At 41.6% G+C, this 144,179-nt stretch overlaps 2 protein-coding genes across 8 annotated transcripts in view; one reads left to right on the plus strand and one right to left on the minus strand.

Moving 5' to 3' along the window:
- The window catches only part of LOC139761939 (breast cancer anti-estrogen resistance protein 3 homolog), a 680,749-nt gene extending 679,073 nt beyond the window's left edge, over positions 1 to 1,676 (plus strand). For all 7 annotated transcript variants that reach the window (XM_071686635.1, XM_071686632.1, XM_071686633.1 and 4 more), the window contains one exon: positions 1 to 1,676. This exon is cut by the window's left edge and continues 4,214 nt beyond it. The gene's annotated coding sequence lies outside the window, so the exon portion shown is untranslated.
- Positions 1,677 to 52,660: 50,984 nt separating this feature from the next.
- LOC139762046 (glutamate receptor ionotropic, delta-2-like) lies at positions 52,661 to 108,328 on the minus strand (the record flags this gene model as incomplete). The annotated part of the gene is made up of 12 exons (XM_071686815.1): positions 52,661 to 53,481; positions 56,365 to 56,503; positions 62,248 to 62,414; positions 75,259 to 75,348; positions 79,299 to 79,444; positions 79,718 to 79,940; positions 85,245 to 85,366; positions 86,296 to 86,423; positions 105,805 to 106,035; positions 107,335 to 107,411; positions 107,799 to 107,900; positions 108,122 to 108,328. Coding segments are annotated over 12 exons (1,710 nt in total), but the record flags the coding sequence as incomplete, so codon positions are not given.
- Between the last annotated feature and the right edge of the window lie 35,851 nt (positions 108,329 to 144,179).

A 144,179-nucleotide genomic window follows, 5' to 3' on the forward strand; every position in this document is an offset into this window, starting at 1 on the left:
GCCCCAGGAGTCCCCTCTATCCTTATGAGGCTCCTACAGCCTCAGGAAACTGGTCATCTTCACTGGTTGTGACCACAAGTCATAATGTGTTGTGATGTGTGAGCACCTGTGTGCAGGGCATTTGAGTAGTAAATACTCGGTGCCTTCTCTATGGTAATTGCATTGTAGGCATGAAGGGTCTTGGTTATGTTGAAATGGTGTTTGTAGTGTTGTAGTTATGGTTTATGTCCAGAGTGTAAATGGGAGAATGTCAACTTTGGCTAGGTGTATCATTGCCAGTACAACACTGTCATCATTTTGTCGTTGCTCTCAGTAGTGCAGCCTTGAGCTACAAGAGTGATTGGAAAAGGTCTTAGGGCAATTATAGATAAATGAATTATCATTATAGTTATATTATTATTATACAACCCCTGAACCCCTTTCGCAAAGGGATCCTGGGCCTCAGGACTCCCCATCCAGAGGCTCCTGCAGCTCCAGTGCTGTGCTACACTCTGCGACAGGGACAGAAAGGACTCTTTTGAAGTGAGTACTTTGACCTGACTGTACTCTCTTTCATCAAAAGACAGTGGTACAGTCTTGCCTAATGCGACTCTTCACTCTCGGTTAAACCTAAAGCAGGTGGAGTCCAGCAATATATTTCATTGAAAAATATTACCACAGGACATTGAGATTAAAGGTAAATACAGATTGAGGACAATCTTATCTTTGAGTTCCTTAATTTCATGTGTTGGAGTTCATTTACTGCAAACAATATCTTGGGAGTATTAAAGAAAAAAAAAGGCTGGCATTAACAGTGAATTTTTGTATATTAGTTATGTCTGAAAATTTTTTTCCATATAAAGGAGCTTACAAAATTTCATTCTTGGATGTCAGGGATAAATACTTTGTTAAAGATCAGTGAATACTCACATTATACATATATATATGACTTGGTTCCTTTTTCTTTGAGTAGGCACTGTGATTACTTATAATTATTGTTCAGAAATTTGGGTGTGTATGTGACTGATAACTTTTTTTTTTCATACAAGTAAACATCAGACAGTTCTAGAGTATCATGTTAAAAGGTTATTTTATTCAATGAGATTTTAAAGAATGCAATGGTTTTATCATTTTCTTTTGAATTAATGCATAACAGAAAGGTGCTTATTTACCTGGTCAGTGACATAATCATATTTTATAGTGTTTTATCCTTGCAAAGGATTAATATTTAGGGCAAGCTACAGTTAACCACACAGGAATAAAAGACCATATGCTAAACATTGACTCCTGTACCTTTCCCTTGCTTGCTAGTTAAAGATATAGAAATACATGTGCTATGCAAGAGGTCAGCAGTCACATAAGGCTTTATTAATAATTAAATCCCTCCATCCTAATCCATTTAAAGGAAATTTGAGAAAGATACAATCTCCTTTTCTTGAATAGGTGTTGATTTTAAGAGATTGTGAACTTTGAATCTGATTACTGATGTCTTGGAGATTTTCCTGTACTTGTGCAGCTTTTGTCCAACTCTGTAAGTTCAGCTGTTCTTTAAGCTTAGCAGTGTTCTTCACTGTACTTCAGAATCATACGCTGATTAGTTCTAGTCACGTGACAAGCCGGTATGGTTTACTAATTGTCATACTGAATGTACATAGAGTTTTGACTTTGTACTTATTGTAAATAAATAATGAAAATACTGTTTATTATTATTTATCATAAATTACAATGTAATGGTAGAAAAATACTATTTAAACCAAAGTAAACCAATAATTTGTTAATTTGTAGAATTAGCATGGAAAGACATTCTGTCTTTTCCCACCTTTCATGGGATGGATCAAATAGAAGTAGCCCTTCAGATCACTATGCACATCCCCAACCCATATTGTTATTTTTCTAAGTTGCTGTTTTACACAAAATGTGCAGTTCTAAAAAAGAATGAGAATGAGCAGTTCTACAATAAAATATGCACATTTAAAAGATATTTTTCAAGATTATCAAGAAAGAGTTAATACCAATAATTTTTCAGCACGTTGATTCAACTGCTGTCAACACGCCATTTGCACCTCTTTCAGTAGGTTCATCTGCACAAAGGAAACATAATTCTTCAGCAGTGTTTCTTATTACCATAGCCATTACACATATTTTATCATTATTTGGTCAAGACTAGGGGCCTGAGAGGGGGTGCAAAGGGTTCATCATACACAGGCCTGGGTATTCAAAAGGGGGCCAGGGAATTTCCTGAAATCTCAGAAAATGCAGAAAATCAACAGATCATTCCATTCCACCCCTCTCTCATCTTCCATACCCTATTTGGCCTTACAGATCATGGCATAAAACTGTAGTGGATAAAAACAGAATGACTAATGGAGAAAGGAAGAGGACCTGAAAGGAACTTTGTACCCCTTGATAAAATTCCTTTCAGGAGCCCTGGTCAAGACTGCTATCGCAATGTGGAATTAATGCCAATGCCCCTTCAGTAAGCTTTTCTACAATACAGGTTCCGTCACTTTCCATATTTTCCCAATGTCTATTTGGAGATATATACAGATTACCAGTGTTAGATGATTTCACAGAACTCATAAATTTTTATGCCACGCCCAAAATTCTACCTGAAAGTGAGTTACCAACAGCATTAGTTTCTTTGCATTACGGTAATCTTCAATCATTAACTCACCTATTTTACTGGCCAATGCTTCATTTGCTTTAAGTTACTGCATTTCCCAGTAAACTGGAAAGCAAGACCTCTGCTGGTGTCAGTGACAATAACAATAGTTCCTTCACAGCTTCCTTGTGAGTGATCTGCTCCTTATGCTTTGATACAGTTTTCTATTACTATTATTATACTTAACCACTGTTTCCCGCATCAGCAAGGTAGTGCAAGGTAATAGACGAAGAATGGCCCAACCACTCTTATATATATATATATATATTTTTTATTTTATTATACTTTGTCGCTGTCTCCCGCGTTTGCGAGGTAGCGCAAGGAAACAGACGAAAGAAATGGCCCAACCCCCCCCCCCCATACACATGTATATACATACGTCCACACACGCAAATATACATACCTACACAGTTTTCCATGGTTTACCCCAGACGCTTCACATGCCCTGCTTCAATCCACTGACAGCACGTCAACCCCGGTATACCACATCGCTCCAATTCACTCTATTCCTTGCCCTCCTTTCACCCTCCTGCATGTTCAGGCCCCGATCACACAAAATCTTTTTCACTCCATCTTTCCACCTCCAATTTGGTCTCCCTCTTCTCCTTGTTCCCTCCACCTCCGACACATATATCCTCTTGGTCAATCTTTCCTCACTCATCCTCTCCATGTGCCCAAACCACTTCAAAACACCCTCTTCTGCTCTCTCAACCACGCTCTTTCTATTTCCACACATCTCTCTTACCCTTACGTTACTCACTCGATCAAACCACCTCACACCACACATTGTCCTCAAACATCTCATTTCCAGCACATCCATCCTCCTGCGCACAACTCTATCCATAGCCCACGCCTCGCAACCATACAACATTGTTGGAACCACTATTCCTTCAAACATACCCATTTTTGCTTTCCGAGATAATGTTCTCGACTTCCACACATTCTTCAAGGCCCCCAGGATTTTCGCCCCCTCCCCCACCCTATGATCCACTTCCGCTTCCATGGTTCCATCCGCTGCCAGATCCACTCCAAGATATCTAAAACACTTCACTTCCTCCAGTTTTTCTCCATTCAAACTCACCTCCCAATTGACTTGACCCTCAACCCTACTGTACCTAATAACCTTGCTCTTATTCACATTTACTCTTAACTTTCTTCTTCCACACACTTTTCCAAACTCAGTCACCAGCTTCTGCAGTTTCTCGCATGAATCAGCCACCAGCACTGTATCATCAGCAAACAACAACTGACTCACTTCCCAAGCTCTCTCATCCCCAACAGACTTCATACTTGCCCCTCTTTCCAAAACTCTTGCATTTACCTCCCTAACAACCCCATCCATAAACAAATTAAACAACCATGGAGACATCACACACCCCTGCCGCAAACCTACATTCACTGAGAACCAATCACTTTCCTCTCTTCCTACACGTACACATGCCTTACATCCTCGATAAAAACTTTTCACTGCTTCTAACAACTTTCCTCCCACACCATATATTCTTAATACCTTCCACAGAGCATCTCTATCAACTCTATCATATGCCTTCTCCAGATCCATAAATGCTACATACAAATCCATTTGCTTTTCTAAGTATTTCTCACATACATTCTTCAAAGCAAACACCTGATCCACACATCCTCTACCACTTCTGAAACCACACTGCTCTTCCCCAATCTGATGCTCTGTACATGCCTTCACCCTCTCAATCAATACCCTCCCATATAATTTACCAGGAATACTCAACAAACTTATACCTCTGTAATTTGAGCACTCACTCTTATCCCCTTTGCCTTTGTACAATGGCACTATGCACGCATTCCGCCAATCCTCAGGCACCTCACCATGAGTCATACATACATTGAATAACCTTACCAACCAGTCAACAATACAATCACCCCCTTTTTTAATAAATTCCACTGCAATACCATCCAAACCTGCTGCCTTGCCGGCTTTCATCTTCCGCAAAGCTTTCACTACTTCTTCTCTGTTTACCAAATCATTTTCCCTAACCCTCTCACTTTGCACACCACCTCGACCAAAACAGTAAAGTCAGGGGTTAGTGAGAGGACAAGAGCAAGGGAAGGAGTAGCAATACTCCTGAAACAGGAGTTGTGGGAGTATGTGATAGAGTGTAAGAAAGTAAATTCTCGATTAATATGGGTAAAACTGAAAGTTGATGGAGAGAGGTGGGTGATTATTGGTGCATATGCACCTGGGCATGAGAAGAAAGATCAAGAGAGGCAAGTGTTTTGGGAGCAGCTGAATGAGTGTGTTAGTGGTTTTGATGCACGAGACCGGGTCATAGTGATGGGTGATTTGAATGCAAAGGTGAGTAATGTGGCAGTTGAGGGAATAATTGGTATACATGGGGTGTTCGGTGTTGCAAATGGAAATGGTGAAGAGCTTGTAGATTTATGTGCTGAAAAAGGACTGATGATTGGGAATACCTGGTTTAAAAAGCGAGATATACATAAGTATACTTATGTAAGTAGGAGAGATGGCCAGAGAGCGTTATTGGATTACGTGTTAATTGACAGGCGTGCGAAAGAGAGACTTTTGGATGTTAATGTGCTGAGGGGTGCAACTGGAGGGATGTCTGATCATTATCTTGTGGAGGCTAAGGTGAAGATTTGTATGGGTTTTCAGAAAAGAAGAGTGAATGTTGGGGTGAAGAGGGTGGTGAGAGTAAGTGAGCTTGAGAAGGAGACCTGTGTGAGGAAGTACCAGGAGAGACTGAGTACAGAATGGAAAAAGGTGAGAACAATGGAAGTAAGGGGAGTGCGGGAGGAATGGGATGTATTTAGGGAATCAGTGATGGATTGCGCAAAAGATGCTTGTGGCATGAGAAGAGTGGGAGGTGGGTTGATTAGAAAGGGTAGTGAGTGGTGGGATGAAGAAGTAAGAGTATTAGTGAAAGAGAAGAGAGAGGCATTTGGACGATTTTTGCAGGGAAAAAATGCAATTGAGTGGGAGATGTATAAAAGAAAGAGACAGGAGGTCAAGAGAAAGGTGCAAGAGGTGAAAAAAAGGGCAAATGAGAGTTGGGGTGAGAGAGTATCATTAAATTTTAGGGAGAATAAAAAGATGTTCTGGAAGGAGGTAAATAAAGTGCGTAAGACAAGGGAGCAAATGGGAACTTCAGTGAAGGGCGCAAATGGGGAGGTGATAACAAGTAGTGGTGATGTGAGAAGGAGATGGAGTGAGTATTTTGAAGGTTTGTTGAATGTGTTTGATGATATATATATATATATATATATATATATATATATATATATATATATATATATATATATATATATATATATATATACATAAGTGCACATATACAGACCAACGTATACATACATATACATACACAGACACATACATTTATACTCATGCATTATTCATATTTATTGCCTTCATCCATTCCCATCGCTACCCCACCACAAAGGATATAGCCCCCCAATTCCCCCACCCCCACACATATATACACAGACACACACACAGCGAGGTAGCGCCAGGTGAAGAAACAAAAGGCCACATTCGCTCACACTTAATCTTTAGCTGTCGTGCAATGCACCAAAACCACAGCTTCCTTTCCACATCCAGGGTTCATAGTGCATTCTATGGTTTACCCCAGACACTTCACATGCCCTGGTTCAGTCCACTGACAGCACGTCGACCCCAGTATACCACATCGTTCCAATTCACTCTATTCCTTGAACGCCTTCACCCTACTGCATGTTCAGGCTCCAGTCACTCAAAATCTTTTTCACCATCCTTCCACCTCCAATTTGGTCTCCCACCTCTCCTTGTTCCCTCCACCTTGACATATATATCCTCTTTGTCAATCTTTCCTCACTCATTCTCTCCATGTGTCCAAACCATTTCAACACACCCTCTTCTGCTTTCTCAACTACACATCTCTCTTACCCTTTCATTACTTACTTAATCAAACCACCTCACACCACATATTGTCCTCAAACACGTCATTTCCAACACATCCACCCTCCTCCGTACAACCCTATCCACAGCCCACGCCTCACAACCATATAACATTGTTGGAACCACTATTCCTTCAAACATACCCATTTTTGCTCTCCAAGATAACATTCTCGCCTTCCACACATTCTTCAATGCTCCCAGAACCTTCACCCCTCCCCCACCCAATGACTCACTTCTGCTTCCATAGTTCCACCTGCTGCTAAGTCCACTCCCAGATTTCTAAAACACTTCACTTCCTCCAGTTTTTCTCCATCAAACTTACCTCCCAATTAACTTCTCCCTCAACCCTTCTGAACCTAATAACCTTGCTCTTATTCACATTTACTCTCAACTTTCTCCTTTCACACACTTTACCAAACTCAATCACCAACCTCTGCAGTCTCTCTCTTGAATCAGCCACCAGCGCTGTATCATCAGTGAACAACAACTGACTCTTTCCAGGCCATCTCATTCACAACAGACTGCATACTTGCCCCTCTCTCCAAAACTGTTGCATTCACCTCCCTAACCACCCCATCCCATCACGCACTCCTGCCGCAAATCGACCATCACTGGGAACCAATCGCTCTCCTCTCTTCCTACTCGCACACATGCCTTACATCTTTGGTAAAACTTTTCACTGCTTCTAGCAACTCCCCTCCCACACCATATACTCTTAAAACCTTCCAAAAAGCATTTCTATCAACCCTATCATATGCTTTTTCCAGATCCATAAATTCTACATACAAATTCATCTTTTTCAAGTATTTCTCACATACATTTTTCAAAGCAAACACCTGATCCACACATCCTCTACCACTTCTGAAACCACACTGCTCTTCCCCAGTCTGATGCTCTGTGCATGCCTTTACCCTCTCAATCAATATCCTTCTATATGATTTCCCAGGAATACTCAACAAACATACGCCTCTGTAATTTGAACACTCACCTTTATCCCCTTTGCCTTTTTACAGTGGCACTATGCATGCATTCCACCAATCCTCAGGCACTTCACCATGATCCATACATATAGTGAATATCCTTACCAACCAATCAACACAGTCATCCCCTTTTTTAATAATTCCACTGCAATACCATCCAAACCCGCTGCCTTGCCGGCTTTCATCTTCTGCAAAGCTTTCACCATTCTCTCTGACCCTCTCACTTCGAACACCACCCCGACCAAAAACCCTATATCTGCCACTCTAACATCAAACATATTCAACAAACCTTCAAAATACTCTCCTCCTCATTTCATCACTACTTGTTATTACCTCCCCTTCATCAATGTTCCCATTTGTTCTCTTGTCTTATGCATATCATTTAACTCCATCCAAAACATCTTTTTATTCTTGCTGAGATTTAATGATACTCTCTCACCCCAAACTCTCATTTGCCCTCTTTTTCACCTCTTGCACCTTTCTCTTGACCTCCTGCCACTTTCTTTTATACATCTCCAAGTCATTTGCACTACTTCCCTGCAAGAATCGTCCAAATGCCTCTCTCTTCTCTTTCACTCACAACCTTACTTCTTCATCCCATCACTCACTACCCTTTCTAATCTGCCCACCTCCCACCTTTCTCATGCTACATGCATCTTTTGCGCAAGCCATCACTTCTTCCCTAAATACATCCCTTTCTTCCCCCACTCCCCGCACATCATTTGCTCTCATCTTTTTCCATTCTACACCCAATCTCTCCTGGTACTTCCTCACGTAAGTCTCCTTTCCAAGCTCACTTACTCTCACCACTCTCTTCTCCCCAACATTCTCTTTTCTTTTCTGGAAACCTCTACCAATCTTCACCTTTGCCTCCACAAGACAGTTATCACACTTCCCTCCAGCAGCCCCTCTCAGCACATTAACATCCACAAGCCTCTTTTTTACACACCTTTCAATTAACATGTAATCCAATAATGCCCTTTGACCATCTGTCCTACTCATATACATATACTTATGTATATCTATCTCTCTTTTTGAACAAGGTATTCCCAATCACCAGGCTTTTTCAGCACACAGATCCACAAGCTCCTCACCATCTCCATTTACAACACTGAACTCCCCATGTACACCAATTATACCCTCAACTGCCGCATTACTCACCTTCACATTCAAATCACCCATCACTGTAACCCAGTCTTGTGCATCAAAGCTGCTAACACACTCACTCAGCTGCTCCCAAAACACTTGCCTCTAATGATCTTACTTTTTTATGACCGGGTGCATAGGCACCAATAATCACCCATCTCTCTAAATCCACTTTCAGTTTTATCCACATCAATCTAGAATTTACTTTCTTACACTCTAGCACATACTCCCACAACTCCTGCTTCAGGATTAGTGCTACTCCTTCCTTTGCCCTTGTCCTTTCACCAACCCCTGACTTTACTCCCAAGACATTCCCAAACCACTCTTCCCCTTTACCCTCGAGCTTCGTTTCACTCAGAGCCAAAACATCCAGGTTCCTTTCATCAAACATACTACTTATCTCTCCCTTTTTCTCATCATGGTTACATCCACACACATTCAAACATCCCAATCTGAGCCTTAGAGGAGGATGAGCACTCCCTGCTTGACTCCTTCTTCTGTTTCCCCTTTTAGAAATTCAAATACAAGGAGGGTGGGGGGCGGCTTCCAGCTCATCACTCCTGCCCCCTTTAGTCGCCTTCTAGGACACGCCGGGAATACATGGGAAGTGTTCTTTCTCCCCTATCCCCAGGGATACTGTTACCATGCAGAAAATTATACCACACTCTTGCACAATTGTTGAAGTCTTTCTCTTTATTGCAACATGTCTCACAATGTCAGGGTAAAGCATCTGAAATAATGTAATGATGTCCCTCATGAAAATAAAAAAGCAATGTTTCCTAAAAAATCTATCTTGCAATTCCTTGTTCTTAGTTGGTAAGGGTGTCCCTGATTCTGACTGCTGTTGCTATTATTTTTGCACATCTCAACATCTCATAACATTTCAGGCCACCCTACTGATTGATGTAATTCTGGTGGATCGGTGTCTGCATTAGTTTTCGATGAACATTGTTTGTTTTCTGGAACTTGTATTTTGCAATTTCTTTCTGAGTGGAATTAGCTGCCTTTGCCTGCCTGCTGTTGTTACTGACTTTACTTATTCCTTATGTTTTAGCCAGTCCTACTGGTGCATGTAATTCTAGTGGATCAGTGTTTGCATTGCTGAGGCACTATGAATTGATGCTTGACTTTTCATTTTTTATATGTTCACCATTCCCACAGTTGCAAGACAGCACCATAAACAGTTGAAGAAATGGCCTCTTTCATTCACATCCTTTCTCTCATGAATAATGCACCAAAACCAGAGTCTTCTATCCACAGCCAGGTCCCACAGACCTTCCCATGGTTTACTCTGACTGCTACATATGTCATGGTTTAGCGCACTGACAGCACATTGCTTTAATTCACTGTCTCTTGTGCATACCTCATACCCTCCTAAATGTTCAACCCTGAACCCTCAAAGCATCTTTCACACTGTCCTTCCATTTCTTTTATGGTTTCCCTCTTTTCCCTGTTCCTTCCACCTCAGACATGATACCTTCTTAGGTACCCTCTCCTCCTCATCCTCTCCATATAGCCAAACCATTTCAGAACATCATCTTCCAGTCTCTCATACATACTCCTCTTACTACCACAACTTTCTTACCCTATCATTTCTTATTCAATCAACCCTCCTTACACCACATATTTTCCTCAAACATTTCATTTCCAACATATCCACCCTCTTCTTTACATTTTTGTTCAAGGCCTATGCCTTGCATCCATACAGATCAGACAAGATTACTATACCATCAAACATACTCATCTTTGCCCTTAAAGACAGAGACCTCTCTTTTGACACATTCCTTAATGCACCCAGGACCTTTGTCCCCTCACCCATCCTATGGCTCATTGCAGCTCCCATGGTTACATTTGTTGCTATATCCATTTCCAGGTATCTAAAACAATCCACTTCTTCAAAGTTTTCTCCAATCAAACACACTCCAAATAACTTATTTCTCTTCACTGCTAAGTCAAATAACCTTGTTTTTATTCACATTCAATCTTAACAACATTTTCCTTTCACACACTCTCCTAAACTCAGAACTAGCTTATGTAGTTTCTCACCTGAGTCATCCACCAGAAATGTCATCAGCAAACAATGACAGACTCATTTAAGGCTCCCCACCCAAGAGACCACACATCTGCTCCTCTCTTCAAGGCCCTTGCATTCTCCCCCCTCACCATCCCATCACTAAATAAATTAAATAGCCAAGGTGACATCACACACCCTTGTCATAGGCCTTTCTTCATCTGGAACCACTCCGCCTATCTTCCTACTTCCACATATGCCTTACACTCGTGAAATATCTTCACTGCTTCTAGTAGCTTTTCTGTCACACCATATATTCACAACACTTTCCAATGATCATCTCTTATCAACCCTGCCTTACACTTTCTGCAGATCCATAAATGGCACGTATAAGTCCTATTCACACCTCTAATCTGATCATTCACAACTGACCCCCCTTACCTTTTACCAATGGCACTATATACAGGCACTATGCCAATCCTCAAGCACCTCACCATGACCCATACACACATAGAAAACCCAAACTACTCAATAAATTTTTTTTATTGGAATCCCATCAACTCCAGTTGCTTTGTTGCACTTCATCTTATGCAAACCATTCACCACCTCTACTTTTTTCATCAAATCACTTTCCATGTCTCTTTCACTTCCCATATCTCCACATTCAAAACATCCCACACCTGCCATCCTATCACAGGATAGATTTAAAAACCTTGCAAAATACTCACTTGATCTCTTCATCATGTCATTTCTGCCTGTAAGAACTTCCCATTCACCCCTTCACCAATGTTCCCACTTGTTCTCTTGTTTTTATCACCCTATCAACCATCGTCCAATACATTTTCTTATTCTTCCTTAAGTTTGCTGATACTCACTCACCCCAACTCCCATTTGCCATCTTTTTCAGCCCTTACCCATTCCTCTTGTACGTCTCCCAGTCACTTGCACTCCTCCCACCCAAGTAATGCCCAAATACTTGTCTCTCTTTCACTAGCAATTTAACTTCATCATTCCACTCACTACCCTTTCTCACCTGTCTACCTTTAACCGTCTGCATGCCACACATTTCCCTCACACATGTAAGCAGTACTACCCATTCTTCATCCATGACTCTAGCTTCATTTACTTTCACCTTTTATCATTCTCCACTCAATCTCTCCTGGAATCTCTTCTGTCAAACCTTTTTTTTTAAGCTGTGTCACCATCCTCTTCCCATCATATTATTTCCTATCTTCTCAAAGTTTCTACAAATGTTCACCCTCATTTACATCAAGTAATAATCAGACATCACACCAGCTGCCCCTCTCAATCCATTCACATCCTTTACATGTCTGTCAGTTAGTGCATAAACCAAGAATCCTCCCTTACTCACCCTTGTAGACATATGTTAGTCCCTCTTTTACACTAGGTATTCCCAATTACCAGTCCTTTTTTCAGCCCACAACCCCACAAACTATTCACATCCTGTAAATGTCTGTCAGATAGTACATAATCCAAGAATCCTCCCTTACTCACGCTTATATACATATGTCTGTCCCTCTTTTTAAACTTTCCTCTTTTTAAGCTAAGTATTCCCAATTACCAGTCCTTTTTCAGCCCACAACCCCACAAGCTATTCACCATTCTTATTCACATCACTGGATACCCAATGCTCCCTAAGTAGACTTTCAACTGCCACATCATCCATTTTGCATTCAAATCATCCAACACTGATTAACACTGCTGGCATACCACTCACCTGTCCCTAAAGCACTTGCCTCTCTTCCCTATTCCTTTATTTTCTAGGTGCAGAAGTACTAACGTCAGTGTAGGGTTCACTTCCTTGCATTCCATAGCTCCTCCTGCAGTAGCATTACTACCCCTTCCTTAGCCCTTGCCTTCCTACTAACCCCTAACTTTATCCCGAAAACATTCCTGAGCTCCCTTTCCTCTTTAGCTTTCTTTTGCTCAGAACTAGAACATTCAGGTTCCCTTCTTCTCATCTTGGTTATATCTACACACATTCAGACACCTAATCCTGAATCTTTCAGGAGGATGAACACCTATGCCCGACTCCTTCTTATGTTCCAACTTTTAGATATCAAGAATAAAAGAGGGGAGGGTTTCCAACATCCCACTCCTGCCCCCTTTAATCGCCTTCTATGACACAAAGAGAATTTGTGGGAAGTATTCTTTTCCCACTATCCCAAGGGACCCCAGTCCCACTCTCTTTAGTTGTCTTCTGTGACATACCTTTTAATGATACTTTTACATTACTTCCTATATTGCTTAAATCCTTTGATTTAAATGTACCCTTCAGCAATAACAATACTATAAAGAATATCTTGACCAGAAACTCACCAGAAAATTCTGCTGGCTGTGTTTCTAGGCAGACTAGTAAGGATCTTAAACAACATAGATATAGTATAAGAACAGGACGAAAATTAAATGCTTTGTTTAATCATGTTAAGAATTATGATCACTGTCCTGACTGGAGTAATGCCAACTCATTTATTAACTCTTAACTCCTTTACCATGAAAAATATCAATGAATTTTCCATTATTTAATACACAAAGATTTGTAACATTAATATTAGTGAAGGTCTATACAAATTAGATAACTTATTGCAGACAACATTCGTAAACAGTTCCCTTTCTTGTCCACATAATCGAATTTTATGACACACGTTGCCAAATTCAAATGCACCAATCCAAAACTAATATCAGATAACACTTATTTACAAATGGCATCCTAGCTACATCACTTCCTTGTATATCAACTGACTGTTCTTTAACTCATTCTTGTATTTCTTCTGATGATGTGAACATTACCCAAAAGTGCATTTGGGAACTTAAGTTTCCTTCCCCTTGGATAAACTGCATATACTAGATCATGCGCACAACTGTGACCTTTTGCAATATATTTCTTTTTTATCATACGTAATTGCTGTCTCCCACATTATCGGGAAGCACAAGGAAACACGAAAGAATGGCCCAACTCACCCACATAACACATGTACATACATAAATGCCCACACACACACATATATACATACCTATACATTTCAATGTATACATACATATACATACACAGACATATACATATATACACATGCATATATTCATACTTGCTGCCTTCATCCATTCCTGTCGCCACCATGCCACACATGAAATGGCACCTCCCTCCCCCCCGCACACGTGCGAGGTAGTGCTAGGAAAAGACAACAAAGGCCACATTCATTCACACTCAGTCCCTAGCTGTCATGTTTAATACAGTGAAACCACAGCTCCCTTTCCACATCCAGGACCCACAAAACTTACCATGGTTTACCCCAACTGCTTCATATGCCCTGGTTCAATCAAATGACAGCACGTCGATCCCAGTATACCACATCATTCCAATTCACTTTATTCCTTGCACACCTTTCACTCTCCTGCATGTTCAGGCCCCGATCGCTCAAAATCTTTTTCACTCCACCCTTCCACCTTCAATTTCGTCTCCCACTTCTCCTTGTTCCCTCCACCTCTGACACATATATCCTCTCTGTCAATCTTTCCTCACTCATTCTCTCCATGTGACCCAACCATTTCAAAACACCCTCTTCTACTCTCTCAACCACACTCTTTTTATTACCACACATCTCTCTTACCCTTCATTACTTACTCGATCAAACCACCTCACACCACATATTGTCCTCAAACATCTCATTTCCAACACGTCCACCCTCCTCCGCACAACTCTATCTATAGCCCATGCCTCACAACCATATAACATTGATGGAACCACTATTCCTTCAAAAATACCCATTTTTGCTTTCCAAGCTAATGATCTCGCCTTCCACACATTTTTCAATGCTCCCAGACCTTTCACCCCCTCCACCACCCTGTGACTCACTTCCACCTCCATGGTTCCAACCGCTGCCAAATCCACTCCCAGATATCTAAAACACTTCACTTCCTCCAGTTTTTCTCCATTTAAACTTTCCTCCCAATTGACTTGTTCCTCAACCCTATCACACCTAATAACCTTGCTCTTATTCACATTTACTCTAAGCTTTCTTCTTTCACACACTTTACCAAACTTAGTCACTAGCTTCTGCAGTTTACTCACCCGAATCAGCCACTAGCGCTGAGTCATCAGCGAACAACAACTGACTCACTTCCCAAGCCCTCTCATCCACAACAGACTGCATACTTGCCCCTCTCTCCAAAACTCTTGCATTCACCTCCCTAACAACCCCATCCATAAACAAATTAAACAACCATGGAGACATCATTCACCCCTGCCGCAACCAACATTCACTGAGAACCAATCACTTTCCTCTCTTCCTCCTCATACACATGCCTGATGTCCTCGATAAAACTTTTCACTGCTTCTAGCAACTTGACTCCCACACCATATATTCTTAGTACCTTCCACAGAGCATCTCTATCAACTCTAACGTATGCCTTCTCCACATCCATAAATGCTACATACAAATCCATTTGTTTTTCTAAATATTTCTCATATACATTCTTCAAAGCAAACACCTGATCCACATATCCTCTACCACTTCTGAAACCACACTGTTCTTCCCCAGTCTGATGCTCTGTACATGCCTTCACCTTCTCAATCAATACCCTCCCATATAATTTCCTGAGAATGCTCAACAAACTTATACCTATGTAATTTGAACACTCAACTTTATCCCCTTTGTACAATGGTACTATGCATGCATTCCGCCAATCCTCAAGTACCTCACCATGAGCCATACATACATTAAAAATCCTTACCAACGTGTCAACAACACAGTCATCCCCCTTTTTTAATAAATTCCACAGCAATACCATCCTAATCCGCTGCCTTCCCAGCTTTCATCCTCCACAAAGCTTTCACTACCTCTTCTCTGTTTACCAAATCATTCTCCCTAACCCTCTCACTTCGCGTACCACCTCGACGAAAACAACCTATATCTGCCACTCTTATCATCTAACACATTCAACAAACCTTCAAAATACTCACTCCATCTCCTTTCTCACATCACCACTACTTGTTATTACCTCCCCATTAGCCTCCTTCACCGATGCTCCCATTTGTTCTCTTATCTAACCCACTTTATTTACCTCCTTCCAAAACATCTTTTTATTCTCCCAAAAATTTAATGATACTCTCTCACCACAGCTCTCATTTGCCCTCTTTTACACCTCTTGCATCTTTCTCTTGACCTCCTGCCTCTTCCTTTTATACATCTCCCAGTCATTTGCACAATTTCCCCGCAGAAATCGTCTAAATGCCTCTCTCTTCTCTTTCACTAATAATCTTACTTCTTCATCCCACCACTCACTACCCTTTCTAATCTGCCCACCTCCCATTCTTCTAATGCCACAAGCATCTTTTGCACAAGCCATCACTGCTTCCCTAAATACATCCCATTCCTCCCTCACTCCCCTTACGCCCTTTGCTCTCACCTTTTTCCATTCTGCACTCAGTCTCTCTTGGTACTTCCTTACACAAGTCTCCTTCCAAAGCTCACTTACTCTTACCACTCTCTTCACCCCAACATTCTCTCTTCTTTTCCGAAAACCTCTACAAATCTTCACCTTCGCATCCACAAGATAATGGTCAGACATCCCTCCAGTTGCACCTCTCAGCACATTAACATCCAAAAGTCTCTCTTTCATGAGCCTATCAAATTAACATGTAATCCAATAACGCTCTCTAGCCATCTCTCCTACTTACATACGTATACTTATGTATATATCTCTTTTTAAACCAGATATTCCCAATCACCAGTCCTTTTTCAGCACACAAATCTACAAGCTCTTTGCCATTTCCATTTACAACACTGAACACCCCATGTACACCAATTATTCCCTCAACTGCCACATTACTCACCTGTGCATTCACATCACCCATCACTATGACCCGGTCTCGTGCATTAAAACTACCAACACACTCACTCAGCTGCTCCCAAAACACTTGCCTCTCGTGATCTTTCTTCTCATGCCCAGGTGCATATGCACCAATAATCACCCATCTCTCTCCATCCATTTCAGTTTTACCCTTATCAATCTAGAAATTACTTTCTTACACTCTATCATCACATACTCTCACCACTCCTGTTTCAGGAGTAGTGCTACTCCTTCCCTTGCTCTTGTCCTCTCACCAACCCCTGACTTTACTCCCAAAACATTCCCAAACCACTCTTCCTCTTTACCCTTGAGCTTCGTTTCACTCAGAGCCAAAATATCCAGGTTCCTTTCCTCAAACATTCTACCTCTCTCCTTTTTTCTCATCTTGGTTACATCCACACACATTTAGACACCCTAATCTGAGCCTTTGAGGAGGATGAGCACTCCCTGCATGACTCCTTCTTCTGTTTCCTCTTTTAGCAAGTTAAAATACAAGGAGGGGAGGGTTTCTAGACCCCCTCGCCCTTCCCCTCCAGTCGCCTTCTACGACACACAGGGAATGTGTGGGAAGTATTCTTTCTCCCCTATATATATATATATATATATATATATATATATATATATATATATATATATATATATATATATATATATATATATATATATATGGGAGAAAGAATACTTCCCATGCATTCCCCGTGTGTCGCAGAAAGCGAGTAAAGGAGACAGGAGTGCGGGACTAGAAACCCTTCCCTCCTCGTATTTTAACTTTCTAAAAGAGGAAACAGAAGTCAAGTCTAGTGCTCATCCTCCTCGAAGGCTCATACTGGGGTGTCTAAATGTGTGTGGAAGTAACTAAGATGAGAAAAAAGGAGAGAATGTAGTATGTTTGAGGAAAGGAACCTGGATGTTTTGGCTCTTGAGTGAAACAAAGCTCAAGGGTAAAGAAAAGAGTGGTTTGAGAATGTCTTGGGAGTAGAATCAGGGGTTGGTGAGAGGACAAGAGCAAAGGAAGGAGGAACACTACTCCTGAAGGAGTTGTGGGAGAGATAAACATAAGTATATGTAAGTAAGTAGGAGAGATGGCCAGAGAGTGTTACTGGATTACGTGTAAATTGACAGGCGCGTGAAAGAGAGACTTTTGGATGTTAATGTGCTGAGAGGGGCAACTGGAGGAATGTCTGATCATTATCTTGTGGAGGCGAAGGTAAAGATTTGTAGAGGTTTTCAGAAAAGAAGAGAGAATGTTGGGGTGAAGAGAGTGGTGAGAGTAAGTGAGTTTGGAAAGGAGACTTGTGTGAGGAAGTACCAGGAGAGACTGAGTGCAGAATGGAAAAAGGTGAGAGCAAATGACGTAAGGGAAGTTGGGGAGAAATGGGATGTATTTAGGGAAGCAGTGATGGCTTGTGCAAAAGGTGCCTGTGGCATGAGAAAGGTGGGAGGTGTGCAGATTAGAAAGGGTAGTGAGTGGTGGGATGAAGAAGTAAGGTTGTTAGTGAAAGAGAAGCGAGAGGCATTTGAAAGTTTTTTGCAGGGATATATTGCAAATGACTGGGAAATGTATAAAAGAAAAGAGGCAAGAGGTCAAGAGAAAGGTGCAAGAGGTGAAAAAGAAGGCAAATGAGAATCGGGGGTGAGAGAGTATCATTAAATCTTAGGGAGGATAAAGAGATGTTTTGGAAGGAAGAAAATTAAGTGCGTAAGACAAGAAAATAAATAGGAACATCAGTGAAGGAGGATAATGGTAAGTAGTGGTGAAGTGAGAAGATGGAGTGAGTATTTTGAAGGTCTGTTGAGTGTTTTTGATGATATAGTGGCAGATATAGGGTGTTTAAATCGAGTTGGGGTACGAAGTGAGAGGGGTCAGGGAGAACGGTTGGTACACAGAGAAGAGGAAGTGAAAGCTTTGCGGAAGATGAAAGCTGGCAAAGCGGCGGGTTTGGACGGTACTGCAGTGGAATTTATTGAAAAAGGGGTTGACTGTTGTTGACTGATTGGTGAGCATATATGTATGGTTCATGGTGAAGATCCTGACGACTGGGGAAATGCATGCATAGTGCCATTGTACAAAGGCAAAGGGGATAAAGGTGAGTGTTCAAATTACAGATGTATAAGTTTGTTGAATATTCCTGGGAAATTATATGGGAGGGTACTGATTGAGAGGGTCAAAGCATGTACAGAGAATCAGATTGGGGAAGAGCAATGTGGTTTTAGAAGTGGGAGAGAATGTTGGATCAGGTGTGCTTTGAAGAATGTATGAGAAATACTTAGAAAAACAGATGGATTTGCATGTAGCATTTATGGATGTGGAGAAGGCGTATGATAGGGTGGATAGAGATGCTTTGTGGAAGGTTATAAGAGTATATGGTGTGGGAGGTAAGTTGGTAGAAACAGTGAAAAGTTTTTATCAAGGAAGTAAGGCATGTGTACGAGTAGGAAGAGAGGTAAGTGATTGGTTCCCAGTGAATGCCAGTTTGCGGCAGGGGTGTGTGATGTCTGCATAGTTGTTTAATTTGTTTATAGATGGGGTGGTTAGGGAGGTTAACGCAAGAGCTTTGGAAAGAGGGGCGAGTATGCAGTCTATCCTGGATGAGAGGGCTTGGGAAGTGAGTCAGTTGTTTTTCGCTGATGATACAGCGCTGGTGGCTGATTCGGGTGAGAAAATACAGAAGTTGGTGACTGAGTCTGGTAAAGTGTCTGAAAGAAGAAAGCTGAGAGTAAATGTGAATAAGAGCAAGGTTATTATGTTCAGTAGGGTTGAGGAACAAGTTAATTGGGAGGTATGTATGAATGGAGAAAAACTGGAGCAAGTGAGATGTTTTAGGTATCTGGGAGTGGACTTTGCAGCGGATGGAACCATGAAAGCTGAAGTAAGTCACAGGGTGGGGGAAGAGGCGATGGTTCTGGAAGCATGAAGAATGTGTTGAAGGCGAGAACATTATCTCGGAGAGCAAAAATGGGTATGTTTGAAGGAATGGTGGTTCCAACAATGTTGTATGGTTGTGATGCATGGGCTATAGATAAGGTTATGCGGAGGAGGGTGGATGTGTTGGATATGAAATGTCTGAAGACAATATGTGGTGTGAGGTGGTTTGATTAAGTAATGAAAGGATAAGAGATATGCTGAGTATTCCTGGTAAATTATATGGGAGGGTATTGATTGAGAGGGTGAAGGCATGTACAGAGCATCAGATTGGGGAAGAGCAGTGTGGTTTCAGAAGTGGTAGAGGATGTGTGGATCAGGTGTTTGCTTTGAAGAATGTATGTGAGAAATACTTAGAAAAGCAAATGGATTTGTATGTGGCATTTATGGATCTGGTGAATGCATATGATAGAGTTGATAGAGATGCTCTGTGGAAGGTACTAAGAATATATGGTAGGGGAGGCAAGTTGCTAGAAGCAGTGAAAAGGTTTTATCGAGGATGTAAGGCATGTGTAAGTGTAGGAAGAGAGGAAAGTGATTGGTTCTCAGTGAATGTAGGTTTGCGGCAGGGGTGTGTGATGTCTCCATGGTTGTTTAATTTGTTTATGGATGGGGTTGTTGGGGAGGTGAATGCAAGAGTTTTGGAAAGAGGGGCAAGTATGCAGTCTGTTGTGGATGAGAGAGCTTGAGAAGTGAGTCAGTTGTTGTTTGCTGATGATACAGCGCTGGTGGCTGATTCATGTGAGAAACTGCAGAAGCTGGTGATTGAGTTTGGTAAAGTGTGTGAAAGAAGAAAGTTAAGAGTAAATGTGAATAAGAGCAAGGTTATTAGGTACAGTAGGGTTGAGGGTCAAGTTAATTGGGAGGTAAGTTTGAATGGAGAGAAACTGGAGGAAGTAAAGTGTTTTAGATATCTGGGAGTGGATCTGGCAGCAGATAGAACCATGGAGGCGGAAGTGAATCATAGGGTGGGGGAGGGGGGCGAAAATCCTGGAAGAATTGAAGAATGTTTGGAAGTCGAGAGCATTATCTCGGAAAGCAAAAATGGGTATGTTTGAAGGAACAGTGGTTCCAACAATGTTATATGGTTGCGAGGCGTGGGCTATGGATAGAGTTGTGCGCAGGAGGGTGGGTGTGCTGGAAATGAGATGTTTGAGGGACAATATGTGGTGTGAGGTGGTTTGATCGAGTAAGTAATGTAAGGGTAAGAGAGATGTGTGGAAATTAAAAGAGTGTGGTTGAGAGAGCAGAAGAGGGTGTTTTGAAATGGTTTGGGCACATGGAGAGAATGAGTGAGGAAAGATTGACCAAGAGGATATATGTGTCGGAGGTGAAGGGAACGAGGAGAAGTGGGAGACCAAATTGGAGGTGGAAAGATGGAGTGAAAAAGATTTTGAGTGATCGGGTCCTGAACATGCAGGAGGGTGAAAGGCGGGCAAGGAATAGAGTGAATTGGATCAATGTGGTATACCGGGGTCGACGTGCTGTCAATGGATTGAATCAGGGCATGTGAAGCGTCTAGGGGTAAACCATGGAAAGTTGTGTGGGGCCTGGATGTGGGAAGGGAGCTGTGGTTTTGGGCATTATTTCATGGCAGCTAGAGAGTGAGTGCGAACGAATGGGGCCTTTGTTGTCTTTTCCTAGCACTACCTCGCACACATGAGGGAGGAGGGGGATGTTATTCCATGTGTGGTGGGGTGGCGATGGGAATAAATAAAGGCAGACAGTATGAATTAAGTACATGTGTATATATGTATATGTCTGTGTGTGTATATATATGTGTACATTGAGATATATAGGTATGTATATTTGCGTGAGTGGACGTGTATGGTACGTGTATGTATATACATGTGTATGGGGGTGGGTTGGGCCATTTCTTTCGTCTGTTTCCTTGCGCTACCTCGCAAACGCGGGAGACAGCGACAAAGCAAATAAATAAAAATAATGTGGTTGAGAGAGCAGAAGAGGGTGTGTTGAAATGGTTTGGACACCTGGAGAGATTGAGTGAGGAAAGATTGACAAAAAGGATATATGTGTCAGAGGTGGAGGGAAGAAGGAGAAGAGGAAGACCAAATTGGAGGTGGAAGGATGGAGTGAAAAAGATTTTGAGCTACTGGGGCTTGAACATACAGGAGGGTGGAAGGCACGCAAGGAATAGAGTGAATTGGAACGATGTGGTATACCGGGGTCGACATGCTGTCAATGGACTGAACCAGGGCATGTGAAGCGTCTGGGGCAAACCATGGAAAGGTCTGTGGGGCCTGGATGTGGAAAGGGAGCTGTGGTTTCGGTGCATTACACATGACAGCTAGAAACTGAGCGTGAACAAATGAGGCCTTTTTTTTATCCGTTCCTGGCGCTGCCTCACTGACAGGGGAGAGGGGATGCTATTTCATGTGTGCAGGGTGGCGACAGGAATGGATGAAGGCAGCAAATATGGATATGTACATGTGTATGTATGTATACGTCTGTGTATATGTATGTATGTGTATGTATGTATGCATACATTGAAATGTATATGTATATGAATGTGTATATGGGTGGGTTGGGCCATTGATCGTCTGTTTCCTTGCGCTACCTCGTCAACGTGGGAGACGGCAGTTAAGTATAATGATAAAAAGATAATATGGTTTGGGAATGTCTGGGGAGTAAAGTCAGGGGTTAGTGAGAGGACAAGAGCAAGGGAAGGAGTAGCAATACTCCTGAAACAGGAGTTGTGGGAGTATGTGATAGAGTGTAAGAAAGTAAATTCTCGATTAATATGGGTAAAACTGAAAGTTGATGGAGAGAGGTGGGTGATTATTGGTGCATATGCACCTGGGCATGAGAAGAAAGATCATGATAGGCAAGTGTTTTGGGAGCAGCTGAATGAGTGTGTTAGTGGTTTTGATGCACGAGACCGGGTCATAGTGATGGGTGATTTGAATGCAAAGGTGAGTAATGTGGCAGTTGAGGGAATAATTGGTATACATGGGGTGTTCAGTGTTGTAAATGGAAATGGTGAAGAGCTTGTAGATTTATGTGCTGAAAAAGGACTGATGATTGGGAATACCTGGTTTAAAAAGCGAGATATACATAAGTATACTTATGTAAGTAGGAGAGATGGCCAGAGAGCGTTATTGGATTACGTGTTAATTGACAGGCGTGCGAAAGAGAGACTTTTGGATGTTAATGTGCTGAGAGGTGCAACTGGAGGGATGTCTGATCATTATCTTGTGGAGGCTAAGGTGAAGATTTGTATGGGTTTTCAGAAAAGAAGAGTGAATGTTGGGGTGAAGAGGGTGGTGAGAGCAAGTGAGCTTGAGAAGGAGACCTGTGTGAGGAAGTACCAGGAGAGACTGAGTACAGAATGGAAAAAGGTGAGAACAATGGAAGTAAGGGGAGTGGGGTAGGAATGGGATGTATTTAGGGAATCAGTGATGGATTGCGCAAAAGATGCTAGTGGCATGAGAAGATTGGGAGGTGGGTTGATTAGAAAGGGTAGTGAGTGATGGGATGAAGAAGTAAGAGTATTAGTGAAAGAGAAGAGAGAGGCATTTGGACGATTTTTGCAGGGAAAAAATGCAATTGAGTGGGAGATGTATAAAAGAAAGAGACAGGAGGTCAAGAGAAAGGTGCAAGAGGTGAAAAAAAGGGCAAATGAGAGTTGGGGTGAGAGAGTATCATTAAATTTTAGGGAGAATAAAAAGATGTTCTGGAAGGAGGTAAATAAAGTGCGTAAGACAAGGGAGCAAATGGGAACTTCAGTGAAGGGCGCAAATGGGGAGGTGATAACAAGTAGTGGTGATGTGAGAAGGAGATGGAGTGAGTATTTTGAAGGTTTGTTGAATGTGTTTGATGATAGAGTGGCAGATATAGGGTGTTTTGGTCGAAGTGGTGTGCAAAGTGAGAGGGTTAGGGAAAATGATTTGGTAAACAGAGAAGAGGTAGTGAAAGCTTTGCGGAAGATGAAAGCCGGCAAGGCAGCAGGTTTGGATGGTATTGCAGTGGAATTTATTAAAAAAGGGGGTGACTGTATTGTTGACTTGTTGCTAAGGTTATTTAATGTATGTATGACTCATGGTGAGGTGCCTGAGGATTGGCGGAATGCGTGCATAGTGCCATTGTACAAAGGCAAAGGGGATAAGAGTGAGTGCTCAAATTACAGAGGTATAAGTTTGTTGAGTATTCCTGGTAAATTATATGGGAGGGTATTGATTGAGAGGGTGAAGGCATGTACAGAGCATCAGATTGGGGAAGAGCAGTGTGGTTTCAGAAGTGGTAGAGGATGTGTGGATCAGGTGTTTGCTTTGAAGAATGTATGTGAGCAATACTTAGAAAAGCAAATGGATTTGTATGTAGCATTTATGGATCTGGAGAAGGCATATGATAGAGTTGATAGAGATGCTCTGTGGAAGGTATTAAGAATATATGGTGTGGGAGGAAAGTTGTTAGAAGCAGTGAAAAGCTTTTTATCGAGGATGTAAGGCATGTGTACGTGTAGGAAGAGAGGAAAGTGATTGGTTCTCAGTGAATGTAGGTTTGCGGCAGGGGTGTGTGATGTCTCCATGGTTGTTTAATTTGTTTATGGATGGGGTTGTTAGGGAGGTAAATGCAAGAGTTTTGGAAAGAGGGGCAAGTATGAAGTCTGTTGGGGATGAGAGAGCTTGGGAAGTGAGTCAGTTGTTGTTCGCTGATGATACAGCGCTGGTGGCTGATTCATGTGAGAAACTGCAGAAGCTGGTGACTGAGTTTGGAAAAGTGTGTGGAAGAAGAAAGTTAAGAGTAAATGTGAATAAGAGCAAGGTTATTAGGTACAGTAGGGTTGAGGGTCAAGTCAATTGGGAGGTGAGTTTGAATGGAGAAAAACTGGAGGAAGTGAAGTGTTTTAGATATCTGGGAGTGGATCTGGCAGCGGATGGAACCATGGAAGCGGAAGTGGATCATAGGGTGGGGGAGGGGGCGAAAATCCTGGGGGCCTTGAAGAATGTGTGGAAGTCGAGAACATTATCTCGGAAAGCAAAAATGGGTATGTTTGAAGGAATAGTGGTTCCAACAATGTTGTATGGTTGCGAGGCGTGGGCTATGGATAGAGTTGTGCGCAGGAGGATGGATGTGCTGGAAATGAGATGTTTGAGGACAATGTGTGGTGTGAGGTGGTTTGATCGAGTAAGTAATGAAGGGTAAGAGAGATGTGTGGAAATAAAAAGAGCGTGGTTGAGAGAGCAGAAGAGGGTGTTTTGAAGTGGTTTGGGCACATGGAGAGGATGAGTGAGGAAAGATTGACCAAGAGGATATATGTGTCGGAGGTGGAGGGAACAAGGAGAAGAGGGAGACCAAATTGGAGGTGGAAAGATGGAGTGAAAAAGATTTTGTGTGATCGGGGCCTGAACATGCAGGAGGGTGAAAGGAGGGCAAGGAATAGAGTGAATTGGAGCGATGTGGTATACCGGGGTTGACGTGCTGTCAGTGGATTGAAGCAGGGCATGTGAAGCGTCTGGGGTAAACCATGGAAAGCTGTGTAGGTATGTATATTTGCGTGTGTGGACGTATGTATATACATGTGTATGGGGGGGGGGGGTTGGGCCATTTCTTTCGTCTGTTTCCTTGCGCTACCTCGCAAACGCGGGAGACAGCGACAAAGTATAATAAAAAGAATAAAAAAAAAAAATATATATATATATATATATATATATATATATATATATATATATATATATATATATATATATATTTATATATACATTTTTTTTTTTTTTGCTTTGTCGCTGTCTCCCGCGTTTGCGAGGTAGCGCAAGGAAACAGACGAAAGAAATGGCCCAACCCACCCCCATACACATGTATATACATACGTCCACACACGCAAATATACATACCTACACAGCTTTCCATGGTTTACCCCAGACGCTTCACATGCCCTGATTCAATCCACTGACAGCACGTCAACCCCGGTATACCACATCGCTCCAATTCACTCTATTCCTTGCCCTCCTTTCACCCTCCTGCATGTTCAGGCCCCGATCACACAAAATCTTTTTCACTCCATCTTTCCACCTCCAATTTGGTCTCCCACTTCTCCTCGTTCCCTCCACCTCCGACACATATATCCTCTTGGTCAATCTTTCCTCACTCATTCTCTCCATGTGCCCAAACCATTTCAAAACACCCTCTTCTGCTCTCTCAACCACGCTCTTTTTATTTCCACACATCTCTCTTACCCTTACGTTACTTACTCGATCAAACCACCTCACACCACACATTGTCCTCAAACATCTCATTTCCAGCACATCCATCCTCCTGCGCACAACTCTATCCATAGCCCACGCCTCGCAACTATACAACATTGTTGGAACCACTATTCCTTCAAACATACCCATTTTTGCTTTCCGAGATAATGTTCTCGACTTCCACACATTCTTCAAGGCTCCCAGGATTTTTGCCCCCTCCCCCACCCTATGATCCACTTCCGCTTCCATGGTTCCATCCACTGCCAGATCCACTCCTAGATATCTAAAACACTTTACTTCCTCCAGTTTTTCTCCAATCAAACTTACCTCCCAATTGACTTGACCCTCAACCCTACTGTACCTAATTACCTTGCTCTTATTCACATTTACTCTTAACTTTCTTCTTTCACACACTTTACCAAACTCAGTCACCAGCTTCTGCAGTTTCTCACATGAATCAGCCACCAGCGCTGTATCATCAGCGAACAACAACTGACTCACTTCCCAAGCTCTCTCATCCCCAACAGACTTCATACTTGCCCCTCTTTCCAAAACTCTTGCATTCACCTCCCTAACAACCCCATCCATAAACAAATTGAACAACCATGGAGACATCACACACCCCTGCCGCAAACCTACATTCACTGAGAACCAATCACTTTCCTCTCTTCCTACACGTACACATGCCTTACATCCTCGATAAAAACTTTTCACTGCTTCTAACAACTTGCCTCCCACACCATATATATATATATATATATATATATATATATATATATATATATATATATATATATATATATATATATTCTTTTTTTTTCTTTTAAACTATCCGCCATTTCCCGCATTAGCGAGGTAGCGTTAAGAACAGAGGACTGGGCCTTTGTGGAATATCCTCACCTGGCCCCCCTCTGTTCTTTCTTTTGGAAAATTAAAAAAAAAAAAAAAAAAAAAAAAAAAAAACGAGAGGGGAGGATTTCCAGCCTCCTGCTCCCTCCCCTTTTAGTCGCCTTCTACGACACGCAGGGAATACGTGGGAAGTATTCTTCATCCCCTATCCCCAGGGATATATATATATATATATATATATATATATATATATATATATATATATATATATATATATATATATATATATATATATATATATATATATTTTATATATATATATTATCCCTGGGGATAGGGGAGAAAGAATACTTCCCACGTATTCCCTGCGTGTCGTAGAAGGCGACTAAAAGGGGAGGGAGCGGTGGGCTGGAAATCCTCCCCTTTCAATTTTTTTTTAATTTTCCAAAAGAAGGAACAGAGAAGGGGGCCAGGTGAGGATATTCCCTCAGTGGCCCAGTTCTCTGTTCTTAACGCTACCTCGCTAACGCGGGAAATGGCGAATAGTTTGAAAAAAAAAAAAAAAATATATATATATATATATATATATATATATATATATATATATATATATGTATATATATATATATATATATATATATATATATATATATATATATATATATATATATATATATATATATATATGGGAGCGGGGGCTGGAAATCCTCCCCTCTCATTTTTTTTTAATTTTCCAAAAGAAGGAACAGAGAAGGGGGCCACATGAGGATATTCTCTCAAAGGCCCAGTCCTCTGTTCTTAACGGTACCTCGCTAATGCAGGAAATGGCGAATAGTATAAAAGAAAGAAAGATATATATATATATATATATATATATATATATATATATATATATATATATATATATATATATATATATATATATACAGAGAGAGAGAGAGAGAGAGAGAGAGAGAGAGAGAGAGAGAGAGAGAGAGAGAGAGAGAGAGAGAGAGAGAGAGAGAGAGAGAGAGAGAGAGAGAGAGAGGTGAGAGTAAGTGAGCTTGGAGAGGAGACTTGTGTGAGGAAATACAAGGAGAGACTGAGTGTAGAATAGCAAAAAGTGAGAGCAAACGACTGAAGGGGAATGGATGTGGAATGGGAGGTACTTAGAGAAGCAGTGATGGCATGTGCAAAGATGCTTGTGGTATGAGAAAGGTAGGAGGTGGGCAGATTAGAAAGGGTATTGAGTGGTGGGATGAAGAAGTAAATTTGTTCATGAAAGAGAAAAGAGAGGCATTTGGATGATACACGAAGGAGCGCAAATGACTGGGTGATGTATAAAAAAAAAGCGGCAGGAGGTCAAGAAGGTGCAGGGGTTGAAACAGAGGGCAAATGAGAAATGGGGTGATAGAGTATCATTAAACTTTAGGAAGAACAAAAAGATGTTTTGGAAGGAGGTAAATAACATGCATAAGGCAACAGAACAAATGGGAACAATGGTGAAGGGGGCAAAGGGATTAATAATAACTGACAGTGATGAAGTGAGAAGATGAAATGAGTATTTTGAAGGTTTGTTGAGTGTATTTGAAAGTAGAGTGGCAGATGTAGGTTGTTTTGGTCATGGTGGTGTGCGAAGTGAAAGGGTCAAGGAGAATGGTTTACTTAAGAGAGAAGAGGTAGTGAAAGCTTTGCGGATGATGAAATCTGGCAAGGCGGTGGGTTTGGATGGTAATGCAGTTTAATTCATTAAGAAAGGGGGTGACTATGTTGTTGATAGGTCGGTAATGATATCAAATGTATGTATGGACCATGGTGAAGTGCCCGAAGATTGGTAGAATGCATGCATAGTGCCACTGTACAAAGGCAAAGGAGATAAAGGTGAGTGTTCAAATTACAGAAATATGAATTTGTTGAATAGTCCTGGGATATTCTACGGGAGCATCAGATTGTGGAGGAGGAGTTTGGTTTCACAAGTGGTAGAGGATGTGTGGATCAGGTATTTGCTTTGAAGAAAATGTGTGAGAAATACTTAAAAAAAAAAACAGTTGAATTTGTCTGGAGTATTCATGACAGAGATGTTTTGTGGAAAGTCTTAAAGAGTATAAGGTGTGGGATGTAAGCTGCTAAAAGCAGTGAAAAGTTTTTACCAAGGATAGTCATATGTACGAGTAGGAGGAGAGGAGAGTGATCGGTTACCAGTGAAGGTCGGTCTGTGGCTGGGGTGTGTGATGTCCCCTGGTTGTTTAATCTTTTTTATGGATGGGTTGGATGGGGAGGTAAATGTAAGAGTTTTTGAGAGAGAGGTGAGTATGTAGTCTGTTGGGGATGAGAGGGCCTGAATAGTGAGTCACATGTTTACTGATGATACAGCACTGGTGGCTGATTCGAGTGAGAAACTGCAGAAGAGAGTGACTGAGTCTGGAAAGTGTGTGAAAGGAGAAAATCAAGAGTAAATGTGAGTAAGAGCAAGGTTATGAAGTACAATTAGATTGTGGGACAAGTTAGTTGAGATGTAAGTTTGAATGGAGAAAAATTGGAGGAAGTGAAGTGTTTTAAACATCTGGGAGTGGACTTAGCAGTGACTAGAACCATGGAAGCGGAAGTGAGTCACAAGGTGGGGGAAGGGGCAAAGCTTCTGGGAGTGATGAAGAATGTGTGGAAGGAGAGAATGTTATCTCGGAGACCAAAATGGGTAAGTTTGAAGGAATAGTAGTTCCAAGAATATTATATGGTTGGGAGGCATGGGCTATAGAGAGTTGTACAGGGGAGGGTGGATGTGTTGGAAATGAAATGTTTGAGGACAGTTCGTGGTGGGAGGTGTCAGATCGAGTTAGTAATGAAAGGGAGAGAGAGATGTGTGGAAATAAAAAGTGAGGTTGAGAAAGCATAAGGGGGTGTTTTGAAATGGTTTGGACACATGGAGACAATGAATGAGGAAAGGTTGACAAAGAGGATATATGTGTCAGAGGTGGAGGGAACAAGAAGCGGGAGACCAAATTGGAGGTGGAAGGATGGATTGAAAACGATTTTGAGCGATCGGGGCCTGAACATACAGGAGGGTGAGAGGCGCGCAGGGAATAGAGTGAATTGGAACGATGTGGTATACCGGGGTCGATGTGCTGTCAATGGACTGAACAAGGGTATATGAAATGTCTAACCATGGAAAGGTCTGTGAGGCCTGGATGTGGACAAGGAGCTGTGGTTTCAGTACATTACACATAACATCTAGAGACTGAGTGTGAATGAATGTGGCCATTTTTGTCTGTTCTCCTGGCCCTACCTCCATGAAGCAGGGAATAGCAATGCCGTTTCCTGTGGGGCGGGGTAGCAGAAAGAATGGATGAGGGCAAGCAAGTATGAATATGTATTTTATTTCTATTTATTTTGCTTTGTCGCTGTCTCCCGCGTTAGCGAGGTAGCGCAAGGAAACAGACGAAAGAATGGCCCAACCCGCCCACATACACATTTATATACGTGCACGTCCACACACGCAAATATACATACCTATACATCTCAATGTACACATATATATACACACACAGACATATACATATATACACATGTACATAATTCATACTGTCTGTCTTTATTCATTCCCATCGCCACCCCGCCACACATGGAATAACAACCCCCTCCCCCCTCATGTGGGCGAGGTAGCGCTAGGAAAAGACAACAAAGGCCACATTCGTTCATACTCAGTCATGTAATAATGCACCGAAACCACAGCTCCCTTTCCACATCCAGGCCCCACAAAACTTTCCATGGTTTACCCCAGACACTTCACATGCCCTGGTTCAATCCACTGACAGCACGTCCATCCCGGTATACCACATCGTTTCAATTCACTCTATTCCTTGCACGCCTTTCACCCTCCTGCATGTTCAGGCCCCGATCACTCAAAATCTTTTTCACTCCATCTCTCCACCTCCAATTTGGTCTCCCACTTCTCCTCGTTCCCTCAACCTCTAACACATATATCCTCTTGGTCAATCTTTCCTCACTCATTCTCTCCATGTGACCAAACCATTTCAAAACACCCTCTTCTGCTCTCTCAACCACACTCTTTTTATTTCCACACATCTCTCTTACCCTTACATTACTTACTCAATCAAACCACCTCACACACTTCGAGGAGGATGAGCACTCCCCGCGTGACTCCTTCTGTCTCCCCTTTTAGAAAGTTAAAATACAAGGAGGGTAGGGTTTCTGGCCCCCCGCTCCCATATATATATATATATATATATATATATATATATATATATATATATATATATATATATATATATATATATTATCCCTGGGGATAGGGGAGAAAGAATACTTCCCACGTATTCCCTGCGTGTCGTAGAAGGCGACTAAAAGGGGAGGGAGCGGGGGGCTGGAAATCTTCCCCTCTCTTTTTTTTTTTTTAATTTTCCAAAACAAGGAACAGAGAAGGGGGCCAGGTGAGGATATTCCCTCCAAGGCCCAGTCCTCTGTTCTTAACGCTACCTCGCTAACGCGGGAAATGGCGAATAGTTTGAAAGAAAAGAAAAGAAATATATATATATATATATATATATATATATATATATATATATATATATATATATATATATATATATATATATATATATATATATATATATATATATATATTTTGTGAAAAAGATTTTGTGTGATCGGGGCCTGAACATGCAGGAGGGTGAAAGGAGGGCAAGGAAAAGAGTGAAATGGAGCGATGTGGTATACCGGGGTTGACGTGCTGTCAGTGGATTGAATCAAGGCATGTGAAGCGTCTGGGGTAAACCATCGAAAGCTGTGTAGGTATGTATATTTGCGTGTGTGACGTATGTATATACATGTGTATGGGGGGGGTGGGGGTTGGGCCATTTCTTTCGTCTGTTTCCTTGCGCTACCTCGCAAACGCGGGAGACAGCGACAAACTATAATAAAAAAAATATATATATATATATATATATATATATATATATATATATATATATATATATTATATACATAATATATATATAATATATATATATATATATATATATATATATATATATATATATATATATTTTTTTTTTTTTTTTTTCATACTATTTGCCATTTCCCGCGTTAGCGAGGTAGCGTTAAGAACAGAGAACTGGGCCTTAGAGGGAATATCCTCACCTGACCCCCTTCCCTGTTCCTTCTTTTGGAAAATTAAAAAAAAACAAGAGAGGGGAGGATTTCCAGCCACCCGCTCCCTCCCCTTTTAGTCGCCTTCTACGACACGCAGGGAATACATGGAAAGTATTCTTTCTCCCCTATCCCCAGGGATAATATATATATATATATATATATATATATATATATATATATATATTTTTTTTATACTAATCGCCATTTCCCGCATTAGCGAGGTAGCGTTAAGAACAGAGGATGAGGACTGGGCCTTTGAGGGAATATCCTCACCTGGCCCCTTTCTCTGTTTCTTCTTTTGGAAAAAAAAAAAAATGAGGGGAGGATTTCCAGCCTCCCGCTCCCCTCCCTTTTAGTCGCCTTCTACGACACGCAGGGAATACGTGGGAAGTATTCTTTCTCCCCTATCCCCAGGGATATATATATATATATATATATATATATATATATATATATATATATATATATATATATATATATATATATATATATATATATTCTTTCTTTTCTTTCGTACTATTCGCCATTTCCCGCATTAGCGAGGTAGCGCTATGAACAGAGGACTGGGCCTTAGAGGGAATATCCTCACCTGGCCCCCTTCTCTGTTCCTTTTTTTTGGAAAATTACAAAAAAAAAAAAAAGAGAGGGGAGGAATCCCAGCCACCCGCTCCCTCCCCTTTTAGTCGCCTTCTACGACACGCAGGGAATACGTGGGAAGTATTCTTTCTCCCCTATCCCCAGGGATATATATATATATATATATATATATATATATATATATATATATATATATATATATATATATATATATATATTGGAAAGGATCACAATTTTGCGGGTGATCAAGATATTCCTGAGTCCACGGGGAAAATGAAACACGAAAAGTTCCCAAGTGCACTTTCGTGTAATAATCACATCATCAGGGGAAACACAAGAGAGAAATATAACAGTCAGTTGATATACATCGTAGAGACGAAGCTAGGACGCCATTTGGTAAACATGTGATTTTCCAAAACATACAACGAGCGTTCATAAACTTATCATTTTACAAATCTTATCAACAATAAAGTTATCTAATTTGTACAGACCATCACTAATATTAAGATCATAAATTCTTTGTGTATTTAATAATAGAAGATTCAACGATATTTCTCTTGGTAATAGAGTTAACAACTGAGATGGCGTTACTCCAGTCAATACAATGATCATAGTTTTTAACATGATTAAACAAGGCATTTGATTCTTGTCCCGTTCTTATACTATATTTATGTTGCTTAAGTCTAACAGAAAGATCCTTACCAGTATGACCAACATAAAATTTATCACAGTTTCCACAAGGAACTTTATAGATGCAACCAAGAGAATTTTCTGGTGAATTCCTGATTAAGATATATTTTATAGTATTATTGTTGCTAAAGGCAACATTTACATTAAAGGATTTAAGCAACATGGGAAGCAAAGTGAAATTATTATTAAATGGGAGAACTAAAAGATTCTTGGTGTTAATGGGAGGTTTGGGCTCAACTCTATAAAATGATTTCTTTGCTAACTTAAGGGATTTATCAATGAAAGATCTAGGTACTTTAACTTAGATCCAATAGAATATGTCTTCTCAAACTCATCATCAATAAACTCTGGACTGCAAATACGTAATGCCCCTAGGAACATAGATTGAAATGATGATAATTTATCTCTGTCATGTTGAGATGAGTAATAATGGATATATGAACATACATTGGTGGGTTTTCTGTATATGCTAAACTTAAACTTGTTTCCTTGTCTATGAATCATGCAACCTAAAAATGGTAACATACCATTATTTTCATTTTCTACAGTAAATATGATGGAAGGTACTAAATTGTTAAGTAATGGGAGAAATATTTGTAAATTTTCATTTGTTGGCCAAACACTAAGAACATCATCTACATACCTAAACCAAATTGTATTAGAAGGTAAGATATCCTTTAGTAATTTTGTTTCAAAAAATTCCATACAAAAATTACTTAGTACAGGTGAAAGAGGGTTACCCATTGCCATACCAAATTTTTGAGCATGATAATCTCCATTAAACTGAAATACACAGTCTTTTATACACAATTTTATCAGTTCAATGAAATTAGACTTTGAAACAGGTAATTGAATATCATCCAAGACATCAAATAAATAGTCTAAAAGGTCATCAACTGGAACTTTAGTGAAAAGTGAGGAAACATAAAAACCAACTAGTTAGAAATCAAAATTAATATTGATATTGTTTAGCTTGTTGACTAAATCTATATTGTTCATGATATTAGAATTTGATACCTTACCCACTAAAGAGCTTAATAAGGAAACTAACCATTTTGATAATTTATATGTGATGGAGCTTACTGAACTCACTATAGGTCTTGCTGGAAAATTTTGTTTATGTATTTTGATAAGTCCATACATATATGGCAATGAAGGGGACAAAGAAATGCATTGATGAACAAGTGATGCCAAGATCTGTCCTACCTCGTTTCTTGCAGCTGTCTGGTCGACCATTTGACCAATTTCAAAATATTATTTTAAAGAAAAATATTGAATTAAAGAAACTTGAAATGGAGGAGGCTTTTCGCATTTCAAGAGAGAAGAAACGTGCCTTTCAAATGACAATACCGACACACTGGAAGAACCGGATGTTGACCTATTGCTATGATAAATTAAGGAAAGAACGCAAAAGGCTACAAGTGTCACTAAATCGTAAGTTGGACCATCTTATTGAAAACAGCGACTGGACCAAGAACACAAACCCATCTTTTGTGGTGAACCTATCTAATAAACAATTAGATAAAGATTCCTTTGTGCATTAGGCTATGGTTTAAGTTGTGTGTGCTCTAACAGAGAAGCCAGCTTTGTTGATGTCACAAAGTCTTTTTGTAATTTAGAAAAATACAGTAATTTAAGTAATGATGATATTAATATTTGCAAGGGTTTACTGTATGCCAGTTTGTCAAAACCAGTGGAAGCTAATTGCCCTAAAAGATTCATAAGAGCTATTAATTCCTTAAAAAAAGACAAGGATATATATATTACTAAAGCAGATAAGACTAACACTGTTGTGATTTTAGACAAAAGTAACTATTTATCTAAAATGAATGATCTTCTAAATGATAACACAACATATTCTAAACTTAGTAAAAATCCCTTAGAAGCAGTTAATTCTCACTTCAATAAAGAAATGAAGTTGTTGTTGAAAGGTAACATTTCTCTTATCAAAAATTTGTCATCATTGTCCCCTTCATTGCCATATATGTATGGACTTATCAAAACACATAAACAAAATTTTCCAGCAAGACCTATAGTGAGTTCAGTAGGCTCCATCACATATAAATCATCAAAATGGTTAGTTTCCTTATTAAGCCCTTTAGTGGGTAAGGTATCAAATTCTAATATCATGAACAATGTAGATTTAGTCAACAAGCTAATCAATATCAATATTAATTTTGATTTCAAACTAGTTAGCTTTGATGTTTCCTCAATTTTCACTAAAGTTCCAGTTGATGACCTTTTAGAATATTTACTTGATGTCTTGGATGATATTCCATTACCTGTTTCAAAGTCTAATTTCAGTGAACTGATAAAATTGTGTATAAGAGTGTGTATTTCAATTTAATGGAGATTATTATGCTCAAAAATTTAGTATGGCAATGGGTAACCCTCTTTCACCTGTATTAAGTAATTTTTATATGGAATTTTTTGAAACAAAATTACTAAAGGATATCTTACCTTCTAATGCAATTTGGTCTAGGTATGTAGATGATGTTCTTTGTGTTTGGCCAACAAATGAAAATTTACAAATATTTCTCCCATTACTTAACAATTTAGTACCTTCCATCAAATAAAAAGATGTTCTGGAAGGAGGTAAATAAAGTGCGTAAGACAAGGGAGCAAATGGGAACTTCAGTGAAGGGCGCAAATGGGGAGGTGATAACAAGTAGTGGTGATGTGAGAAGGAGATGGAGTGAGTATTTTGAAGGTTTGTTGAATGTGTTTGATGATAGAGTGGCAGATATAGGGTGTTTTGGTCGAGGTGGTGTGCAAAGTGAGAGGGTTAGGGAAAATGATTTGGTAAACAGAGAAGAGGTAGTGAAAGCTTTGCGGAAGATGAAAGCCGGCAAGGCAGCAGGTTTGGATGGTATTGCAGTGGAATTTATTAAAAAAGGGGGTGACTGTATTGTTGACTGGTTGGTAAGGTTATTTAATGTATGTATGACTCATGGTGAGGTGCCTGAGGATTGGCGGAATGCGTGCATAGTGCCATTGTACAAAGGCAAAGGGGATAAGAGTGAGTGCTCAAATTACAGAGGTATAAGTTTGTTGAGTATTCCTGGTAAATTATATGGGAGGGTATTGATTGAGAGGGTGAAGGCATGTACAGAGCATCAGATTGGGGAAGAGCAGTGTGGTTTCAGAAGTGGTAGAGGATGTGTGGATCAGGTGTTTGCTTTGAAGAATGTATGTGAGAAATACTTAGAAAAGCAAATGGATTTGTATGTAGCATTTATGGATCTGGAGAAGGCATATGATAGAGTTGATAGAGATGCTCTGTGGAAGGTATTAAGAATATATGGTGTGGGAGGAAAGTTGTTAGAAGCAGTGAAAAGTTTTTATCGAGGATGTAAGGCATGTGTACGTGTAGGAAGAGAGGAAAGTGATTGGTTCTCAGTGAATGTAGGTTTGCGGCAGGGGTGTGTGATGTCTCCATGGTTGTTTAATTTGTTTATGGATGGGGTTGTTAGGGAGGTAAATGCATGAGTTTTGGAAAGAGGGGCAAGTATGAAGTCTGTTGGGGATGAGAGAGCTTGGGAAGTGAGTCAGTTGTTGTTCGCTGATGATACAGCGCTGGTGGCTGATTCATGTGAGAAACTGCAGAAGCTGGTGACTGAGTTTGGTAAAGTGTGTGGAAGAAGAAAGTTAAGAGTAAATGTGAATAAGAGCAAGGTTATTAGGTACAGTAGGGTTGAGGGTCAAGTCAATTGGGCGGTGAGTTTGAATGGAGAAAAACTGGAGGAAGTGAAGTGTTTTAGATATCTGGGAGTGGATCTGGCAGCGGATGGAACCATGGAAGCGGAAGTGGATCATAGGGTGGGGGAGGGGGCGAAAATTCTGGGGGCCTTGAAGAATGTGTGGAAGTCGAGAACATTATCTCGGAAAGCAAAAATGGGTATGTTTGAAGGAATAGTGGTTCCAACAATGTTGTATGGTTGCGAGGCGTGGGCTATGGATAGAGTTGTGCGCAGGAGGATGGATGTGCTGGAAATGAGATGTTTGAGGACAATGTGTGGTGTGAGGTGGTTTGATCGAGTGAGTAACGTAAGGGTAAGAGAGATGTGTGGAAATAAAAAGAGCGTGGTTGAGAGAGCAGAAGAGGGTGTTTTGAAGTGGTTTGGGCACATGGAGAGGATGAGTGAGGAAAGATTGACCAAGAGGATATATGTGTCGGAGGTGGAGGGAACAAGGAGAAGAGGGAGACCAAATTGGAGGTGGAAAGATGGAGTGAAAAAGATTTTGTGTGATCGGGGCCTGAACATGCAGGAGGGTGAAAGGAGGGCAAGGAATAGAGTGAATTGGAGCGATGTGGTATACCGGGGTTGACGTGCTGTCAGTGGATTGAATCAAGGCATGTGAAGCGTCTGGGGTAAGCCATGGAAAGCTGTGTAGGTATGTATATTTGCGTGTGTGGACGTATGTATATACATGTGTATGGGGGGGGGGGGGGGGCCATTTCTTTCGTCTGTTTCCTTGCGCTACCTCGCAAACGCGGGAGACAGCGACAAAGTATAAAAAAAAAAAAAAAAAATCAAATTTACTGTAGAAAATGAAAATAATGGAATGTTACCATTTTTAGATTGCATGATTCATAGACAAGGAAACAAGTTTAAGTTTAGCATATACAAAAAACCCACCAATGTATGTTCATATATCCATTATTACTCATCTCAACATGACAGAGTTAAATTATCATCATTTCAATCTATGTTCCTAGGGGCATTACGTATTTGCAGTCCAGAGTTTATTGATGATGAGTTTGAGAAGATATATTCTATTGGATCTAAGTTAAAGTACTCTAGATCTTTCATTGATAAATCCCCTAAGTTAGCAAAGAAATCATTTTATAGAGTTGAGCCCAAACCTCCCATTGACACCAAGAATCTTTTAGTTCTCCCATTTAATAATAATTTCACTTTGCTTCTCATGTTGCTTAAATCCTTTGATTGTAAACGTTGCCTTTAGCAACAATAATACTATAAAGAATATCTTAATCAGGAATTCACCAGAAAATTCTCTTGGTTGCATCTATAAAGTTCCTTGTGGAAACTGTGATAAATTTTATGTTGGTCAGACTGGTAAGGATCTTTCTGTTAGACTTAAGCAACATGAATATAGTATAAGAATGGGACAAGAATCAAATGCCTTGTTTAATCATGTTAAAAACTATGATCATTGTATTGACTGGAGTAACGCCATCTCAGTTGTTAACTCTATTACCAAGAAAAATATCATTGAATCTTCTATTATTAAATACACAAAGAATTATAATCTTAATATTAGTGATGGTCTGTACAAATTAGATAACTTTTTTGTTGATAAGATTTGTAAAATGATAAGTTTATGAACGCTCGTTGTATGTTTTGGACAATCACATGTTTACCAAATGGCGTCCTAGCTTCGTCTCTACGATGTATATCAACTGACTGTTATATTTCTCTCTTGTGTCTCCCATGATGATGTGATTATTACACGAAAGTGCACTTGGGAACTTTTCGTGTTTCATTTTCCCCGTGGACTCATAGGAATATAATATATATATATATATATATATATATATATATATATATATATATATATATATATATATATATATATATATATATATATATATATATATATATATTATTATTATTATTATTATTATTATACTTTGTCGCTGTCTCCCGCGTTTGCGAGGTAGCGCAAGGAAGCAGACGAAAGAAATGCCCCCCCCCCCCCCCCGTACACATGTATATACATACGTCCACACACGCAAATATACATACCTACACAGCTTTCCATGGTTTACCCCAGACGCTTCACATGCCTTGATTCAATCCACTGACAGCACGTCAACCCCGGTATACCACATCGCTCCAATTCACTCTATTCATTGCCCTCCTTTCAGGCAGTTCAGGCCCCGATCACACAAAATCTTTTTCACTCCATCTTTCCACCTCCAATTTGGTCTCCCTCTTCTCCTCGTTCCCTCCACCTCCGACACATATATCCTCTTGGTCAATCTTTCCTCACTCATTCTCTCAATGTGCCCAAAACACTTCAAAACACCCTCTTCTGCTCTCTCAACCACGCTCTTTTTATTTCCACACATCTCTCTTACCCTTACGTTACTCACTCGATCAAACCACCTCACACCACACATTGTCCTCAAACATCTCATTTCCAGCACATCCATCCTCCTGCGCACAACTCTATCCATAGCCCACGCCTCGCAACCATACAACATTGTTGGAACCACTATTCCTTCAAACATACCCATTTTTGCTTTCCGAGATAATGTTCTCGACTTCCACACATTCTTCAAGGCCCCCAGAATTTTCGCCCCCTCCCCCACCCTATGATCCACTTCCGCTTCCATGGTTCCATCCGCTGCCAGATCCACTCCCAGATATCTAAAACACTTCACTTCCTCCAGTTTTTCTCCATTCAAACTCACCTCCCAATTGACTTGACCCTCAACCCTACTGTACCTAATAACCTTGCTCTTATTCACATTTACTCTTAACTTTCTTCTACCACACACTTTACCAAACTCAGTCACCAGCTTCTGCAGTTTCTCACATGAATCAGCCACCAGCGCTGTATCATCAGCGAACAACAACTGACTCACTTCCCAAGCTCTCTCATCCCCAACAGACTTCATACTTGCCCCTCTTTCCAAAACTCTTGCATTTACCTCCCTAACAACCCCATCCATAAACAAATTAAACAACCATGGAGACATCACACACCCCTGCCGCAAACCTACATTCACTGAGAACCAATCACTTTCCTCTCTTCCTACACGTACACACACACATATATATATATATATATATATATATATATATATATATATATATATATATATATATATATATATATATATATATATATTGAGCTTGTAGATTTATGTGCTGAAAAAGACTGATGATTGGGAATATCTGGTTTAAAAAGCGAGATATACATAAGTATACTTATGTAAGTAGGAGAGATGGCCAGAGAGCGTTATTGGATTACGTGTTAATTGACAGGCGCGCGAAAGAGAGACTTTTGGATGTTAATGTGCTGAGAGGTGCAACTGGAGGGATGTCTGATCATTATCTTGTGGAGGCTAAGGTGAAGATTTGTATGGGTTTTCAGAAAAGAAGAGTGAATGTTGGGGTGAAGAGGGTGGTGAGAGTAAGTGAGCTTGGGAAGGAGACTTGTGTGAGGAAGTACCAGGAGAGACTGAGTACAGAATGGAAAAAGGTGAGAACAATGGAAGTAAGGGGAGTGGGGGAGGAATGGGATGTATTTAGGGAATCAGTGATGGATTGCGCAAAAGATGCTTGTGGCATGAGAAGAGTGGGAGGTGGGTTGATTAGAAAGGGTAGTGAGTGGTGGGATGAAGAAGTAAGAGTATTAGTGAAAGAGAAGAGAGAGGCATTTGGACGATTTTTGCAGGGAAAAAAATGAAATTGAGTGGGAGATGTATAAAAGAAAGAGACAGGAGGTCAAGAGAAAGGTGCAAGAGGTGAAAACAGGGCAAATGAGAGTTGGGGTGAGAGAGTATCATTAAATTTTAGGGAGAATAAAAAGATGTTCTGGAAGGAGGTAAATAAAGTGCGTAAGACAAGGGAGCAAATGGGAACTTCAGTGAAGGGCGCAAATGGGGAGGTGATAACAAGTAGTGGTGATATGAGAAGGAGATGGAGTGAGTATTTTGAAGGTTTGTTGAATGTGTTTGATGATAGATTCGCAGATATAGGGTGTTTTGGTCGAGGTGGTGTGCAAAGTGAGAGGGTTAGGGAAGATGATTTGGTAAACAGAGAAGAGGGAGTAAAAGCTTTGCGGATGATGAAAGCCGGCAAGGCAGCAGGCTTGCATGGTATTGCAGTGGAATCTATTAAAAAAGGGGGTGACTGTATTGTTGACTGGTTGGTAAGGTTATTTAATGTATGTATGACTCATGGTGAGGTGCCTGAGGATTGGCGGAATGCGTGCATAGTGCCATTGTACAAAGGCAAAGGGGATAAGAGTGAGTGCTCAAATTACAGATGTATAAGTTTGTTGAGTATTCCTGGTAAATTATATGGGAGGATATTGATTGAGAGGGTGAAGGCATGTACAGAGCATCAGATTGGGGAAGAGCTGTGTGGTTTCAGAAGTGGTAGAGGATGTGTGGATCAGGTGTTTGCTTTGAAGAATGTATGTGAGAAATACTTAGAAAAGCAAATGGATTTGTATGTAGCATTTATGGATCTGGAGAAGGCATATGATAGAGTTGATAGAGATGCTCTGTGGAAGGTATTAAGAATATATGGTGTGGGAGGCAAGTTGTTAGAAGCAGTGAAAAGTTTTTATCGAGGATGTAAGGCATGTGTACGTGTAGGAAGAGAGGAAAGTGATTGGTTCTCAGTGAATGTAGGTTTGCGGCAGGGGTGTGTGATGTCTCCATGGTTGTTTAATTTGTTTATGGATGGGGTTGTTAGGGAGGTGAATGCAAGAGTTTTGGAAAGAGGGGCAAGTATGAAGTCTGTTGGGGATGAGAGAGCTTGGGAAGTGAGTCAGTTGTTGTTCGCTGATGATACAGCGCTGGTGGCTGATTCATGTGAGAAACTGCAGAAGCTGGTGACTGAGTTTGGTAAAGTGTGTGAAAGAAGAAAGTTAAGAGTAAATGTGAATAAGAGCGAGGTTATTAGGTACAGTAGGGTTGAGGGTCAAGTCAATTGGGAGGTGAGTTTGAATGGAGAAAAACTGGAGGAAGTGAAGTGTTTTAGATATCTGGGAGTGGATCTGGCAGCGGATGGAACCATGGAAGCGGAAGTGGATCATAGGGTGGGGGAGGGGGCGAAAATTCTGGGAGCCTTGAAGAATGTGTGGAAGTCGAGAACATTATCTCGGAAAGCAAAAATGGGTATGTTTGAAGGAATAGTGGTTCCAACAATGTTGTATGGTTGCGAGACGTGGGCTATGGATAGAGTTGTGCGCAGGAGGATGGATGTGCTGGAAATGAGATGTTTGAGGACAATATGTGGTGTGAGGTGGTTTGATCGAGTAAGTAACGTAAGGGTAAGAGAGATGTGTGGAAATAAAAAGAGCGTGGTTGAAAGAGCAGAAGAGGGTGTTTTGAAATGGTTCGGGCACATGGAGAGAATGAGTGAGGAAAGATTGACCAAGAGAATATATGTGTCGGAGGTGGAGGGAACGAGGAGAAGAGGGAGACCAAATTGGAGGTGGAAAGATGGAGTGAAGAAGATTTTGTGTGATCGGGGCCTGAACATGCAGGAGGGTGAAAGGAGGGCAAGGAATAGAGTGAATTGGAGCGATGTGGTATACCGGGGTTGACGTGCTGTCAGTGGCTTGAATCAAGGCATGTGAAGCGTCTGGGGTAAACCATGGAAAGCTGTGTAGGTATGTATATTTGCGTGTGTGGACGTATGTATATACATGTGTATGGGGGTGGGTTGGGCCATTTCTTTCGTTTGTTTCCTTGCGCTACCTCGCAAACGCGGGTGACAGCGACAAAGCAAAAAAAAAAAAAAAAAAAAATATATATATATATATATATTATATATATATATATATATATATTTTTTTTTTTTTTTTTTTTTTTTTATACTTTGTCGCTGTCTCCCGCGTTTGCGAGGTAGCGCAAGGAAACAGACGAAAGAAATGGCCCAACCCCCCCCCCCCCATACACATGTACATACACACGTCCACACACGCAAATATACATACCTACACAGCTTTCCATGGTTTACCCCAGACGCTTCACATGCCTTGCTTCAATCCACTGACAGCACGTCAACCCCTGTATACCACATGACTCCAATTCACTCTATTTCTTGCCCTCCTTTCACCCTCCTGCATGTTCAGGCCCCGATCACACAAAATCTTTTTCACTCCATCTTTCCACCTCCAATTTGGTCTCCCTCTTCTCCTCGTTCCCTCCACCTCCGACACATATATCCTCTTGGTCAATCTCTCCTCACTCATTCTCTCCATGTGCCCAAACCATTTCAAAACACCCTCTTCTGCTCTCTCAACCACGCTCTTTTTATTTCCACACATCTCTCTTACCCTTACGTTACTTACTCGATCAAACCACCTCACACCACACATTGTCCTCAAACATCTCATTTCCAGCACATCCATCCTCCTGCGCACATCTCTATCCATAGCCCACGCCTCGCAACCATACAGCATTGTTGGAACCACTATTCCCTCAAACATACCCATATATATATATATATATATATATTATTATATATATATTATATATATATTATATATAATATATATAATATATATATATATGTATATATATATATATAGATAGATAGATAGATAGATAGATAGATAGATAGACAGATATACACTTGATCGGTTTCCCACGTTAGGAATGTTGCACCAGGAAACATGAAGAAAGACCCATCCTTTCATATACACATACATACATAAATGTACATACGCCCACATATAAATACATATACATATAGCTATCAATATATACATATACATACAAATATACATATACATACATACTGTTACGCAACACGTGACACCGCTACTCTTGCCAAAGTTAAGGGATGAAATAAAAAATAAGGATGAAAACGATTTATATTAAAACATATAATGAAAATGAAAAGATTATTTACAGGACAAGAAAAGTTACTTCACTATAATCCAAATAAGATGTCAAACCAAAAAAAAAAAAAAAAAATCTCTTCCTCAACTAAAACATAGTGATAACGAAAATAATAATTCTAATACATTTTGAGTGGGGAAACATAATACGCAGATTATTAGAAGAGTACAGTGGTTTATGAACTATAGGAAAGAGAATGTTACACTACTCACTGGGCCCGTCAGCTCAAAAGAATCGAAATCTCAAAACACTCTCGGGGTATTCATGGGAGGGAGTAACTATACGGGGTCAGTTCTGATTGATTGACGAAAAAGAAATATCCAACTGACGTCACCCTGACACGCCCCTCATCTCGAATGTGATTGGCTAGAAATTGAGAACAAGAAACGTGAGTAACGCAGACGCCACAGGCAAGAGACGACTGACGGGCGGTTGCCTCCCAGGTGCGACTTGCACGTTTGGCTACTCTCTCAAAGTCCAGTATTTGGCCGCGGACATGTACTTCATATACAATATGATACCACCCAACACACAAAACACCATTTTGTAACACCCCCTTCCCTTTTAAAGGAGAAAATTCCTTGAAGAGGAATTTTCTTACTTAAAGAGCGGTATAAACAATCTGCTGTTACATTATTTGTACCAGTAACATAAATCTCTAAATCATATTCCTGAAAGAACAAGGCTCATCTAGTTAACCTTTGATTTTCATCTCGAAACTTACTGACGTACCTCAGGGGGTGGTGCCTGAAAGGCACAAATATACATGAAAGTGCCGAAATGCATCAAAGATAAGAGTTCCTTTTCAACTGTGGAGTAATTCTGGCTTGAATGAATTTCTTACTAAAATAGCTTACTGGATGGTTAATCTTTTCTTCATCCTTCTGCAAGAGGACATCACCAGCTCCTACATTACTGGCATCTACAGCTAGTTTAAATGGCTTGTTAGAATCGGGAGCCTGATGAAAGGCTGTCACACAGCTCATTCCAAAAAAATTTTACATCTTTCTTCAATAAATCTGTGAGGGGAGCTGCAATAGTGGTAAAGTTAACAATGAATATCTTGTATTATCTAGCCATACCCATAAAACGTTTGAGGGGCACCTATCTGGGATGAAGCCTGGACCTTTACTGTTGGTGGAGCTAGCTCAATTTGGCCGGTTACATAGCCCAAATACTGCACCTTAGCTTTTCCAAATTCACATTTGTCCCAGTTGAGAACAAGGTTAGGTTAACCCAAAACACTCAAAAGATTGTCAAGTCTTTGTAAATGTTCGTCCCAACTCTACGTATCATAATATCATCCAAATAAACTAAGCAACCAGGCAAATTTATGAGAATGTTCATAAGTCGCTGAAATCTGGCAGGACATTTCTCATGCCAAAAGGCATCTCTCAGTCAATCTAATTTGCCAGTACCCTTTCTTGAGGTCGAGTTTTATCAGATAGCGAGCATTGGCAACTTGATCTATGCAATCCCACACGAAGCGGGATATCTGTCAGTCTTCATTATCTCCATAACTTGTCGGTAGTCGATACAGAACCAATAGGTCCCATCAGGCTTGGGCACAAGGGTAACGGGTGAGCTCTACTCGAACTGACTACTTGTCAATCATATCGTGCTTCAGCATGTAGCTTAGCTCCTAAGGGGTGTCGCTCGTTGTGGACTTACCCGGTAAGGGGCTTGTTTAATAGGCCGGGTAGAGCTCTCCCACGTCTACATCATGGCTTGTCAATGAGGTCTGTCCAGGTGTGCTTCAGAAAACCTCTGGGTGTTCTGTCAGCAAGGCAGATATCTCCACCCGTTGATCCTCCGTCAGATGCGAGAGTTTCGCCTCCCATTCCCTGTCCATGCCTCCGTCAGGTCCCCTGGTCTCCAGGGCACCCGCAGCTGGATCGTCCTCCTAGTCACACCCGGCTCTTGCTGGCCGTTCGAGGACGCAGACCGGCACACTCTGCTTGACAGGGTAAGAATCACGATTCAAATATGGTTTAAGTATGTTGACGTGGCATAATCTCTGGCCTCTGCGCCTGTCAGAAGTCGAGACAAGGTGATTCAAGTCTCCTACCCTCCTGATAATGGTCTATGGACCCTGAAATCGGACTGCCAGTGGTTGTTCTGGTTGGAGTAATATAAGCAACACCTCGTCACCTGTCTCAAAACTCCTCAATCGAGACAGTTTGTCATACCAGCTCTTCATTCGTTCCTGGGTCTCTCTTGAATTCTCCCGAACTGCTTCCCAACTCTACTGTAGTCTCTCCTTTAACTTGCTGACACAGTCTAGCAGTCCAACACTCACTCTTCTTCAGACATACATCTTTCAATAACTTAAGAGGTCCAAGGACCCCATGAGCAAACATCAGCTCGAAGGGGGAGAAACATAGAGACTCATTCGGCACTTCTGTGGTGGCAAACGAAAGGATAAGCAGTCCTTCATCCCAGTCTCTAGAGATGTCGGCACAATACTTCAGCATGGACCTTAGTGTGGAATAGTGACGTTCCAATGCGCTCTGACCCTGAGGGTGGTGAACGGTGGAAGTAATGTTACTGATACTCAGCTCTCAGAGATTGTTGAAAAGTCCTGGACAATAAATTGGAACCCTGATCAGACTGCACCCCTTTGGGTAGCAGTCCAAACTTTATGAAGCTAAGCAGTTCCTGGACAACAGCTTTTGTATTCATGCTTCTTAAAGGCATCGTTTCGGGATATGTCATGGCCATATCAAGAATACTCAAAATGTAACAGTTGCTAGATGATTGGATTAGACTGGATTATAAAATCTAGGCTTATAAGCCAAACACTGGAGCATGTAAGACTATTCAGCACTCTTAATACAGTTTAGAATATTCTATCTTAGAAATTCATTTTAACCCAAACAAATGACCAATTTCAGTTTTGATCGACCAAGAAGGGAAGAACGAAAAGTATAGGAGAAAATAGCCTACATGTGTTCGTTGAGAGCTCAAGCTTGACCTACCAAGGAAAGGAAAATCCCCGCTGTCAAAGCCCAAGCCATCACTGCTCCACACAAACCCCACCACCGTGTTAAGGTCCATGTAGATCGGGATGAGTTGCCAGATGAGGTTTTTGGTAAGGGGCCCACAATGTCAACTATAACCTGGTCAAACGGAGCTTCAAATGGGGAATACGAACTAAGGGAACATCCGTAAGCTTTTTATCAGGCTTCCCCATCACTTGACATGTATGGCACGCCTTAACATAATGAGACATCCCGACGGACACCAACCAGGCCAATACATATTCCGCCACACTTTGTCCAGGGTCTTTCTCACCCCTAAGTGACCTGCGAAGCTCGAGTCATGTCCAAGCTTCAAAATATCCCTTCTGTAATGGACCGCCTGCCACTCTTCGTCTTCCCTATTACATGACTCAGACAAGTTTCTTAAATTCGGGTTCTGCCCTCCCTCTGTAATTTCTTCAGATTCTGCCGAGACAAATCATCAGACTCATCCACTAATTCTTGTTTGGATTCCAAACCAGCAAAGAAGGCATCATACATCCCACCTAACCGGTTTCAATCACAGAGGGTGTTCCTCTCTCCGTCGCAACCTCTCTCTTATGCATACTATCTGCCTTTCTCGCTGTCATGGACCTGGTAACTGCATACACTAGGAATAACTCCGGTACCTCTTCCTCAAGTTGCTGTCTCCGTGAACTCCACCTGTCTCACAGACAACGCTGGCACTGGACTCATTTTTCCTCCCGCTGGTCATTGCCTAACACAAAGTCCACTCCCGATACAGGCAACTTATCCACAATCACCACAAGAGCAGGCCCTGTGAAGAGATGTTTCCACGGATACATTAGCTAGTGGAGCTGCCTTGAGATTCCACAGCCCAACAAGACTCTTATTTTCAGACTCTCCCACAGGCACCAAACCCTCTAACATAAGAGTGTAGCGCACCAAATCGCGCAATACGGTCACCTCCTGTCTTAGTCCATCATTAGAAACATAACCCTTAGACAAGAACGCGTTGTAATTCCCCCTAAACGGATCTTCAGCTACAGACTAACTGCCACTCTTATAGCTCCCACTATCACTCTTAGAAGGGTAAGCCACAATTACATCACAAGGTAATCCTAAGGTTGAGACAATTTATTGGCTTACATTTCGTAAAAAAAATCTCTGGATTCCTTCAGCCTGGTCCAGCAACTCCCTCACCTAATGTCAAGCTTTGCCACAATGATAATATGATCTAACCCTCTCGGGGTTGTTACTCTTGCTTTCAGAGGCCTTCGGCAAGGGGGTGGACTCAGGTGGGGTTAAACTATCATTAAATTTTCCCTTACAATCAAACGTTTTTAGGAAGTTTCCGTCCCAGGTTTGTGAGTTACGCGTACTGATCTGCTAGTAAGCCAGCCTCAACAGAATTCACTTTTCTTTCAACCAAATAATTCATAACTTCAAGGTGCACACTGTGCTTACATTCCTCGGGTTGAAAAAAAAAAAATCTTAAAGTCTTGCAAACTCACAAACTTGTTCGGAGCACAACCACTGAGTTAATAAATCGACCTTTTCATGAAAATATTCTATATAGGTCTGGTCATGGTTCTTACGCTCTCTCTTATTCTGCCTCTGTAAGCTTCTGGAGTTAATACATAGCTTTCAGCACAATATTCTTTGCTACTTCATAATCAGTACACTGGTCACTAGAAAACGCTGAGTATGCAGTCTGAGCCTTACCGCTAAGAACACTTTTGTAACATAACTGACCAAAACTTCTTGAACCAAAATATATAATTGGCCACATTTTCAAACACGCGGAAAATTTGTTACGCCATCTTCACAGAACTTTAGGACAAATTTTACGCGTTTTGTAAAATCAAAACTCTGGTATTGGCTTTGATTAGACCTGTCGTACTCTCTTTTGTTCAAGCCTAGATTCTTCCATTCGTACCTGTGCATTAATCCTAGCTTGTTCAGTCTAAGCGTTAAGTTTAGCCTGTTCAGTCTGTTCCTTCGGGGCTGGAGCCTAGCTTGTTCATTTTGTGCGTCTGTTGTCTATGCTTGTGCCTTAACTCCAGCAATTTCTAGTTGGAAACAGCAGATACTGAGAATTACCATTAAAACCACTAATGAGCTGGGCAGGGGCTAAAACTTCTGCCGACCTCGATTGCCGAACGATAGTCAACATTTTTTTCAACATCAGGTTCCCTTCCCTCTTCTCCAACCTCAGGCACAGTATCTCCTTGCTCCTAACTGCAACGTGATCAGGATATTGATGTACTATTGTTGTACAGAGCATTCAGCATTTATTATCCAACCTAAGGAACATAAAACATTGGATTGAAAAAATTCACAGATTGCACCAGATACTTCCCTTCACCAGATCATGTAATCAATTATTTGCTCTGTTCTTTCTTTTCAATGATTGTACATATAAGCACCTAAAATGTAAATAATCATAAACTAAATCCCTGCCTATTTTATCAGGCCTGAGGCTGCACTACTAAAACAGTTTATAATTTTCATATGTAAATATTGTACTCAAAATAATGGAGAGGCTAACTCACGCCATAGTGTACTCCAAATTGACACCCAGTCCGACCAGTAAAAATAAGAGAGATAAAAGGTAGCTTTCTAGCAACTAGTGCCTGAATATAAACAAAGAAGGGCGCTTAGTTCCCAAAACAATAAGTTCTCAGAACGATAGAAAATAGGTATGACCATCTCCGCTGAAACTATCATAATTCTATGATACACTAACCAATTAAATCATTTATTACTAAAGCCTCCAATTCTATTTTACGAGTATTTCGGTCATACTCTAATCCCAAACTATTTGCGAGAAGCTTCAAATCATAAACTGTTGAAGGTTTTCTGAGATTTGGAGAAGGATTAGGCCGACAAAAATGTTCACCAGAGTCACTGATCAACGACATGATTAACGAACGAGGAAGAGACTCAGTAGGGTAAGAAAATCCTGGCAGGGTCGCCACTTTCTTGTTACGCAAAATGGGAAAACGCTAAAGGATGAAATCAAACACGAGGATGAAAACTATTTACATTAAAAGAAACAAATAATACAAAAAGAAATAGATTTACATTGCACAAAAAGTTACGTTATCACAATCCAAGTATATTTTCAAAGAAATCTCTTCCTCTACAAAAAAAACATTATTATAAGAATAATAATACTAGTACACTTTACACATGGGCAAAAGATATATCGCAAAATTACAATGCAGTACAGTGGCTGTGAATTACGAGCAAGGGAAAATCACACTACTTATCTGGGGGTCGTCAGCTGAAAGAATCGAAATCTCTAAGCAACCCTCGGGGTATTCATTAGAGAGGATGATTATACTGGATCAGTTCAGATTAGCTGACAAAAAGAAATATGTAAATGACACGTTGACGTTACCCGGACACGCTCCCATCTCGACCGTGATTGGCTAGAGATCGAGAACAAGAAACGTGTCAAGATGATTGACGAGCGTTCGCTTAACAGATGTGGCCACTTACGCTTGACTGCAAGTGTGCCCACCCTCTCAGCGTCCACGGTCTAAGCCTCGGACATGTACCTCACTTTTGTTTCCACTGCTATAATGCAGTACTGAAATGATTCTAAAATCGTCCTCTTTACCTTTCTCAACACCATTATCATTTTCTAATCTTTCTTCCTGGTTTTCTACGTTTTCCACTTGATACATTTTACCTCCTCTCTGCGGTCCTCTTTTTCCTCTTGATGGTCCTCCATCCCCTTTTGCCGCTGTTCTCCTTCCTCTTGGTGGAGTTCTCTTGGGTGTGCTTGGAGAAGGCTTGATATTGCTACTAAGGAATGCCCAACCATCCTTTCTTCTCTCGGTCCAATTCTGTCGCTGAGACAGCTGACATTTACGGGAGAAATGGCCTACTTGTTGGCAGTTGTAGCACCACTTGCCTCTCTAGCCCAACAGCTATTTAGATGATCTTCATGGCATCTCCAACAGGGTGTTCCTTGTGTTACCGAATGCAAGGGATGATGGCTGTTTTAAATCTAACATTTCCTTCTGTGTTCCTCTATTGCCACTGCCAAATCGCAGGTTTTCTTGCACAACAGAATCTCGCCAGCCTCGGGCTCCACTGGCAGCAGTTTTGCTTGAATCTGTTCATCGTTGATACCTACAATCAACTGGTCTGTTCAAAGGGCTGAAATTGCAGTGCTCATTTAATTCTTTCAAGGCAGTCCTATCAACAATCTCTCCTGGTCGCCTGATTCTTTTATGGAATTTTACAATCTCGCTACTGTGTCTGACAGTTTTTGCTCATGATGTTTATATAACACTTCACAGAGTTCTTCAAGTCTATTCTCCAGGATGTTTAGGCTTGTACAAATTTCGTAGTCACTTGTATGTCTTAGCTTCTCCTACTGCTCTCAACACATTTTTCTTCTTGATTAGATCGTTACATCAGTCCTGGAATCCAGGTCTGGATCAAATTTACTTACGTGATCAGCTGTAGACTATTGCTGTTTGCAGTAAACCAACTGTAGAAATCACTCGACGCAGCCGATCTGTGATCTTGGTGGTCACTCTTTTTTCCGCTTTTCATAAACTTACATAGGTTGTCCACACTAATTCCATGCGGGTTTTTTTTTTCGACGTCACCACTTTTATGTAAGATTTAACATAGTTTCAGTATTGGTCAAGGTAGTTCCAATTTAACGCTTAATAGTACATGAATAATTACTTTACTGTTGGAAAGCTTCTATTAGCTAAAGCGGTCGGTTATTCTCTTTTCTTTTGTAAACAGAAGCCAATTGGGCCATAAAGAAAAGCATTCATTCCCTATGAAGTTATGACCATGACAGTAAAGTCTATGTTATACGAAATCAATTCGATTTCATTATGATAACGGCAGAAACTGTGGTCCACAACGTGTCACATCCCTAAGGGCTGTAAACTTTGAATTGTTGAAACTGAAGATTGTTTCTGTCACCAGTCTAAATATGATTTTCCTGATCATGTACAACGACTGTACGAGTTCTCACATGCCCTTCCAACCCTCATCCATGAAAATTTGGCAAGCGTTCGCTCAGTAAGACCCAACCTGTACCAAACTTAACCTAACATTTTCCAAATTAGGCTTGGATTACGGATTTTTTTTATTAAGTAATTACGATTTTACGAAATTCATTGTGCTTAACACCAGCTTTTCCTTGATCATCAAAGCCCCTGCTACTTTGAAGGGTTCATTGAAGACTTGAATAGGGGGACAGGGATAGTGCATTTACTGCTTGCGGAAGTCATTCTCCCATAAATTTCACCTTTCAGGTATCAAACCAATTACCATGTAAAGTTGTTTTCCCCCAAAATAGAAAATGTTGATTAACGATGTGACGAAATGAAAGCAGATAACTACCACGAAAAAAACATGGAGAATGAAAACAGTTTCTTGTTTAATCGCCACTGTTCTTGCCAGCATGATACTGTTGTACACAACGCCTTCCTCCACAACCGAATTGTTCTTACCAAGACATTCTCAGCTCAGAATCCATTATACTGACTCATGATAAGATATGATACATACGTTTATATATACATACAGATATGAGGAATATCAAAATGAAAACACATTTCTGAGGACAAGCATTTGATTTCTGGGAAATATGCTTCCAGGGGAGCCATTCTCTCGCAGCAGTTAGATGCCATTTTCTTTTTGATTTTCATATCATCTCATTTTATTGATAGATAGGTAATTCCAGATGCACACTTTTGTACAAAGAAAAGTATACTTAATTAATGGTCGTCCTCCTGCAAATGATGTCATGTTTTTTTAGATTGGGAATAATCAGTTCATTACAAGCATCTACGGAATGCAGCTTATTGCAGGCATCTGCTGAATTTAGTCTATTACAGGCATTTACTGAACGCAGTTTATTGCAGGCATTTACTGAATGTAGTTCATTACAGGTATCTACTAAATGTAGTTTATTACAGGTATGTAATTAATTACTGAATTAATTACTGAATGCTGTTTATACAGGTTTTCTACTGAATGCAGTCTATTGCATACGTCTACTGAATGCAGCTTATTGAAAGTAATTGCTAAATGCAGTTTGGTACTGGCATCTAACTGATGCAGTTCATTAAAGGTATCTACTAAATGCAGCTTATTACAGATATCTACTAAATGCAGCTTATTACAGCCATGTACAGAATATGGCTTATTACAGACATCTACTGAATGCAGTTTATTACAAGTATCTACAAAATACATATTGTTACAGGTTTCCACTGAAAACAGTCTATTACATGAATTTACAGAATATAATCTGAATTTACAAATCTTTGTTTACAAACTATGGATGAATGTAGGGAGACTGTCAGAAGACAGACAAAAGGAACGAGTGTCAAGTCAGCTGACTGTCAGAAAGCAAGACGTGAGTGTCAGCAGGCGACACAGGTATGTCAGCAAGGAGTCAGCAAACCTCAGGAGTGTGACAGCAGACAGTCAACAGGCCCGAGGGCTGTGTGCTGCAATCAGCAGACCTGATCGTGGTATCACCAGACTGTCATCAGACCAGAGGTGGTGTCAGTAGCAGTCAGCGAGCCTGAGTGTGGTATCAGTAGACAGTCAGCAAGCCAGTGGAAAGTGTCACTAGTCAGTTAGCAGGAGGCCAGAGAGTGGTTTCAGTAGCCAGTCAGCAAGCCAGAGCGTAATATCAGTAGCTAGTCAGCAAGCTAGATCGCGTGTGAGCACGCAATCAACAGGCTGGAGCGAGGTGTCAGCAGACAGACAGCCAACGAATGGTATCAGCCAGGCAGAGGATAGTGTCAGCAGATGGTCAGCGACTGAAGAACATCTCCAGCACGAAGGCCAAAGTTGACACCACAGCGCCCGTCAGCAACAAGAAGAAGGCCGCCTGTCGAACACCCAACACTGAGTTAACCACAGACTTAAATGTCCGAACACTATGTTGATCAGGGACCTAAAGGCCAGACATTAAATCATTCTCAGCATTAAAAGGCCGAACAAAAAGTTAGCTAGGGACTTTAAAGGCCACACAATATTTATTCTCAGACATAATAAGCCGAACGTAAAATTACCCAGGGCCTTATAAAGGCCAAACAATAAGTTATTCTAAAACTTAAAAGGCTGAATATCAAGTTAACCAAGGACTTAAAAGGCTGAATATCAAGTTAACCAAGGACTTAAAAGGCTGAATATCAAGTTAACCAAGGACTTAAAAGGCCAAACAATAAGTTATACTTAGACGTAAAAGTCCGATCTCTAAGTCGTTATAGAACTACAGAGGCCGAATGTTAAGTGCCACAAGCATAACTGCCAAATAATTCTTTCAAGACTTCAAAAATAAACCACTAAATTACTGGAAGACTTAAATGGCTACACACTAAGTTACAAGTACATTCAAAAGGCAAAACGCTAATTCACTCGACAATCTAAAAGGCCAAACACTAAGATCCAAAGGGACTCAACAAAACGATCTTTAAATTTCTGCTGATGTAGACCCCACATGTAGGCGCAGGATTCAACTGTAGGTGTTGGCCCTGACTATAGATGTAGCACCCAACTTTAGGGGCAAGACCAACCTGTAAGAGTAGGATACACCTGAAGGTGTATGACCCAACTTTAGGTGCAAGACCAACCTGTAAGAGCAGGATACATCTGAAGGTGTATGACCCAACTTTAGGTGCAAGACCAACCTGTAAGAGTAGGATACACCTGAAGGTGTATGACCCAACTTTAGGTGCAAGACCAACCTGTAAGAGTAGGATACACCTGAAGGTGTATGACCCAACTTTAGGTGCAAGACCAACCTGTAAGAGTAGGATACACCTGAAGGTGTATGACCCAACTTTAGGTGCAAGACCAACCTGTAAGAGTAGGATACACCTGAAGGTGTATGACCCAACTTTAGGTGCAAGACCAACCTGTAAGAGTAGGATACACCTGAAGGTGTATGACCGAACTTTAGGTGCAAGACCAACCTGTAAGAGTAGGATACACCTGAAGGTGTATGACCCAACTTTAGGTGCAAGACCAACCTGTAAGAGTAGGATACACCTGAAGGTGTATGACCCAACTTTAGGTGCAAGACCAACCTGTAAGAGTAGGATACACCTGAAGGTGTATGACCGAACTTTAGGTGCAAGACCAACCTGTAAGAGTAGGATACACCTGAAGGTGTATGACCCAACTTTAGGTGCAAGACCAACCTGTAAGAGTAGGATACACCTGAAGGTGTATGACCCAACTTTAGGTGTAGGACTTATCCATAGATGTGAGATCCAACTGTAGGTGTAGAACCTAACTTTAAGTGTAGGATTTAATTGTAGGTTTATGACCTATTTGTAGGTGTAAAATCCACCTATATAGGACCCAACTTTAGGTGTAGGACCTAACTGTAGGTGTAGGATCCACCTGTAGGTGCAGAACCCATCTGTAGGTGTAGAAAGCATCTGTAGGTGAAGGAACCACCTGTAGGTGTAGGATTCACCTGTAGGTGTTTTGATTCAACGGTAGGTGTAGGACCTAATTCTTGGTTTAGAACCTGACTGTAAGTGTAAGATTCAACTGTAGGTACAGGATTTACCTGTAGGTGTATGACTCAAACGCAGATGCAGGATCCAACTTTAAGTTCAGGACCTAAATGTAGGTATAGGATACAACTGTAGGTGTAGGACCCACCTGTAGGTGTAGGATCTACCTGTTCAGGACCCAACTTTAGGTGTGGGACCCCGCTGTAAGTGTAGGACACAACTGTAAGTGTAGGAGCCACCTGTAGATGTAGGATCCACCTGTAGGTGTAGGACCCAACTGTAGGCATAGAACTCACTAGCAGGTGTAGGACCTACCTGAAAGTATCTGATCCAAATGTAGGCGTAATACTTAACTGTAGGTGCACGATCCACATATAGAGGTAAGAAAAGCCTGTAAGTTTAGGGTTCACCTGTAGCAGTAGGATCCACCTGTAGGTTTAGCACCCACCTCTAAGCGCAGGATTCACCAAAAGGTGTGGGATCCACCTGTAAGTGAAGGACTCACATGTAGTTGTTGGATCCACCTATAAATGTGGGAACCACTCCACTTGTGGACGTGAGACCTATCTGTAGATGTAGAATCCTCCTGTCGGTGTATGACCCCAAATAGATATAGAATGCACCTATAGATTTAGCATCCACCTGTAGGTTCAGGACCCAACAATAGGTTTAGGAACCACCTGCAGGTGTAGGACCCAACTGTAGGTATACGATCCACTTGTAGGTGTTGAACTTACCTGTATGTGTAGGACCCACTTGCAGATGTAGGACTCAACTGTAGGTGCAGGTATAGAAACCACCTGGAGCTGAATGACCCAGGTTTAGGGGTAGGGTTTACCTGTAGGTGTAGGATTCATTTGTAGGTGTAGGACCCATGTGTAGGTGGAGGACCCAGCTGTAGATGTAGTGCGCAATTTAGTTGTAGGATTCAGCCCGTAGGTACAGGACCTACCTGTAGATGTAGGATTTATCTCTAGGTGTAGGACTCACCTGTAGGTGTAGGACCCACGTGTAGATGCAGGAACCACCTGTAGATGTAGGAGCTACTAATAGACGTAGGTCTCACTTGTAGGTGTAGCATGCACTTGAAAATTTAGGATCCTCCTGCAGGTGTAAGATCTCGCTGTTGCTGTAGGACTCACCTGTAGATGTAGGACCCTCCTGTAGGTGTGGGACTCACTCATTGCTTTGGACCTTATCTATGAGACCCACCAGTGAGATCCACCTGTGAGTGAAGGACGTACCTGTACATGGTTCAATGTGAGGGAACCTGGCCCCTCGCCTCCTGAAGCAGGGTCGTCAGCGTCCCTCTGGCCAGACAGCTTCCTGATCTCCTCTTCGGCCCAGTGGTCGATCAGGCCTGCCTCTGTCACCCATGACAACCTGCAGCAAGTATATCTGACACCCCTGGCGTGACCCCGGCTGCTTCATGCACTTCTACTGTGACATCAGGTAATGACACAACGCTTTAATCTCGGATGCTTCGGTGCTTGAAACACCTATACTGTGATGTTGGGTGATGACACACAATTGTTCCGTGACCACAGGTCTCTTAACACACATGTCCTGTGATCTTAGGTAATAACAAAATCATACCGTGACCTCATGTGCTTGACACGTCTGTAAAGTGACCTCATATGCTTGACACGTCTGTAAAGTGACCTCATGTGCTTTTCACGTCTGTAAAGTGACCTCATGTGCTTAACACTTCTGTAAAGTGACCTCAGGTGCTAGTCACGTCTGCAAAGTGACCTCGTGTGCTTGACAGGTATGTAAAGTGACCTCAGGTGCTAGTTAAGTCTGGAAAGTGAACTCATGTGCTTTTCACGTCTGTAAAGTGACCTCATGTGCCTGACACGCGTCTAAAGTGACCTCATGTGGTTGAAACCATATGTGCTTAGCAGCCTCTGTACTGTGACCAGATATGCTTGACACACATTTGTACAGTGACTTCAGGAGTTTGACACACATTTGTACAGTGACCTCATGTGTTTGACACACGTCTGAACAGTGACCTCATATGTTTGAAACACATCTGTACAGTGACCTCATGTGTTTGACACACATCTGTACAGTGACCTCATATGTGTGACACACATCTGTACAGTGACTTCATATGTTTAACACACCTGGACAGTGACCTCATATGTTTGACACACATTTGTACAGTTACCTCATATGTTTGACACACATCTGGACAGTGACTTCATAGGTGTGACACACATCTGTACAGTAACCTCTTATGTTTGACACATCTGTACAGTGACCTCATATGTTTGACACAAATCTGTACAATGACGTTATATGTTTGACACACATCTGTCCAGTGACCTCATATGTTTGACACACATTTGGACAGTGAACTCATATGTTTGACACGCATCTGGACAATGAACTCATATGTTTGACTCACATCTGGACAGTGATCTCATATGTTTGACACACACCTGGACAGTGAACTCATGTGTTTGACACACATCTGGCTCGTCACTTTATGAACTTGACACACATCTTTGATCTCATGTGCTTAACACACCGATGTGCTGTAACCTAAGGTAAATGACACACACTTGTACTGTGACCTGAGATGATTGTAACAAGCCTGTGCTGTGTCTTGAAATGAATGATACGCATCTGTGCAACGACCTCAGGTGCCGGATTCAATTCTACTGTGACCTGAGATGAATGACAGACCTGTACTGTGACCTGAGATGAATAGCACACTTGTACTGTGACCTGAGATGAATTACACACTTGTACTGTGACCTGAGATGAATGACAGAATTGTAGTGTGACCTGAGATGAATGACATACTTGTTATGTGACCTGAGATGAATGACACAATTGTAGTGTGACCTGATATGAATGACAAACCTGTAGAGTGACCTGAGATGAATGACATAATTGTAATGTGACCTGAGATGAATAACACAATTGTAGTGTGACCTGAGATGAATGACACACCTGTACTGTGATCTGAGATGAATAACACACTTGTACTGTGACCTGAGATGAACGACACAACTCTACTGTGACCTGAGTTGAATGACACACTTTAACTGTGACCTGAGATGAATGACACACTTGTGCTGTGACCTGAGATGAATGACAGAATTGTAGTGTGACCTGAGATGAATGACATACTTGTAATGTGACATGAGATGAATGACACAATTGTAGTGTGACCTGAGATGAATGACAAACCTGTACTGTGACCTGAGATGAATGACATATTTGTAATGTGACCCGAGATGAATGACACAATTGGAGTGTGACCTGAGATGAATGACACACCTGTACTGTGACCTGAGATGAATAACACACTTGTACTGTGACCTGAGATGAATGACACAACTCTACTGTGACCTGAGTTGAATATCACACTTTAAATGTGACCTGAGATGAATGACACAACTGTACTATGACCTGAGTTGAATGACACACTTGTACTGTGACCTGAGATGAATAACACGCTTGTACTGTGACCTGAGATGAATGGCACACTTGTGCTGTGACCTGAGATGAATGACACACTTGTGTTGTGACCTGAGATGAATGACACACTTGAACTGTGACCTGAGATGAATGACACACCGATACTGAGAACTGAGATGAATGACACGCTTTTACTATGACCTGAGGTGAATGACAAGCTTGTGATGTGAATTGAGATGAATGACACAATTATAGTGTGACCGGAGATGAATGACACAATTGTACTGTGACCTGAGTTGACTGACACAATCGTACTGTGACCTGAGATGAACGACACACCTGCGCTGTGACCTAAGATGAATGTCACAATTGTGCTGTGACCTGAGTTGAATGATACAATTGTACTGTGAAATGAGATGAATGACAAACTTGTACTGTGATCTGAGATGACTGACACAACTGTACTGTGACCTGAGTTGAATGACATAATTGTACTGTGACCTGAGCTGAATGACACAATTGCACTGTGACCTGTGATGAATGACACAATTGTACTGTGACCTGAGATGAATAACACACTTTTGCTGCGACCTGAGATGAATGACACACTTGTACTATGACCTGAGATGAATGACACCTCTACTGTGACCTGAGATGAATGACACAATTGTATTGTGACCTGAGACGAATGACACAATTGTACTGTGAACTGAGGTGAATGACACAACTATACCGTGACCTGAGTTGAATGACACAATTGAACCGTGACCTGAGATGAATGACACAATTGTACTGTGACCTGAGATGAATAACACCGATATTGAGAACTGAGATGAATGACGCTTGTACTGTGACCTGAGATGAATGACATACTTGTAATGTGACCTGAGATGAATGACATGATTGTAGTGTGACCTGAGATGAATGACACGCTTGTACTATGATCTGAGATTACCTGAGATGAATGACATGATTGTAGTGCGACCTGAGATGAATGACACGCTTGTACTGTGACCTGAGATGAATGACATACTTGTAATGTGAAATGAGATGAATGACACAATTGTAGTGTGACCTGAGTTGCCTGACAGAATTGTACTGTGACCTGAGATGAATGACACACCTGTACTATGACCTGAGATGAATGACACAACTGTCCTGTGACCAGAGTTGAATGACATATTTGTACTGTGATCTGAGATGACTGACACACTTGTACTGTGACCTGAGGTGAATGACACACTTGTACTGTGACCTGAGATGAATGACACAACTCTACTGTGACCTGAGTTGAATGACACACTTGTACTGTGACCTGAGCTGAAAGAAACATTTGTACTGTGACCTGAGTAAAAGGACACAATTGTATCGTGACCTGAGGTGAATGACACAACTCTACTGTGACCTGTGTTGAATGACACAACTTCACTGTGACTTGAGATTAATGACACAATTGTACTGTGAACCGAGATGAATGACAAAACTCTACTGTGACCTGAGCTGAATGAAACATTTGTACTGTGACCTGAGTAAAAGGACACAATTGTATCGTGACCTGAGTTGAATGACACAACTTCACTGTGACCTGAGATTAATGACACAATTGTACTGTGAACCGAAATGAATGACAAAACTCTACAGTGACCTGAGTTGAATGACACAATTGCACTGTGACCTGAGATGAATGACACAATTGTACTGTGACCTGATAATGAATGACACACTTGTACTGTGACCTAAGATAAATGACACCGATACTGTGAACTGAGATGAATGACACACTTGTACTGTGACCTGAGATGAATGACATACTTGCAATGTGACTTGAGATGAATGATACTATTGTAGTGTGACGTAAGATGAATGACACAATTGCACTGTGACCTGAGTTGACTGACACAATTGTACTGCGACATGAGATGAATGACACACCTGTACTGTGACCGGAGATGAATGACACAACTGTACTGTGACCTGAGTTGAATGACACTCTTGAACCGTGACCTGAGGTGAATGATATATTTGTACTGTGACCTGAGATGAATGACACAACTGTACCGTAACCTGAATTGAATGTCATAATTGTACTGTGACCTGAGTTGAATGACACAATTGCACTATGACCTGGGATGAATGACACAACTGTACTGTAACCTGAGATGAATGACACCCTTGTACTGTGACCTGAGGAGAATGACACAACTGTACTGTAAACTGAGTTGAATGTCACGATTGTACTGTGACCTGAGTTGAATGACACAATTGTACTGTGACCTGAGATGAATGACACAACTGTACTGTAAACTGAGTTGAATGTCACAATTGTACTGTGACCTGAGTTAAATGACACAATTGTACTGTGACCTGAGATGAATGAGACACCTGTACTGTGACCTGAGATGAATGACACAACTGTACTGTGGCCTGAGTTAAATGACACAATTGTACTGTGACCTGAGATGAATGGCACAATCTTATTGTGATGAGATGAATGACACACTTGTACTATGACCTGAGATGAATGACGCACTTGTACTGTGACCTGAGTTGAATGACACAATTGTACTGTGACCTGGGTTGAATGACACACTTGTGCTGTGACCTGAGATGAATGACACAATTGTACATTGACCTGAGATGAATGACACACTCCTGTATTGTGTTATAATGTTTCTCACACACACACACACACATACACACACACACACACACACACACACACGCGTACCATGATAACCTGTTAACTGTACCATGATGACCTGTTGACTGTACCATGATAACCTGTTAACTGTACCATGATGACCTGTTAAATGTACCATGATGACCTTTCAACTGTACCGTGATAACCTGTTAACTGTACCATGATGACCTGTTAACTGTACCATGATGACCTGTTCACTGTACCATGATGACCTGTTAACTGTACCACGATAACCTGTTAACTGTACCATGATGACCTGTTAGCTGTACCATTATGACCTGTTAACTGTACCATGATAACCTGTTAACTGTACCATGATAACCTGTTAACTGTACCATGATGACCTGTTAAATGTACCATGATGACCTGTTAGCTGTACCATGATGACCTGTTAACTGTACCATGATAACCTGTTAACTGTACCATGATAACCTGTTAATTGTACCATGATGACCTGTTAAATGTACCATGATGACCTTTTAACTGTACCATGATAACCTGTTAACTGTACCATGATAACCTGTTAACTGTACCATGATGACCTGTTAGCTGTACCATGATAACCTGTTAACTGTACCATGATGACCTGTTAACTGTACCATGATGACCTGTTAACTGTACCATGATAACCTGTTTACTGTACCATGATAACCTGTTAACTGTACCATGATGAACTGTTAATTGTACCATGATAACCTGTTAACTGTACCATGATGACCCGTTAACTGTACCATGATAACCTGTTAACTGTACCATGATAACCTGTTAACTGTACCATGATGACCTGACAACTGCATCGTGTATCATGTTAACCTAAATTAATGATAACCACACAAGTTATCATGATGACTGGTGGTACTTTTACAGCAGCAGGCTGAGGCGACGCTAACCACAACCCCTCAGTACAGGCATCGGCCCGCCATCAGCTCCGAGGATTGAGCTGAGGGAAGGCATTAAGGGAGAGTGGAAGAGAGGCATACCTCCTACTTACATCTTGTCGAACACTGGCCTGAAGGGGGCGCCGGTAATGCAGGCGATGCCGTAGCCGTGAGGGTAAAAAGTGTCCCGTCCGAAGTGGTACTTCTCCCGACCCCGTACCGTAGCGCGGATCTCAGCGTTCAACTCAGAGTTGATCAAGACGAACTTCTCCTTCAGCACCTGCCATGGATGTGGTGATGGGGAACATCAGGCTGTGTGTGTGCGAGTGTGTGGTGAATGTGAGTACACCTCTTTACGGAGAAGTGAAGTTGACTCATACGAATATATATATATTATTTTTATATATTTATTTTGCTTTGTCGCTGTCTCCCGCGTTAGCGAGGTAGCGCAAGGAAACAGACGAAAGAATGGCCCAACCCACCCACATACACATGTATATACATACACGTCCACACACGCAAATATACATACCTGTACATCTCCATGTATACATATATATACACACACAGACATATACATATATACAAATGCACATAATTCATACTGTCTGCCTTTGTTCATTCCCATCGCCACCTCGCCACACATGAAATAACAACCCCCTCCCCCCTCATGTATGCGAGGTAGCGCTAGGAAAAGACAACAAAGGCCATATTCGTTCACACTCAGTCTCTAGCTGTCATGTAATAATGCACCGAAACCGCAGCTCCCTTTCCACATCCAGGCCCCACAGAACTTTCCATGGTTTACCCCAGACGCTTCACATGCCCTGGTTCAATCCATTGACAGCACGTCAACCCCGGTATACCATATCGTTCCAATTCACTCTATTCCTTGCACGCCTTTCACCCTCCTGCATGTTCAGGCACCGATCACTCGAAATCTTTTTCACTCCATCTTTCCACCTCCAATTTGGTCTCCCACTTCTCCTCGTTCCCTCCACCTCCGACACATATATCCTCTTGGTCAATCTTTCCTCGACCATTCTCTCCATGTGACCAAACCATTTCAAAACACCCTCGTCTACTCTCTCAACCACACTCTTTTTATTACCACACATCTCTCTTACCCTATTTTTACTTACTCGATCACACCACCTCACACCACATATTGTTCTCAAATATCTCATTTCCAGCATATCCACCCTCCTGCGCACAACTCTATCCATAGCCCACGCCTCGCAACCATACAGCATTGTTGGAGCCACTATTCCTTCAAACATACCCATTTTTGCTTTCCGAGATAATGTCCTCGACTTCCACACATTCTTCAAGGCTCCCAGAACTTTCGCCCCCTCCCCCACCCTATGATCCACTTCCGCTTCCATGGTTCCATCCGCTGTCAAATCCACTCCCAGATATCTAAAACACTTTACTTCCTCCAGTTTTCCTCCATTCAAACTTACCTCCTAATTGACTTGACCCTCAACCCTACTGTACCTAATAATCTTGCTCTTATTCACATTTACTCTCAACTTTCTTCTTTCACATACTTTACCAAACTCAGTCACCAGCTTCTGCAGTTTCTCACATGAATCAGCCACCAGCGCTGTATCATCAGCCAACAACAACTGACTCACTTCTCAAGCTCTCTCATCCACAACAGACTGTATACTTGCCCCTCTTTCCAAAACGCTTGCATTCACCTCCCTAACAACCCCATCCATAAACCAATTCAACAACCACGGAGACATCACACACCCCTGCCGCAAACGTTACATTCACTGAGAACCAATCACTTTCCTCTCTTCCTACACGTACACACGTCTTACATCCTCGAAAACACCTTTTCACTGCTTCTAAGAACTTGCCTCCCCACCATATATTCTTAATTCCTTCCACAGAGCATCTCTATCAACTCTATCATATGCCTTCTCCAGATCCATAAATGCTACATACAAATCCATTTGTTTTTCTAAGTATTTCTCGCATACATTCCTCAAAGCAAACACCTGATCCACACATCCTCTACCACTTCTGAAACCACACTGCTCTTCCCCAATCTGATGGTCTGTACATGCCTTCACCCTCTTATTCAATACCCTCCAATATGATTTCCCAAGAATACTCAACAAACTTATACCTCTGTAATTTGAGCACTCACCTTTGTCCCCTTTGCCTTTGTACAATGGCACTATGCAAGCATTTCGCCAATCCTCAGGCATACATACATACATTAAATAACCTTACCAACCAGTCAACAATACAGTCACCCCCTTCTTTTTATAAATTCCATTGCAATACCATCCAAATCCGCTGCCTTGCCGGCTTTCATCTTCCGTAAAGCTTTTACTACCTCTTCTCTGTTTACCAAATCATTTTCCCTAACCCTCTCACTTTGTGCACCACCTCGCTTTGTGCACCACCTCGACCAAAACACCCTATATCTGCTACTCTATCATCAAACACATTCAACAAACCTTCAAAATACTCACTCTACCTCCTTCTCACATCACCACTACTTGTTATCACCTCCCCATTAGCCAACTTCACTGAAGTTCTTATTTGTTCCCTTGTCTTACGCCCTTTATTTACCTCCTTCCAAAACTTCTTTTTATTCTCCCTAAAATTTAATGATATCTTCTCACCCCAACTCTCATTTGCCCTCTTTTTCACCTCTTGCACCTTTCTCTTGACCTCCTGCCTCTTTCTTTTATACCTCTCCCACTCAATTGCATTTTTTCCCTGCAAAAATCGTCCAAATGCCTCTCTCTTCTCTTTCACTAATAATCTTACTTCTTCATCCCACTACTCACTACCCTTTCTAATCAACCCACCTCCCACGCTTCTCATGCCACAAGCATCTTTTGCGCAAGCCATCACTGTTTCCCTAAATGCATCCCATTCCTCCCCCACTCCCCTTACCTCCTTTGTTCTCACCTTTTTCCATTCTGTACTCAGTCTCTCGTGGTACTTCCTCACACAAGTCTCCTTCCCAAGCTCACTTACTCTCACCACCCTCTTCACCCCAACATTCTCTCTTCTTTCCTGAAAACCTCTACAAATCTTCACCTTTGCCTCCACAAGATAAAGATCAGACATCCCTCCAGTTGCACCTCTCAGCACATTAACATCCAAAAGTCTCTCTTTTGAGCGCCTATCAATTAATACGTAATCCAATAACGTTCTCTGGCCATCTCTCCTACTTACATATGTATACTTATGTATATCTCTCTTTTTAAACCAGGTATTCCTAATCACCAGTCCTTTTTCAGCACATAAATCTACAAGCTCTTCACCATTTCCATTTACAACACTGAACATCCCATGTATACCAATTATTCCCTCAACTGACACATTACTCACCTTATATATATATATATATATATATATATATATATATATATATATATATATATATATATATATATATATATATATATATTTCTTTTTTTTTTTTCTTTGTCGCTGTCTCCCGCGTTTGTAAGGTAGCGCAAGGAAACAGACGAAAGAAATGGCCCAACCCACCCCCATACACATGTATATACATACGTCCACACACGCAAATATACATACCTACACAGCTTTCCATGGTTTACGCCAGACGCTACACATGCCTTGATTCAATCCACTGACAGCACGTCAACCCCGGTATACCACATCGCTCCAATTCACTCTATTCCTTGCCCACCTTTCACCCTTCTGCATGTTCAGGCCCCGATCACTCAAAATCTTTTTCACTCCATCTTTCCACCTCCAATTTGGTCTCCCACTTCTCCTCGTTCCCTCCACCTCCGACACATATATTCTCTTGGTCAATCTTTCCTCACTCATTCTCTCCATGTGACCAAACCATTTCAAAACACCCTTTTCTGCTCTCTCAACCACGCTCTTCTTATTTCAACACACCTCTCTTACCCTTACATTACTTACTCGATCAAACCACCTCACACCACATATTGTCCTCAAACCTCTCATTTCCAGCACATCCACCCTCCTGCGCACAACTCTATCCATAGCCCACGCCTCGCTACCATACAACATTGTTGGAACCACTATTCCTTCAAACATACCCATTTTTGCTTTCCAAGATAATGTTCTCGACTTCCACACATTCTTCAAGGCTCCCAGAATTTTCGCCCCCTCCCCCACCCTATGATTCACTTCCGCTTCCATGGTTCCATCCGCTGCCAGATCCACTCCCAGATATCTAAAACACTTTACTTCCTCCAGTTTTTCTCTATTCAAACTTACCTCCCAATTGACTTGACCCTCAACCCTACTGTACCTAATAACCTTGCTCTTATTCATATTTACTCTTAACTTTCTTCTTTCACACACTTTACCAAACTCAGTCACCAGTTTCTGCAGTTTCTCACATGAATCAGCCACCAGCGCTGTATCATCAGCCAGCAACAACTGACTCACTTCCCAAGTTCTCTCATCCCCAACAGACTGCATACTTGCCCCTCTTTCCAAAACTCTTGCATTCACCTCCCTAACAACACCATCCATAAACAAATTCAACATCCATGCAGACATCACACACCCCTGCCGGAAACCTACATTCACTGAGAACCAATCACTTTCCTCTCTTCCTACACGTACACATGCCTTACATCCTCGATAAAAACTTTTCACTGCTTCCAACAACTTGCCTCCCACACCATATATTCTTAGTACCTTCCACAGAGCATCTCTATCAACTCTATCATATGCCTTCTCCAGATCCATAAATGCTACATACAAATCCATTTGCTTTTCTAAGTATTTCTCGCATACATTCCTCAAAGCAAACACCTGATCCACACATCCTCTACCACTTCTGAAACCACACTGCTCTTCCCCAATCTGATGGCTCTGTACATGCCTTCACCCTCTTAATCAATACCCTCCAATATGATTTCCCAGAATACTCAACAAACTTATACCTCTGTAATTTGAGCACTCACCTTTGTCCCCTTTGCCTTTGTACAATGGCACTATGCACGCATTCCGCCAATCCTCAGGCACCTCACATACATACATTAAATAACCTTACCAACCAGTCAACGATACAGTCACCCCCTTTTTTAATAAATTCCACTGCAATACCACCAAATCCGCTGCCTTGACGGCTTTCATCTTCCGCAAAGCTTGTACTACCTCTTCTCTGTTTACCAAATCATTTTCCCTAACCCTCTCACTTTGCAGCACCACCTCGACCAAAACACCCTATATCTGCCTACTCTATCATCAAACACATTCAACAAACCTTCAAAATACTCACTCCACCTCCTTCTCACATCACCACTACTTGTTATCACCTCCCCATTAGCCAACTTCACTGAAGTTCCTATTTGCTCCCTTGTCTTACGCACTTTATTTACCTCCTTCCAGAACTTCTTTTTATTCTCCCTAAAATTTAATGATACTCTCTCACGCCAACTCTCATTTGCCCTCTTTTTCACCTCTTGCACCTTTCTCTTGACCTCCTGCCTCTTTCTTTTATACCTCTCCCACTCAATTGCATTTTTTCCCTGCAAAAATCGTCCAAATGCCTCTCTCTTCTCTTTCACTAATAATCTTACTTCTTCATCCCACCACTCACTACCCTTTCTAATCAACCCACCTCCCACGCTTCTCATGCCACAAGCATCTTTTGCGCAAGCCATCACTGTTTCCCTAAATGCATCCCATTCCTCCCCCACTACCCTTACCTCCTTTGTTCTCACCTTTTTCCATTCTGTACTCAGTCTCTCGTGGTACTTCCTCACACAAGTCTCCTTCCCAAGCTCACTTACTCTCACCACCCTCTTCACCCCAACATTCTCTCTTCTTTCCTGAAAACCTCTACAAATCTTCACCTTTGCCTCCACAAGATAAAGATCAGACATCCCTCCAGTTGCACCTCTCAGCACATTAACATCCAAAAGTCTCTCTTTTGAGCGCCTATCAATTAACACGTAATCCAATAACGTTCTCTGGCCATCTCTCCTACTTACATATGTATACTTATGTATATCTCTCTTTTTAAACCAGGTATTCCCAATCACCAGTCCTTTTTCAGCACATAAATCTACAAGCTCTTCACCATTTCCATTTACAATACTGAACATCCCCATGTATACCAATTATTCCCTCAACTGACACATTACTCACCTTATATATATATATATATATATATATATATATATATATATATATATATATATATATATATATATATATATATATATATATATTTCTTTTTTTTTTTCTTTGTCGCTGTCTCCCGCGTTTGCAAGGTAGCGCAAGGAAACAGACGAAAGAAATGGCCCAACCCACCCCCATACACATGTATATACATACGTCCACACACGCAAATATACATACCTACACAGCTTTCCATGCTTTACCCCAGACGCTACACATGCCTTGATTCAATCCACTGACAGCACGTCAACCCCGGTATACCACATCGCTCCAATTCACTCTATTCCTTGCCCACCTTTCACCCTCTGCATGTTCAGGCCCCGATCACTCAAAATCTTTTTCACTCCATCTTTCCACCTCCAATTTGGTCTCCCACTTCTCCTCGTTCCCTCCACCTCCGACACATATATTCTCTTGGTCAATCTTTCCTCACTCATTCTCTCCATGTGACCAAACCATTTCAAAACACCCTTTTCTGCTCTCTCAACCACGCTCTTCTTATTTCAACACACCTCTCTTACCCTTACATTACTTACTCGATCAAACCACCTCACACCACATATTGTCCTCAAACCTCTCATTTCCAGCACATCCACCCTCCTGCGCACAACTCTATCCATAGCCCACGCCTCGCTACCATACAACATTGTTGGAACCACTATTCCTTCAAACATACCCATTTTTGCTTTCCAAGATAATGTTCTCGACTTCCACACATTCTTCAAGGCTCCCAGAATTTTCGCCCCCTCCCCCACCCTATGATTCACTTCCGCTTCCATGGTTCCATCCGCTGCCAGATCCACTCCCAGATATCTAAAACACTTTACTTCCTCCAGTTTTTCTCTATTCAAACTTACCTCCCAATTGACTTGACCCTCAACCCTACTGTACCTAATAACCTTGCTCTTATTCATATTTACTCTTAACTTCCTTCTTTCACACACTTTACCAAACTCAGTCACCAGTTTCTGCAGTTTCTCACATGAATCAGCCACCAGCGCTGTATCATCAGCCAGCAACAACTGACTCACTTCCCAAGTTCTCTCATCCCCAACAGACTGCATACTTGCCCCTCTTTCCAAAACTCTTGCATTCACCTCCCTAACAACACCATCCATAAACAAATTCAACATCCATGCAGACATCACACACCCCTGCCGGAAACCTACATTCACTGAGAACGAATCACTTTCCTCTCTTCCTACACGTACACATGCCTTACATCCTCGATAAAAACTTTTCACTGCTTCCAACAACTTGCCTCCCACACCATATATTCTTAGTACCTTCCACAGAGCATCTCTATCAACTCTATCATATGCCTTCTCCAGATCCATAAATGCTACATACAAATCCATTTGCTTTTCTAAGTATTTCTCGCATACATTCCTCAAAGCAAACACCTGATCCACACATCCTCTACCACTTCTGAAACCACACTGCTCTTCCCCAATCTGATGGTCTGTACATGCCTTCACCCTCTTATTCAATACCCTCCAATATGATTTCCCAAGAATACTCAACAAACTTATACCTCTGTAATTTGAGCACTCACCTTTGTCCCCTTTGCCTTTGTACAATGGCACTATGCAAGCATTTCGCCAATCCTCAGGCATACATACATACATTAAATAACCTTACCAACCAGTCAACAATACAGTCACCCCCTTCTTTTTATAAATTCCATTGCAATACCATCCAAATCCGCTGCCTTGCCGGCTTTCATCTTCCGTAAAGCTTTTACTACCTCTTCTCTGTTTACCAAATCATTTTCCCTAACCCTCTCACTTTGTGCACCACCTCGACCAAAACACCCTATATCTGCTACTCTATCATCAAACACATTCAACAAACCTTCAAAATACTCACTCCACCTCCTTCTCACATCACCACTACTTGTTATCACCTCCCCATTAGCCAACTTCACTGAAGTTCTTATTTGTTCCCTTGTCTTACGCCCTTTATTTACCTCCTTCCAAAACTTCTTTTTATTCTCCCTAAAATTTAATGATACTCTCTCACCCCAACTCTCATTTGCCCTCTTTTTCACCTCTTGCACCTTTCTCTTGACCTCCTGCCTCTTTCTTTTATACCTCTCCCACTCAATTGCATTTTTTCCCTGCAAAAATCGTCCAAATGCCTCTCTCTTCTCTTTCACTAATAATCTTACTTCTTCATCCCACCACTCACTACCCTTTCTAATCAACCCACCTCCCACGCTTCTCATGCCACAAGCATCTTTTGCGCAAGCCATCACTGTTTCCCTAAATGCATCCCATTCCTCCCCCACTACCCTTACCTCCTTTGTTCTCACCTTTTTCCATTCTGTACTCAGTCTCTCGTGGTACTTCCTCACACAAGTCTCCTTCCCAAGCTCACTTACTCTCACCACCCTCTTCACCCCAACATTCTCTCTTCTTTCCTGAAAACCTCTACAAATCTTCACCTTTGCCTCCACAAGATAAAGATCAGACATCCCTCCAGTTGCACCTCTCAGCACATTAACATCCAAAAGTCTCTCTTTTGAGCGCCTATCAATTAACACGTAATCCAATAACGTTCTCTGGCCATCTCTCCTACTTACATATGTATACTTATGTATATCTCTCTTTTTAAACCAGGTATTCCCAATCACCAGTCCTTTTTCAGCACATAAATCTACAAGCTCTTCACCATTTCCATTTACAACACTGAACATCCCATGTATACCAATTATTCCCTCAACTGACACATTACTCACCTTATATATATATATATATATATATATATATATATATATATATATATATATATATATATATATATATATATATATATATTTCTTTTTTTTTTTTCTTTGTCGCTGTCTCCCGCGTTTGCAAGGTAGCGCAAGGAAACAGACGAAAGAAATGGCCCAACCCACCCCCATACACATGTATATACATACGTCCACACACGCAAATATACATACCTACACAGCTTTCCATGCTTTACCCCAGACGCTACACATGCCTTGATTCAATCCACTGACAGCACGTCAACCCCGGTATACCACATCGCTCCAATTCACTCTATTCCTTGCCCACCTTTCACCCTCCTGCATGTTCAGGCCCCGATCACTCAAAATCTTTTTCACTCCATCTTTCCACCTCCAATTTGGTCTCCCACTTCTCCTCGTTCCCTCCACCTCCGACACATATATTCTCTTGGTCAATCTTTCCTCACTCATTCTCTCCATGTGACCAAACCATTTCAAAACACCCTTTTCTGCTCTCTCAACCACGCTCTTCTTATTTCAACACACCTCTCTTACCCTTACATTACTTACTCGATCAAACCACCTCACACCACATATTGTCCTCAAACCTCTCATTTCCAGCACATCCACCCTCCTGCGCACAACTCTATCCATAGCCCACGCCTCGCTACCATACAACATTGTTGGAACCACTATTCCTTCAAACATACCCATTTTTGCTTTCCAAGATAATGTTCTCGACTTCCACACATTCTTCAAGGCTCCCAGAATTTTCGCCCCCTCCCCCACCCTATGATTCACTTCCGCTTCCATGGTTCCATCCGCTGCCAGATCCACTCCCAGATATCTAAAACACTTTACTTCCTCCAGTTTTTCTCTATTCAAACTTACCTCCCAATTGACTTGACCCTCAACCCTACTGTACCTAATAACTTTGCTCTTATTCATATTTACTCTTAACTTTCTTCTTTCACACACTTTACCAAACTCAGTCACCAGTTTCTGCAGTTTCTCACATGAATCAGCCACCAGCGCTGTATCATCAGCCAGCAACAACTGACTCACTTCCCAAGTTCTCTCATCCCCAACAGACTGCATACTTGCCCCTCTTTCCAAAACTCTTGCATTCACCTCCCTAACAACACCATCCATAAACAAATTCAACATCCATGCAGACATCACACACCCCTGCCGGAAACCTACATTCACTGAGAACCGAATCACTTTCCTCTCTTCCTACACGTACACATGCCTTACATCCTCGATAAAAACTTTTCACTGCTTCCAACAACTTGCCTCCCACACCATATATTCTTAGTACCTTCCACAGAGCATCTCTATCAACTCTATCATATGCCTTCTCCAGATCCATAAATGCTACATACAAATCCATTTGCTTTTCTAAGTATTTCTCACATACATTCTTCAAAGCAAACACCTGATCCACACATCCTCTACCACTTCTGAAACCACACTGCTCTTCCCCAGTCTGATGCTCTGAACATGCCTTTCACCCTCTCAATCAATACCCTCCCATATAATTTACCAGGAATACTCAACAAACTTATACTTCTGTAATTTGAGCACTCACTCTTATCCCCTTTGCCTTTATACAATGGCACTATGCACGCATTCCGCCAATCCTCAGGCACCTCACCATGGATCATACATACATTAAATAACCTTACCAACCAGTCAACAATACAGTCACCCCCTTTTTTAATAAATTCCACTGCAATACCATCCAAACCTGCTGCCTTGACGGCTTTCATCTTCCGCAAAGCTTGTACTACCTCTTCTCTGTTTACCAAATCATTTTCCCTAACCCTCTCACTTTGCACACCACCTCAATCAAAACACCCTATATCTGCCACTCTATCATCAAACACATTCAACAAACCTTCAAAATACTCACCCCATCTCCTTCTCACATCACCACTACTTGTTATCACCTCCCCATTAGCCAACTTCACTGAAGTTCCATTTGCTCCCTTGTCTTACGCACTTTATTTACCTCCTTCCAGAACATCTTTTTATTCTCCCTAAAATTTAATGATACTCTCTCACGCCAACTCTCATTTGCCCTCTTTTTCACCTCTTGCACCTTTCTCTTGACCTCCTGTCTCTTTCTTTTATACATCTCCCACTCATTTGCATTTTTTCCCTGCCTCTCTCTTCTCTTTCACTAATAATCTTACTTCTTCATCCCACCACTCACTACCCTTTCTAATCAACCCACCTCCCACGCTTCTCATGCCACAAGCATCTTTTGCGCAAGCCATCACTGTTTCCCTAAATACATCCCATTCCTCCCCCACTCCCCTTACCTCCTTTGTTCTCACCTTTTTCCATTCTGTACTCAGTCTCTCGTGGTACTTCCTCACACAAGTCTCCTTCCCAAGCTCACTTACTCTCACCACCCTCTACACCCCAACATTCTCTCTTCTTTTCTGAAAACCTCTACAAATCTTCACCTTCGCCTCCACAAGATAATGATCAGACATCCCTCCAGTTGCACCTCTCAGCACATTAGCATCCAAAAGTCTCTATTTCGCACGCCTGTCAATTAACACGTAATCCAATAACGCTATCTGGCCATCTCTCCTACTTACATACGTATACTTATGTATATCTCACTTTTTAAACCAGGTATTCCCAATCACCAGTCCTTTTTCAGCACATAAATCTACAAGCTCTTCACCATTTCCATTTACAACACTAACACCCCATGTATACCAATTATTCCCTCAACTGCCACATTACTCACCTTTGCATTCAAATCACCCATCACTGTAACCCGATCTCGTGCATCAAAACCACTAACACTCTCATTCAGCTGCTCCCAAAACACATGAAACGATGAAAGCAATATTCATAATATAAGAAAAAAAGTGAAATTGGAAAAGAATGTAGCTTAGATATTGAAGGTTATTCTTTCATTGAAATGTGAACAAATGGAGCATTTTTCAAAGTGATAGAGATGGAAAGCAAAAAGGTGTTTTTCATGAATGTACTGGAAAACTTGAGGTACAGATAAACTTTTGGTCTGTCAAGACTTTAGTATGGCGGATGACCAACCACCTTCCCTCATGTATCCAAGATATGGTTGTACTTTGTGTAGTGAAGACAATTGAGAAACATCATAAGCCAATATTCCAATTTTATGATAAGAGAAGAAGTGGACCAGGCAGTATGATACAGTGGTTAAATTGATGAAAACTACTATTGACGTTTGTGTAAATAAATTATACATTTCCCTTTTCCATAGCCAGAGGTTGAACCATTATGTGACATTCTTTTTTCATTTCATTTCTAGCTAGAAGTTTCAGTTTTCTGAATTATTTCTTACATTTTTCATATATATATATGTATAGATATATATATATATATATATATATATATATATATATATATATATATATATATATATATATATATATATATAATATATATATATATATATATATATATATATATATATATATATATATATATATATATATATATATATATATATATATATATATATATATATATATTATCCCTGGGGATACGGGAGAAAGAATACTTCCCACGCATTTCTCACGTGTCGTAAAAGGCGACTAGAGGGGACGGGAGCGGGGGGCCAGAAATCCTCCCCTCCTTGTATTTTAACTTTCTAAAATGGGAAACAGAAGGAGTCACGCGGGGAGTGCTCATCCTCCTCGTAGGCTCAGATTGGGGTGTCTAAATGTGTGTGGATGTAACCAAGATGTGAAAAAGTTGAGATAGGTAGTATGCTTGAGGAAAGGAACCTGGATGTTTTGGCTCTGAGTGAAACGAAGCTCAAGGGTAAAGGGGAAGAGTGGTTTGGGAATGTCTTGGGAGTAAAGTCAGGGGTTAGTGAGAGGACAAGAGCAAGGGAAGGAGTAGCACTACTCCTGAAACAGGAGTTGTGGGAGTATGTGATAGAATGTAAGAAAGTAAATTCTAGATTGATATGGGTAAAACTGAAAGTTGATGGAGAGAGATGGGTGATTATTGGAGCATATGCACCTGGGCATGAAAAGAAAGATCATGAGAGGCATATATATATATATATATATATATATATATATATATATATATATATATATATATATATATATATGATCATATGTAATAATCATATATATATATATAAGCAAGAATGACGTAAGTAGGATGGTGTCAATGAAGTGCCGTGGAATCGACTTACCTTACTGAAGCCTATCTCGGGGTCGGGCAGGAGGCTCTGGTCGGGTCGGAACAGCTCCCACACTTCTTTATAGATGCCAGACTCCGCTTTCTGCTCAACAGTGCATAGTACCTCTGTTAGTGATCCTACATAATACGGCAGGGATCTATAGGCGAATTATAGGAAAGAATAACAAACATATTTTTCCCATGAAAGTCGCATTTATGTTTCTTTGTGTATATATATATATATATATATATATATATATATATATATATATATATATATATATATATATATATATATATATATATATATATATATAGAACATACAAAGCTCCAACAGCCAGGATCTATGAAGGTGCGCGTTCATATACACTTTTTTAGAAGCAGTGAAAAGTTTTTATCGAGGATGTAAGGCATGTGTACGTGTAGGAAGAGAGGAAAGTGATTGGTTCTCAGTGAATGTAGGTTTGCGGCAGGGGTGTGTGATGTCTCCATGGTTGTTTAATTTGTTTATGGATGGGGTTGTTAGGGAGGTGAATGCAAGAGTTTTGGAAAGAGGGGCAAGGATGAAGTCTGTTGGGGATGAGAGAGCTTGGGAAGTGAGTCAGTTGTTGTTCGCTGATGATACAGCGCTGGTGGCTGATTCATGTGAGAAACTGCAGAAGCTGGTGACTGAGTTTGGTAAAGTGTGTGAAAGAAGAAAGTTAAGAGTAAATGTGAATAAGAGCAAGGTTATTAGGTACAGTAGGGTTGAGGGTCAAGTCAATTGGGAGGTGAGTTTGAATGGAGAAAAACTGGAGGAAGTGAAGTGTTTTAGATATCTGGGAGTGGATCTGGCAGCGGATGGAAACATGGAAGCGGAAGTGGATCATAGGGTGGGGGAGGGGGCGAAAATTCTGGGAGCCTTGAAGAATGTGTGGAAGTCGAGAACATTATCTCGGAAAGCAAAAATGGGTATGTTTGAAGGAATAGTGGTTCCAACAATGTTGTATGGTTGCGAGGCGTGGACTATGGATAGAGTTGTGCGCAGGAGGATGGATGTGCTGGAAATGAGATGTTTGAGGACAATGTGTGCTGTGAGGTGGTTTGATCGAGTATGTAACGTAAGGGTAAGAGAGATGTGTGGAAATAAAAAGAGCGTGGTTGAGAGAACAGAAGAGGGTGTTTTGAAATGGTTTGGTCACATGGAGAGAATGAGTGAGGAAAGATTGACCAAGAGGATATATGTGTCGGAGGTGGAGGGAACGAGGAGAAGAGGGAGACCAAATTGGAGGTGGAAAGATGGAGTGAAAAAGATTTTGTGTGATCGGGGCCTGAACATGCAGGAGGGTGAAAGGAGGGCAAGGAATAGAGTGAATTGGAGCGATGTGGTATACCGGGGTTGACGTGCTGTCAGTGGATTGAATCAAGGCATGTGAAGCGTCTGGGGTAAACCATGGAAGGCTGTGTAGGTATGTATATTTGCGTGTGTGGACGAATGTATATACATGTGTATGGGGGTGGGTTGGGCCATTTCTTTCGTCTCTTTCCTTGTGCTACCTCGCAAACGCGGGAGACAGCGACAAAGTAAAAAAAAGAAAAAAAAAAAAAAAAAAATATATATATATATATATATATATATATATATATATATATATATATATATATATTTCCTTTTTTTTTTTAATTTTCCAAAAGAAGGAACAGAGAAGAGGTCCAGGTGAGGATATTCCCTCAAAGGCCCAGTCCTCTGTTCTTAACGCTACCTCGCTATCGCGGGAAATAGCGAATAGTATAAAAAAAAAAAAAAAAAAAAAAAATATATATATATATATATATATATATATATATATATATATATATATATATATATATATATATATATATATATATGTGTGTGTGTGTGTGTGTGTGTGTGTGTGTGTGTGTGTGTGTGTGTGTGTGTGTGTGTGTGTAATTTGCTATTTGCACATATTGTGAGGAAATTTTATACTCTTGGGGCATTCGTACTAATAAAATCTTATAGAAAAGAAAAGTTAGAAGCCATCTTACTTCAACCTTCACCCTATAAACCGTCAGCCCAACAGCTCATACCGGACAGAGTTTTCAAATACTCATCGTTACTCGCATATGATTCGCCCTTGCTTAGTTTGTCCCATAAGTCCACGACTCATGTTACAGCAGAAGATGCATCCTCACAAACCTCAGTACAATTTACCTGCCTAACATCCCGTTATAGCCTCTCGTTCCGAGTTCGCTGCTAACGTCAAAACATTGTTTTGTGTTAACATCGTCGTGGCCCATCAAGGAATTTCAATATGGTTATCATTCTTCCATTTAAGTCTGGACAGGATGAAGACTTCGTTCCCCTCTTCGTAATTTACTGCACTAAAGTTTAGCACCTTTTCTGTTGCATTCTTTTTGATCATTCCCAGTTGCTCTGCGTTACTCCTAGAGTGAGCAGATATGAGCACTGCTGCATATTCCGCTTGCGTCGAGCTGATGTCGTGTATACCTTCCTGAACATCTCACAGTCTAGGTGTTTGAAGACAGCCTGCCTCCCTTATACTACGAGCCTTCTCTCTCTTGATGTTTTGATGACACATTCGGCACGATAACAATATATCCCTTACACTGCCTCTCCCTCTGTGCGGTACTCACAGTGTAGTCTCCATAATACCTCTCATCTCCATTTGTTTGAATACTGTCACTCTTCGTCGAGAACTTTTGGAAATTTCTAGTGGTGTCTCTTCAAATTTGTCCATAACCTTGACATCATTAGTAAAGATATTCAGATATGATTCTGAATCTTTTGGCAAATAATCAACGCATATTATGATACTAGATCCAGCACTAAACCTTAAGGAACCTCACTTGTAACTCAGCCTGAAATGTCTCTTCTGACATGTTTTCTCTGTTCTCTCTCAGATGTCTGTTCATTTGTGTATCCCTCCTCTGACATCTGCCTAGATATCAAGCTTTATCAATTGTCATCTTTAAAGAGACGTATCCAAAGCCATCGAGCATCTCAAGAACACGTAAGCCACCTATCCATCGATTTTTTCTAAGATGTTGCCTTATCTCTTAAAGAAATCAAAGGGATTCATCACGCACTTCCCACTGAAACCGCGTTAATTCCAGTGAAGTATCTTGAACCCGTGAAGAAATCTTCCACCTGCTACTGGAGTGTTTTCTCTTTTATGTTGCAGGCCGAACTCGTTAGTGGTGCTGCTCTGCAGCTTAGGATTTCTTCTCTGTCACTTTTCATGTCTATAAGAAAGAAGACCGGGAAAAGCCACTGAATTATAGATCCATCGCACTGACGAGTTCGGGAAAAGATGATTAGAAAGCAAATGGATGACTTTCTCCTAAGGGGAAACTACTAAAGTGAGAGCCAGCATAGTTTTAGGGGAAGGAGGTAATGTGTAATAAACCTCTTAAATTTCTACGAGAGAGTGAGCTCTGCCACAGACAAGGGGAAAGTCTGGGTGACGTGTTTAAATTTTGACCGTCAGAATGATGTGACACTGTGCCGCATGGGAGGTTCATTATAAAGTGGTAGGAATAAAGGGAAACTCTTTCGATGGACAAAGTATCATAAGAGTGGGAGGGAACGATGGAAGAATGGAATAAGATGACCGAGGACGTGCTTAATGCAGACACCATACGTAAATCTAAGAATTTCTATGAAAAAAGAAAATGTTCAAGAGACGGGGCCCCCACGAGTGAAAAAATCCTCTCCTTACAGTACAATTAGGTAATATCACACACACACACACACACACACACACACACACACACACACAAACAAACACACACACACCCACCCACACACACACACACCAGCCTAAACCAGGTCATCATTTCTCGACCAGACGAGAGAAGGATGAACAGCTGGGTTGGCTATGGATCGATTGACGTGCCCAGGATTCGAACCTGAGTGGGCCTGTGAATCATGTTTAGTTACTGTAAACACTACACCACAGAGGCTTGTGTGTGTGTGTGTGTGTGTGTGTGTGTGTGTGTGTGTGTGTGTGTGTAGTACACTACTCCACACATGGACTTGGAGAACACACCCTGAAGAGGACCTCGGTGCTGGAGTCCTTGAGTGTTCCGATGATGAAGCCGTTACCAGCGGAGGCGGGCAGGTCACTCAGGCTGTCCACGGGCTTCTCAAACACCGGGACAGCCAGCACGGCCGTCAGCACGCCGGCGTACATGGCTGGAAGAACGACAACACATCCATAGCAAACCTCTCATTACCGGCCGCCAACTAACGTCTTTCGTCACTTAGATTAACACAACACCAAGGCTTGTGTCGTGAATCTATCTTAATCTGATTTAACCCCTTGAATATGGCGACTGAGGCCCTTCAGTACGACAACTTAACCCCCCCGCTAGAGGATGATGACTTAAGTCATTATTCTAAGGGGGTTTAACCTCCCGTGGCCTTACAGTAGACGTTATCGGAATGAGTGTTGGTTGGCGCTCTCACCGTAGATGTTGTAGCAGAAGAAATACCAACAGCCGAAGAGGAGGCGGAGGGACCAGGTTGGGGCGGGGGTAGTGTTGCCTTGCCCTACGAGACTCCGGAACACGTTGAAGGCCAGGGTGTGCAGGGTTGGCTGCAACCCGTCACCATCCGCTCTACACCGGTGCACCAGCCACACAGCCGCCGGGCCCAACACAGCGGTGGCTACCACGATGAGCACCCACACCTGTAGTGCATACCCCACACCTGTAGTGCATACCTACATCTGTAGTGCATACCTACATCTGTAGTGCATACCCGCACCTGTAGTGCATACCCACACATGTAGTGCATACCCACAATTATAGTACATACCCACACCTGTAGTGCATACCCGCACCCGTCGTACATACCCACACCTGTAGGGCATGCCTGCACATTTAGTACATATTGCAACTGTAGTGCATACCCACCCCTATAGTACATACTCACACCTGTAGTGCATATCTGCATCTGTAATACATATCCACTCTTGTAGTGCATACCCACCCCTATAGTACATAGTCACACCTGTAGTGCATATCTGCATCTGTAATACATATCCACTCTTGTAGTGCATACCCACCCCTGTGGTGCATGCCCACACCTGTAGTACATACCCACACCTGTAGTGCATACTCACACCTGTAGTACAAACCCACACCTGTAGTGCATACTCATACCTGCAGTACATACCCACACCTGCATTATATACACCCAGACCCGTAAAGCATACCCGCACCTGCATTATATACACACACACCTACAGTCATACCCACATCTGAGTGCATACCCACACTTATAGTACATATCCACACCTGTAGTGCATACCCACAACCGTAGTGCATACCCACACATTTAGTACATATCCACACCTGTAGTGCATACCCACATCTGTCGCACATGCCCACACCTGTAGAGCATACTCACACCTGCAGTACATACCCACACCTGTAGTGCATACCCACGCATTTAGTACATACCCTCACCTGTAGTGCTTACACACTCCTGTTGTGCATATTCATACTTTAAGGAGAATAAAAAGATGTCTCATAAGTTAATGATGTGCAAAAAGAGGAAGTGGCAAAAAGTAGTGATGAAGTGAGGAGATGGAATGAGTACTTTAAGACGAGAAATATCAAAAGTTAGTCACATAAAATAACATGATTAACAATAGACTTTCGCAGTGTAGCGGTTAATGTTCCTGAGCGTGACGCATTCACAGGTAGCCCAGGGCAGAGCGCATAGGTTCGAATCCTGGTTGCGGTAGTCGGTCCATAGTCAACCCAGCTGTTCATCCACCTCTAGCAATTGGTTGATAAAATGGGTACTTGGCTTAGGCTAGGGTATGTTTATAACGTTAATGGGATGGCCTTGATTAGGGCCTCAGTTGCCCGTGCCGTCTTAGCTAACATAAAGCCACCTTTTGTTTCACGTAGATCCACCTCTACATCCTTCTGCAACGTCTGGGAGCGTGAAAGAAATATTAGGCCACAACGATCATTTTATGATGCTTTTGATGTGCAAATTCAATCCAGCTGTTTTCAAGCTCTTAAGGGGAGCTAAATCAGCCCCCTTCGCATGGACATCAAGCCGAGTTCACCTCCTGGAACTAACGCTAATAGAAACTTGGATTTATGATTCTACTAATAACATAAACTCAACTGTACGTTAGGGTCAGGCATGTCCCAGACATCCCCTAACACAGGGAGGCACAAACAGAGATCGAGGTGGATGCTGAGCGAAACTATTCGAAGTTATTTTGGCCCCTGCAGTAGAATGATAAGGAATTCCACCTCCGCATTCCACGATTGTCGTAGGAGGCGTTTAAATGGGAGGGAGCAGCGTGCTGGATCCCAACCCCATTTCTTGTATTTCAATTTCTAAATAAAGGAACAGAAGAAACCAAGTAGGGAGTGCTCAGGCTCCTCGAAGGCTCAGGCTAGGGTGTCTAAATGTGTGTGGATGTTACTAAGGTGAGAAGAGGGGAGAGACAGGTAGTATGTTTGAGGAAAGAGACCTGGATGTTCTGGCTTTGAGTGAAACAAAACTTAAGGCTAAAGAGAAAGAATGGTTTGGAAATGTCTCAGGAGTAAAGTTAAAGGTTGGCGAGAGGTCAAGAGCCAAGGAATAAGTAGTACTACTCCCGAAGCAAGAGTTGTTGGAGTGTGTTATTGAGTATGGAAGTAAATTCTAGACTGATGTGGGTGAAATTAGAACTGATGGCGAGAGACAGATGATTGTGCTTATGCACCTTGCTATGAGAAGAAAGATCATGAGAGGCAGGCGTTTGGGAGCAGCAGAATGAATGTGTCAGTAGTTTTGATGTAAGAGATGAGTATAGTGATGGGAGATTTAAATGCGAAAGTAAGCAATGTGGCAGCTGAGGGAACAATAAGGGGACATTAGGTAATCAGTGTTATGAATACAGAGGTGTACAGCTTGTGGAGCTGTGTGCTGAAAAAGGACTAGTGATTGCGAATACCTGGTTTAAAAGGAGAAACATACACAAGTATACGTATGTGGGTAAGAGAAATAGACAGTGGGCATCATTGTATTACATATTAATTGAAAGGCATGTAAAAGAGAAACTTTTGGACGTGAATGTGCTGAGAGAGACGACTGGTGAAGATTTGTAAAGGTTTTCGGAAAAGACGAAACAATATCGGTGAGAAGAGAGTGGTAAGAGAAAACTTAGAAAAAAGGCTTGTGTGAAGAAATGACAGCAGAGATTGACTGTAGAACGACAAAAGATCATTGAGAGTAAATGAAGAAAAGGGAGTGTAGTGAAAAATGTGAGTGTAGCGGTTAGCGTTTGTGATCGTGACGCATTCACGGGCCGCCTAGGATCGAGTTCATAGATTCGAATCCTGGTTGCGGTAGGCGATCCACAGTCAATCCAGCTGTTCATCTACCCCTGAGATCGCTCGATAGAATGGGTACCTGCCTCAGGTTAGGGTATAGGTTTATATAGCGTATGGCCTCGATTAGGGCCTCAGCTACCCGTGCCGTCTCAGCTAGCATAAAGGAAATTAGCGATGCAGTGCTGGCATTTGCAAGAGATGCATTTGGCGGGAGGTGGGCAGACTGGAAAAGGTAGAGAGTGGTGGAATGAAGAAGTAAAGTTGCAAATGAAAGAAAAACAGAAGCTTGTGAGAGGCATTTTCAGGGAAGGAGTGCAGATGACTGGGGGATGTATAAGAGAAAGCGGCAGGAGAAAGGGTTGAAAGGGTTGAAAAAGAGGCCATATGAGAGTTGGGATGAGACAGTATCAGTAAACTTTAGGTAAAGTACAATACTTTGGAAGGAGGTAAATAATGTGCGAAAAACATGAGAACAATAGGGACACCGGTGAAGAGGGCAAAAAGGAAAGCAATTTCAGGAAGTGATGAAGTGAAGAGGAGATGAAGTGAGTATTTTGAAGGGTTCTTGAATTTGTCTAATGATAGAGAGGTAGAAGTAGGGTGTTTGGGTCGGGGTGGTATGCAAAGTGAGAGAGTCGTGGGGAATGGTTTGGTGAAGAAAGGAGGTGGTAAAAGCCTTACGTGAGATGAGATGTGGCAAGACGGCTGCCTGAGTGGATGGTACTGCACTTAAATATATGAAGAAAGGGGGAACTGTGTTGTTCAATGGTTGGTAAAGATTTTCACTGTATGTATGTATGGATCATGTTTAGGTGCCTGAGGATGGGCGGAATGCATGTGTAATGCCATTTTCTAAAAAGAAGGGAGATAAAGATGGGTATTCAAACTACAGAGGTATAGGTATGTTGAGTACACATGATAAGTTCTATGGGAGGGTACTGACTGAGAGCAGCAGTGTGGTCTCAGAAATGGTAGAAAATGTGTAGATCAGGTGTTTGCTTTAAAGAACGCGTGACAAATACTTAGAGAAACAAATGGATCAGTACGTGGTATTTGCGGATCTGGAGAAAGCATATGATAGGGTTGATAGAGATTGCTTGTGGAAGGTCTTAAAATCATACGGCGTGGGAGGAAAGTTGCTAGAAACAGTGAGGTCTTATCAAGGGTGTAAGGTCGGTGTATGAGTAAGAAGAGGAGAGTGAATTGTTAAAAGTAAAGGATGGTCTGAGGCAAGGGTGTATGATGTTACCATGATCGTTTAATTTGTTTATGAATTGGATGGTGAAGGAGGTAAATGCAGGTCTTAGAGAGAGGGGCAAGTATACAGCTTGTGCGGGATGAGAAGACCTGGGAAGTGTCCGTTGTTGTATGCTGATGATACAGCACTGGTGGCTGATTCGAGTGAGAAACTACAGAAGTTAATGACCGAGTTTGGAAGAGTGTGTGAAAGGAGGAAGTTGAGAATAAAGCAAGGTTATTAGTCTCAGCAGGGTTAAGGGACAGGTTAGTTGAGGTGTGGGTTTGAATGGAAAAAAGATGAAGTGAAGTGTTTTAGATACCTGGGAGTGGATATGGCAGAGAGTGAAACCATGGTAGCGGAAGTGGGTCATAGGGTGGGTGAGGAGTAGAAGGTTTTGAGAGTGCGGAAAAATGTGTGGAAAGAGAGAGCGTTATTTGGGAGGGTAATAATGGGTAACTTTAAAGCAATAGTAGTTCCAACAATATCATCTGAATGAGAAGCACAGGCTTTATATAGGATTGTGCGGAGGAGGGTGTATGTAATGGTAATGAAATGTTTGATGACAGGATATGGTGTGAGGTGGTTGATCGAGTAAGCAATGAAAAGGGAGGAGAGATGTGTTGATATAAAAAGAAGTGTAGTTGAGAGAGATAAAAAAAGGGTGTACTGAAATAGTTTGGACGTAGAGAGAGAATGAGTAAGGAAAGGTTGACAAAGAGGATATATGTGTCAGAAGCGTAAAGAACAAGTAGAACATGGAGACCAAACTGGAGGTGGAATGATGGAATGAACAAGATTTTGAGCGATCGGGGCCTGAACATACTCGAGAGTGAAAGGCATGCACAGGATAGAATTGATTGGAACGATGTGGTATACAGGATCGACGTGCTGTCATTGTTAAGCAGATATATGTGAATCGTGCGGGGTAAGTCACGGAAAAGTCTGTGGGTCTTGGTTCACATCGTGAACAAGATGATATTTAACGTCACGTGACTTCACAACAGCAGCAGTGCTGGGAAGTTGAAGGAACTGAGATCAGAAAATCTGAAAGCAATTCTATAGTCAGATATGCTAGAAAAACCACCCTCCTTTTTTTTCTTTTCTTTTTTCTTTTTTTTTTTTTTTTTACTAGAACGCAAATTTGGTTAATGACAAGGGATAAATGGATTTCATACCCGAATAGTAAGTAATTCAACACTTCCGTGAGGGACGTTAGAGAGTGGTAACGCACACACACACACGCACACACACACACACACACACACATACACACACACACACACACACATACACACACCAGGTGGGGCACGTCGTCATCCTTCCCTCCAGGTCCATTCCTTCGAGAGCAGCAAGAGACAGCCACTATAGAGACAATCTCTCTCCCTCCGTCTCCCTCGTGGTCTCTTACCATAGTGGAGAAGGGCCAGAAGACTGCCAGGGAGCGGTCCCTCTCCTTAGGTGCTCGGCTCACCAGGGTGAGGGACTCCAGCCAGTAGGGAGCCGTGAAGTCTACCACCGTCTCCCTCTGATCTGTCAAGGAGAGACACCAGAGACTTAGCTTGATTGTATTTCCGCTGCTGCTGTGTTGTATTTAGCGCTTATATTTTTTTTTTTTTTGCTAAGATAGGTACAGTACTACTCTGGCTATTGATATGCTTCGTGTTCCGTCATATATTACGACGGCTACTGTTACGTCATGCATGTTGTTACCGTGTTCCTAATATGATTGGCTTTATTTTGCGTCTCTTGTACACGGGTCAGTGTTATATTAAGTAGACTGCGTCACTGTGGCACACGGGAGCAACTTTGAGACAAAGTGGCTACGAAAGAAAATGTTGCTTGAGAGAGCAAGTGAGAGGACAGAAGGCTTATCGTGGGGGCGGATTACAACCTGATTAAGCTGAGGAGAAACTAGATGCAACAGAGACAGATGGGAGGTTTGATGGCGTGAGGCCGTCGTTGTATCGAGATGGATGGCATCTATGTCCACCATCCATCTCGTCTGTAGTCCACTTGCTCTAACACGAGCTCCGAGCAGGGTTTTGCTCTCAGGAAATTTGGCTGTGACTGGCAAACCATAAAACCATGATGACTTAATGCTCATAGCCACAGGTGTTCTGTCACTCTCAACCACGTCAGGTGGAGAGGTCACAAAAGGAGTCCTCTCCATCTGAATCACATGTGAGGTCGGGAGGTTATTAGTTCGTGTCCTGTGTGTCTAAACCACGCCAGGTGGGGAGGTTGATGGTGTGTGTGTGTGTGTGTGTGTGTGTGTGTGTGTGTGTGTGTGTGTGTGTGTGTGTGTGTGTGTGTGTTTCCTCTCCTCTCTGAACCACATCCTTGACCTACCATACCCATGACATGACACAGCCATCATACCCCTGACCTGACATACCTTTGACCCGTCATACCCCTGGCCTATCATAACCGTGACCTAGTGATGACCTGGGTAGCGGTACCTGTGATCGTGATCTCACAGATGGCCACCTGAGCCTCGTGCCTGGCCACCATACCGATGAGACCCGTGACGGAGCCGTCCTCCCGCGGGCCGCCCCACGCCCTGTCCTCAGGCACCACCGTCCGGTACCTGCAGCAGAGGAACCACCTGACCATCAACACGTCCCTGTGGTCATGACTTGACTACAGGTCATGACTCCTGGTGGCTGTCAGTTTACTACAGGTCATGACTCCAGGTGGCTGTCAGTTTACTACAGGTCATGACTCCAGGTGGCTGTCAGTTTACTACAGGTCATGACTAATGGTGGCTGTCAGTTTACTACAGGTCATGACTACTGGTGGCTGTCAGTTTACTACAGGTCATGACTCCTGGTGGCTGTCTGTTTACTACAGGTCATGACTCCTGGTGGCTGTCAGTTTACTACAGGTTATGACTCCTGGTGGCTGTCAGTTTACTACAGGTCATGACTCCTGGTGGCTGTCAGTTTACTACAGGTCATGACTCCTGGTGGCTGTCAGTTTACTACAGGTCATGACTCCTAGTGGCTGTCAGTTTACTACAGGTCATGACTAATGGTGGCTGTCAGTTTACTACAGGTCATGACTAATGGTGGCTGTCAGTTTACTACAGGTCATGACTCCTGGTGGTTGTCAGTTTACTACAGGTCATGACTCCTGGTGGCTGTCAGTTTACTACAGGTCAAGACTCCAGGTGGCTGTCAGTTTACTACAGGTCATGACTCCTGGTGGCTGTCAGTTTACTACAGGTCATGACTCCTAGTGGCTGTCAGTTTACTACAGGTCATGACTAATGCTGGCTGTCAGTTTACTACAGGTCATGACTCCAGGTGGCTGTCAGTTTACTACAGGTCATGACCCCAGGTGGCTGTCAGTTTACTACAGGTCATGACTCCAGGTGGCTGTCAGTTTACTACAGGTCATGACTCCCGGTGGCTGTCAGTTTACTACAGGTCATGACTCCTGGTGGCTGTCAGTTTACTACAGGTCATGACTAATGGTGGCTCTTAGTTTACTACAGGTCATGACTCCCGGTGGCTGTCAGTTTACTACAGGTCATGACTCCAGGTGGCTGTCAGTTTACTACAGGTCATGACTCCTAGTGGCTGTCAGTTTACTACAGGTCATGACTGATGGTGGCTGTTAGTTTACTACAGGTCATGACTCCTGGTGGCTGTCAGTTTACTACAGGTCATGACTCCTAGTGGCTGTCAGTTTACTACAGGACATGACTAATGGTGGCTGTTAGTTTACTACAGGTCATGACTCCCGGTGGCTGTCAGTTTACTACAGGTCATGACTCCTGGTGGCTGTCAGTTTACTACAGGTCATGACTCCTGGTGGCTGTCAGTTTACTACAGGTCATGACTCCTAGTGGCTGTCAGTTTACTACAGGTCATGACTCCTAGTGGCTGTCAGTTTACTACATGTCATGATTCTTGGTGGCTGTTAGTTTACTACAGGTCATGACTCCTAGTGGCTGTCAGTTTACTACAGGTCATGACTCCAGGTGGCTGTCAGTTTACTACAGGTCATGACTCCTGGTGGCTGTTAGTTTACTATAGGTCATGACTCCTGGTGGCTGTCAGTTTACTACAGGTCATGACTCCTGGTGGCTGTCAGTTTACTACAGGTCATGACTCCAGGTGGCTGTCAGTTTACTACAGGTCATGACTCCAGGTGGCTGTCAGTTTACTACAGGTCATGACTCCTGGTGGCTGTCAGTTTACTACAGGTCATGACCACAGGTGGCTGTCAGTTTACTACAGGTCATGACTCCAGGTGGCTGTCAGTTTACTACAGGTCATGACTCCTAGTGGCTGTCAGATTACTACAGGTCATGACTAATGGTGGCTGTCAGTTTACTACAGGTCATGACTCCTGGTGGCTGTCAGTTTACTACGGGTCATGACTCCCGGTGGCTGTCAGGTTACTACAAGTCATGACTCCTAGTGGCTGTCAGTTTACTACAGGTCATGACTCAGGTGGCTGTCAGTTTACTACATGTCATGACTAATGGTGGCTGTCAGTTTACTACAGGTCATGACTCCCGGTGGCTGTCAGTTTACTACAGGTCATGACTCCTAGTGGCTGTCAGTTTACTGCAGGTCATGACTAATGGTGGCTGTCAGTTTACTACAGGTCATGACTCCTGGTGGCTGTCAGTTTATTACAGGTCATGACTCCTGGTGGCTGTCAGTTTACTACAGGTCATGACTCCTAGTGGCTGTCAGTTTACTACAGGTCATGACTAAGGGTGACTGTCAGTTTACTATAGGTCATGACTCCCGGTGGCTGTCAGTTTACTATAGGTCATGACTAATGGTGGCTGTCAGTTTACTACAGGTCATGACTCCTGGTGGCTGTCAGTTTACTGCAGGTCATGACTCCTGGTGGCTGTCAGTTTACTACAGGTCATGACTTCTGGTGGCTGTCAGTTTACTACAGGTCATGACTCCTGGTGGCTGTCAGTTTACTACAGGTCATGACTAATGGTGGCTGTCAGTTTACTACAGGTCATGAGTCCAGGTGGCTGTCAGTTTACTACAGGTCATGACTCCAGGTGGCTGTCAGTTTACTACAGGTCATGACTCCTGGTGGCTGTCAGTTTACTACAGGTCATGACTAATGGTGGCTGTCAGTTTACTATAGGTCATGACTACCGGTGGCTGTCAGTTTACTATAGGTCATGACTCCAGGTGGCTGTCAGTGTACTACAGGTCATGACTAATGGTGGCTGTCAGTTTACTACAGGTCATGACTCCAGGTGGCTGTCAGTTCAATACAGGTCATGACTCCTGGTGGTTGTCAGTTTACTACAGGTCATGATTAATGGTGGCTGTCAGTTTACTAAAGGTCATGACTCCAGGTGGCTGTCAGTTTACTACAGGTCATGACTCCTGGTGGCTGTCAGTTTACTACAGGTCATGACACATGACACGAGTGTTTTCAGTTTACAACAAGTCATGACCCAAGTGTTGTGAGTGTACAGCAGATCATGACTCTCAGTGCGTCAATTCATTGCAATGATTCCTAGTGATGTCAGTCTATAGCAGGGCGCGATTCCTAGTGTTGTCAGCCAACAGTAGGTCATAACCCCTCGTGATGTCAGTTTACAACGGATTAGGACCCCTCGTGTTGTCAGTTTACAGCGGATCATGACCCCCTAGTGTTGTCAATTTACAACAGATCATGAACCCTAGTGTTGTCAGTTCACAACAGGTCATGATCCTGGGTGACGTCAGATAACAACAGGTCATGACCCAAACTGTCGGTTAACAACACGCTATATCCCTTCAAGTTGTCAACTTACAACAGGTCATGACCCATAGCGATGTCAGCTAATAAAAGGCCATGTTCGTCAATGCTGTCAGCTGAGTATCAGTTAAGATACAACAGTAAAGAAAAAAAAAATCATAAAAATCTCAAGTATTAAAAAGATCGACATTCACGCGAATGAAAATTAGAAAAAAAAAAGTCAAGAAATAAAGAATACATTAGAGAAAACACGAAATAAAGATATCCTCCACACCTTTAGAAGTTCTATATCACGGCTAGGCTCTCAGATCGTGTAAATCACACGAGTTCTGGCAAATCGTTGGAATCATGAAAATGAGACGAGTGCTGTAAATGTTATGGTTTTATATGGTTCAACAAATCGCACGCATCTTTCAATGTATTTTTTTCCCATATATCCTTGTGTCTTACATATATATATATATAATATATATATATATATATATATATATATATATATATATATATATATATATATATATATATATTTTTTTTTTATTATACTTTGTCGCTGTCTCCCGCGTTTGCGAGGTAGCGCAAGGAAACAGACGAAAGAAATGGCCCAACCCCCCCCCATACACATGTATATACATACGTCCACACACGCAAATATACATACCTACACAGCTTTCCATGGTTTACCCCAGACGCTTCACATGCCTTGATTCAATCCACTGACAGCACGTCAACCCCGGTATACCACATCGATCCAATTCACTCTATTCCTTGCCCTCCTTTCACCCTCCTGCATGTTCAGGCCCCGATCACACAAAATCTTTTTCACTCCATCTTTCCACCTCCAATTTGGTCTCCCTCCTCTCCTCGTTCCCTCCACCTCCGACACATATATCCTCTTGGTCAATCTTTCCTCACTCATTCTCTCCATGTGCCCAAACCATTTCAAAACACCCTCTTCTGCTCTCTCAACCACGCTCTTTATATTTCCACACATCTCTCTTACCCTTACGTTACTTACTCGATCAAACCACCTCACAACACACATTGTCCTCAAACATCTCATTTCCAGCACATCCATCCTCCTGCGCACAACTCTATCCATAGCCCACGCCTCGCAACCATACAACATTGTTGGAACCACTATTCCTTCAAACATACCCATTTTTGCTTTCCAAGATAATGTTCTCGACTTCCACACATTCTTCAAGGCTCCCAGAATTTTCGCCCCCTCCCCCACCCTATGATCCACTTCCGCTTCCATGGTTCCATCCGCTGCCAGATCCACTCCCAGATATCTAAAACACTTCACTTCCTCCAGTTTTTCTCCATTCAAACTCACCTCCCACTTGACTTGACCCTCAACCCTACTGTATCTAATAACCTTGCTCTTATTCACATTTACTCTTAACTTTCTTCTTTCACACACTTTACCAAACTCAGTCACCAGCTTCTGCAGTTTCTCACATGAATCAGCCACCAGCGCTGTATCATCAGCGAACAACAACTGACTCACTTCCCAAGCTCTCTCATCCCCAACAGACTTCATACTTGCCCCTCTTTCCAAAACTCTTGCATTCACCTCCCTAACAACCCCATCCATAAACAAATTAAACAACCATGGAGACATCACACACCCCTGCCGCAAACCTACATTCACTGAGAACCAATCACTCTCCTCTCTTCCTGCACGTACACATGCCTTACATCCTCGATAAAAACTTTTCACTGCTTCTAACAACTTGCCTCCCACACCATACATTCTTAATACCTTCCACAGACCATCTCTATCAACTCTATCATATGCCTTCTCCAGATCCATAAATGCTACATACAAATCCATTTGCTTTTCTAAGTATTTCTCACATACATTCTTCAAAGCAAACACCTGATCCACACATCCTCTACCACTTCTGAAACCACACTGCTCTTCCCCAATCTGATGCTCTGAACATGCCTTCAACCTCTCAATCAATACCCTCCCATATAATTTACCAGGAATACTCAACAAACTTATACCTCTGTAATTTGAGCACTCACTCTTATCCCCTTTGCCTTTGTACAATGGCACTATGCACGCATTCCGCCAATCCTCAGGCACCTCACCATGAGTCATACATACATTAAATAACCTTACCAACCAGTCAACAATACAGTCACCCCCTTTTTTAATAGATTCCACTGCAATACCATCCAAACCTGCTGCCTTGCCGGCTTTCATCTTCCGCAAAGCTTTTACTACCTCTTCTCTGTTTACCAAATCATTTTCCCTAAACCTCTCACTTTGCACACCACCTCGACCAAAACACCCTATATCTGCCACTCTATCATCAAACACATTCAACAAACCTTCAAAATACTCACTCCATCTCCTTCTCACATCACCACTACTTGTTATCACCTCCCCATTTGCGCCCTTCACTGAAGTTCCCATTTCCTCCCTTGTCTTACGCACTTTATTTACCTCCTTCCAGAACATCTTTTTATTCTCCCTAAAATTTAATGATACTCTCTCACTCCAACTCTCATTTGCCCTCTTTTTCACCTCTTGCACCTTTCTCTTGACCTCCTGTCTCTTTCTTTTATACATCTCCCACTCAATTGCATTTTTCCCTGCAAAAATCGTCCAAATGCCTCTCTCTTCTCTTTCACTAATAATCTTACTTCTTCATCCCACCACTCACTACCCTTTCTAATCAACCCACCTCCCAAGCTTCTCATGCCACAAGCATCTTTTGAGCAATCCATCACTAATTCCCTAAATACATCCCATTTCTCCCCCACTCCCCTTACTTCCATTGTTCTCACCTTTTTCCATTCTGTACTCAATCTTTCCTGGTACTTCCTCACACAAGTCTCCTTCCCAAGCTCACTCACTCACTTACTTGATTGAGGGTGAAGGCATGTACAGAGCATCAGATTGGGGAAGAGCAATGTGGTTTCAGAAGTGGCAGAGGATGTGTGGATCAGGTGTTTGCTTTGAAGAATGTATGTGAGAAATACTCAGAAAAGCAAATGGATTTGTATGTAGCATTTATGGATCTGGAAAAGGCATATGATAGAGTTGATAGCGATGCTCTGTGGAAGGTATTAAGAATATATGGTGTGGGAGGAAAGTTGTTGGAAGCAGTGAAAAGTTTTTATCGAGGATGTAAGGTATGTGTACGAGTAGGAAGAGAGGAAAGTGATTGGTTCTCAGTGAATGTTGGTTTGCGGCAGGGGTGCGTGATGTCTTAATGGTTGTTTAATTTGTTTGTGGATGGGGTTGTTAGGGAGGTGAATGCAAGAGTTTTGGAGAGAGGGGCAAGTATGCAGTCTGTTGTGGATGAGAGAGCTTGGGAAGTGAGTCAGTTGTTGTTCGCTGATGATACAGCGCTGGTGGTTGATTCGGATAGGAAACTGCAGAAGCTGGTGACGGAGTTTTGTAAAGTGTGTGAAAGAAGAAAGCTGAGAGTAAATGTGAATAAGAGCAAGGTTATTAGGTACAATAGGGTTGAGGGACAAGTCAATTGGGAGGTAAGTTTGAATGGAGAAAAACTGGAGGAAGTGAAGTGCTTTAGATATTTGGGAGTGGATTTGGCAGCGGATGGAACCATGTAAGCGGAAGTGAGTCACAGGGTGGGGGAGGGGGCGAAAGTTCTGGGAGCGTTGAATAATGTGTGGAAGGCGAGAACATTATCTCGGAAAGGAAAAATGGGTATGTTTGGTTCCAACAATGTTGTATGGTTGCGACGCGTGGGCTATAGATAGAGTTGTGCGGAGTAGGGTGGAATTTTTGGAAATGAGATGCTTGAGGACAACATGTGGTGTGAGGTAGTTTGATCGAGTAAGTAATGAAAGGGTAAGAGAGATGTGTGGTAATAAAAAGAGTGTGGTTGAGAGAGCAGAAGAGGGTGTTTTGAAATGGTTTGGTCACATTAAGGGAATGAGTGAGGAAAGATTGAAGTGGATATATATGTCAGAAGTGGAGGGAACGAGAAGTTGGAGACCAAATCGGAGGTGGAAAAATGTAGTGAAAAAGATTTTGAGCGATCGAGGCTGAACATGCAGGTGAGTGAAAGGCGTGCATGGAATAGAGTGAATTGGAACGATGTGGTATACCGCAGTCGACGTGCTGTCAATGGATTGAACCAGGGTATGTGAAGCGTCTGGGGTAAACCAGGGAAAGTTTTGTGGGGCCTGGATGTGGAAAGGGAGCAATGGTCTCGGTGCATTATTACATGACAGCTAGAGACCGAGTGTGAGCGAATGTGGCCCTTGTTGTCTTTTCCTAGCGCTACCTCGCGGGCATGCGGGGGGAGGGGGTTGTCATTTCATGTGTGGCGGGGTGGCGACGGGAATGAATAAAGGCAGCACCTATGAATTATGTACATATGTATATATGTATATGTCTGTGTATGTATATATATGTATACGTTGAAATGTATAAATAGTATATGTGCGTGTGGACGTGTATGTATATACATGTATACGTGGGTGGGTTGAGCCATTCTTTCGTCTGTTTCCTTGCGCTACCTCGCTAATACAGGAGACAACGACAAAGTATAATACATATATATATATATATATATATATATATATATATATATATATATATATATATATATATATATATATATATATTTTATCGAGGATGTAAGGCATGTGTACGTGCAGGAAGAGAGGAAAGTGATTGGTTCTCAGTGAATGTAGGTTTGCGGCAGGGGTGTGTGATGTCTCCATGGTTGTTTAATTTGTTTATGGATGGGGTTGTTAGGGAGGTGAATGCAAGAGTTTTGGAAAGAGGGGCAAGTATGAAGTCTGTTGGGGATGAGAGAGCTTGGGAAGTGAGTCAGTTGTTGTTCGCTGATGATACAGCGCTGGTGGCTGATTCATGTGAGAAACTGCAGAAGCTGGTGACTGAGTTTGGTAAAGTGTGTGAAAGAAGAAAGTTAAGAGTAAATGTGAATAAGAGCAAGGTTATTAGGTACAGTAGGGTTGAGGGTCAAGTCAATTGGGAGGTGAGTTTGAATGGAGAAAAACTGGAGGAAGTGAAGTGTTTTAGATATCTGGGAGTGGATCTAGCAGCGGATGGAACCATGGAAGCGGAAGTGAGTCACGGGGTGGGGGAGGGGGCGAAAATTCTGGGAGCGTTGAATAATGTGTGGAAGGCGAGAACATTATCTCGGAAAGCAAAAATGGGTATGTTTGAAGGAACAGTGGTTCCAACAATATTGTATGGTTGCGAGGCGTGGGCTATAGATAGAGTTGTGCGGAGGAGGGTGGATTTGTTGGAAATGAGATGTTTGAGGACAACATGTGGTGTGAGGTGGTTTGATCGAGTAAGTAATGAAAGGGTAAGAGAGATGTGTGGTAATAAAAATAGTGTGGTTGAGAGAGCAGAGGAGGGTGTTTTGAAATGGTTTGGTCACATGGAGAGAATGAGTGAGGAAAGATTGAAGAGGATATATATGTCAGAGGTGGAGGGAACGAGGAGAAGTGGGAGACCAAATTGGAGGTGGAAAAATGGAGTGAAAAAGATTTTGAATGATCGAGGCTGAACATGCAGGTGGGTGAAGGGCGTGCATGGAATAGAGTGAATTGGAACGATGTAGTGGTATACCGGAGTCGACGTGCTGTCAATGGATTAAACCAAGGCATGTGAAGCGTCTGGGGTAAACCATGGAAAGCTGTGTAGGTATGTATATTTGCGTGTGTGGACGTATGTATATACATGTGTATGGGGTGGGTTGGGCCATTTCTTTCGTCTGTTTCCTTGCGCTACCTCGCAAACGCGGGAGACAGCGACAAAAAAAAAAAAAATATATATATATATATATATATATATATATATATACATATCGCGTTAATGAGATGACCTTGATAAGGCGTCAGTTGCTCGTGTCGTCTCAGCTGACTTCAAAGAAAATATATTTCACTGATGTATTTCTCCTGTTTGTTATTGTTGTTGATTCTGTTGTTTTTCCTGTTATTGTCTTTGATGTTAATGTTAATGATATCATGGACTAGGTTAACGCTGTTTATGTTATAGTTTTTAGTTGTGGAAATGTCATTGTTGTATATGTTATTGGTATTGTTATTTTTGTAGATGTTGTATGTTTTTGTTACTTAGGTTATTGTTGCAAGTGTTACCGTTGTATGTGTTGTTACAGACACTTGTAAAGTATTATTGTTGTTGTAGATGTAATTTGTTACAGTCCTTGGTTATTGTTATTATTGTTGTTATAGGTGAAAATGTTTCAGTATTACTGTTTTCAATGTTATTGTTGTAGATATCATGATCAAGATTTTTGTTTTAGATATTATTGTAGTAAATGATAATGTTTTTGTAGTAAATGATAATGATATTGTAGTAAATGATAATGTTATTGTAGTAAATGATAATGATATTGCTGATGAATTATGTTGATTATTGTTGTTGTTGTAGACGTTATTGTTCTACATGATAACCTTATTGATTTTCTATTTGATTTTGACCATGAAGATACTACTGGTAAGATTCTTAATGATATTGTTGTTGGTACTAAAATCATTAATTTAGTTGGCGTTTTTGTATTTGTTATCATTGACGTTGTCATTGTTTTGAGTCTTATGTTATTGCCGATGTGCCTGATGTAGTTTTCGTTGTAACTGTCGCGAATATGACTGTCAGTCATTCTTTTTTTTTAACGTTTTCATTACAAATTTGGCGTAGACGTGAATGATGGTGATATTTCTGTATGTTCATGTTGTGGTTGTTAATGCTGACATGATCGTTGAAAATATATTTTTGAGGATGTTGCTGCTTGATCTATTCGCAGGGAAGCCGGGCAGCAAGTGTACCTCAAAGTGCTACGCGTTCCTGCCTTTAAGCTATGATCCTGCGAGGTTGGGGCTGCCACTATATCTATCAGAGGTGCATGCGGCCTCGGACGAGAGTGGGGTGCCTGCCACCGCTCTCGACGTGAGGTGCTGATCTATAGTTGAGTGAATGGAATGTAGGTAAAATAGCTGAATAATGTAAGACGATACAAGCTATAAAACATTTAGAAAAGTTTAAGAGATTAGGTTTGTACAAGGCAAAGATGGAAGGTAGTCATGCGTGTGAGTGTTGAGTGTATGGCAGATGATGGTCAAGAAGATATATAGTAATACAGTTGGAGGTGCAAGGGGAAGAGGGAGACCTCAGAAGAGATGGAAGAAGAATTGTGAGAGACACTCAGGGCGAACGCTGTTCCAGTTGAGGATGCCAGACCGATGTTTCGAGATTGGTAGGGTTTTGTGTACGATGGAGGTGTGACTGGAGACGTTGATCTTACTTGACGAATCAACTAAGCGTGCAAAGTGGAATGTAAACAACACTTGCGTAAGTGTGAACATCCATTTTTCACTGCAAGTCACTGGTTGAGTAAGCGATTACTGTTTGCGTGTTACGGGGAGAGAGTTCTACACTTGTGTTGCCCCGTCTCTTAACTTTGTGCATATGTGCTATGCCTTTACTCCTATGTGCACACACACACACACACACACACACACACACACACACACACACACATACCGCAGCTTAAGTCATGTACCCATTTATCGACCAGATCCGAGGGGAGGATGAACACCTTGTTTGAGTAAAGGCCGACTGCCGCGTCCAGGAATCGAACGATTTGTTCGGTTGTAAACGTACGTACGTGACCCACTCCATATCGAAATGAGAACTGGCGAGAGAGAGAGAGAGAGAGAGAGAGAGAGAGAGAGAGAGAGAGAGAGAGAGAGAGAGAGAGAGAGAGAGAGAGAGAGAGACTTTTACTGTTGTTCTTGACGCTCATGTCATGGTGGTTGATGACTTTGTTATTGTTGATGTTATTGCTGATGCAAGTATGAATACTGTTGTTTATGATATGTATGTTGAAAGTATCTAAAGTTATTGACAATACAGAATTCATTGTTATTATTCATGTCCTTGTTGAGGACATCATTGTTTCCTGGTAGTTGTGGTGATTTGTTTAAGCGATCTTTGAAATTACCAACTTTATAGTCTCTCTCTCTCTCTCTCTCTCTCTTCCTGTGGGGTGGGGAAGCGACAGAAATGGATGAAGGCAAGCAAGTATGAATATGCACATGTGTATATATGCATATGTCTGTGTATGTATATGTATATGTTGATATGTAAATGAATGTATATGTTCGTGTATGGGCGTTTATATATACATATATATTTGTGTGTGTATATGAGTGAATGGGCCATTCTTCGTCTGTTTCCTGACGCTACCTCGCTGCCGCGGAAACAGCGATAAAGTACAATGAATAAATAAATAAATATATAAATGAATAAATAAATCATATATATATATATATATATATATATATATATATATATATATATATATATATATATATGTATATATATATATATATATATATATATATATATATATATATATATATATATATATATATATATATATATATATATATTCGCCATTTCCCGCGTTAGCGAGGTAGCGTCAAGAACAGAGAACCGAGCCTTAGAAGCAATATCCTCATCTGGCCCCCTTCTCCGTTCCTTCTTTTGGAAAACTGATAAAGAAAGGGGAGGATTTCCAGCACCCCGCTCCCACTCCTTCTAGTCGCCTTCTACGACACGCACGTAATACGTGGGAAGTATTCTTTCTCCTCTATGTCAGCCGCCAGCGCTGTATCATCAACGAACAACAACTGACTCACTTCCCAAGCCCTCTCCTTCCCAACAGACTGCATACTGAGTTTGGTAAAATGTGTGAAAGAAGAAAGCTGAGAGCAAATGTGAATGAGAGCAAGGATATTAGGGTCAGCAGGGTTGAGGGACAAGTCAATTGGGAGGTTCGTTTGAATGGAGAAAAACTGGATTAAGTGAAGTGCTTTAGATGTCTGGGAGTGGATTTAGCGGAAGTGAGTCATAGGGTGGGGGAGGGGGCAAAGGTTCTGGGAGCATTGAAGAATGTGTGGAAGGCGAGAACGTTATCTCGGAGAGCAAAAATGGGTATGTTTGAAGGAACAGTGGTTCCAACGAAGGTTGCGAGGCATGGACTATAGATAGGGCTGTGCGCAGGAGGCTGGATATGTTGAAAATGAAATGTCTGAGGACAATATGTGGTGTGAGGTGGTTTGATCGAGTAAGTAATGACAGGGTAAGAGAGATGTGTGGCAATGAAAATAGTGTGGTTGAGAGAACAGAAGAGGGTGTGTTGAAATGGTTTAGTCACATAGAGAGAATGAGTGAGGAAAGATTGAAAAAGAGATTATATGTGTCAGAGGTTCAGAGAACGAGGAGAAGGGGGAGACCAAATTGGAGGTGGAAAAAGGATGGAGCAAAAAAGATTTTGAGCGATCGGGGCCCAAACATACAGGAGGGTGAAAGGCGTGTAAGGAATTGAGTGAATTGGAGCGATGTGGTATACCGGGGTCGACGTGCTGTCAATGAATTGAACCAAGGCATGTGAAGCGTTTGGGGTAAACCATGGAAAGTTTTGTGGGGCCTGAATGTGTAAAAGGACCTATGGCTCCGGTGCATTACACGTGACAGCTAGAGACCGAGTGGAACGAATGTGGCCTTTGTTGTCTTCTCCAAGCTCTACCTTGCGGGGAGGGGGGGGGGGGGGGGTATTTCATGTGTGCCGGGGTGGCAACGGGAATAGCTGAAGGCGGCTGTGTATGTATATGTATGTACACGTTGCAATTTATAAGCATGTACATGTGCGTGTGTAGGCGTTTATGTATGGGCATATGTGTGTGGATGCGTTGGGTCATTCTATCGTCTGTTTCCTTGCGCTACCTCCCTAACGAGGAAGACGGTGATTAACTATATATATATATATATATATATATATATATATATATATATATATATATATATATATATATATATATATATATATATATATTGGGAATACCTGGTTTAAAAAGCGAGATATACATAAGTATAGATATGTAAGTAGGAGAGATGGCCAGAGAACGTTATTGGATTACGTGTTAATTGATAGGCGCGCGAAAGAGAGACTTTTGGATGTTAATGTGCTAAGAGGTGCAACTGGAGGGATGTCTGATCATTATCTTGTGGAGGCGAAGTTGAAGATTTGGAGGGGTTTTCAGAAAAGAAGAGAGAATATTGGGGTGAAGAGATTGGTGAGAGTAAGTGAGCTTGGGAAGGAGACTTGTGTGAGGAAGTACCAGGAGAGACTGAGTACAGAATGGAAAAAGGTGAGAACAAAGGAGGTAAGAAGAGTGGGGGAGGAATGGGATGTATTTAGGGAAGCAGTGATGGATTGCGCAAAAGATGCTTGTGGCATGAGAAGCGTGGGAGGTGGGTTGATTAGAAAGGGTAGTGAGTGGTGGGATGAAGAAGTAAGATTATTAGTGAAAGAGAAGAGAGAGGCATTTGGACGATTTTTGCAGGGAAAAAATGTAAATGAGTGGGAGATGTATAAAAGAAAGAGGCAGGAGGTCAAGAGAAAGGTGCAAGAGGTGAAAAAAGGGCAAATGAGAGGAGGTAAATAAAGTGCGTAAGACAAGGGCGCAAATGGGAACTTCAGTGAAGGGGGCAAATGGGGAGGTGATAACAAGTAGTGGTGATGTGAGAAGGAGATGGAGTGAGTATTTTGAAGGTCTGTTGAATGTGTTTGATGATAGAGTGACAGATATAGGGTGTTTTGGTCGAGGTGGTGTGCAAAGTGAGAGGGTTAGGGAAAATGATTTGGTAAACAGAGAAGAGGTACTAAAGCTTTGCGGAAGATGAAAGCCTTCAAGGCAGCAGGTTTGGATGGTATTGCAGTAGAATTTATTAAAAAAGGGGGTGACTGTATTGTTGACTGGTTGGTAAGGTTATTTAATGTATGTATGATTCATGGTGAGGTGCCTGAGGATTGGCGGAATGCTTGCATAGTGCCATTGTACTAAGGCAAAGGGGATAAGAGTGAGTGCTCAAATTACAAAGGTTTAAGTTTGTTGAGTATTCCTGGTAAATTATATTGATTGAGAGGGTGAAGTCATGTACAGAGCATCAGATTGGGGAAGAGCAGTGTGCTTTCAGAAGTGGTAGAGGATGTGTGGATCAGGTGTTTGCTTTGAAGAATGTATGTGACAAATACTTAGAAAAGCAAATGGATTTGTAAGTAGCATTTATGGATCTGGAGAAGGCATATGATAGAGTTGACAGAGATGCTCTGTGGAAGGTATTAAGAATAAATGGTGTGGGAGGCAAGTTGTTAGAAGCAGTGAAAAGTTTTTTATCGAGGATGTAAGGCATGTGCACGTGTAGGAAGAGAGGAAAGTGATTGGTTCTCAGTGAATGTAGGTCTGCGGCAGGGGTGTGTCATGTCTCCATGGCTGTTTAATTTATTATTGATGGGGTTGTTAGGGAGGTGAATGCAAGAGTTTTAGAAAGAGGGGCAAGTATGCAGTCTGTTGTGGATGAGAGAGCTTGGGAAGTGAGTCAGCTGTTTTTCGCTGATGATACAGCGCTGGTGGCTGATTCATGTGAGAAACTGCAGAAGCTGGTGACTGAGTTTGGTAAAGTGTGTGAAAGAAGAAAGTTAAGAGTAAATGTGAATAAGAGCAAGGTTATTAGGTACAGTAGGGTTGAGGGTCAAATCAATTGGGAGGTAAGCTTGAATGAAGAAAAACTGGAGGAAGTGAAGTGTTTTAGATGTCTGGGAGTGGATCTGGCAACGGATGGAACCATGGAAGCGGAAGTGAATCATAGGGCTGGGAAGGGGGCGAAAATTCTGGGAGCCTTGAAGAATGTTTGGAAGTCGAGAACATTATCTCGGAAAGCAAAAATGGGTATGTTTGAAGGAATAGTGGTTCCAACAACGTTGTATGGTTGCGAGGCGTGGGCTATGGATAGTTGTGCGCAGGAGAGTGGATGTGCTGGAAATGAGATGTTTGAGGACAATATGTGGTGTGAGGTGGTTTGATCGAGTAAGTAATGTAAGGGTAAGAGAGATTAGTGGAAATAAAAAGAGTGTGGTTGAGAGAGCAGAAGAGGGTGTTTTGAAATGGTTTGGTTACATTGAGAAAATGAGTGAGGAAAGATTGACCAAGAGGATATATGTGTCAGAGGTGGAGGGAAGGAGGAGAAGTGGGAGACCAAATTGGAGGTGGAAAGATGGAGTGAAAAAGATTTTGAGTGATCGGGGCCTGAACATGCAGGAGGGTGAAAGGCGTGCAAGGAATAGAGTGAATTGGAACGATGTGGTATACCAGGGTCAACATGCTGTCAATGGATTGAACCAGGGCATGTGAAGCGTCTGGGGTAAACCATAGAAAGTTCTGTGGGGCCTGAATGTGGAAAGGGAGCTGTGGTTTAGGTGTATTATTACATAACAGCTAGAGACTGAGTGTGAACGAATGGGGCCGTTGTTGTCTTTTCCTAGCGCTATCTCGCACACATGAGGGGGGAGGGGGATGTTATTCCATGTGTGGCGAGGTGGCGATGGAAATGAATAAAGACAGACAGTATGAATTATGTACATGTGTATATATGTATATGTCTGTGTGTGTATATATATGTGTACATTGAGATGTATAGGTATGTATATTTGCGTGTGTGGACGTGTATGTATATACATGTGTATGTGGGTGGGTTGGGCCATTCTTTCGTCTGTTTCCTTGCGCTACCTCGCTAACGCGGGAGATAGCGACAAAGCAAAATAGATAATTAAAATATATACATCAGCCTGGGGATAGGGGAGAAAGAATACTTCCCACGCATCCCTCACGTGTCGTAGGAGGCCACTAAAGGGGACGGGAGTGGGGGGTTGGAAACCCTCCCCTCCTTGTATTTTAACTTAACGGGGAAACGGAAGAAGGAGTCAGGCGGGGAGTGCTCATCCTCCTCAAAGGCTCAGATTGGGGTGTCTAAATGTGTGTGGATGTAACTAAGATAAGAAAAAAGGAGAGATAGGTAGTATGTTTGAGGAAAGGAACCTGGATGTTTTGGCCCTGAGTGAAACGAAGCTCAAGGGTAAAGGAGAAGAGTGGTTTGGGAATGTCTTGGGAGTAAATTCAGGGGTTAGTGAAAGGACAAGAGCAAGGGAAGGAGTAGCACTACTCCTGAAACAGGAGTGGTGGGAGTATGTGATAGAGTGTAAGAAAGTAAACTCTAGATTGATATGGGGAAAACTGAAAGTGGATGGAGAGAGATGGGTGATTACTGGTCCATATGCACCTGGGCATGAGAAGAAAGATCATGAGAGGCAAGTGTTTTGGGAGCAGCTGAGCGAGTGTGTTAGTTGTTTTGATGCACGAGACCGGGTTATAGTGATGGTTGAGTAATGAGTAATGTGGCAGTTGAGGGAATAATTGGTGCACATGGGGTGTTCAGTGTTGTAGATGGAAATGATGAAGAGCTTGTAGATTTATGTGCTGAAAAAGGACTGGTGATTGGGAATACATGGTTTAAAAAGAGAGATATAGCATAAGTATACGTATGTAAGTAGGAGAGATAGCCAGAGAGCGTTATTGGGCTACGTGTTAATTGATAGGCGCGTGAAAGAGAGACTTTTGGATGTTAATGTGATGAGAGGTGCAACTGGAGGGATGTCTGATCATTATCTTGTGGACGCGAAGGTGAAGATTTGTAGAGGTTTTCAGAAAAGAAGAGAGAATGTTGGAGTGAAGAGAGTGGTGAGAGTAAGTGAACATGGGAAGGAGTCTTGTGTGAGGAAGTACCAGGAGGGACTGAGTACTGAATGGAAAAAGGTGAGAACAAAGAACGTAAGGGGAGTCGAGAGGAATGAGATGTATTTAGGGAAGCAGTGATGGCTTGCGTAAAAGATGCTTGTGGCATGAGAGGCGTGGGAGGTGGGCAGATTAGAAAGGGTAGTGATTGGTGGGATGAAGAAGTAAGATTATTAGTGAAAGAGAGAGGCATTTGGACTATTTTTGCAGGGAAATAATGCAAATGAGTGAGAGATGTATAAAAGAAAGAGACAGGAGGTCAAGAGAAAGGTGCAAGAGGCGAAAAAGAGGGCAAATGAGAGTTGGGGTGAGAGAATATCATTAAACCTTAGGGAGAATAAAAAGATGTTGTGTAAGGAGGTAAATAAAGTGCATAAGGCAAGGGAACAAGTGGGAACTTCAGTGAAGGGGCTAATGGGGAGGTGATAACAAGTAGTGGTGATTTGAGAAGGAGACGGAGTGAGTATTTTGAAGGTTTGTTGAATGTGTTTGATGATAGAGTGACAGATATAGGTGTTTTGGTCGAGGTGCCGTGCAAAGTGAGAGGGTTAGGGAGAGTGATTTGGTAAACAGAGAAGAAGGTAGTAAAAGCTTTGCGAAGATGAAAGCTGGCAAGGTTTTGATGGTATTGCAGTGCAATTTATCAAAAAAGAGAGTGACTGTATTGTTGACTGATTCGTAAGGTTATTTAATGTATGTATGACTCATGGTGAGGTGCTTGAGGACTGGCGAAATGCTTGCATAGTGCCATTGTACAAAGGCAAAGGGGATAAGAGTGAGTGCTCAAATTACTGAGGTATAAGTTTGTTGAGTATTCCTGGAAATTATATGGAAGGGTACTGAATGAGAGGGTGAAGGCATGTACAGAGCATCAGACTGGGGAGGTGCAGTGTGGTTTCAGAAGTGGTAGAGGATGTGTGGATCAGGTGTTTGCCTTGAATGTATGTGACAGATACTTAGAAAAGCACATGGATTTGTATGTAGCATTTATGGATCTGGAGAAGGCATATGACAGAGTTGATAGAGATGCTCTGTGGAAGGTATTAAGAATTTATGGTGTGGGAGGTAAGTTGTTAGAAGCAGTGAAAAGTTTTTGTCGAGGATGTAAGGCATGTGTATGTGTAGGTAGAGAGGAAAATGAATGGTTTCAGTGAATGATGGTTTGCGGCAGGGGTGTGTGATGTCTCCATGGTTGTTTAATTTGTTTATGGGTGGGATTGTTAGGGAGCTGAATGCAAGAGTTTTGGAAAGAGGGGCAAGTATGCAGTCTGTTGTGGATGAGAGAGCTTGGGAAGTGAGTCAGTTGTTGTTCGCTGATGATACAGCGCTGGTGGCTGATTCGGGTGAGAAGCTGCAGAAGCTGGTGACTGAGTTTGGTAAAGTGTGTGAAAGAAGAAAGCTGAGAGCAAATGTGAATAAGAGTAGGGTTATTAGGTACAGTAGGGTTGAGGGACAAGTCAATTAGATGGTAAGTTTGAATGAAGAAAACTGGAGGAAGTGAAGTGTTTTAGATATCTCGGAGTGGATTTGGCAGCGGATGGAACCATGGAAGCAGAAGTGAATCATAGGGTGGGGGAGGGGGCGAAAGTTCTGGGAGCGTTGAAGAGTGTGTGGAAGTCGAGAACGTTATATTGGAAAGCAAAAATGGGTATGTTTGAAGAAATAGTGGTTCCAACAATGTTATATGGTTGCGAGGCGTGGGCTATAGATAGAGTTGTGCGGAGGTGGGTGGATGTGCTGGAAGTGAGATGTTTGAGGACAATATGTGTTGTGAGGTGGTTTGATCGAGTAAGTAATGAAAGGGTAAGAGAGATGTGTGGTAATAAAAAGAGTATGGTTGAGAGAGCAGAAGAGGGTGTTTTGAAATGGTTTGGTCACATGGAGAGAATGAGTGAGGAAAGATTGACCAAGAGGATATATGTGTCAGAGGTGGAGGGAACGAGGAGAAGTGGGAGACCAAATTGGAGGTGGAAGATGGAGTGAAAAAGATTTTGAGTGATCGGGGCCTGAACATGCAGGAGGGTGAAAGGTGTGCAAGGAATAGTGTGAATTGGAGCCATGTGGTATACCGGGGTCGACGTGCTGTCAATGGATTGAACCAGGGCATGTGAAGCGTCTGGGGTAAACCATGGAAAGTTCTGTGGGACCTGGATATGGAAAGGGAGCTGTGGTTTCGGTGTATTATACACGACAGCTAGAGAGTTAATGTGAACGAATGTGGCCTTTGTTGTCTTTTCCTAGCGCTACCTCGCGCACATGTGGGGGAGGGGGTTTTCATTTCATGTGTGGCGGGGTGGCAACGGGAAGGAATAAGGGCAGAAAGTATGAATTATGTACATGTGTATATATGTATATGTCTGTGTGTGTATATATATGCATACGTTGAGATGTATAGGTATGTATATGTGCGTGTGTGGACGTGTATGTATATACATGTGTACATGGGTGGGTTGGGCTATTCTTTCGTCTGTTTCCTTGCGCAACGTCGCTAACGCGGGAGACAGCGACAAAGTATGATAGATAAATGAATATAAATATTAGCCTTAACTGACGTGAAGTTGAGGCGTGTGCTGAGGGTGTTGATGATGTTGACGTCGATGCCTGAGTCCATCTTGACACGGCCGTCCGGCAGGTGAGTCAGGCCCAGGAACGGCCAGTTGTCGTTTGCCGAGACCACCAGCTGCCGACCATGGAAGTCTGTATACAGCTGGAGCAAGTCCGGCACCAGCTGCATGTAGAGGGAAGTAGCTGCCATGTCATGAGTATTGCCGGCTGCCTCAAATCTGTAGTCAAATACGTGTATTTAGTCGTGTATGACAGATACAGTCACATGTGTTCAACAGTAAAGGTCATCAAAGTAGAGGAAGGTCATAAGACAGTATCTCATGCCATATTGTACATAACTGTCGACCTTACTTTAGCGAAGTAGAGTCAAGAATACAAGGAGCTGTGGCAGTGACACACATCCAGTCCCTAGCCTGACGTCATGCATGATGTACTAAATCCAGAGCCTTCCATCCACAGCCAGGTCGTATAGACTCTTCCGTGATTTACCTTGGTTGCTTCATATGCCCTAATTCAGTCCAATAACAACACGTTACCCCCTATATACCACATCGATCCAATCCGCTGTCATCAGTGCGTGCCTCCGTTGCTCCTGAATGTTCAGGCCAATCTTTCCTTTCTCTTTTGCTCTCCTCCACCCTCACTCTGACCACTTACGACAAAGATTCCCTCTGTCAGTCTCCATTCACTTATCTACTCCATACGTCCAAATTACTTCATTACATCCAGGTCGACTAGCACTTAGTCATACTACACTAACCACCACACCTCTCACAGTCCATGTACTCTCCCACACGATAAACCTGTCTTACACCACATATAGTGTCATCCTTCAGCATACCCGTCCCTTTACCTTTCTTTTGCAATCGCGGCCCAAATCCTGCATCCAAACAACGTAGTCGGGACGACTGTACCTTCAGACGTACTCATCTTTCCCCTTACAGAACGTAACATTTCCTTCTACACTCTCCTTAAATTACTCAGGACTTTTGCTTCTTCTTACACACTGTGACTCACTTCATCCCTCATGGTTCCATCTGCTGTCGCGTCCACTCCTCAGTACCTAAATCAATCCAATTTCTGGAGTCTTCCGCTAAAGATGTGTTCTCTGCATCCATCTGATCCACCTCCTATGCTCCCCAACCCGCAGCATACTGCAGACCTGCTCCTTGCTCCAAGACCCTAGTATCAACCTCTCTCACCACTTCTTCCATGACCATAGTAAACACCTTTGACGCAGATCCATCTTCGAACCTCTCACTTTTCTCCGTATCTACTGGCACACACGCTTTATCATCCATGATAAATGAATCATAAGAGGATATTTCAATCATATGTTAAATCGAACTGTTATTAGATAAAATATAATGTTACATGTCGAGGGGTGAAGACATCCTTCTCGAGGGGGTCTTGATTATCGTAATATTCGCTTCGCCATCATCTTGTCAAAAAATGTTAACACTTCATTCATACTCTCATACTTGAAGGTTGAAAAGTTAAAAAACCAGCACACTGACCTGACTTTACCTTGCATGTTGACCCTGGCAGTGGCTAGCTTGTAACTGGCAGCAGACTCATTCGTCAGGAGCACCACCTGTTGAGTCAGAAGGCAGGAGTGACCATCTTATTCTATCATCTACAAGATTATACATTTACCAGTCTACCTACTTGTTGCTTTGTGAGTCAGTCTCATACCCTCTTTCTGTGTAAGATCCCCAAGTCTGCCTAAGTTTGCTTGAATCTGTCAGACCTTTCCTTCATCTGTTTAAGCATTCCGAAGATTCCATGAGGATCCTTGAGCCCCATTGCCTACCTCACCTTTCCTGAGTCTACCTGAGCATCTCATCATGGGCCTCACTGGACTTCCTCTTTGAACTTAACTGCTCCTGTGTTCTCTCTCTCTCTCTCTCTCTCTCTCTCTCTCTCTCTCTCTCTCTCTCTCTCTCTCTCTCTCTCTCTCTCTCTCTTCTTCGTAGCCAACCTGGGTGCCTTCTCTGAGGAGGTCCTGGAGAGCGCTGGTCAGTTCTTCCTTCACCACCACGAACCACTGCACCGTTGTCGACTCCAGCATCCTGGCTCGTACCTGTGGAGTGAGTCCTGCAAAGTTATGGATTCATCTGGCTGGCGTGTACTTCCCCATCTGCGTGTATGGTGAGGGATTCTCATGCTCGTAGGGCCCAGTCTCTCCACCACCTTCTCATCTTCGCTGTGTCATTTCCATGTACCCACACATCTGTTGCTGAATTATCAATTTGATTTTCAATATCAAAACATATTTTGCCGCTTTCAAGAAATCTTTGATACCTGTTGAAAGAGGTGGAGGGTGTGGCTGCGAGAACAGAAAACTACAACGTTCTTCTTGCCCAAGACGTTATCAGACGACCTCAGTAACGATTCTAGCTGCACCAGACCGGGGTCGTACCTCAGAAGAATCGTGTCCACCCAAGCCTCGGAGCACAGCCTCGCCACCAACCCTGGGTCTACAAGGAAAAGCCTAGATGTTAAAACATATAGTGTTTACTTGTGAATCGAGGTGGGTACAAAGCCTCTGTTGTTGATCTCACTTGATTCCAAAGCTCATCATAATTAGCCTACGAGTTATGAACAGAGTAGCGATCTGGAAGGCAGCTAAGAATCTACATTTTATGTGAAATATTCTAATTTTGGCCGAAACGATTTTACGTACATTGAATTATCTAACGATGAAGTGAACATTTGTAAAGGTGTAGTTATGACAGTTTGTCAAAACCAGCTGCTCCAAATTGAGCAAAAATATTCATCAGTGCTTATAAACAGTTTGAAGAAATACAGCGAACTACATATAACTAAAGCATTATGGACAAAGTTAATCATTTGTCAAAAATGAAGGATCATTTATGTGATGCTAAAACATACTTAAAACTCAGTAGAAATACTCTAGAAACAGTTAATTCTCACTTTAATGAAGAACTGAAGTTTTTGAAAAACTTTTCATCGTTGTCACCTTCATTGCCATATATGTATGACTTATCAAAACACATAAGCCAAACTTTCCAGCAAGACTGAGAGTGAGTTCATTGGGCTCCATCACATATAAATCATCAAAATTGTTAGTTTGTTTATGAAGCCCACTAGTTGGTAAAATATCAAAGTTTTGATAACATGACTAATGGAGATATAGTTAACAAGTTTGTTAATATCAATGTTGTTTTTGCTTTCAAAAAGGCAAGTTTTGATGTGTCATCCGTGCTCATAAAAGTTCCAGTTGATGATCTCTTTGAATATCTGGTTGATGCCTTGGATGATCCTGATTTACCTGTTTCAAATTCTGTTTTATTGACCTGATAAAATTGTGTATGAAAGACTTTATTTCAGTTCAATGGAGAACGTTATTTTCAGAAATTAGGTATGGCGTTGGGTAACCCTCTTTCACCAGTATTAAGTAATCTTTACATGGAATTCTTTGAAACAAAATTACTTAGGGATATCTTACCCTCTAAGGCAATCTGGTTTAGGCATGTGGATGATGTTCTTTGCGTTTGGCCAACAAACGAAAATTCAAAAACATTTCTCCCTTTACTTAACAATTCAGTACCTTCTATCAACTTTACTGTGGAAGTGGAGAAATAATTGTATGTTACAATTTTTAGAATGCATAACCCATGGCGACAGAAACAAGTTTAAGTTTAGCATATACAGATAACCCGCCAATGGTTGTTTTATTCATTATTACTCAGCTCAACATGAGAGTTAAACTATCATAATTCCAGTCGATGTTCCTTGGAGCATTACGTATATTGATGATGAGCTTGAGAAGATATTCTATTGGATTCAAGTTGAAGTATCCTAGATCTTTCATTTGTAAATCTCTTAGGTTGGCAAAGAAATAATTTTATAGAGCTAACCCCAAACCTCCCATTGATAGCAAGGATCTTTCACTTTACCCTTTTAGTGACAATCTTACGTTACTCCCCAGGTTACTTAAATCCTTTAATGTAAATGTAGCCTTCAACAAAAACAAATACTAAGAAGAATATCTTAATCAAAAACTCACCAGAAAATTCTGCAGGCTGTTCAAAAAATCCCTTGTAAAAACTGATATGTTTACATTGGACAGATTCGTAAGGACCTTAATGTTAGACTTAAACAACTTAAGTACAGTATAAAAACAGGACAAGAATCAAATACTTTGTTTAATCATGTTAGAATTATGACCATTGTATTGACTATAGTAACGCGATTTCATTTATTGATGGAACTCCTTTACCGCGAGAAGTAAGAGTGAATCTTTTATTATCAAACACATAAAGAATTGTAACATAAACTTTAGTGAAGTTCTATACAAATTGGATAGCTTTGTCGTAAACAAAATTTGTAAACAGTACGCTGTCCTGTCCACATGATGAAATTACACGACTGGCATAATGCCAGACCCTAACACCACCAACCTGAACACCAGCCGGAAAGAAACACTTGTTTACCAATGCGTCTGAGGTTCGCCACTTCCTTGTATATCAACTGATTGTTCTACGTCTTCTATCTCATTCTTGTATCTCCCCTAACGATGTGATCATTACACGAAAGAGCACTTGGGAACTTATCGTATTTCATTTTCCTCGTGGTTATCAGCAAAATTGTGTTACATTCTATATTCTCAACATCACAAAATCGTTTCGTTTGTTGGGTTTTACGGCCATCGACCTATGAAAAAGGTCATTAGGCCTGCAACCCAATTACAGAATAAGTACATGTTCGAGGCGCAGACCGTGAGAGCTAGCATGGTGTGCAGTGAGGCGTGAGTGGCGTGATAGTTGGAAGGGGACTTCTGGCCAATCATATCTCGACTGTGACGTCAGCATCTCATTTACATATTTCTTGTTCTCATCCAATCAGAACTGAGTGGAGTGATGGTTGGTAAGGGACCTCTTGCCAATCACAGTCGAGATAGGGGCCTGTCCAGGTGATGTCAACATAATTTACATATTTCATTCTGTCAGCCAAAAAGAACTGGCTCTGTAAAATTAATCCCAATAATGAATACCCTGAGAGGTATTGTGGGAATATTTCTTCAGCTGGCAGATCCAAGCTAGGTAGTATGATTTTCTCTTACCCACAATTTACATATTTGTAGCCACTATACTGCATTGCATTTATTCATTTGTTTGTGATCTTTGGTTATATACACTTCGCCCGTGTGTAAAGTGTGCCAACAATTACAGTTTATCAATTACTGTTGTAGTGATAATTATAATCACAATAATGATAATGGATTGTGATAATGTAACCTTTTTTTGGCTTGTAATTAATTTAATTTATTTTTTGTATTATTTGATTCTGTTAATATAAACAGTTTTAAATCCGTGTTTAATTTCATCCCTTAGCTCTAGGGTAACGTCATTCGTCTGCATGATATATATATATATATATATATATATATATATATATATATATATATATATATATATATATATATATATATATGAAGGATCACAATTTTGCGTGTGATCAAGATATTCCTATGAGTCCACGGGGAAAATGAAACACGATAAGTTCCCAAGTGCACTTTCGTGTAATAATCACATCATCAGGGGACACACAAGAGAGAAATATAAGTCAAGTTGAAAGCAAAAATGGCTATGTTTGAAGGAATAGTGGTTCCAACAATGTTGTATGGTTGCGAGGCATGGGCTATGGATAGAGTTGTGCGCAGGAGGTTGGATGTGCTGGAAATGAGATGTTTGAGGACAATATGTGGTGTGAGGTGGTTTGATCGAGTAAGTAATGTAAGGGTAAGAGAGATGTGTGGAAATAAAAAGAGCGTGGTTGAGAGAGCAGAAGAGGGTGTTTTGAAATGGTTTGGGCAAATGGAGAGAATGAGTGAGGAAGGATTGACCAAGAGGATATATGTGTCGGAGGTGGAGGGAACGAGGAGAAGTGGGAGACCTAATTGGAGGTGGAAAGATGGAGTGAAAAAGATTTTGAGTGATCGGGGCCTGAACATGCTGGAGGGTGAAAGGCGGGCAAGGAATAGAGTGAATTGGATGGATGTGGTATACCGGGGTCGACGTGCTGTCAATGGATTGAATCAGGGCATGTGAAGCGTCTGGGGTAAACCATGGAAAGTTTTGTGGGGCCTGGATGTGGAAAGGGAGCTGTGGATTCGGGCATTATTGCATGACAGCTAGAGACTGAGTGTGAACGAATGGGGCCTTTGTTGTCCTTTCCTAGCGCTACCTCGCACACATGAGGGGGGAGGGGGATGTTATTCCATGTGTGGCGAGGTGGCGATGGGAATCAATAAAGGCAGACTGTGAATTGTGTGCATGTGTATATATGTATGTGTCTGTGTGTGTATATATATGTGTACATTGAGATGTATGGGTATGTATATTTGCGTGTGTGGACGTGTATGTATATACATGTGTATGGGGGTGGGTTGGGCCATTTCTTTCGTCTGTTTCCTTGCGCTACCTCGCAAACGCGGGAGACAGCGACAAAGCAAAATAATAGTGATATAATAATATATATATATATATATATATATATATATATATATATATATATATATATATTATCCCTGGGGATACGGGAGAAAGAATACTTCCCACGCATTCCTCACGTGTCGTAGAAGGCGACTAAAGGGGACGGGAGCCGGGTGCCAGAAACCCTCCCCTCCTTGTATTTTAACTTTCTAAACAGGGAAACAGAACGCCACCTCGCTAACGCGGGAGACAGCGACAAAGTATAATGAAATATATATATATATATATATATATATATATATATATATATATATATATATATATATATATATTTCTTTCTTTTTCTTTCAAACTATTCGCCATTTCCCGCATTAGCGAGGTAGCGTTAAGAACAGAGGACTGGGCCTTTGAGGGAATACCCTCACCTGGCCCAATTTTCTGTTCCTTCTTTTGAAAAAAAAAAAAAAAAAACGAGAGGGGAGGATTTCCAGCCCCCCGCTCCCTCCCCTTTTAGTCGCCTTCTACGACACGCAGGGAATACGTGGGAAGTATTCTTTCTCCCCTATCCCCAGGGATATATATATATATATATATATATATATATATATATATATATATATATATATATATATATATATATATTATTCATCTTTTTATACTTTGTCGCTGTCTCCCGCGTTAGCGAGGTAACTCAAGGAAACAAACGAAAGAATGGCCTAACCCACCCACATACACATGTATATACATAAATGCCCACACACGCACATATACATACCTATACATTTCAACGTATACATACATATACATACACAGACATATATACACGTGTGCATATTCATACTTGCCTTCATCCATTTTCGTCGTCACCCCGCCACCCATGAAATGGCTCCCTCCCACACCCGCTCGCGTACGAGGTAGCACTAGGAAGACAACAAAGGCCACATTCGTTCACACTCAGTCTCTAGCTATCATATGTAAAGCGCCGAAACCACAGCTCCCTTTCCACATCCAGGCCCCACAAAATTTTCCATGGTTTACCCCAGACACATCACATGCCCTGCTTCAATCCACTGACAGCACGTCGATCCCGGTAAACCACATCGTTCCAATTCACTCTATTCCTTGCACGCCTTTCACCCTCCTGTATGCTCAAACCCCGATCACTCAAAATCTGTTTCACTCCATCCTTCCACCTCCAATTTGGTCTCCCACTTCTCGTTCCCTCCACCTCTGACACATATATCCTCTTTCTCAATCTTTCCTCACTTATTCTCTCCATGTGACCAAACCATTTCAATACACCCTCTTTTGCTCTCTCAACCACACTCTTTTTATTACCACACATCTCTCCTACCCTTTCTTTGCTTACTCGATCAAACCACCTCACACCACATATTATCCTCAAACATCTCATTTCCAACACATCCACCCTTCTCCGCACAACCTTATCTATATCCCACGCCTCGCAACCATATAACATTGTTGGAACCACTATTCCTTCAAACATACCCATTTTTGCTCTCCAAAATAACGTTCTCAGCCTTCCACACATTCTTCAACGCTCTCAGAACCTTCGCCACCTCCCCAACCTGTGACTCACTTCCGCTTCCATGGTTCCATCATTCAAACTTACCTCCTATTGTCTTGTCCCTCGACCCTACTGAACCGAATAACCTTGCTCTTATTCACATTCACTCTCAACTTTCTTCTTTCACACACTTTACCAAACTCAGTCACCAGCTTCTGCAGTTTCTCACATGAATCAGCCACCAGCGATGTATCATCAGCGAACAAAAACTGACTCACTTCCCAAGCCTTCTCATCCACAACAGACTGCATACTTGCCCCTTCCTCCAAAACTCTTGCATTCACCTCTTTAACAACGCCATCCATAAACAAATTAAACAACCATGGAGAGACCACGCACACCTGCCGCAAACCAACATTCACTGGGAACCAGTTACTTTACTCTCTTCTACTCATACACATGCCTTGCATCCTCGATAAAACTTTTCACTCCTTCTAGCCACTTACCTCCCACACCATATACTCTTAATACTTTCTACAGAGCATCTCTATCAACTCGATCATATGCCTTCTCCAGATCCATAAATGCTACATGCAAATCCATTTGTTTTCCTCAGTATTTCTCACATACATTTTTCAAAGCAAGCACCTGATCCACACATCCTCTACCACTTCTGAAACCACACTGCTCTTCCCCAATCTGATGCACTGTATATGCCTTCACCCTCTCAATCAATACCCTCCCATATAATTTCCCAGGAATACTTAAAAAAAACTTATGCCTCTGTAATCTGAACACTCACCTTTATCCCCTTTGCCTTTGTACAATAGGACTATGCATGCATTCCGTCAATCCTCAGGCACTTCACCATGATCCATACACACAATGAATATCCTTACCAAGCAATCAACAAAACAGTCACCCCCTTTTTAGATATTTTCCGCTGCAATACCATCCAAACCCTCCCCTTTGCCGGCTTTCATCTTCCGCAAAGCTTTCACTACCTCTTCTCTGTTTACCAAACTATTTATACATTATCCCTGGGGATAGAGGAGAAAGAATGCTTCCCACATATTCCCTGCGTGTTGTAAAAGGCGACTAAAGAGGGTGGGAGTGGGGGGTGGGGGCTGGAATCCTCCCCTCATTTCTAATTTTCTAAAAGAAGGAACAGAGAAGAGAGCCAAGTGAGGATTTTCCTTCTAAAGTTCAGTCCTCTGTCTTTGAGGCTACCACGCCAACGTGGTAAACGACGAATACACACACACACACACACACACACACACACACACATATATATATATATATATATATATATATATATATATATATATATATACTTTGTCGCTGTCTCCCGCGTTAGCGGGATAGCGTAAGGAAACAGACGAAAGAATGGCCCAACCCACCCACATACATAGACGCCCACACACGCACATATACATACTTATACATTTCAACGTACACATACATATACATACACAGACATATGCATATATAATATCCCATGTACATATTCATACATGCTGCCTTCATCCATTTCCGCCGCCAAGCCACATAAGAAATGACACCCCTCTCCCCCCCGTGTGCGCGCGAGGTAGCGCTTGGAAAAGACAACAAAGGCCACACTCGTTCACACTCAATCTCGAGTTATCATGTGTAATGCACCGAAATCACAGCTCCCTTTCCACATACAGGGCCTCACAAAACTTTCCATAGTCTACCTCAAACGCTTCACATGTCCTGGTTCAATCCATTGACAGCACGTCGACCCCGATATACCGCATCGTTCCAATTCACTGTATTCCTTGCGCGCATTTCACCCTCCTGCATGTTCAAGGCCCCGATCGCTCAAAATCTTTTTTCACTCCATCTTTCCACCTCCAATTTGGTCTCCCACTTCTCTTCGTTCCCTCCATCTTTGATACATATATCCTGTTTGTCAATCTTTCCTCACTCATTCTTTCCATGTGACCAACCATTTCAAAACACCCTCTTCTGTTCTCTCAACCACACTCTTTTTATTACCACACATCTCTCTCATCCTTTCATACTTACTTGATCAAACCACCTCACTCCACATATAGTCCTCAAACATCTCATTTCCAACACATCCACCTTCCTCCGCACAACCCTATCTATAGCCCACGCCCCGCAACCATATAACATTGTTGGGACCACTATTCCTTCAAACATACCCATTTTTGCTCTCCAAGATAATGTTCTCGCCTTCTACACATTCTTCAACGCTTCCAGAACCTTCACCCCCTTTCCCACCCAGTGACTCACTTCTGCTTCCATGGTTCCATTCGCTGCTAAATCCACTCCCAGATATCTAAAACACTTCACTTCCTCCAGTTTTTCCCCAATCAAACTTACCTCCCAATTAACTTGTCCCTCAACCCTACTGAACCTAATAAACTTACTCTTATTTACAATTACACTCTACTTTATTCGTCCACACACTTTACCAAACTCAGTCACCAACTTCTGCAGTTTCTCATCCGAATCAGCCTCTAGCGTTTTATCATCAGCGAACAACAACTGACCCACTTCCCGAGCCCTTTCATCCATAACAAACTGCATACTTGTCTCTCTCTCTCTCTCTCTCCAAAACTCTTGCATCCATAAACAAATTAAACATCCATGGAGACATCACGCACCCCTGCCGCAAACTGACATTTACTGGGAACCAATCACTTTCCTATCTTCCTACTTATACATATTCATTACATCTATGATAAAAACTTTTCACTGTTTCTAGCAACTTACTTCCCATACCATATACTCTTAATACCTTCCACAAAGCATCTCTATCAACTCTTTCATATGCCTTCTCCAGATCCATAAATGCTACATACAAATCCATCTGTTTTTCTAAGTATTTCTCACATACATTCTTCAAAGCAAACACCTGACCCACACATCCTCTTCCACCTCTGGAGCCACGCTGCTCTTCCCCAATCTGATGCTCTGTACATGCCTTGACCATCTCAATCAATACCCTCTCATTAATTTTCCAGGAATACTCAACAAACTTATTCCTCTGTGATTTGAACACTTACCTTTATCCCCTTCGCCTTTGTACAATGGCACTATGCATGCATTCCCCCAGTCGTCAGGCACCTCACCATGAACCATACATACAGTGATTATCCCTACCAACCAGTCAACAACACAGTTATCCCCTTTTTTAATAGATCCCATTGCAATACAATCTAAACCCGCCACCCTGCTGGCTTTCATCTTCCACAAAGCTTTCACTACCTCTTCTCTGTTTATCAAACTATTCTCCCTGACCCTCTGAAATCGCACACCACCTCGACCAAAACACCCAATATCTGCCACTCTATCATCAAACACATTCAACAAATCTTCAAAATGCTCACTCCATCTCATTCTCACTTCACTACTTTTTGTTATTACCTCCCCATTAACCCCCTTCACCAATGTTCCCATTTGTTCTCTGGTCTCATACACTTTATTTATCTCCTTCCAGAACATCTTTTTATTCTCCCTGAAATTTTATGATACTCTCTCACCTCAACTTTCATTTGCCCTCTTTTTCACCTCTTCCACATTTCTCTTGACCTCCTGCCTCTTTATTTCATACATCTCCCAGTCATTCGCACTACCCTGCAAAAATCGTCCAAACGCCTCTCTCTTCTCTTTCACTAACAATCTTACTTCTTCATCCCACCACTCACTACCCTTTCTAATCTGCCCACCTCCCACCTTTCTCATGCCACAAGCATCTTTTGCGCAAGCCATCACTGCTTCCCTAAATACATCCCATTCCACCCCCCCCCCCCACTCCCCATACGTCAGTTGCTCTCACCTTTTTCCATTCTTTTCAAACCAGGTATTCCCAATCATCAGTCCTTTTTCAGCACACAAATCCACAAGCTCTTCACCATTTCCATTTACAACACTGAACACTCCATGTACACCAACTATACCCTCAATTGCCACATTATCACCTTTGCATTCAAATCACCTATCACTATACCCAGTCTCGTGCATCAGAGCTGCTACCACACTCACTCAGCTGCTCCCAAAACACTTGCCTCTCATGATCTTTCTTCTCATGACCAGGTGCATAGGCACCAATAATCACCCATCTCCCTCCATTCACTTTCAGTTTTACCCATATCAATCTAGAGTCTACTTTCTTACACTATCACATACTCCCACAACTCGTGCTTCATGAGTAGTGCTACTCCTTCCTTTGCTCTTGTCCTCTCACCAACCCCTGATTTTACTCCCAAGACATTCCAAAACCACTCTTCACCGTTACCCTTGAGCTTCGTTTCACTCAGAGCCAAAACATCTAGGTTCCTTTCCTCAAACATACCACCTATCTCTCCTTTTTCTCATCTTGGTTACATCCACACACATTTAGACACCCCAATCTGAACCTTCGAGGAGGATAAGCACTCCTCGCATACTCCTTCTTCTGTTTCCCCTTTTAGAAAGTTAAAATACAAGGATATATATATATATATATATATATATATATATATATATATATATATATATATATATATATATATATATATATATATATATATATATATATATATACATATATATGTATATATATATATATATATATATATATATATATATATATATATATATATATATATATATATATATATATATATATATATATATATATATATATATATATATATATATATATGTATATATATATATATATATATATATATATATATATATATATATATATATATATATATATATATATATATATATATATATATATATATATATATATATATATATATATATATATATATATATATATATATATATATATATGTAAACCTTGCTCTTATTCGCATTTACTCTCAGCTTTCTTCTTTCACACACTTTACCAAACTAATTCACCAGTTTCTTCAGTTTCACACCCGAATCAGCTGTATCATCAGCGAACAACAACTGACTCACTTCCCAAGCTCTCTCATCCACAGCAGACTACATGCTTGCTCCTCTCTCCATAACTCTTGCATTCACCTCCCTAACTACCCCATCCATAAACAAATGAAGCAACCATGGAGACATCACCCACCCCTGCCGCAAACCGACATTCACTGAGAACCAATCACTTTCCTCTCTTCCTCCACGTACACATGCCTTACATCCTCGATAAAAACTTTTCACTGCTTCTAACAACTTGCCTCCCACACCATATATTCTTAAAACCTTCCACAGAGCATCTCTATCAACTCTATCATATGCCTTCTCCAGATCCATAAATGCTACATACAAATCCATTTGCTTTTCTAAGTATTTCTCACATACATTCTTCAAAGCAAACACCTGATCCACACATCCTCTACCACTTCTGAAACCACACTGCTCTTCCCCAATCTGATGCTCTGTACATGCCATCACCCTCTCAAGCAATACCCTCCCATGTAATTTACTAGGAAGACTCAACAAACTTATACCTCTGTAATTTGAGCACTCACTCTTATCCCCTTTGCCTTTATACAATGGCACTATGCACGCATTCCGCCAATCCTCAGGCACCTCACCATGAATCATACATACATTAAATAACCTTACCAACCAGTCAAGAATACACTCACCCCTTTTTTAATAAATTCCACCGCAATACCATCCAAACCTGCTGCCTTGCCGGCTTTCATCTTCCGCAACCCTTTTACTACCTCTTCTCTGTTTACCAAATCATTTTCCCTAACCCTCTCACTTTGCACGCCACCTCGACCAAAACACCCTGTATCTGCCACTCTATCATGAAACACATTCAACAAACCTTCAAAATACTCACTCCATCTCCTCACATCACCACTCCTTGTTATCACCTCCCCATTAGCCCCCTTCACTGAAGTTCCCATTTGCTCCCTTGTCTTACGCACTTTATTTACCTCCTTCCAGAACATCTTTTTATTCTCCCTAAAATTTAATGATACTCTCTCACCCCAACTCTCATTTGCTATCTTTTTCACCTCCTGCACCTTTCTCTTGACCTCCTGTCTCTTTCTTTTATACATCTCCCACTCATTTGCATTTTTTCCCTGCAAAAATCGTCCAAATGCCTCTCTCTTCTCTTTCACTAATAATCTTACTTCTTCATCCCACCACTCACTACCCTTTCTAATCAACCCACCTCCCACGCTTCTTATACCACAAGCATCTTTTGCGCAAGCCATCACTATATATATATATATATATATATATATATATATATATATATATATATATATATATATATATATATATATATTTCATACTATTCGCCATTTCCCGCATTAGCGAGGTAGCGTTAAGAACAGACGACTGGGCCTTTGAGGGAATATCCTCACATGGCCCCCTTCTCTGTTCCTTCTTTTGGAAAATTAAAAAAAAAAAAAATATATATATATATATATATATATATATATATATATATATATATATATATATATATATATATATATATGGTATTGCAGTGGAATTTATTAAAAAAGGGGGTGACTGTATTGTTGACTGGTTGGTAAGGTTATTTAATGTATGTATGACTCATGGTGAGGTGCCTGAGGATTGGCGGAATGCGTGCATAGTGCCATTGTACAAAGGCAAAGGGGATAAGAGTGAGTGCTCAAATTACAGAGGTATAAGTTTGTTGAGTACTCCTGGCAAATTATATGGGAGGGTATTGATTGAGAGGGTGATGGCATGTACAGAGCATCAGATTGGGGAAGAGCAGTGTGGTTTCAGAAGTGGTAGAGGATGTGTGGATCAGGTGTTTGCTTTGAAGAATGTATGTGAGACATACTTAGAAAAGCAAATGGATTTGTATGTAGCATTTATGGATCTGGAGAAGGCATATGATAGAGTTGATAGAGATGCTCTGTGGAAGGTATTAAGAATATATGGTGTGGGAGGCAAGTTGTTAGAAGCAGTGAAAAGTTTTTATCGAGGATGTAAGGCATGTGTACGTGTAGGAAGAGAGGAAAGTGATTGGTTCTCAGTGAATGTAGGTTTACGGCAGGGGTGTGTGATGTCTCCATGGTTGTTTAATTTGTTTATGGATGGGGTTGTTAGGGAGGTGAATGCAAGAGTTTTGGAAAGAGGGGCAAGTATGAAGTCTGTTGGGGATGAGAGAGCTTGGGAAGTGAGTCAGTTGTTGTTCGCTGATGATACAGCGCTGGTGGCTGATTCATGTGAGAAACTGCAGAAGCTGGTGACTGGGTTTGGTAAAGTGTGTGAAAGAAGAAAGTTAAGAGTAAATGTGAATAAGAGCAAGGTTATTAGGTACAGTAGGGTTGAGGGTCAAGTCAATTGGGAGGTGAGTTTGAATGGAGAAAAACTGGAGGAAGTGAAGTGTTTTAGATATCTGGGAGTGGATCTGGCAGCGGATGGAACCATGGAAGCGGAAGTGGATCATAGGGTGGGGGAGGGGGCGAAAATTCTGGGAGCCTTGAAGAATGTGTGGAAGTCGAGAACATTATCTCGGAAAGCAAAAATGGGTATGTTTGAAGGAATAGTGGTTCCAACAATGTTGTATGGTTGCGAGGCGTGGACTATGGATAGAGTTGTGCGCAGGAGGATGGATGTGCTGGAAATGAGATGTTTGAGGACAATGTGTGGTGTGAGGTGGTTTGATCGAGTAAATAACGTAAGGGTAAGAGAGATGTGTGGAAATAAAAAGAGCGTGGTTGAGAGAGCAGAAGAGGGTGTTTTGAAATGGTTTGGTCACATGGAGAGAATGAGTGAGGAAAGATTGACCAAGAGGATATATGTGTCGGAGGTGGAGGGAACGAGGAGAAGAGGGAGACCAAATTGGAGGTGGAAAGATGTAGTGAAAAAGTTTTACTGTGATCGGGGCCTGAACATGCAGGAGGGTGAAAGGAGGGCAAAGAATAGAGTGAATTGGAGCGATGTGGTATACCGGGGTTGACGTGCTGTCAGTGGATTGAATCAAGGCATGTGTATGGGGGTGGGTTGGGCCATTTCTTTCGTCTGTTTCCTTGCGCTACCTCGCAAACGCGGGAGACAGCGACAAAGCAAAAAAAAAAAAAAAAAAATATATATATATATATATATATATATATATATATATATATATATATATATATATGCATATATATATATATATATATATATATATATATATATATATATATATATATATATATATATATATATATTTTTTTTTTTTTTTTTTTTTTTCATACTATTTGCCATTTCCCGCGTTAGCGAGGTAGCGTTAAGAACAGAGAACTGGGCCTTAGAGGGAATATCCTCACCTGACCCCCTTCTCTGTTGCTTCTTTTGGAAAATTTAAAAAAAAACAAGAAAGGGGAGGATTTCCAGCCACCCGCTCCCTCCCCTTTTAGTCGCCTTCTACGACACGCAGGGAATACGTGGGAAGTATTCTTTCTCCCCTATCCCCAGGGATATATATATATATATATATATATATATATATATATATATATATATATATATATATATATATAAAACAATGAAAATATCTTGGTTAAGGCCTCAGTTGCTAGTTTCGTCTCAGATAACATAAAAGAAAAAATTTTATGCATAACCGTTTCATAAAGCAGCTGTTTTTGGCATCTTGTTTTCCTCAAACTCTACTGCGCTACTTCTAGTCCCCCACACCCCTACCCTCTTCCCTCCTTGTACTAAACCTACACCCTCTCCGAAGTCTCATTACCTAAACAACTGGTCATACTGAACACGGAAAACAGTCGTTTGCTTCAAGACAATGAAGGCATAGCAAAGACCTTAAATATTTCTTTTTTTTATGAGTGTTTACGTCTGATGACACAATTAGATATGGGCTCCAGTTCCATTGCCAAAAGAAGAAAATCCTTCACAACGTACTGACACAAAAGCTGCAGGGATAGTATCACCGCTAGATAGAACGAAATTCAATAACACGTCAGCCCAGATAAGGTTTATATGATGACATTAAAAGAAGCAAAAATGAGATAGTCAAGCCCTTAACCGTTCTTTTCAGCAAGTCATTCGCCCTGGGAAAAGTTCCTGAGGATAGGAAGTTGGCCAATTTACTGCACATCTGGGTTTGTTTTTCTTCCATCTCGTTGAGCCAGAGCAGAACCAAACGCCACCCACATTACTAACTCTTCCTCGTACATAGAATGTGTCGAATTTTCTCCCGTCTTTTATCTTTCCTTCTTCCTTCAACCATTATATATACCTCTTCAGACTCGGGTCCAGATACACCCGAGGAAATCACATTACTCGTTCCCGCATTTTCTCCTGTTGTTCCAGTCATCTTACCGACATTACCATGACTAGGGTATGCTACTGTCAGATAATATGAAAGTAAAAAAAGAACACATGTGGTGTCATCGTAAGTAAGGAGTCATCTTGGACAAGACTGTATCAGAGGACGGAAGAGGTACGTATGGTGTGGTCGAGGACGTTCTCGCTCCAAGGGAGCATCATAAAAGAGGTTTTAGGGCTACAGGATAATAAACTTAATAATGCGTATGTATACCAGTCGATAGTCATTAGGTTTCCTCTTGGTCACTTGGAAGTAGAAAGCTTCTGTTACGATCGACGGAATAATGGAGTGTCACCTCTGGCTGTCCTGGCCTCCAGCTGTTCGATATCCACTAAGCCAATAGCTTTTGCGATGAAGAAATGGGGAAATGATTGTTGTTTACCGAGCTATAAGACAACTTCTAATATTTTCGTCTGTTGCCGGGAGTTAGGGCTATTAAAGGCTTTTGGTGGGGCTTTGGGCCATTAACGACTATTAGTAAGGTTAACAACGAATGTCAGGTACGAAGTGACTGGCAAGCAAAGACCCCACCGTATAAATGTTTTGCGTGACCAGAGGCATTAAGTCCATTAAGGAACAAAATAAGTCAACAAATGTTGAGAAATAAGCGTGGGAGCATTAGTGTTCATACCTGTCAGAGAATCATCGTAGAGGAAGTACATCTGGCGTCCAGTTGACAACCCTATTATAAAGGCCATGAGATGAAGCAAGACGGTGTTATTCTCATGGTGTCTGTGGGAAGGGAAGAAATGTCTAGTTTCAGATGAAGGAAAATCTAGATGTGAATGAACACAACACAAATGCCGTTTAGGAACAATCTGATACGTGTAATCACTAAAAAGAATATCTTTAAACATAATGTAAGATAATTAACTGTACTGAACTGTAAATGAAGATTACTTTCATTAAGTTTCAAAACACTCACACACACAGTATATACGTATGTAGTGAGGAAAGAGGATAGTATAAAGAATCACAAGAAGAAGGGTAGAAGTATACATGACAGTAATATACTACTGAACCTTGATATCACATTTGTAAACTGTAATATACTACTGAACCTCGATATCACATTTGTAAACTTTCATCTTCCTGCGATCCATTACACTTGGAGAGCAAATTTCATAATGTAATCGATGATGGAACCTTCGTCGTAATCGAGATCAGTCAGCTTAGCATTGCCGAGGTAGCGAGCGGAACTTACATTGCTGCGACTAGTGAGGAAGAGTTTCCCGATATGAGGAGTGGTGCTGAGAGTGTGTTGGTAGATGATGACATGATGATGTTCACGTAACTTGCTCGTACCAAGATAGTTCTAGGTGGAAGAGCTGTATGCTAGTGCCAGCCCATGAATGCCACAAACCGCTCCTAGATCTGGAAAAGTTAGATAAACTTTAATCCTAGCATCTATCATGTAAAACTTACTGCTGACACTCATATCTACCGTTAAGAACATTATATAAAAAGGGAGAGCAAAAATAAACCAGTTACGAGTCGTGTACAGTTATATTTTTCTTAAATATTTCTTTACTCGTATTTTACGACCAGGCGACGTACAAGTCATTCGTTCTGCAGTCTTTTCCATGATTCAAGTTGTATCATTCCCGAAATCACTTCAAAGTGGTGATCTGACTAGCGTTTAAGACAAAGAGCTGGGGGAATTATTAGCATGATATCGCTGAGTTGATTAGATGCGGTAGCCAAAGAGAACTTCAGCAGGAGAAACTAATGTCATTAAAGGATAGCAGAATGAATAGCCTATCTCGAATAACATAATTCATAGCTTTGTATCACTTTTAAGAAGCACTTTCTTTAGGGAAGAGAATCCGTTTATCAATAATTCGTTGGTCTGTTTCCCCAATAGTGTATGTATTTTATTCTATATTGTTACTTTTTTTTAACTGAAAAAAACGTGTGTAATGATGTCTGTCTTTTGGCTGTGAATGACGATGCATTTAGCCGTGTTGGTTCTGCTACAGCTGTCACATCTTGATGGCAAAGCATCTTATAATTCGTGGTCACCGGTAGCAGTAGGGGTATGTATAATCGGTGAGACATGATTCTTCTTCCTCGAGTGTTCTACAGAGGACGTCTGTCAGCCCGCAATCAAAGGTTTGAGTTTGTTTGAAATAAACATGTTGGTCCTCGGCCATTCCTACAAAAACAATGATTCCTTCCCCAAAGAAAAGGCAGAACCAAACTCCTGAAGGGATCGGAAAAAGCACCTCAAGTTCTCAGACCGGCTTAAGCTGGCCACCTGACTTCATTGCCATGAACACTACAATGACCACACAACCAGATTAGTGACCAAGTGCACAAAACAACCAAGTGTACAAAACAAAGAACAAGAACCCAAATCAATGATCAGGCACCCAAGTCAATGAACAGGCACCCTGAGCAATGACCAGGTACCTGTATCAATGACCAGGAACCCAGATCAATGACCAAGTACACAGATCATTGAGCAAGTACCAACATCAAGAACCAGCTCAGGTGACTAATGCTACATACTAACCTCGCTTTAAGGCGTCTCCAGGGCACTTACTTCTGCTCTTGTTAACGTGTTCGTATGGCGAACACGTTAACAAGTAAGATTCTAGTTTAGTTTCCATGGGGTGAGATTCTTAGTCTTTTTCTTTGATATTAGGTGAGACGATATGGGTAACTGAATGCCCTAATATACCTTTAACCTAATCCAGATACTCATTTCATCGACGAATCTTCAGGGGAGGATGAACACCTGGGTTGATTGCGGACCCACTGCAGCAAATAGGATTCGAACTTATGGCGTCGACCCCCGTACGACCCGTGAGTGCTCACGGGAGTCTACAGTTTACCAGCATATCCACTTCATTGAAACTCAGGCCGAGTTCTCAAGTGAGGAAGCGTATTCTCGTGGTCTGGGACTGACGCCTACATGGACGAAATCTTCAATACTGTTAGAGGAGGTCACAGCCAAGAATGTTTCTCCTCCTGACCTTCAACATTAACTAAGGTTTACTAATCACGATGTAACTTCCAGTCTCGGACACCCAGTACATGCTAAGCCTCCATGACACATTAATAAGCAATTATTATGGATAAAAGGCAACTCTCACTGAGAACAATCACTTGCCGAAGCATATGCCTGTGAGCCATAATCAAATTTAGATTTAATCAAGGAATTGCAGACCAATATTTCTTTTCGGCTCCCCAGTATAAAACCAAAAGATATCGAGGACTGTTAAATCATTTATTGCAGAGTGCGCCTGAGCAGTCTCCATGGCTACAAAGTTTAGTCCATGAATTCTCTATTATTTTAGAGAGAATATCAGGATATCTGACTTTAGCTGAAATTTCAAGAGCTTACGTTTATATAGTAAAAAAGAAAGAAAAATTATATTCTGGAGTTGGTGAAAACTTAAATCCCAGTGCAGTGTCCAGTGACGGACAGACAGGCGAAGATTGAACCCGTTCAGCTGAAAAGTGTTTGTCAGATGAAGAGTGCCATATGCACAATCATCAGAGCAAAGCAAGTATATAAGATTTCGAAGCTAGGAAGCTTGAAATGGGATATCATTGGGGAAGAGCAGTTTGGTTTCAGAAGTGGTAGAGGATGTGTGTATCAGGTGTTTGATTTGAAGAATGTATGTAAGAAATACTAAAGAAAAGCAAATGGATTTGTATGTAGCATTTATGGATCTGGAGAAGGCATATGATAGAGCTGATAGAGATGCTCTGTGGAAGGTGCTAACAATATTGGTGTTGGAGGCAAGTTGTTAGAAGCAGTGAAAAGTTTTTATCGAGGATGTAAGGTATGTGTACGTGTAGGAAGAGAGGAAAGTGATTGGTTCTCAGTGAATGTAGGTTTGCGGCAGGGGTGTGTGATGTCTCCATGGTTGTTTAATTTGTTTATGGATGGGGTTGTTAGGGAGGTGAATGCAAGAGTTCTGGAAAGAGGGGCAAATATGCAGTCTGTTGGGGATGAGAGAGCTTGGGAAGTGAGTCAGTTGTTGTTCGCTGATGATACAACGCTGGTGGCTGATTCATGTGAGAAACTGCAGAAGCTGGTGACTGAGTTTGGTAAAGTGTGTGAAAGAAGAAAGTTAAGAGTAAATGTGAATAAGAGCAAGGTTATTAGGTACAGTAGGGTTGAGGGTCAAGTCAATTGGGAGGTAATTTTGAATGGAGAAAAACTGGAGGAAGTAAAGTGTTTTAGATATCTGGGAGTGGATATGGCAGCGGATGGAACCATGGAAGCGGAAGTGAATCATAGGGTGGGGGAGGGGGCGAAAATCCTGGAAGAATTGAAAAATGTGTGGAAGTCAAGAACATTATCTTGGAAAGCAAAATTGGCTATGTTTGAAGGAATGGTGGTTCCAACAATGTTGTATGGTTGCGAGGCGTGGACTATGGATAGAGTTGTGCGCAGGAGGGTGGATGTGCTGGAAATGAGATGTTTGAGGACAATATGTGGCGTGAGGTGGTTTGATCGAGTAAGTAATGTAAGAGTAAGGGAGATGTGTGGAAATAAAAAGAGCGTGGTTGAGAGAGCAGAAGAGGATGTTTTGAAATGGTTTGGGCACATGGAAAGAATGAGTGAGGAAAGATTGACCAAGAGGATATATGTGTCGGAGGTAGAGGGAATGAGGAGAAGTGGGAGACCAAATTGGAGGTGGAAAGATGGTGTGAAAAAGATTTTGAGTGATCGGGGCCTGAACATGCAGGAGGGTGAAAGGCGGGCAAGGAATAGAGTGAATTGGATCGATGTGGTATACCGGGGTCGACGTGCTGTCAATGGAGTGAATCAGGGCATGTGAAGCGTCTGGGGTAAACCATGGAAAGTTCTGTGGGGCCTGGATGTGGAAAGGGAGCTGTGGTTTCGGGCATTATTGCATGACAGCTGGAGACTGAGTTTGAACGAATGGTGCCTTTGTTGTCTTTTCCTAGCGCTATCTCGCACACATGAGGGGGGAGGAGGATGTTATTCCATGTGTGGCGAGGTGGCGATGGGAATGAATAAAGGCAGACAGTGTGAACTGTGTGCATGTGTATATATGTATGTGTCTGTGTGTGTCTATATATGTGTACATTGAGATGTATGGGTATGTATATTTGCGTGTGTGAACGTGTATGTATATACATGGGTATGGGGGTGAGTTGGGCCATTTCTTTCGTCTGTTTCTTTGCGCTACCTATATATATATATATATATATATATATATATATATATATATATATATATTATATATATATATATATATATATATATATATATATATATATATATATATATATATATATATATATATATATATATATATATATGTTGCCTTGCGGAAATTGAGATAAATTTTATGTTGGGCAGACTGGTAAGGATCTTTCTGTTAGACTTAAGCAACATATATATATAGTATGAGAACGGGACAAGAATCAAATGCCTTGTTTAATCAAGTTGAAAACTATGATTATTGTATTGACTGGAGTAATGCCATCTCAGTTATTAACTTTAACTCTATTACCACGAGAAATATCACTGAATCTTCTATTATCAAATACACAAAGAATTATGATCTTAATACTAGTAATGGTCTATACAAATTAGATAGCTTTATTGTTGATAAAATTTGTAAAATGATAAGTTTATGAACGCTCCTTGTCTGTCTTGGACAATCGCATGTTTACCAAATGGCGTCCTAGCTTCGTCTCTTCGATGTATATCGAATGACGGTTATATGTCTCTCTTGTGTCTCCCCTGATGATGTGATTATTACACGAAAGTGCACTTGGGAACTTATCGTGTTTCATTTTCCCCGTGGACTCCTACGAATATATATATATATATATATATATATATATATATATATATATATATATATATATATATATATATATATATATATATATATATATATATATATATATATATATATATATATATATATATATATATATATATCCCTCGGGATAGGGGAGAGAGAATACTTCCCACGCATTCCTCACGTGTCGTAGAACGCGACTAAAGGGGACGGGAGCGGGGAGCTAAAAACCCTCCCCTCCTTGTGTTTTAACTTTCTAAAAGGGGAAACAGATGGAGTCACGCGGGGAGTGCTCATCCTCCTCGAAGGCTCAGATTGGGGTGTCTAAATGTGTGTGGATGTAACCAAGATGAGAAAAAAGGAGAGATAGGTAGTATGTTTGAGGAAAGGAACCTGGATGTTTTGGCTCTAAGTGAAACAAAGCTCAAGGGTAAAGGGGAAGAGTGGTTTGGCAATGTTCTGGGAGTAAAGTCAGGGTTTGGTGGGAGGACGACAGCAAAGGAAGGAGTAGCACTACTGAAACAGGAGTGGTGGGAGTATGTGATAGAGTGTAAGAAAGTAAACTCTAGATTGATATCGGTAAAACTGAAAGTGGATGGAGAGAGATGGGTGATTATTGGTGCTTATGCACCTGGGCATGAGAAGAAAGATCATGAGAGGCAAGTGTTTTCGGAGCAGCTGAGTGAGTGTGTTAGTAGTTTTGATGCACGAGACCGGGTTATAGTGATAGGTGATTTGAATGGAAAGGCGAGTAAAGTGGCAGTTGAGGGAATAATTGGTGTACATGGGGTGTTCAGTGTTGTAAATGGAAATGGTGGAGAGCTTGTAGATTTGTGTACTGAAAAAGGACCGGTGATCAGGAACTACCTGGTTTGAAAAGAGATATACATAAGTATACGTATGTAAGTAGGAGAGATGGCCAGAGAGCGTTATTGGATTGCGTGTTAATTGATAGGCGCGTGAAAGACAGACTTTTGGGTGTTAATGTGCTGAAAGGTGCAACTGGAGGGATGTTTGATCATTATCTTGTGAAGGCGAAGGTGAAGATTTATAGAGGTTTTCAGAAAAGAAGAGAGAAGGTTGGGGTGAAGAGAGTGGTGAGAGTAAGTGAGCTTGGGAAGGAGACTTGTGTGAAAAAATACCAGGAGAGACTGAGTGCAGAATGGAAAAAGATGAGAGCAAAGGATGTAAGGGGAGTGGGGTAAGAATGGGATGTATTTAGGGAAGCAGTGATGGCTTGCGCAAAAGATGCTTGTGGCATGAGAAGTGTGGGGGGTGGGCAGATTAGAGACGGTAGTGAGTTGTGGGATTATGAAGTAAGATTGTTAGTGAAAGAGAAGAGAGAGGCATTTGGACGAGTTATGCAGGGAAATAGTGCAAATGAGTGGGAGATGTATAAAAGAAAAAGGCAGGAGGTCAAGAGAAATGTGCAAGAGGTGAAAAAGAGGGCAAATGAGAGTTGGGCTGAGAGAGTATCATTAAACTTTAGGGAGAATAAAAAGATGTTTTGGAGCAGTTTGGTTTCAGAAGTGGTAGAGGATGTGTGTATCAGGTGTTTGATTTGAAGAATGTATGTAAGAAATACTAAAGAAAAGCAAATGGATTTGTATGTAGCATTTATGGATCTGGAGAAGGCATATGATAGAGTTGATAGAGATGCTCTGTGGAAGGTGCTAACAATATTGGTGTTGGAGGCAAGTTGTTAGAAGCAGTGAAAAGTTTTTATCGAGGATGTAAGGCATGTGTACGTGTAGGAAGAGAGGAAAGTGATTGGTTCTCAGTGAATGTAGGTTTGCGGCAGGGGTGTGTGATGTCTCCATGGTTGTTTAATTTGTTTATGGATGGGGTTGTTAGGGAGGTGAATGCAAGAGTTCTGGAAAGAGGGGCAAATATGCAGTCTGTTGGGGATGAGAGAGCTTGGGAAGTGAGTCAGTTGTTGTTCGCTGATGATACAACGCTGGTGGCTGATTCATGTGAGAAACTGCAGAAGCTGGTGACTGAGTTTGGTAAAGTGTGTGAAAGAAGAAAGTTAAGAGTAAATGTGAATAAGAGCAAGGTTATTAGGTACAGTAGGGTTGAGGGTCAAGTCAATTGGGAGGTAATTTTGAATGGAGAAAAACTGGAGGAAGTAAAGTGTTTTAGATATCTGGGAGTGGATATGGCAGCGGATGGAACCATGGAAGCGGAAGTGAATCATAGGGTGGGGGAGGGGGCGAAAATCCTGGAAGAATTGAAAAATGTGTGGAAGTCAAGAACATTATCTTGGAAAGCAAAATTGGCTATGTTTGAAGGAATGGTGGTTCCAACAATGTTGTATGGTTGCGAGGCGTGGACTATGGATAGAGTTGTGCGCAGGAGGGTGGATGTGCTGGAAATGAGATGTTTGAGGACAATATGTGGCGTGAGGTGGTTTGATCGAGTAAGTAATGTAAGAGTAAGGGAGATGTGTGGAAATAAAAAGAGCGTGGTTGAGAGAGCAGAAGAGGATGTTTTGAAATGGTTTGGGCACATGGAAAGAATGAGTGAGGAAAGATTGACCAAGAGGATATATGTGTCGGAGGTAGAGGGAATGAGGAGAAGTGGGAGACCAAATTGGAGGTGGAAAGATGGTGTGAAAAAGATTTTGAGTGATCGGGGCCTGAACATGCAGGAGGGTGAAAGGCGGGCAAGGAATAGAGTGAATTGGATCGATGTGGTATACCGGGGTCGACGTGCTGTCAATGGAGTGAATCAGGGCATGTGAAGCGTCTGGGGTAAACCATGGAAAGTTCTGTGGGGCCTGGATGTGGAAAGGGAGCTGTGGTTTCGGGCATTATTGCATGACAGCTGGAGACTGAGTTTGAACGAATGGTGCCTTTGTTGTCTTTTCCTAGCGCTATCTCGCACACATGAGGGGGGAGGAGGATGTTATTCCATGTGTGGCGAGGTGGCGATGGGAATGAATAAAGGCAGACAGTGTGAACTGTGTGCATGTGTATATATGTATGTGTCTGTGTGTGTCTATATATGTGTACATTGAGATGTATGGGTATGTATATTTGCGTGTGTGAACGTGTATGTATATACATGGGTATGGGGGTGAGTTGGGCCATTTCTTTCGTCTGTTTCTTTGCGCTACCTATATATATATATATATATATATATATATATATATATATATATATATATATATATATATATATATATATATATATATATATATATATATATATATATATATATATATATATATATATGTTGCCTTGCGGAAATTGAGATAAATTTTATGTTGGGCAGACTGGTAAGGATCTTTCTGTTAGACTTAAGCAACATATATATATAGTATGAGAACGGGACAAGAATCAAATGCCTTGTTTAATCAAGTTGAAAACTATGATTATTGTATTGACTGGAGTAATGCCATCTCAGTTATTAACTTTAACTCTATTACCACGAGAAATATCATTGAATCTTCTATTATCAAATACACAAAGAATTATGATCTTAATACTAGTAATGGTCTATACAAATTAGATAGCTTTATTGTTGATAAAATTTGTAAAATGATAAGTTTATGAACGCTCCTTGTCTGTCTTGGACAATCGCATGTTTACCAAATGGCGTCCTAGCTTCGTCTCTTCGATGTATATCGAATGACGGTTATATGTCTCTCTTGTGTCTCCCCTGATGATGTGATTATTACACGAAAGTGCACTTGGGAACTTATCGTGTTTCATTTTCCCCGTGGACTCCTACGAATATATATATATATATATATATATATATATATATATATATATATATATATATATATATATATATATATATATATATATATATATATATATATATATATATATATATATATATATATATATATATATATCCCTCGGGATAGGGGAGAGAGAATACTTCCCACGCATTCCTCACGTGTCGTAGAACGCGACTAAAGGGGACGGGAGCGGGGAGCTAAAAACCCTCCCCTCCTTGTGTTTTAACTTTCTAAAAGGGGAAACAGATGGAGTCACGCGGGGAGTGCTCATCCTCCTCGAAGGCTCAGATTGGGGTGTCTAAATGTGTGTGGATGTAACCAAGATGAGAAAAAAGGAGAGATAGGTAGTATGTTTGAGGAAAGGAACCTGGATGTTTTGGCTCTAAGTGAAACAAAGCTCAAGGGTAAAGGGGAAGAGTGGTTTGGCAATGTTCTGGGAGTAAAGTCAGGGTTTGGTGGGAGGACGACAGCAAAGGAAGGAGTAGCACTACTGAAACAGGAGTGGTGGGAGTATGTGATAGAGTGTAAGAAAGTAAACTCTAGATTGATATCGGTAAAACTGAAAGTGGATGGAGAGAGATGGGTGATTATTGGTGCTTATGCACCTGGGCATGAGAAGAAAGATCATGAGAGGCAAGTGTTTTCGGAGCAGCTGAGTGAGTGTGTTAGTAGTTTTGATGCACGAGACCGGGTTATAGTGATAGGTGATTTGAATGGAAAGGCGAGTAAAGTGGCAGTTGAGGGAATAATTGGTGTACATGGGGTGTTCAGTGTTGTAAATGGAAATGGTGGAGAGCTTGTAGATTTGTGTACTGAAAAAGGACCGGTGATCAGGAACTACCTGGTTTGAAAAGAGATATACATAAGTATACGTATGTAAGTAGGAGAGATGGCCAGAGAGCGTTATTGGATTGCGTGTTAATTGATAGGCGCGTGAAAGACAGACTTTTGGGTGTTAATGTGCTGAAAGGTGCAACTGGAGGGATGTTTGATCATTATCTTGTGAAGGCGAAGGTGAAGATTTATAGAGGTTTTCAGAAAAGAAGAGAGAAGGTTGGGGTGAAGAGAGTGGTGAGAGTAAGTGAGCTTGGGAAGGAGACTTGTGTGAAAAAATACCAGGAGAGACTGAGTGCAGAATGGAAAAAGATGAGAGCAAAGGATGTAAGGGGAGTGGGGTAAGAATGGGATGTATTTAGGGAAGCAGTGATGGCTTGCGCAAAAGATGCTTGTGGCATGAGAAGTGTGGGGGGTGGGCAGATTAGAGACGGTAGTGAGTTGTGGGATTATGAAGTAAGATTGTTAGTGAAAGAGAAGAGAGAGGCATTTGGACGAGTTATGCAGGGAAATAGTGCAAATGAGTGGGAGATGTATAAAAGAAAAAGGCAGGAGGTCAAGAGAAATGTGCAAGAGGTGAAAAAGAGGGCAAATGAGAGTTGGGGTGAGAGAGTATCATTAAACTTTAGGGAGAATAAAAAGATGTTTTGGAAGGAGGTATATAAAGTGCGTAAGACAAGAGAACAAATGGGAACATCGTTGAAGGGGGCTACTGGGGAGGTAATAACAAGTAGTGGTGATGTGAGGAGATGGAGTGAGTATTTTGAAGGTTTGTTGAATGTGTTTGATGATAGAGTGGCAGATATAGGGTGTTTTGGTCGAGGTGGTGTGCAAAGTGAGAGGGTTAGGGAGAATGATTTGGTAAACAGAGAAGAGGTAGCAAAAGCTTTGCGGAAGATGAAAGCCAGCAAGGCAGCGGGTTTGGATGGTATTGCAGTGGAATTTATTAAAAAGAGGGTGTTGTTGACAGGTTGGTAAGGATATTTGATGTATTTATGATACTTGGTGAGGTGCCTGAGGATTGGCGGAATGCATGCATAGTGCCATTGTACAAAGGCAAAGGGGATAAAAGTGAGTGCTCAAATCACAGAGGTATCAGTTTGTTGAGTATTCCTGGGAAATTGTATGGGACGGTATTGACTGAGACGGTGAAAGCATGTACAGGGCATCATATAGGGAAGGAGTAGTGTGGTTTCAGAAGTGGTAGAGGATGTGTGGATCAGATGTTTGCTTTGAAGAATGTATGTGAGAAATACTTAGAAAAGCAAATGGATTTGTATGTAGCCTTTGTTGTGTTTTCCAAGCGCTATCTCGCTATCCGTCGCCACCTCACCACACATGAAATGACACCCCCCTCCTCCTGCACGCGTGCGAGGTAGCGCTAGGAAAAGGCCACATTCGTTCACACTCAGTCTCTAGCTGTCATGTATAATGCACCGAAACCACAGCTCCCTTTCCACATCCAGGCTCTACAAAACTTTCCTTGGTTTACCCCAGACGCTTCACATGCCCTGGTTCAATTCACTGACAGCACGTCGATCCCGGTATACCACTTCGTTCCAGTTCACTCTATTCCTTTCAACCTCCTGCATGTTCGGGCCCCAATCGCTCAAAATCTTTTTCACTCCATCCTTCCACCTCCAATTTGGTCTCCTACTTCTCGTTCCCCCACCTCTGACACATATATCCTTTTTGTCAATTTTTCCTCACTAAGTCTCTCCATGTGACCAAACTATTTCAATTCACCCTCTTCTGCTCTTTCAATCACACTCTTTTTGTTACCACACATCTCTCTAACCCTTTAATTACTTACTCGATCAAACCACTTCACACCACATATTGTCCTCAGAAATCTCATTTCCAACACATCCACCCTCCTCCGCACATTGTTAGAACCCCTATTCCTTCAAGCATACCCATTTTTGCTTTCCGAGATAATGTTCTCACCTTCCACACATTCTTCAACGCTCCTAGAACTCCGTCCCCCACCCTGTGACTCAATTCCGCTTCCATGATTCCATCCGCTGCCAAATCCACTCCCAGATATCTAAAACACTTCACTTCCTCCAATTTTTCTCTATTCAAACTTAGTTCCCAGTTGACTTGTCCCTCAACCCTACTGATCTTAATAACCTTGCTCTTATTCACATTTACTCTCAGCTTTCTTCTTCCACACACTTTACCAAGCGCAGTCACCAGCTTTAACAACTGCCATGCGGCATACCATTCTCTTAGACAAATCTACAGTCTTCAAGGCATATGTTATGCTGTTTAAAGAAAATTTGACATAAATTAGCGGAAAACATCTGAGACCAGTTAATGAAGATTCTGTTGCACCACAGCATGTCAGATTTTTTTTCTACATGAAAACAAACGAAAAGAATATCTTTTGCTGATTTACAGAAATTTCACGTTCTACATTGTTAAATAATACTTTATGCCTGTGCTTCGGAAGACCTATAGATGATTATTTGATATTCATTAATTCATTTGAAAAACTTATCTACTATTCTCATTCTGAATACACAATAACAGGTCTTCACAGCAAAGATCGAAACTAATCAGTATCCGAAGGGCGTCCAAAACCATTTGGCATCGAGATGCCATGCGCAAAGCGCTAAGAATTTAGAAACGCTCGAGACATCCAAATTTCAGTATACAACGACTAAATGCTGGTTTTAGTTGTTGGATCAACTCGTTGGTTAATCTCTGGGTCCTAGGCTGGAAATACAGGAATTCATAGAAAGGAATGAAAAGGAATGATTCGTTTAAAGTAAATGGATTATCGTAGAGTAAGTTTTCACCTTCAGTGTCTTAGTCGTCCCTGTATTCATGTTAAAGAAAACGTTCGTGGCAGTTGGCTGACCTACTAATGTTTGACAATGTTCCATCGATATCACTGGCTGTGTTCAGTGGATCTTCTGCTATGCCTTCCTCCATTTAGAGCGGTGGAGCACATGTTGACTTGGATTTGTTCAGTATTGTCATGATTGTTGACCCAACTTGACTAACGTACGTATCCATGTTGCAAGTATAGACACAGCCATGCCTGAAGTCTCCTCCTCATGACTAGGACAATTTTTTTTCGTTCCTGAGCCTTCACTTGTCTGTATGACGGATCCTTGCCAAAGATCCTGTATCCCCTACTGCGTTCACTTGGTGTTTGTCGGCACTCTGGTATCCACCAAGGAACCCTAATGCTTTACGGAATTTGTAGAAGTCTTGGGGATGGACACTTCTGCAGCCATTAACATATACATTGCAATTTTTTGTATATCTTGGTAAGACTGTCATCTCGGGTGCATATAAGACTTCACTCATTTAGAAAAACATTCATTCTGTATTTCTAGAACTGAATGTACTTAAGATTGGTTTGGCATCATTGCCTGAGTGAGAAATACAGACTTGTGATTAGTCAACTCCCAAGACATCGTCATAAGAAACCCAGCAAATATGAGTTAGTATGTTCGGGGAAGATGAAATAATCTATTACTTAATTCTTTCCTGTCCAGTAAAACTTTTCAGAAAAGAGGCTCACATCGATGGTAAAATTCTTAATATTATCAAAGCAACTCAGGAACCGATATTTGTTGTAGACAAATGATGGTTAGCCTATGTACTGTAAGCAACACTAACACGTACCTGCTTGAACCGAAGTTCTCTAGATTGAGTCTAGAAACCCACTGTATTATACTAGATGCGTGGGTTTGAGAATTTTAGGGCTGGCCAGTTTTGTGAGCCTTTTTCTTAGCGCTAGTCCACTCCTCAGGGAAACGAGTCTGACCCCCAAGTATTGCCGAGTTATGTAAGTCCAGAGACTCTAAAGATCAGTGAGTTCTCTTGGTAGAGCCACTAGCGCTACGACTGGTGACAATTTGGTTTCCTTGAGACAAATTTGTCTCCTCTTTTGGTCAAGCAGAGGGGACAGATTATGAAAATGGCTTAAAATTGTTCCTGTCGCAAGAAGTGTCTCTCGTCTTGTTTAGTGTAAGAGGAAGGAGCAGCTCCCAGAAGTACACAACTACAGCTTGTTTCTAACAGATGAAGTACACGTTTCATTTGGCTCTAGACACTCGATACTCTCCTTAACCCTCTTATTTGCTTCACCGTAAAAAATGCAAGTTTTGGCCTTTACTTTGCACACTTCTACTCCATACTTGTACTTAAAGCATCCCTGGCCCCAGCTCGGGCTTTGCTCTTGCAGTTAACACAGAACAACTCAGCAGAAGAGTAACTCATAGCTTTATGGTCCTCACCGGCATATTCCTCACACCGAGACGTAACAGCGCAAGACTTCGTTATGGCCAAAAAGCTGGCAACATTACTATCTCATGAGGTTTGTAATGTGCCCGTGTTGTTCGACTTGAATATATCCAGTCGCAATTGTTTAAGATAGTTCTTACCTTCCCAAAAGTTGAAGATACTTGCAGATGACAAATTCCAAAATAAATCTGTCGGCGATCACTTTCTGGTCAGCAAGTTTCTCGGCTGTTTCCCCTCTCAGTCATAACAACATTCCTACAGGAGATTACTCGTTTGCACCAGGTAATGTTGACGGGAATGAAAGCAGCCTCATAACACAGAGACTTCTTGAGCCTGAGATAGTTCTTGACTCCATCCACCGACTTAACTTTAACGAGGAGGTCGACATTACTCAGTTTCCTTACATATTCAACCGCTCCCGCAACTCCATCGGTCATTTTTTTAATAATGGAGGGACTGAGGGAGGCAAGACAGACAGTAGCAGCAGTGCGGAGGGTCACAAATTCTTTACTGTCAGACGTGGTGTGTACTTGTTGCTGATCACTCCTTCCCCCACACACTCTCACCCCTTACTCCACATACACTCTCACCTCTTACCCCCACATACACCCTCAGCCCTTCCCCCACACACAACACCCTCAGCCTTTCCCCCACACACAACACCCTCAGCCCTTCCCCCACACACAACGCCCTCACCCCTTACTCCACACACGACACCCTCACCCCTTCACCACACACAACACCCTCACCCCTTACGGGAGTATTTGGTGGTTTGGAGTCGGTCAGAGTGGGGTCTGGCCCCATGATGACAAGGAGGTACACACACAAACCTAAAATTTATCCTAATTTTTGCTTTCAAAAGTGTGATAAATAGAAAGACTAAGGCGTATGTTAAGTTGGACACCCGAAGAGAGAAGGCGGAGTTCTCTCGACCGCCTCCAGGTGAAAGGGATTTCCGTGAATAACATACGGATTCAGGATTGAGATGTTCAGGAGGCCAGTCTAAAATTGTTAACAGTGAATGTCTCACAACTGATACAGGGAGGGTGAACCAGCCTACAGTTGGTACGGGGAAGAAACAGCAGCCTAGCTTGAAATAGCTTAGATCGTTGTCTGCTTGGAAGGCCAGCTGACAACAGAACGTCTGTAGAATTTTCTAGTATTACATTAGACCTTTCTAAACGTTCCTGCAACCCAGGGCAGCGCTACTTCTAGTAGTAAGGAAATGTAGACTCCTTTGGAGTAAGAAGTTCTTAACGAGACTATAATTCCAGTGATTCTGCCATGCCAGTTGACTCTGCTTACCCAATGTTACACCGAGAGTCAAAAGTGACTTTAGCAAAGTGTTTCATTGGCGATTCAGTTTAGAAAGGTCCTGGGTAACACCAGGATTCTTTCATAGAAAAAGATTCTGGGGTAATCATGAGAGAGAGAGAGAGAGAGAGAGAGAGAGAGAGAGAGAGAGAGAGAGAGAGAGAGAGAGAGAGAGAGAGAGAGAGAGAGAGAGAGAGAGAGAGAGAGAGAGAATACCTACCTACGAGCTGTCCAACTCCCCTAGAAGCCTCAAAGTACTCGGGGAGGCTTCAGTCACTCATCGATGAACAACGTTTAGCTTGGCTTAGTGAATCTCCCAGAAAAAAATGACATAACACTAATACATACGCATCCCCAATCGGCGGGGGTATATATGTAAATACGGCACCATAAACACGCTATCAGGTAATCACTCACAAGCATCAAAGAACTTACACCGTACACCTGTACACACTTCAGTCTTCTCTTCCATTTCAAACTATCCCTTCCCCTGTCCCACCTCTTCATCCTCTCCCCTAACCACCCTATTAAAGGACGGTAACTACAAGATATAGAGCTTGCCTGAAACGCTTACTATACGTTTTGCTTGAGGAATACTATTATTATTCTCGACTGTACTCCAATATTACATATCTATTGATTCTTGGTTCATCTGAGACTGATTTCAGACATACGTTAAGTTTTATTGTAATGATTCTGTAGTTGTCTCGTGCTTGCGTCTTATTTCTCCTGGTAGTTCAGTGAATAATCTTTCTAGCTTCCTGGTTGGGCGTTCATGTAATTTTGTTTGATATGTTTTCGGTATGCTCTATGGTGTTCTTTGAAGACTTAACAGTTCTATATTTCCCCAGTTGAGAGGCTTCAGCTTAAACATATTTCTCTTCATATCATCAATTTTTTGCAATACTTAAATTCAATATATCATTTTCTTCTTTTCTAATCTATGTAGTTGCAGTTCTTTCAGTATTTCGTGGTAAATCAATATTTCATCCTCTCGAATTTTGCTCGTGCAGTGCTTCTGAATTATCTCTTTTATGTGTATTTCTAATTGTTTCGTTGGTGACCATAAAACACAGTGGTATTCAACTTTGCTAAATATACATACATTAAACATTTTCATCAACAGGTTTCTATTTCTTGTGGAAAGAATTCTCAGAATCATGCCACTTATCATTTGCCTTGATAGTGCTATCTCCTCAATATTTTCTGCGGTATGATGACAACTGAATCTTTCACTTTTTTATGTTTGCTGAGTCGGCACAAGCATATGAATGCCTAATCAGGGCAACCTTTCTAACGCTATATATATATATATATATATATATATATATATATATATATATATATATATATATATATATATATATATATATATATATATATATATATATATATATATATATATAGATATATATATATATATATGTGTGTGTGTGTGTGTGTGTGTGTGTGTGTGTGTGTGTGTGTGTGTGTGTGTGTGTGAGGAACTGCAGAAGCTGGTGACTGAGTTTGGTAAAGTGTGTGAAAGAAGAAAGTTAAGAGTAAATGTGAATAAGAGCAAGGTTATTAGGTACAGTAGGGTTGAGGGTCAAGTCAATTGGGAGGTAAGTTTGAATGGAGTAAAACTGGAGGCAGTAAAGTGTTTTAGATATCTGGGAGTGGATCTGGCAGCGGATGGAACCATGGACGCGGAAGTGAATCATAGGGTGGGGGAGGGGGGCGAAAATCCTGGAAGCCTTGAAGAATGTGTGGAAGTCGAGAACATTATCTCGGAAAGCAAAAACGGGTATGTTTGAAGGAATAGTGGTTCCAACAATGTTGTATGGTTACGAGGCGTGGGCTATGGATAGAGTTGTGCGCAGGAGGGTGGATGTGCTGGAAATGAGATGTTTGAGGACAATATGTGGTGTGAGGTGGTTTGATCGAGTAAGTAATGTAAGGGTAAGAGAGATGTGTGGAAATAAAAAGAGTGTGGTTGAGAGAGCAGAAGAGTGTGTTTTGAAATGGTTTGGGCACATGGAGAGAATGAGTGAGGAAAGATTAACCAAGAGGATATATGTGTCGGAGGTGGAGGGAACGAGAAGAAGTGGGAGACCAAATTGGAGGTGGAAAGATGGAGTGAAAAAGATTTTGAGTGATCGGGCCTGAACATGCAGATGCAGGAGGGTGAAAGGCGGGCAAGGAATAGAGTGAATTGGATCGATGTGGTATACCGGGGTCGACGTGCTGTCAATGGATTGAATCAGGGCATGTGAAGCGTCTGGGGTAAACCATGGAAAGTTCTGTGGGGCCTGGAGGTGGAAAGGGAGCTGTGGTTTCGGGCATTATTACGTGACAGCTGGAGACTGAGTGTGAGCGAATGGGGCCTTTGTTGTCTTTTCCTAGCGCTACCTCGCACACATGAGGGGGGAGGGGAATGTTATTCCATGTGTGGCGAGGTGGCGATGTAAATAAGTAAAGGCAGAAAGTATGAATTATGAATTATATATATATATATATATATATATATATATATATATATATATATATATATATATATATTTTTTATTATACTTTGTCGCTGTCTCCCGCGTTTGCGAGGTAGCGCAAGGAAACAGACGAAAGAAATGGCCCAACCCCCCCCCCCATACACATGTATATACATACGTCCACACACGCAAATATACATACCTACACAGCTTTCCATGGCTTACCCCAGACGCTTCACATGCCCTGCTTCAATCCACTGACAGCACGTCAACCCCGGTATACCACATCGCTCCAATTCACTCTATTCCTTGCCCTCCTTTCACCTTCCTGCATGTTCAGGCCCCGATCACACAAAATCTTTTTCACTCCATCTTTCCACCTCCAATTTGGTCTCCCTCTTCTCCTTGTTCCCTCCACCTCCGACACATATATCCTCTTGGTCAATCTTTCCTCACTCATCCTCTCCATGTGCCCAAACCACTTCAAAACACCCTCTTCTGCTCTCTCAACCACACTCTTTCTATTTCCACACATCTCTCTTACCCTTACGTTACTCACTCGATCAAACCACCTCACACCACACATTGTCCTCAAACATCTCATTTCCAGCACATCCATCCTCCTGCGCACAACTCTATCCATAGCCCACGCCTCGCAACCATACAACATTGTTGGAACCACTATTCCTTCAAACATACCCATTTTTGCTTTCCGAGATAATGTTCTCGACTTCCACACATTCTTCAAGGCCCCCAGGATTTTCGCCCCCTCCCCCACCCTATGATCCACTTCCGCTTCCATGGTTCCATCCGCTGCCAGATCCACTCCCAGGTATCTAAAACACTTCACTTCCTCCAGTTTTTCTCCATTCAAACTCACCTCCCAATTGACTTGACCCTCAACCCTACTGTACCTAATAACCTTGCTCTTATTCACATTTACTCTTAACTTTCTTCTTCCACACACTTTTCCAAACTCAGTCACCAGCTTCTGCACTTTCTCACATGAATCAGCCACCAGCGCTGTATCATCAGCGAACAACAACTGACTCACTTCCCAAGCTCTCTCATCCCCAACAGACTTCATACTTGCCCCTCTTTCCAAAACTCTTGCATTTACCTCCCTAACAACCCCATCCATAAACAAATTAAACAACCATGGAGACATCACACACCCCTGCCGCAAACCTACATTCACTGAGAACCAATCACTTTCCTCTCTTCCTACACGTACACATGCCTTACATCCTCGATAAAAACTTTTCACTGCTTCTAACAACTTTCCTCCCACACCATATATTCTTAATACCTTCCACAGAGCATCTCTATCAACTCTATCATATGCCATCTCCAGATCCATAAATGCTACATACAAATCCATTTGCTTTTCTAAGTATTTCTCACATACATTCTTCAAAGCAAACACCTGATCCACACATCCTCTACCACTTCTGAAACCACACTGCTCTTCCCCAATCTGATGCTCTGTACATGCCTTCACCCTCTCAATCAATACCCTCCCATATAATTTACCAGGAATACTCAACAAACTTATACCTCTGTAATTTGAGCACTCACTCACACATATATATATATATATATATATATATATATATATATATATATATATATATATATATAATATATATATATATATATATATATATATATATATATATATATATATATATATATATATATATATATATGTATGTATATATCCTTCCAAAACATCTTTTTATTCTCTCTCTACAATTTAATGATACTCTCTCACCCCAACTCTCATTTGTCCTCTTCTTCACCTCTTGCACCTTTCTCTTGACCTCCTGCCTCTTTCTGTCATACATCTCCCAGTCATTTGCACTACTTCCCTGCAAAAATCGTCCAAATGCCTCTCTCTTCTCTTTCACTAATAATCTTACTTCTTCATTCCACCACTCACTACCCTTTGTAATCTGCCCATCTCCCACGCTTCTCAAGCCACAAGCATCTTTTTGCGCAAGCCATCACTGCTTCCCTAAATACACCCCATTCCTCTTCAATACCCCTCACGTCCTTTGCTCTCACCTTTTTCCATTCTGCCCTCAGTCTCTCCTGGTACTTCCTCACACAAGTCTCCTTCCCAAGCTCACTTACTCTCACCACTCTCTTTACCCGAACATTCTCTCTTCTTTTCTGAAAACCTCTACAAATCTTCACCTTCGCCTCCACAAGATAATGATCAGACATCCCTCCAGTTGCCCCTCTCAGCATATTAACATCCAAAAGTCTCTCTTTCACGCGCCTATCAACTGACACGTAATCTAATAACGCTCTCTGGCCATCTCTCCTTATTACATACGTATACTTATTTAAATCTCGCTTTTTAAACCAGTTATTCCCAATCACCAGTCCTTTTTTAGCACTCTAATATACAAGCTCTTCACCATTTCCATTCACAGCACTGAACACCCCATGTACACAAATTATTGCCTGAACAGCCACATTTCTCACCTTTGCATTCATATACCCCATCACTATAACCCGGTCTCGTGAATCAAAACTGCTAACACACTCACTCAGCTGCACCCATAACACTTGCCTCTCATGATCTTTCTTCTCATGCCCAGGTGCATAGGCACCAATAATCACCCATCTCTCTCCATCCACT

Source organism: Panulirus ornatus, chromosome 42 (assembly GCF_036320965.1).
Source record: "Panulirus ornatus isolate Po-2019 chromosome 42, ASM3632096v1, whole genome shotgun sequence".
Classification (NCBI taxonomy): Eukaryota; Metazoa; Arthropoda; class Malacostraca; order Decapoda; family Palinuridae; genus Panulirus; species Panulirus ornatus.